At 35.7% G+C, this 121,896-nt stretch overlaps 2 protein-coding genes across 6 annotated transcripts; one reads left to right on the top strand and one right to left on the bottom strand.

The window, feature by feature from the left end:
- Positions 1–2,335: 2,335 nt before the first annotated feature.
- LOC149791333 (methionine synthase reductase-like) lies at positions 2,336–50,227 on the top strand. 3 transcript variants are annotated; one of them, XM_089969867.1, is made up of 15 exons: positions 2,336–2,446; positions 6,333–6,488; positions 13,681–13,831; positions 14,708–14,825; positions 19,021–19,966; positions 22,788–22,889; positions 24,434–24,577; positions 27,121–27,206; positions 30,362–30,518; positions 34,914–35,094; positions 38,977–39,019; positions 40,368–40,587; positions 41,425–41,636; positions 42,790–43,031; positions 44,527–50,227. In XM_089969867.1, the coding sequence occupies exons 2-15, from the start codon at positions 6,342–6,344 to the stop codon at positions 44,604–44,606; spliced, it is 2,829 nt and encodes a 942-aa protein (XP_089825993.1). In that variant the 5' UTR covers positions 2,336–2,446; positions 6,333–6,341; the 3' UTR covers positions 44,607–50,227. The 3 variants fall into 3 exon arrangements, with proteins under 3 accessions (XP_089825993.1, XP_089825994.1, XP_089825995.1); XM_089969868.1 differs by having other exon boundaries at positions 2,340–2,446; positions 6,336–6,488; XM_089969869.1 differs by lacking the exon at positions 2,336–2,446 and adding an exon at positions 2,602–2,676.
- A 1,423-nt stretch (positions 50,228–51,650) lies between these two features.
- LOC149791332 (angiotensin-converting enzyme-like) lies at positions 51,651–87,391 on the bottom strand. Of its 3 annotated transcripts, none has more exons than XM_089969870.1 (13): positions 87,238–87,391; positions 78,967–79,133; positions 77,599–77,738; positions 73,978–74,165; positions 72,834–73,066; positions 71,646–71,840; positions 70,780–71,047; positions 67,300–67,407; positions 64,585–64,715; positions 63,976–64,120; positions 61,179–61,277; positions 59,515–59,637; positions 51,651–55,080 (listed from the first exon to the last, which is right to left on the bottom strand). In XM_089969870.1, exons 2-13 carry the CDS (start codon positions 79,121–79,123, stop codon positions 54,894–54,896), a joined length of 1,974 nt encoding a protein of 657 aa, XP_089825996.1. In that variant the 5' UTR covers positions 79,124–79,133; positions 87,238–87,391; the 3' UTR covers positions 51,651–54,893. The 3 variants fall into 3 exon arrangements, with proteins under 3 accessions (XP_089825996.1, XP_089825997.1, XP_089826000.1); XM_089969871.1 differs by lacking the exon at positions 87,238–87,391 and adding an exon at positions 87,083–87,230; XM_089969874.1 differs by lacking the exon at positions 87,238–87,391 and adding an exon at positions 79,250–79,271.
- Between the last annotated feature and the right edge of the window lie 34,505 nt (positions 87,392–121,896).

Raw genomic sequence — 121,896 nt, 5'->3', positions numbered from 1 at the left:
TTTGAGGGAACGAATTATTATTTTGAGGGAACGAAATATTAATTCGAGGGAACGAAATAATATTTTGTTATCTCGTGTCCACTCTGGGGCTCCGTAGGCTATCATATAGAAAACACGTCTGTCTTGACCTAATTCTAAGTTGTGAACAAAGGACAGAAACGCATAATGGCGAGTGATCAACGTCATCCACAGGATTTGGAAAACTAATCATATCCCGGCAGAGTTATGTAAAGAAGTACTTCAAGGTAAGATGTTCAGATAACGGTGTAACGGAGTAATGGACAACAACAACAACAATAATAATAATAATAATAATATGATCATAAAAAATGTAATTACTTGGGGATATGTTAGCGCAAAATTTGTGCCGGGTGCAAAACTGATTACTGGCTGCAATTTTGTTAAGACTGCAACAGAAAGGTTAGACTTTTTCGTTTAGGCCTTGTACGTGTGCGTTCGATGCCTGTCTACCCCAGGTAAGATTCAGTCGATGACGACTCGAGGGACTCAGCTGAATGTATGTTCGAATTGTAGTGGTTGACGACTTTCACGTCGATTTTGTTGCGAATATGCGGCTTTTGTGATCATTCATTCGTTTTATGAAATCAGTGGGCTCACGAAAGACATTCCCAAGCACTCACAAAAGGGATGAGTGAGTTGCCAGAGTTCGGACAACGCAAACCCGTTTGTTTGTACCCCACTACCGATTTAAATGATGGAAACCTTTAATGTGACAAAAAGTGCAAGGAACTTAGTCAATTCATTCATTGATTTATAGTTTCTAACCTGACTATGCGTAGAATGGCCCTAACACCGTCATCTTATGCGCGTTTCATGCTTAACGGACGTTTTCAGTGTAATAGACGGATATGCTCGGATCCATTTCCAGTTTCTGGACAAGTCTATTTTCAACAAAAGGGTGTATTGAGACTACAGATGTACATACATAAGTCGTCTGCTTCCGATATTTACAATGTCGAATCAAGCAAAGGAAAATAATGACAACTACAAATTGCTTTTTCATGTGGATTTAACAAGCGGTTTAATTTCTATGTTCATATATGCAAAGGGATATAATTCCAAACTCTCAAAGTTATGTAATTTACGGAATTATCCGGCAGGTGACGAACAGGATGAACTACGTCATTATGTTGACTGATGGAAGTAAACTAGCCTATAGTGTGCGCAATATGGCGCCGTGTTAGTATGGAAAGTTCGTTAAGCTTGAAGTGGTGCAGGGAATGCCAGCACTAATGCATTCTAATCAATTTAGGTTAGAAATTGTAAATCAATGATTGAACTGACTTAGTTCTATGACTTTTTATCACATTAAACGTTCTCTTTTTTGAAATCGGTAGGGGGTACAAACAAACGGACATGTAGAATCAGATTATCCTCGTTATACTCAGAGCAGTACACTTTTCCACTACATTGCTTACAATTTTACTGAGGAATCACATACAAGATTGATACTAAAATAGGTCAAAACCTTGAAAATATTATGTTCTAATACGATGCTCTTTAGTCAAACATATAAAAGGCACAAGGTTTGTAACTCAAGAAATGACAGTTGCACATTTGTTAGCTGTATTCGTGTATACAGTGAAACGTGTCAGTATTCTAGGGGTCATCGTTTTTCTTTTCAACAGGCTGTCACGCATCTTTATGAGTGTAGGATATTTAGGACGTTAAGATACTTAGAAAATTATAACATTGTATGATTTTCGTCTGGTCAGACATTGCTGCCTTTGTCCTAGATCACCGGTAGTTTCAAGACTATGTGGTTTTATTAATACACTGTCACGCTAAATAAAGATATTAATTTATCTATATAAGTATATTGTTACTTTTCGCGTGACCAAAATCAGTAACTCAGACAGACAAGCAATAATATAAATCTTCGTATTCATTTCTTTTCACGCATAGTTTACAAAACTTTTCAATCGCTGATTTATAATAATGCAGGCTGGAACGTATAGCAGAGTGCATGGCAAATAAAAACACTGCGCTTAATATATTTCGTATGTCTTTAAAAAAATACAAAATTGTGAGACCAAATCTGAAGAACCTTGTTTATTATGACATTTTAAATACTGAACACAATTTCGTTCTAAACGACTGCTATGTTTATTTGATAGTAAATTTATTAGTTTTAACTCTCCGTACTGTAATATTTGTAGTAGGATACTTTTCTTGAGACTCATTGTTCAGTAAAGTACCCTATTTAACTTTTAGTAACTACCATAGCGTGGAAGTAAAAAAAATATTGACGAAAGCCATATTAAAAAGTAAAAGGAATCAAATTTTCGCTTACCAGTCTTGGGCGTACCCTTCGTATATAGAGCCGAGAATTTCCGAATGTGTCGTTTTCTGATGAAATAGTTTACACGCAATAAGCTGCACTAAATTAAAATCGTATTTTAGTCATTGTTTACTGGCTGAAAAAGTAAGTATGTAAAACTTTTAGCAATATGTTATGAATGAGATTATTGTTAAGGTTTCACAAAAGCGGTTAAATGATTATTATTATTATTTGGAACAATAATGTTACAGTTGGTTTTAGAGACACTTATTTTCGATTTATGATGTCACTTACTTTCGGACGGACACAAGTAAAGTTCGTAAATATGGGTCTCTTCTTTCTTGATACGTTTATTTTGGAATCGCTTATTTCTGGTATGTACATCTGGTTAAAAATCAACTGAGTAAACTATCTTCCTACATTTTCTTTATTTAAGTGGTCAGTACCATAATATTATGGCGTAATTTTCTTGCATTATTGCAAACTATCATCAGTTTGATAAAATGGGGAGTGATTCTGCTTTGTGTTTAAGATCTAGGCGATAGATGGTAAAGGGAAAGTTGATCTTTGATAAATTTTCTATTGATTTCACACTTGTCATATTCCCAGAAGAATTTTTTTTTGAGACTCAAAAAGTGCGTTCTGAGTTCCCTAGGGGAGGTCTGTTAATTGGAGGTTTTACAGGTAATACAGCGGTAATATACACTACTGTCTAGCATGGGTGTTGATGTATTATCAATACAAATGAACTGTGCAAACACAAAGCATGTTCTTATTGTCTTGCAATCAGTCAATTTCATGGCTAAAATCAACCTGAATAGCACAGGTCAATTAATAGTTAGTACTATAACAAGCTTAAGACAGTGAATAATAATAAAGAGTATTAATCTGAATTTTCAATTCATCGTGTCAAATATGTTGCCACCATTCACAAACTTTTGTCATTAAACTTTAATACAGATGGCTTAAACTTCAAGGCAATAATATCTTATAAATTTTGTTCTTCAGCATGCATCTAGCATCTCTTTGATTTACCTATATTTGCTTGTTCCTCAGATGCAGGAGGTTGTGGGTTAGAACCCATTTTGAGTAATACCAAAAACTTATAAAAATGGTACTAACAGCTGCCTTGCTAGTTGCTCAGGATTAAGAGGTTAGTGTTTAGGACTGGTCATTCTGGTCTGAGGATAATGTGACTAGGTGGGACATCATGCTACAGGCATCATAGCGATATGACTGAAAATTGTTAAAGCTATGTTAAAAATCCAAACACACACACACTCATGAACTTTATCTCAGCCAATTAACACAATAGGCTCACGCACTACAGTTTTCAAAGTACTTTAAACATGACACTAGCTAATATCAGACAGTTAAGTAGCATGTGGAATGGTGATTTATACATCGTCTCTTTGCCTATAATTGCTGCTGTTTTAAGTGGCCAAAGGATAGTTTTACATCATCTCTAATCCGGACTGTTTACAATCTATTCATGCCACATGTTATGGGCATATACTGAAGTCATGTTTTGTTTTTTGTTTTTTTGATTTTTTTTAAAGATAACTAAAAATGAGGTTTTTCGAAACATGACCAAGTCAAGGGGGTTGTTGGTAAAAAGTGTCATATTTTTAGCATGATATTCTGTGTTATGGCAAGTATGTTGATCCATTATTTTCTTATTTATTTCCAGAGAAGTAAAAATTGTTGAGTGAGTTTGTTATTAACATATTAGATAAAACATTTCATAGTAACAAACCTATTGATATTAACTACTGACAGATGATGCAGTGGTCTATATAGAATGGAAATAGTCAATAGAATGAAATTGGTCATTATAATGGAAATATTCAATGCCATGAGATGAGAGAACCTGCAAGAGAAATGAGAATAAATGTGGATATTATTTGCTTCAAATTTATTTTTTAGTCTAACAAATATGCATTATTTTTTGTTGGAAGTATATTTGGTATCGTTACTTAATTACCATGCAATGTAATCCAAGTACAAACACCAGTCAGAATCCATTATAGTGCTTAGTTTCTGCTATTTTAAAGTCACGTGACCAAGATACGTAGTGTAATGACCAAAGTGTGACCAAAATTCACAGTGTAGTGACCAAAGTGTTTTGATAAACCTTAATGCAATAGGCCACATTGAAACCATGTCAAAAGGTACCTGAGATAAATATAAATAAAGGGTCCAACTTGAGTCAAAAGCATGACAAAACTGCCTGAAATGTATAATTTGTGGGTAGCAGGTTCTAGACCAGACAATTGATGTGTATTTATTATGTGTTTGTTAATTAAATTATTGCTATTTATTATTGACATAAATATTTCATTAAGAAGTTGTCTTTTGTGCTCTTAAATATAAATGATAACACTCAGGTTTTGTTTCAAGGCTGCTAGATAAGCAAGTTTGTTTTAAAATAAGGCCAAAGCTAAGGTCAAGGCCAAGTGAACCTTATGAACAGATGTGACTACAGAAGTTAATGAAACCCTATTTACAGGGTATTTTCATTTTAAAAAATAAAGTTAAAATAGATCATTTCATCATACTTTGACTTAATATGCTTTGTTCAGAATTGTCTGTAATCCATGCAGAAATTTTTATTTTGGTTTAAGGATTTTCTTACTTGTATTTTTTAACCTCTTGGAAGAATCTAAATAATAGATAAAAATCCATTAGCTCGAAGGTAATATGTTTTCTTCATTATAATATGCAGACTCGTATCACCTTCACAGATTGCCCGTTATATATGTATATAGACACACACACAGATAGTCCCTTATATACATGTGTGTGTGTTTGTGATTTGGATTTTTAACATAGCTTTAACAATTTTTCAGTCATATCGCTACAATGTCTGTAGAGTGACAGTTTATAGTGCTGTCTAGCACTGGGGCATCATGCCACAGACATGTAGCATGATGTCCCACCCAGTCACATTATCCTGACACCAGGCTGACCAGTCCTAACACTAACCTCTTAATGCTGAGTGCCAAGTGAGGTAGCTGTTAGTACCATTTTTGGAAGTCGTTGGTATGACTTGGCCAGGGATCGAACCCACGACCTCCTGCATCCGAAGCAGATGCTGTAACCACTAGGCCACCGGAGCGGTCCCTTATATATGTATAGAGATACACCTTCATAGATTGTCCCTTATATATGTATATAGATACACATTGTCCCTTATATATGTATATAGATACACAGATTGTCCCTTATATATGTATATAGATACACAGATTGTCCCTTATATATGTATATAGATACACACACAGATTGTCCCTTATATATGTATATAGATGCACAGATTGTCCCTTATATATGTATACAGATGCATAGATTGTCCCTTATATATGTATATAGATACACAGATTTTCCCTTATATATGTATATAGATACACAGATTGTCCCTTATATATGTATATAGATGCACAGTATGTTTATCTATCATATTTTAGAACAGAACATTTGTGGTGGGGTTTACAAAAATACATTTTCTGAATATAGAAGGAATTTATTGAAGCAGACTAGGGCTTGCAAATACTTTGTACACCTTTTGCTAATTCATTTGAATTTTTTATGTGAGTTTTAGGAACACGATCCTTAATGCAGTTTCCTAGATTAGACATTGCTTTATCGGGACCAAATCGAGGCATGTCTATTTAAGAAAAGTTCAGTAATATTAAAGTAGTTCCTGTAAAAGAATTAATTATGATACAGGGAGTTGATAAAGATACAAGAACAAAAATTGGACGTTAAAATGAAACCTGGTTGATGTAGATGTAAATGAGCACTAGCAACCTAATGGCACTTTTTTATTGACCCATGTCAGTTGATGGAATAAATAAAATCATATTACATAAGAATGTGCATTAAAAAAGTTACCCAGAGAAGGTAATATGATGGGTATATGTGGTTTGACGGTACAAAAAACATTGTATAGTTATATTGCAAACAGTATGGTAAGGCTTTGGAAATAGGTGCAGGCTACACATTTTTAAGAACCTCATTTCCTCATCAGCAGGTTATCATGCCTGGAGACACTAAAAACCGTTTTCTCCTGCTGTATGGGTCACAGACTGGACAGGCACAGGCCATTGCAGAAGAAATTGCAGAGAAGGCTGAGCAACATGGGTTACATGCTGACATTCACTGTCTCAGCCAGACTGAGAAAAAGGTAATGGAATAAAAAAATTGCAATGACACAGACATGATTTTTCTCTGTTTTAAAGCAGAATTCCACTTTTCTCCTGACTTGAATCAGATTTTTCTTTATATAGTCCATTTTTTATATATCATTGCTGATCTGGTATTTTAGAAACAGTCTGTCTGCTCCCATTCCACAACAACCCTTGTAAATTATTTGTTCCATATATTAGTTAGCACATGACCCTCGTAAAGAGTATTCTGATTGGTCAAAGGTTTAAATTCATCCAATGAACCTTCGTGTAATGGAAACTGATGGCAATGGAAAGAAGAAGCATTCTTGCAAAACATGGCATCCCATGTTGTTGAGAAAGACCATGACATGAAAAGTTTAGATAAAGGTTTAAAAAACTTAAGGAAATGGGAATGGCTGGAGCGAAAAGTTGACAGAAATTTAGAAGGTCAGTTTATAAGAAAACTGAACGCTAGAGGACTGGCATTTTGTGACCACTGCAAAAAAATCTGGATTATGGTAATCGCAGTTGGAAGAGTTTGGAACAGCACCCACAAAAGAAGCTGCATACAGAAAATTGAAGCTCAGAAGGCATCAGGAAAAAGTGCAGTTAATTACTATAAGAAGAAAGATTTCTTGCATGAGAGAACAGATGTAGCCCTCTGTCAGAATATGTGCACTGCATGTCGCCAATACAAGCAACCAGCTTGAAAGGAAAAAGGCTGTCATTGAGAAGGAAAAGAAACGATTGCACATTAGCCAAGAAAGTCAGTGGCAACAAAATGGAAGGCTAAGAACTCTTTGCCAAAATCACAAAAAAGAGCTCGACTGGCATATCAACATGTTGTGTCCATTGGAGAAAAAGACAAGTGAATGTATGGGATTTTTTGTATATAATTGATGTACTTAGGTGTTTATTTTAACAGATTTGTTATGAAAATAGAGAAGTATAACATGTTTGCTGCAAAAATTGACAAATGATTGTGACTTAATTACGATGTGAACACTGACATGCACATGAAATAACTTCAGCATCAACAGTATTGGAGAACATATTCATGTGACAATAAATATTTTGAATTTATTGAAGTCAAGTTGAACATTTTAGTTAAGTTTATTAGTTTTTCAAATGATTATTATGGTTTATTTTATAATCATAAGTTGCACCAGGAACAGTTTTTTATGAGTGTAAAAGGTCCCCAGGACCCCCAGATCATGGGTGCTGCCTCGTGAGACCCCATTGAGGGAGGACCCCCAAGCCTCCCTTAAACTTTTTTCAGCTTTTTTTATGGAAGACTAAAATCATGTCTGAATAACAAACAAAACAGGGAATGTGGAGAATATTAACAAATCAAATGCATGACTTTCATGTAATTATTGAACAATTTCTCACCACGGCTGATTTGTCAGCCAACACTATATTTTACATGAATTTCCATGAAATCCCTTCATATTTTTATCACTATATTTTACTCTGTATTTATGACATCCATATACTTCTGTTGGAGAAAATGCCAGTTTACATACAAACTACTTTAATTTAAAAAGAGATAAAGAAATAAATTGAATGATTCATCGTCATTGATGTACTCAGTACAACAGAGAAAGGCATATGGATTATAATTGCTAAAATGATTAATAAAAATGCTAAATTGTGCATTCAGGAACATAAAATTGGTATTTAATTGGTTATCATTGTTAATATTTTTTAATGATCCCCTGTAAAAGGCTTCTGTTTTCTCTCAATTAATTTCTATTGCTCTTTAAAATTCCAGTAATTCTGAATAAAAAATTAGTGAGTATTGTTAAAGCAAACATTGTTGATCCAATTACTAGGTAACAGGTAACATATTCATGACACCTTACTATATTATACTACTAATGCTTCAGAAGAAGTTAAAACAGCCTACTCACCCTAAAGTCTCATGGTTTCGATCTTGCTTTTACAATTTATATTGACTTCAACAAAATGGCAAATTTGCCCTAGTTTACCTGTATCATTTGAGGGACTGGGGAGCATGTATCTTTTGGTTCATCAATTTTAATAGGATTTCAGAAGTGATGGTGAAATACCATGGTGATTGTGAAAAACAGGGTACTACCTAGAAATCTGAGTGAAAATGAATAAAAAACGTGAGGGGGAAAAAAACTGGAATATTTTCATGAAAGAGCGAGTTTTCACAATTACAGCATATACTCCCTTACAAAATCAAGTCCAACAGCATACAACATGTACCCATATCTGCTGTCACATATTATGCATGCAGATCATGACCTATGTTGTTTTTCTACAGTGTATTCCTAAGAAACTGCATATACCTAAATCTGTCAGAGCTTTATGCAATGGCAGATCAGGGTCTGTGCAGTTTGCAGTTGAATGCAAGTTATAAGTGGCAAGAGAATTTATAACTAAATATCTTCAACTACTTTATCCTAATAAATATTACAAATAAATTTCATGCACTGTCTATGTGCCACGTCTTGTCCCATTTAAATTCATTAATTGGTTTGCATAAAAGCAATGCAGACTTAAAAAAAAAAAGTTGAATAAAAGGAACAGCAGCATTACAGTTTGTTTTGCTTTATTTGAATGAAACTTGTAAATTAGTTTTCATCATTATTACCTTCTCTTCAACTTCCTTTTTGTTTTGCTGTTGAGAAATATATACATTCATATCCATTCTGAGCTGTATAGTGTTTTAGAGTTTTCACTTACATGATCCCTTAATGGTTGTGTGATTCATTTGTGTAATTGTTTTATGAGCATTTTATCCAGACTGGAACCATGCACTGCATCTTATATATAGCCCTATTAGCAGGCTGGTTACCTATATTAACTTTGAGCATCATGAAATTGACCATAATACTAATACATGTAATAGTTCTTCTACCATTGGTCTGATAAGTCTTCTCCCAAACCTGTCCTGATACTAATGGATGGTTTGGGTCTCATCTCACCTAATCTAAAAAAGAAGCAATTGATGCATACAAATCTGTCTGCAACAGATCGGTGTACATTTGATATGCTTACCAGCATTTGTTGTGGTCTTGAGTTATGGTCAGTTGAAGGGGTCTTTTGGTGATATGTGAAAAATATTTTGAGATCAAATTCAGATGCGGCATTTGCTATTTGCTCATTTGAAAGTTTCGCATATTGTGCTTGCAGGTCTGGGTCCTTGCAGTTTGTTAGGAGTGATCAGTAGAGGAAACAACATAGACTATGATCTACTGGTACATTATGTGATGGCAGATCCAGGTTTATATTGTTTTCAAATTGACTCAACTTATAATTCACTATATATGGTAGCTTGCCAAGGTCACATTGTACAGGTGAGGCTTTCATATGGAGATCTCTTTACGCATGTGTGAAGGGTTTAGACGTAAACCAACAATAAGATAAACCCTTTTATTTAAACATGCATCAGTTCCTCAAATATAAATATTGATGGGAAAATTTATCTTGAACAGAAACAAAAGAACATAGAACAAACAAAATAGCCTAAATCCTATAAAAATAGTTCATCATTTTTAAAATATCACATGCATGGGAGATCATTTTATCATCACATGCATCTGGGATCAGTTTAACATGTGCATGGGAGATCTGTTGAACATATCACATGCTTGGGTAATCAGTTTAAGATATCATATGCAGGGGAGATAAGTTTAACATATTCCATGTATGGTAGATCAGTTTAATATCTAAATGGGAGATCAGTTTAACATATCACATACATGGGAGACCAATATAAACAGTAAACAAAATATCCCAGCAAATATTACAGTGACATAGACATATATTCATGAGTACCTGTCATTGCAGAATTATCAGAAAAGATGTTAATGGAATGATCTTAGGGTATGTGGATAAAACTACATTAAAATAGAGATAACACACACACATACACACACACACGCTTTCTCACATACCCATGTTAGCCGAGCCTAAGACTCAAACACATGCAGACATAGATGGTATGGCAGTGATCCAGAATGGTGAGTGCTTTGCACCACTTGGCTGCTTGAGACAATGATAAAGCAAGTAATTTGTTGTGTAATCATGGGTGTCATCTTAAAGTGTTACTGATTGAGAGTTTTATGTTGTAACCTCTCTCTCTCTCTCATAAAATATAATAATAAAAGGATGAGCTCTCTATTTTTTTTTTACTTATACAATACACAAATATACTTGACTCAAATTCACCCTTGTACTAACTACTAATCTGCATGAATTTTGCCAATTTGTAACAGATATTTTAACTGTAGATCCAGGTAAGTAGCAACATTAAATGTCCTTTTTTCATACAGTTTTCTGTAATTATGGAATATAATAAAGAGATTGCTCTTTTTATGTTCAGATTATGCTTTCAAAGTATATAAATGTTGGCAAATAAGATGATCTGATTTCTTCCCTTCAGATGGTACTTTTAAGATACTGAATGAAATTTGTATTATGGTACTGGATAGCAACAATGTTTTACATGGAAATATTCATACAAAAACATCACTTTCCTCTTTCCAAAAACACATAATTAAATGTATTTTGCAAACATAAACTAATTCTTTTGGAATGGAATAAATATTTGAAATAAAATTAATGAGAAAAAGATCAGTCGCATTTTGGTGGGTAGAGTTGGGGCCTTTAATTCAATGAAAGCTCCATTAATACATGGCATTCTTGTGGTTAGGGTTGAGGCCTTTAATTCAGTGAAAGCTCCATTAATACATGGCATTTTTGTGGGTAGGGTTGAGGCCTTTAATTCAATGAAATCTCCATTAATACATGGCATTTTTGTGGGTAGGGTTGGGGCCTTTAATTCAATGAAATCTCCATTAATACATGGCATTCTTGTGGTTAGGGTTGAGGCCTTTAATTCAGTGAAAGCTCCATTAACTCATTCAGCCCCAGAGGGTTTTGTCGTTTTTGCCTGAAATGTGCGTAGGAAAGACATTTGGGATGCTATTTCTGAATACATCATAATACAGCGGAGTTCCTGGTAGGATCACATCAGTTTGATTGAAAAGTGAAGACATGTATAGGTACAGTGACAAATTGACATTTTGAAACTGAGTTAGACATATAGTGACAAATTGTCTAATGTTTCCTGTTCATTCAGATAGACCAACAGGACAAACTTTGTTAAGTTCAGTTTGAGAAATATTGACAAATAGAGAAAATGATGAAATATTGACAAATACTGCAATATTGACAAATAGAGAAAATGATGAAATATTGACAAATATAGAAAATGATGAAATATTGACAGATAGAGAAAATGATGAAATATTGACAAATAGAGAAAAATGATGAAATATTGACAAATAGAGAAAATGATGAAATATTGACAAATACTGCAATATTGACAAATAGAGAAAATGATGAAATATTGACAAATATAGAAAATGATGAAATATTGACAAATAGAGAAAAATGATGAAATATTGACAAATATAGAAAATGATGAAATATTGACAAATAGAGAAAATGATGAAATATTGACAAATAGAGAAAAATGATGAAATATTGACAAATAGAGAAAATGATGAAATATTGACAAATAGAGAAAATGATGAAATATTGACAAATAGAGAAAAATGATGAAATATTGACAAATAGAGAAAATGATGAAATATTGACAAATAGAAAAAAATGATGAGATATTGACAGAGAAAATGATGAAATATTGACAAATAGAGAAAATGATGAAATATTGACAAATAGAGAAAATGATGAAATATTGACAAATAGAGAAAATGATGAAATATTGACAAAAAACTCAGATAAAAATATTTGAAAAACTGACCAGTTTGTAAAAAATTAAATTAGTTACTAATTGACATGTTTAAAATTTGGGGAAATAGACAATAAGAAATGTAACATTTTTTAAAAAATTCATTGAGATAGGCAAAGATTAATAAACGGACAGTTTTAAAATTCAATGACAAATTGACAGATTTGAAAATTCAGTTTTCATTGACAAACAATGATAAATTCACACAATTTTAAATTCAGTCAAATGATGACAAGCTAAAAAAAATTAAGATTTAAACTTTTAAGAACATAGATAAGGATTGTCAGAATTATACATGTGATATTCAGTGACATAGACAAACTGACTAATTGACAAAGCTTAAGAATGTACTTAAACAGTGACAACATTACCAAATTTTACAATTACATAAGATAGACAAACAACATTTTTTAACAGGTTGTAATAAATTGAATGAGATAGACAACCAGTGACCAAATAGCACATTTTAAAAATTCAGTGACATTGACTACCTTTGACCAATTGGCACATTTTAAAAATTCAGTGACATTGACTACGAGTAACCAATTGGCACATTTTAAAAATTCAGTGACATTGACTACCGGTGACCAATTGGCACATTTTAAAAATTCAGAGATTGACTACCGGTGACCAATTGGCACATTTTAAAAATTCAGTGACTGGTGACTAATTGGCACATTTTAAAAATTCAGAGAGATTGATTACCAGTGACTAATTGGCACATTTTAAAAATTCAGAGAGATTGACTACCAGTAACCAGTTGGCACATTTTAAAAATTCAGTGATATTGACTTCCAGTGACTAATTGGCACATTTTAAAAATTCAGTCAGATTGATCAATGACTAATTGGCACATTTTAAAAATTCAATGAGACTGATCACCAGTGACTAATTGGCACATTTTAAAAATTCAATGAGATTGATCAATGACTAATTGGCATATTTTAAAAATTCAATGAGATTGATCACCAGTGACTAATTGGCACATTTTAAAAATTCAATGAGATTGATCACCAGTGACTAATAGGCACATTTTAAAAATTCAATAAGATTGGCTACCTGTGCCTAATTGGCACATTTTAAAAATTCAATGAGATAAACAGTCTATGACGAACTGAAAACTTTTAAAAGTGAATATGAAAGAGAAACAGAAGTTGCATCACCTCTTGGTACCATGAGATTTGCAGAAAGTAGATTTCCAGTATCTCTCAGAATGTGAACAGAAAAACAAGATGAATTAGATAACTACTGTGTATGTAACATGAGTAATAGATAAAAAGTTATGAAGTGTTGCAGTGTTGCAGTGTTTCACATGCCCATTTGGCTTTGCATTCTGAGGTAACTTTTTGTGCCTTGGACAAGTTTTGATGATCAGACACAAAGCTCAGCTTTACATGATTCCTTCTGTCACATTTCAGTTTTACATTGAGAGAGAAAGGTGCATTGTCTTGGTGATATCAACCACTGGTGATGGAGATACTCCTGAGACAGCACAGAAATTCTGGAGACGACTTAAAAAGAAGACCTTACCGGCAGACTATCTGTCTCATCTTCACTATGCAGTGTTAGGTACATGAATTAGTCTCACCATTCTTGAAATAGTACAGTGACTAAAATATGAGATTAAACTTGCATGAATCTGCATTATTGCTTAATAGAGAAGTCAGGATTTAAGGCTTGAGTTTTGATCACATGTGAATGGCGTTAATGATATTAATGTTCCCATATCATCATTTTTATAAGTAATGTCTAATAATAGTTAAAGGCATTAAAAACGATGTCATAACGTCATGTAAAGAAACGGCATAATGAAAAAGGCATCCAGCTGTATTTCAGAGTCATTGTACTATACTGTCATTTGATTAAATAAAATCTGAATTTTGCATCATCCAGTAAATAGAACCATGCACATTTGCTGATTTCATATTTGTGAAACTTGTCAGATTAATTTGCAAATGATAAAAATTATATGACTGCTTTCAGAAATTTCATTTGCAGTAAGCACTTGTGTACGAGTCAGTGTGCATATCCCCATAATTGCATGATAGAGATTCCAAACATTAGGGAATGAGTTTGTATCAAGATATACAAATATTTACATTTTTTATAATGTGGTCATCTGATTTTATTTTACCAAACCCCCTAATAGTGTAATGAATTGAATCTGCAATACATTCATATGCCTCAGTCATTATGCCTTATGCATTTTCAAAGTAAATGAGCTCCAGAAGTTTCATTAAAGAGTTACTTGTTATAATAATAATTACCAAATTTAAGTGAAATAAAATGCTTGATAGGTAACATGAAACCTAGGCTGGATGAAAATGATCCACCACAGAGTACTTGGCATCATTAATGTATATATTAAGCACTAGATGTTCACTGGACTTGTATATATGGGGAATGTTGTTTAATTCTTCAATCCATTTTTCTGCTATTCTGCAGGCCTAGGAGACTCAAATTACACCAGCTTCTGTAACTGTTCAAAGAGTTTTGACACTAGACTAAAGGAACTTGGAGCCAAATGGTTCTACCCAGCGGGCTGGGCAGATGATGCTGTGGGGTTAGTGGTGTCATTTGTTTTGGTGGAAAGTACATTAGTTTTGCTATAGTGAACCTCATTTATATTAAGTGTCATCAAACAAAAGCACCTTTATTGATCCAAATGATATATGGATTTATTTAAAATGTTTAGTTTTAACAAATATCTTGATAAAATGAATCATCACTGTTGCCCTAAAATTCAAGTAACTAATGCACTATTATCTTTGTCTTGCCTGCTATGCTGAGACAGGACATGGGTATTACCTATGTAATGACACTTATTTTTATTTTATTAAATGTTGCCAGCATACTGAATAATTGGCATAAACATTAAACTCTGTTTCTTTCCATTCATTTATTTTCTAGTCATGAAATTGTATGCATGTCTCAGTAATAATAAGTTCTATTACATGTTGCCAGAAATCACAATGGTAAACATATCATGTTTCACTGATAAGCTTCTTTGAAAAAAAGTTATCCAGTTACTGGGATACTATGTTTACAAAGATAAGCTTAACACATTAGTTATTTCTTCATAAAAAAAGCTGATCACATTAAAATTAGGAATTACTTGCTACCACTTCTTTATCTAGCCCTCCCTGAAAGAAGAAAAAATGTCTTTCCATCTCTTTACCTTATAGACAGGAAGTAATTCTTGCAGTTATCTTCCCTTGTTCCACGTTGGTGGCTAATGTTATCCCTGATGTAATCAGTCTAAACGTTTGGTTGCAACTGTGAACAATGCGTCCAAGAATCCATTACAATTTCGATTAATTTTTTGACCATCATTTATTTGAAGTAGTATAGCAAGTCAAACGTTGTTATACTTTATATATACAACATCTGCATTTTTCTCCAGTGAAATTATTCATACTTTTGCAATTTATTACTGGTCATTATTGTCCATGTGATATTGATTGGTAATTATCTATTTTCAGTGGTGTAATTATATTCTGCTGTTAATTTTTGTTTTATTATGTGCTTCTTTGGTTGTCTCAGGTTAGCCTATTTCAGCAATTTGTATATTTGTTGTATGCATTTTTTTGTTCTTTATATCACTATAGAGAAGTCAGTCAAGTGCAAGAAGTACAGATATTTTAAGTTGTGGATGACAGTTATGTTATATGTCAGGCCTGCTCAAAATAACTCTCTTTACACACATGGTGTATGAGCAATATCGATGGAAGACATTTAGTTCATTGTCTTCAATAAGCATTATGCAGCAAACCCTGTCCTGTAGAATGTCTGAGCATGTTGGATGAAACTAGGACGAATTTTAACACAAATTGGCAGCTCACTGGACACAAGTCTCATGCCCGCATGCATGAAATTAGAAACATTAAAGCAGGGAAATTGGTATTACCTTTCAGTTATGCTGGTTGGACCAGCCTGCAAGTTATTGTCCTGTCGACTGTCCAGCAGTCCAGACAATCATTGTACAGTTTTGGTGGTCATCTCAGACTGGCAAGCCAGCTGACCAACATCTTGAGACAGTTCCAGAAGCAATGTCATCCCATGCACTGCAGTCCACCCTGGCTAGCCAGACAACCTGCTAGGACCACTCATATCCATGATAGTTCATGGCAAACTGGCATCACATTTGGAGCCATCTATCTTGGCCCAACCAACTGTGATGGATCAGCATTTCACAGCTGCACCACACTCCATGCTGGATATGAATTGGCCAATGCTGTTAGCACATCCGACTAGTAGAATTGTGTTTACACAAAATGATGGTTTGGCAGAGCATTCATGGGAACAGTCCCCCAGTCAACGAATGGGGTGACATAGATATGCCTGTACGTTCTGACCCAACCATGGAAAGGACAGAATTTACTTTTAAGATCACACTTGAAGAAATATACAGAATTTTGCCACCATTGAAATGCCCTGCTCTACTGAAAGTCAGTCCTGTTTATAAAGTCAAGGCCTTGATGAATGTGGGCGATGATGATGGACATTTATCCTAAAAAATCTTTACAGTGAGTCAGTTTCCTGCAACTTTCTCACCACAATGGTACAAATCTCATACTGACATTTATTGTTCATACATACCTTGACCCGACAAAGATAATACTGCCTTAACAGGGGCCCGAGTGGCCGAGTGGTCTAAAGCACTCTCCGTTACGGATCACTGCCATCTCACCTCTGTCTGCGTGGGTTCGAGTCTAGGATTCGGCTAACATGGGTATGTGAGAAAGCTTGCCAGTAGCTTCTTGTGGGTCGGTGGTTCTTCCCGGGGTTTTGCTGGGTTCTTCCTCCACCATTAATACTGGCCGCCATACATAGCCTATCGTGTGCTGAAATATGGCGTTAAACCCCACAACAACAACAACTGCCTTAACTATATCTGCTGCACTCTGTTGTAAAGTGGACAGACAAGTTTAAGTCATGCTGACAGATAGTCAGTTTGGCCTATTAAACACAATATGGCAAATCAATGACCTCTGGACTTAATAATGAAAACATGCACTCTTGCTGTCTTCTTCTCTGAAATCACATGATTCAGCGGCCCTATGCTCCTTCCCTTTCAGTTCTCCCCTTCAGTTTGGAGGACAGATTGAGAGGTGAGAAAGCAGGTTGCACAGCAGTTACTCCTTCAGTTTGGAGGACAGATTGAGAGGTGAGAAAGCAGGTTACACAGCAGTTACCCCTTCAGCTTGGAGGACAGATTGAGAGGTGAGAAAGCAGGTTGCACAGCAGTTACCCCTTCAGTTTGGAGGGCAGATTGAGAGGTGAGAAAGCAGGTTGCACAGCAGTTACCCCTTCAGTTTGGAGGACAGATTGAGAGGTGAGAAAGCAGGTTACACAGCAGTTACCCCTTCAGTTTGGAGGACAGATTGAGAGGTGAGAAAGCAGGTTGCACAGCAGTTACCCCTTCAGTTTGGAGGACAGATTGAGAGGTGAGAAAGCAGGTTGCACAGCAGTTACTCCTTCAGTTTGGAGGACAGATTGAGAGGTGAGAAAGCAGGTTGCACAGCAGTTACCCCTTCAGTTTGGAGGACAGATTGAGAGGTGAGAAAGCTTCTCCTTCATGCATGGCTCTAGTCAGGGATGCCCTGCACGAAAAGAGTTTGGTACTTTGATTGTGGAGAGGATTGTAACATCTAGACAGCCCTCCACTTCAAAGGCATACAATGGGTAGTGGCATGTTTCAATGACTGGTGTCGCATTAATGACATCACACCACTCTCGTCCATTTATGAACTGGCTAAATTCTTTTTCCCTTTAAAGAAAAGATATACTTCCGCCACTTTCAAGGGATACGATTCCATGATCTCAAACACATTCATACATGATGGAAGAGATGATATTGGACATAATTAGGACCCTTCTGACTTGTCCAATTTTGACACATCCAGACTGCTGATCTTCTTCCCAAAAATGGAACCTCTCCATATATTCTTGATACGACTTAATGTTTCAAAGCTTGACACCCTTGTATTTCACCTCGCTGAAGTAGTTATCGTAGAAGATATGTTTCCTGATAGCATTAGCTTTGTTTTGCAGAAGTTATCTTGGCAGTAGCTTTCTATGGGTTGATGGTTCTTTCCAGATTTTTCCTGCACCAGATATAAAGGTTGCTATCCATTACCCATAATGTGCTGAAAAATTGTGTTACACCTATAATAGCAACAGTGCGCCTGTTAGCTACATGCTTTGTACTTAGGTCTGAACTATGTGCAGTATTGTTCAATTGCCTCATTATACTAATAATCCAAGTTTCCTTTCAAAGAATAGGTTGATGTTGCTAGGCAACCAGCAAATAACAATCCACTCTCTCTCTCTCTCTCTCTCTCAATGGATCCATCGAGAGGTGAAGATGCAGGACCTGGTACGCACCTTCAGGGGGTTATTATATCAACATACTCTAAACTTTCACAGATCAGGATGGAATGATGGAAGGATGTTTTTCATCTTTCTGGGAAGGCTGGATTCAAAGGTAGCAGAGGTAATTCCTAATGTTAATGTGATCGGGTAATTATTTTCAGAAAAAAACATAATTTACTAACAATATTTATTTTTCTCTCACCAACTCATATACCCAACAAATATCTTCCCCTTTTCCCTGTTAGATGTGTATTGAGGGACAAAACAATCTTATAATGGTACTGTGCTGAATGGATGGATAAAAAATTAGGTTGCAGTATCAATAGCACTTGATTTTGTCAAAGTATTGTACTTTTTCTGAAAACATTTCCCATGTTTTTCAGCTTGGAGTTGGTTGTGGAGCCTTGGATAGATGGACTTTGGGACAGTCTTAGAAAACAACTTGGACTGGTTACTTCAAGCTTGAATTGCTCCCTGCTAGAAGCAATGACAAATGAAGACAAAGTCCGTTCATCTGAATCTGAGGAAAGTAATGATATAAAAAATGGAGTCCTTTCAGATGCTGATATGAACTTGAAAGATTCAGTCAGAAAGTGTGATAATTCCCAGCCTGACAAAACTGCTGAATCAGTTCTTAGTCACTTAAAAGAAAATGGGTACAATAAGACGTTGCTTGCACAAAATGGTCTTAAGGACAGCAAAACCTTTAAGATTAATCTTAATACAAATTCCAGTGATAATTCAACAGATAAAATCGATGAAAAATTTATCACAGACAGTAGGAATACAGAGACTTCCTACTCAAGAGAATCAAATGTTGAATCAGTTGTCGGACAAGGATTAAAATATCAGAACCAAAGTAACACTGGAAATTCAAAAATAGGACAGATGATTATTGATGGAAACAAAGACATCAGTAATGAAGTAGTGACTGATATATGTGAACCAGCCAAAGACCAGTGTATCAGTGAACCTAATTTATATAGTAAGAAGACATCGGTAATACTAAATGTCGATCAAAGTGATTCTTATGCAGCATCAAGTGCATATTCTTGCAACCAACCAGTGCCAAATATTTCAGCTGTAGATATTACCAATTCTGCCAGAAGAGATGCCACAGTTGCCTCCACCACTTCTTCAATTGATAATATCCTTGCCAAGATGGAACACATGACGCTGATGGATGAGGGAGACAATTCAGATATTCCACCATTGTGTTCAACCCCTTGCTTAGGTAGCCCTTCTCCTGTTCTTGCAAATACAAATCTAACCATTCCTGCCTTGTCTCCAAAATTTCTGAAGCTGGATTACACCTCGGAGACTGAGATGGTAATATGGCATAATCTAAATGCAGAAATTTATACAGATTTCTTTCCTACAGATTGTGGTATTTATTTCTTGTGATTGTTTATGACTATGCAATTTTAAAATTATTTGATTTGTTTTCAGAGATTAAAAGCTTGCATTTTCTGACCAGCTTACATAATCTAAACCTTGAAAAATTTCCCATTTCTCAGCATCAGGACAGCAATGACATGATATTTATTCAGGTTAAAATTATGGATTTTGTGAAGTAAACAGAGTTCCATTTAATAGACATCCTGCCATATTATACACCTGATTTTTTCTCTGGGATATACAGAAACCTTAAACTGTAGGCCTAGTGTGCTTCTTATCATGTTAACATCAAGATAAAAACCTTTTCCTAAACTCATGTTTTCCAGAAAAAGATGAAAAGCTGTCTTTCATGTTTATTTTATATGTAGACAAAAGGGAAAAAACTCTTCCAAATGATCTCCCTTTTTAAGCTTTTGCTGCACCCCAGTCAATATTGAACAGCAACACATCCTGAGACCTGACAAGATCATCTTTAATTTTATATATTAACCAAGAAGTGGGGTACACTTTCTTACCTAAGGCTTCTGCAAGGTTTTGGTTACATTAATTGTGAATTTTCTGTGATATTTATACATATTCTTTGCAGTTTATGTACTTCATTGTTCTGATCTGGTAAGTCGCAGAAGGTATTGTGGATATTTGTTGTTTGTATGTATCAATTACAAATGTTGGTTGAAGTTTTCACTCATATTTACAGTGAGCACAGTTATAGATTTTATTGGCAATTTGGTGTGTTTATTTCCTTCTTTTGACAAAAGGTTATTTGTTTGGCAGCACACAAGTATCAGGTACAAGCAATTTAAAATCATTTAGGACAGTCATCTTTAGTTCAGGTCTTATGAGTCAGTGGACCTCATAATGCAACTGAGCTTTGTGCCAAAAATAGATTGCTGACATTTGGCAATCAAAGAATCATCATTTGTTTCATCTCTTTGATAGACACATTAAGAGCAGAGGCAATGCAAGACCCTGTCTGTACCCTCAATCACTGCTTAAAGTATACAGATGCAAGTAATGGTACATGTATATGACTCTTTCTTTTGGTGATGGCCATGAAGCGTGATATCACTCCTAAAGCCATATCTGTGTGGCTGAAGTGGGTTGTAGTCTCAGCATACTCACAAATCTCAAGCAATCACAGTTGCCTCATGAGGGTTACAGCTCATGAAATTAAAGTAATCTCTGTGAGCCTCTCTTTTAAATAGGTTGTTGTGATCCAAGATAGAAACTGCAGGCTGGTATGCAGAGTCATTTTTCTTGTGTTTTTAAATTACCATCTGACCCAGTTAAAGCCAGCACAACCTCTTAGCATCGCTGGATTTACCACTGAAGTTTTTTCAGCAAGAAGAGTTCTATAATTATCTTCATGACTGAATATATGGGTCACAGATAATGTGACTAGTGGCTATGTTGCTTTCAAGTTAGGAGAGCAGGTTATCATTTGCATAGGGAATCCAGCCTTTTTATTTCCTAGAAGGACACTCAAGATATAGGTTGGATGCTTTGCATTCCCTCTTCCTCTTACTTGTTGCCTAACATTAATGTGATTGGATAATGTATTTGAATTTGATGGGAAAAGCAACTTTTTAAGTAGATTATGTTTCTTCAGGAATACTTTCTTGATCACATTACTTAAAAATCCTCTCACCCTGCCATGCGAGCATCCTCTTTGGCATTTGGCTCAGCCTAAAAACTAGTGACACCTGGTGGTCGGAAGGGAAGGTAATGAGCAGGAGTTATTGCCCTTTGTCTACATTCTATAGATGGGGAAACCCTATGCTTGTTTTTGTTTTTATAGTAGGGATGGATTTGGATGGTAGGAGGTTTAAATTAATAATGTTAATATGATCAGGTATATATTCTTGATGAAACTTAATTTACTTAAAATTTGCTATTTCAGCAGTCTTGAAAAATCCTTTTCTAGTTGGACAATTAAAATATATTATTTCTTGTCCTGAAGAAACCTTTACTCAAGCAGCTGTTCTTGAAAAATAAAAGATTTAGTTAAAAGCTTATAAATGATTATATGAAAGGTTGCTTTCTAGAGCTTTTTATTTGACCCATTTAATACCATTTGTTAGTAAATACAAATTAAGATCAGTCTTCTATACCTCTGGTGAACATTTATTGTTATTGAAAAGTGTGAGTGAAGCGCTACAGTAAAAGTCATACAGGTCATGTAGGCATTCGTAATCAGTTATTTCAGTAATGGTTGTCTTATGTTTGAATTTGATTAAAAATATCTTTAAATGGTATTCACTTTATTTAGATTGTCATATGTCCATTGGAAGATTAATTATTATTTACATGCCATAACAAATACAGCAAAATCAGTGTCAAACTATGTTTTAGATGAGGTCTACCAATATGTGTGATCCAGTACAAATTAGATTGAATATTGGGTGTTTTGATGTCATAATGAAAGCAGGAGATTGAAAACAAATTTGTACTATTCGTATGATTGACAAAACAGTCTTTTCTTGACCCATTTCAGTAACTGGCTACCACTGTAAAAGTCCTATTTTGATCAATAATTTTTCTCTATTAAAATACATGTTGACATTTTCAGTGTTCAAGATTTAGTAGGCTTTGGTTAAACAGTATTAGTATTAAAGTTTAGAACAGCAATTAAAATTTAATTTGAGTAAAAATGCCTACATGCTGCTATTTATCTTTATTGTCTATCACTAGTACTTATAGAGACCTGTATAAATTCTGAGAAATCTGTAATTTTTATTTTCCTATATGGCAGCTATTTGTGTCATCCCCCGGAAGCTGTTGCCTGACTGACAAATGGAGGTTTATCACAGATTTGCCAAAGGCCATGCAACACTCATCCAGGTGTTCATCTGTGGTCAGTATTAAGTGTTAAATATTTCTGAAATTTTGGCATTAAAAATCTTGAATTTGAGGATTTGATGGCATGACTAGTTGTTTTGAAGTTTGACATTTGCAACATGTTAGCAGAATGTGTGAAATAGATCTGGTCAGTCTCGTTGAAAGAAATTTTTTAAATTATTACATTGTAATCTTTGAGATGCAAAAGAATTCAAAAATAAAAATCCACAGATGGAAATTATATTAACATTTATGACCAGTGACTTCATCATTTTTTATCAAACTGGAATTCCAGCATGCATCAAACATTACAGCAATCAAAGGAAACATTTTTGAGAGCTGCTTCCCTCATCAAACACAATTTTTGAGAGACTAGAGATACATTAGATTCTGAATCAATATATATAGTTGATAAATGCAAAGAATGGAAGTTAAAGGTAATTTGGTGTATAGTATCAAAAAAGTAGATGAAGTAATTTCAGAAAAGCTCTGATTGGGTGTACTCCTGTATTTTCATCTTTGTAAGGTGCGTATATGTGTGTTTCACAGTAAGATCACAATTTTAACACTAGGTGGAGTTAAAAGCAGGACACAAAACAGGATTAAGCTATGTTTATTGTTTATTTTCTTAATATCAAATGATGAGCCTCAGAGGTACAGAAAATGTACAAGGTAAATAAAATATCATAAATAATTTGTGGTTCCAATCAGATTTTGTGTGTCATAAGTTAGATTGTTCTTCTGTTGCAAAAAAAATTCAGTTATTACAGGAAATAGTTTCACATATTGTCCCATGATCAGAGTTTTTGAGAGACTAGAGATACAGAGTTTGAAACAGAGTTTGAATTGATACAGGATTTACTATATTTGTGACAGTGGAAACATAATTAACATTCTTGAATCTTGAGATGCAAGAATGTATGCCCTAACATATTTGGAAAACTTCCTGCATAAATTGTAAAATGATGGACTTTATATGTCCCTTTATTTCACAGAGTTTCATGACTTGTTAAGTATGGTAGTCTTTCTGACAACCCATCTTGGATTTGATTATGATAACATTATTTTTGACCCAAAAACAATATTTTACATTTCACTGAGCTGTCAGAATGTTACATTTCACTGAGCACATATAACATATTACATTTCACTGACCACGTAGCATATTGCATTTCATTGACCACATAACATATTATGTTTCACTTCACACATATAACATATTAGATTTCACTGGGTATATAATATATTACATTTTGATTGAATAGATAGCATGTTAAATTTGACTGAGCATATAGCATTTTACTTTTGAGTGAGCATATAGCATGTTACATTTGACTGAGCAATTAGTATATTACATTAGACTGATTAGAATGCATGTTAAGTTTGACTGTGGAGATCAGATTATATTTGACTTACCAGATATTACATTTGATTGTGCAGATAGCTTGTTACATTTGACTGAAAAATAAAATCAGTAAAATATTAAATGATATATTAAATATCAAACAAAGCCTTCTCATATGAATTGTGATTGATTAAATTAAAAATATTTAATTTCAGAAAGTCTTAGAATTGCCTTTCCAAAATGGCAGTAACTTCCCATCTGCTGCCACTCGAGTTGTCATGGCAATGATATCAAAAGTGAAAGTCCTAACATCAGAAACAGCTGTGAAAAAGACCCTGTGTATCACTCTTAATTTACAGGTAATTTTTAATTTAATGTAACAAAACCATAACCTGTGTTACTGTTTGATATACAGAATGTTATAATTGTCCCATTGTAATTTCAGCTCAATGTGTCAGAAATTTCTTTAACCAAAGCAGCATGTTAGATTCGTAGGTATGTTTGCATTTAGGTATTTGCCGGCCTATAAGACAATGCTTTTTGACCAGAAAATCTTAGCTTCGTCTTATACTCCAAATCAACTTATATATGGATTTTGTCATCCAAATAGCTTTATCATATGTCAGATAATTTTTCGTATAGAACAAATTCTTCAAAAGTACAAATAAAATTTGTAAAAACATATTTCATTTTGGGAAATAGATCGTGTATGAAAAAATATAGGACTCCACATTGAGGATTTGAAACAATTACATGATCATCAGTATTAAAATTAACTTATATCGGATGTAATTGTGCTAAAGCAGCATGCATTAGTAATATATGTTGTTTGTAATATACATTGTTTAAATTTGATACGGGCGCAATAGAATTGAAAAGTTAGAAGATGAATTGACATGACAGACAGATATTGCATCACAATTTTCTTACTGCACCTCATGATAAAATAAAAATTATGCCCCATTATGAGAGAGAGAGATATGTATTTACGATTGTACGGTAATCTTTTATTGTTCACTTACTTGATGACTGTGATCATACTCATGTACAAAAGTGCAGTACCATATTCAGTTATCAATTAATACGACTAGGTAAGCAATTCCTTCTTAGTTTTAGTTATCACTTCCATTGTTCACAAATCACATGGCTTTTGTAGTGGTATGTAGATGCTAATTAAATATGCTACAGCTGTAGTCAGGTTTTCCAGAGTTAGCACCAGTTTGAGGTCAAGATTTGGCAGACCAGATCAGATTAGTGAGGCTACCAATAGGGAAATGAGGCTAACCATGGGTATTATGAATATGGTACCATGTAATGAAAGGAAATGCCAGGTGTTACTTGTAAATTTCTCAACCAGTGACATCTTTTGAACTTGCAGATAAGACTGACAGCAATTTAAAGTAACATATAGCATGAGCAAAGATCAAAAGCAATTGCCATCTAAGTACAGGAAGAGTATTTGCACTTGAAAAAAATAATTTTATTTGTTGGGAATGGAGAGGTCATTATACTTGCAAACAAAATTTGACATCATGTGAAATGGTCATTTTTGGGATTTAACATAGTAAATGGAGTCTATATGGATATACCTATTGTGAATATTCAAAGCCTGAAGGAGTATGGTATGTATTTTCATAGTTTACATTTACTATTTAATTTATTAATTTTTTCTCTTTGACAATAGCTCCAGCTAAATAGGGGCAGTAAGGTGAAGAAATAAACCCACAAAGACCTCGAATATCTCTCTCTCTCTCTCTCTCATATATATATGTCAGGCCATATTTTTTTAAATCATGAGTGCAAGAAGAAAAATGTGAGGGAATAAATATGCATCTCTCTCTGTATATCTCTCACCCCCCCAAAAATGTGGAAATAGCATTTTAGCATCAGTGATGCAATTTCCCTATTGCTGGTAATCTGAAATAGCATACATTGATACTTTTAATATTTATGAAACTGGAAGTTAATATAGTTTAATTCCACACAGCATTGTGAATTTTATCCTATCTGTAACTCAATAAATTTTCAGGTCAGCATCATTATATGTCGATAAAAGTACATAACACATTTAAAATAGCTTGTGTGAAATGAGTTAGGTATTTTTAGTTACATTTATTGATCCAGAACAGAAAGATTACTGAGTTACAGAGAGGATAAAATTCGCATTGCTGTGAGGAACAAAGTGAAAAAGTCAAAGCCAAGGTATTGATCTGGCCTCATCTTATACTCAGCATCGATAGATATGGATGAAGGATGGAAAATTTGCCAAATTGGCTCATTCGACTTATACTCCGCATCGTCTTATAGGCCAGCAAATACAGTAGTTGTCATTATTTAGTGCAGATAATTGAATCTAAAACAAAGTTGAAAGCTAATACATGTATTTCATTGCTGAGCTACAGGATAGGTGTTTATACCATCATTCCTTATTCACTACAATAAATCATAGCAACTTAAAACTAAACCAAATTCGGATTGATCTGATATACCGTAAGTTCACTTTTTTGTTGGAAATAAATTTCCATGGATTTTGTGGTTGCTTTAAGAGACTTCTCTAGAAACAAAACAAACCCTTCCAAAATCCTTGAATTTAAATATTGACAATTTTTTTTTACAAAAAATACATTGTTTTACTGAGTCTACCTTAGAATGTCAGCACAGCATTTAGTTTGGCATCCATATATGTCTTTGTCTGTTTGTATGTAAGTCCATCAATATCTGAAACTTAACCTCATGTTTTTTATGTGGTCTGAGAATCATGTTATTTGTATGTAGATACATTGTGATGTGTCCACTATCATTTTATCAAAGCTTGGGGACACCATGTAGGCCGTGTCTAGCTTCTTGGTCGTTACATTTTTCAAAGCATACCAAGTTACATTCCGTTGATTCATACTTTCAGGATGAAGGTTTTGTATATCAGCCTGGTGACTCTTTTTCTATCATCTGTCCAAACCCTGCCCAGGAAGTCCAAGATTTGCTGAAGAGGTAATATAACCCATCAACAAAATAACATGCAGTAAATTTTCCCCAGAGCAGACACTGATTGGATTAAAACGTTTGTAACAAGGTGGACAGAATACAGAGGTTTGTTGAGTGTTAGTATGACCTTATGTGACAAAAGTAACTGGTGAGTCTGCAGTGAAATGTGGCGAATCAGCAGACAAATCTGGGTTACTGTGGGGCTAGTTTCCCCTATTTTGTGTTGGAGAGAGGGGTTGTGTGAGATTTCACGGTGGTTGTTATCTGTGTAACAATTGTATTCTTCCTCATGTACAAGGGCACTACTATATTCCATTATCAATTGAGACCTCTAAATAGTTCATTCTTTAAGTACAGTATTCATTGTCACAGGAATCACGTGGCTATGCAGTATTATTTACATGATATTTAAATATGCCTAGAGCTTTGGCCAGGTTATTCCAGTTGACACCTGTTTGAGGACAAGATTTGACATGCGAGATAAGTGAGGCTGCCAGCAGGAAAAAGAGGCTACCATAGGGAAATGAGAAATGTAAAGAAAATTAATAATAGAGACAGAAAAAGTCACATAAAATTATAAAACAAAATACTTTTAAAAAAATTCTTTACTATATCTAGGAAATATTTTAGCATATTTACATAAATGAGGAGTGAGGGTTTTATTTCTAGTGGTTCTTAATCACCATGAGATTCTAAAACTGGTAATTGATGTGGATTAATTGTTCTCTGTAGAGCAAACAGGTTCTGGCATTGCCTATTACCCAAAGCCAATATTAGGGTTTAAACAGTTAACTGACTGGGATTGTTGTCAGAAGCCAATGACAATAATCAGAGAGAGAGAGTGATGCTGAAACAGCAGCTTTTAAGAATAAATACCACTATTGTGTTGACATTGCATTGTGCCATTAACAGATATGCAAAACTAAAATCGGATCTTTGATGATCTGCAGCTAGTCTATCTATTTTCTGAATTTTAATCTTTGTTATTGTCATTCTTTAGTGAATATATGACAGTATTGTGAATATTGATAATTATGTGCTTAATTTATGGAATTTTGTAAATATTCATTGAGTTTATAATGTGAATTCCATCCCTTTGTTCGATCAAATGTATAGATTAGAAAGATGTAGCAGTAGTCACTCGAGTATGTCAAAATGCTGGTAAGTCTAACATCAATGGACTTACGGCTAAAATGTGATCAGGAAAAGTCAGGTATTGTAAAAAAAATAGATGAATAAAGCAAATTCTCTTTATATTTATTTTTTGGAACAAAAGATATCCTTTGCATATGTACAGTATACAATAAGGTATTGACTGTAAGTGTGCTACACAGCCCATGACACAGCCTACATAGCTCTTAATTATTCTCTTTTATTTCATGTTGGACAAATCAGTAAATACAAGCACATATAAATACATGCAAAATAACAATACAAAATTATATTTATAAAAGCAGCTACTTTTCCAATATGTCAGTCAACCTTCCCTAGCACTTTCTTTTCTGATTATTGCCAATGGTAGGGCTGTTAGCCTTGACCTTGTATGAATAGTTCCATCATATTACATAATGTTGGACAGCCTGTGTAATATGTTCCCACAATCTCCTTTGAAATATAAAAATATATAGTAATTTTGGACCAAAATATCTATGAAACTACTAGTTTCATTTTGCACCAGTTTTAAATTTGTCCTTTTTCTTATTTAAGGGCTGTACCAGTAAAACATAGCTGGGACCCAGAGAAGGCACTTTTAATGTGGGGTTACTCACCCATAGATTCAATGTTGAATTTTCTTATCATTTTAATATGAACTCAGTGCTATCAAAGTACACTGGCATGTATTTAGAAAAAACTGATTTCCCTTGGTACCATGTATGTTTGAATGGAACAGCCCTAAGAAATAAGTCTTTATGTTTTTAATTTCTTGACAAATGGATTTCTTACATGAATGAACCTGGGCAGGTACTTTGTACATTTTGGAGAGATCCATATCGAAACAGCTAGTGGAAGTCTCCACATTGATATAAATAAACAGCGGATGTCTTTATAAATGGAGGTTTCATTTAAAAATGGGTTGTTTTATGGTTTTGTATGCTGTCTCTGCGTATGCTGTAAGAGCATGTTGGTTTGGTCCTATTCATCTTTCTCATCATTGGATATGTTGATTTGGTCCTATTCATCTTTCTCATCATTGGATGTTGATTTGGTCCTATTCATCTTTCTCATTATTGGATATGTTGATTTGGTCCTATTCATCCTTCTCATCATTGGATATGTTGATTTGGTCCTATTCATCCTTCTCATCATTGGATATGTTGATTTGGTCCTATTCATCTTAATATTGGATATGTTGATTTGGTCCTATTCATCTTTCTCATCATTGGATATGTTGATTTGGTCCTGTACGTCTGTTCCAACTCGTTTGTGAGCACAATTATACAAAACAATTTCATGTAGACATGATCAATCGATATTTATGACGTTATTAGATTTGCATATTGTTTGAGTGGATTTTACCTCGTACACTAAGTATGGGGGGGGGGGCTCATGGTATACCTCATATTGTAAGCTTTTTATGCCATACTTCATATTGTATGTTTTAATGTTCACATTACCAATGCATACCTTTTATGTTAAGTCAGTATATGTGCTCTTAAGCTTTGCTGTCTTCAGACAGCTTCATCTTTTGGTCATATAATATTTTATTGGTGTTTAACAGTATTTTGATATGTAAAAAGTTATATTGTGCCAAGGTAAATGAGTAACGTGCCATACTTACATACATGCCATGGTGGCCTACCAGGCCCATTCTCTGCAGTATTCAAACTTTGATCCTGCTGGTTGTGAATCCAGCACACAAACCACTGCTTCACTGCAACTCATTATATTTGTTTGGAGAGGGGTTTCAGTTAAACATTGTTAGTCTCTATATACAGGTTTCTGTATTATGATGATGTCTGCTATGGCAGGTTACACTACAGGTGATCATTAGACTTTTGTGCCATTTAAGTTAGTTTTTCTAGTTTGGTTTACAGATACTTGAGGCAGACTGTTTTAGCTTATTTATTAAATTCTTTTTTAGATCAGATTAATCTGACATATTAAACATCAGGATATTCTGTTTTTAATAGTGTTGGACCTTTTTTGTTTCTTGTTTGCAGGTTGAAATTAGATGATAAAGCAGATCTTCCATATAAATTATCAGTCTTGCCAGGAACCAAGAAAAAGAATGCTTCCATTCCGAGCCATGTCCCTGAGAGTGCCACACTGCGTCATATCTTCACCACATGTCTGGATATTAGGGAACCCCCAAAGAAGGTCAGTATCTTTGAAAAATGTTGTCTTAACTCATTCAGCCCCAGACCTGTTATCAGTATCACTGCTGCTATGCCCCAGCAACACTAAGCTGTCTAGTTGCTTGTGTCCCAGAGAGTTTTTACCTGTTAATTTCTCTTCTTGTATCCAATAAAAATCCACAAATTTTCACCAATTATTCCAAATGAATTTGTCTACACAGCTTCCTATTTGTCCAAGTCTTTCACAACTTATTTATATGCTATTTACAAAATTATGTGCCACATTTCTAGAAATATCACGTAACCAGCACTTAATTTCATTGAAATAAACCAGGAAGATTTAAACTGTGATATGGTTTGAATCATTTTGCACATAAATTTATTTGGCACTGTTCACATCCAGTTGTTGGTTCAGATCGAACTTTGTTCAGTGAACACATTTTGCAGGTTTTTTTCTTTGGCATGACCACTGGCCAATGTTGACCTTGCTGAATCGGGGGTTGAACTTCTACTTCCCTTTTCCTTTTACCTACAAAGTCTCCAAGTAGTTGATGTGCAAGATTCATTCTAAACTCCAACTGGGTTCTAGCTTTTTCCCTGTTGTTTTTGGTGATGATATTATGGTTCCCCGATTCTTTCATCAGCAAATATGAAGTTACTATTGAAATGTCGAAAAGGAAAAAAACCCAGATACTTCCACCATTTCAAGGACTTTCTACCAGTGTTGTAAGTTGCTCGCATTTGATCCGCATGGTCTACTCCATTCATGTACATGTTGTACAGTTGGACTGGGAGTGGACATGGAATATCCTTGATGGAACCATCTTTCTGCTTCCGACTAACAGATGTGGCCTCGCCGTCACAGTTGGTACACAGTGTAGTGATATTCTTCTTGTCACGCCAAGCTGTATCTCTCATGTCTCCTTTCTGTTTGATTATGCTTTGGCCCTGCTCCTTCAGCTTTATTTTGTGTAATCCAGATGGAAGACCCTTTCGATTTGATCGAAATTTTCCGCAGCCATACATACCTTTTTGTCGAAGCTCAAGAAATAGGCCTGGAGATGTAAAAAAACTGTCCATGTAGACATGGTGTCCAAAATGAAACAAAGGCTCCATCAAATCAAGAACAACCCTTTGTCCAAGATTCAATTCTGGATTGTTGTCATTCCTTTTAGAGTAAAACTGAAAGTCCCCAACATAACAATTATGAGGATCCGCTTGAACCCATACTTCGATGCCTCTCTTGGTTGGCTTTAAAGGAACATACAGCTTAATGCCCAGTTGTCCTGAAAATCCAATCATTGTTTCATCAATGGACACATCACGATGTGGATTGTATTCTCTAGCGCATGTGTTGCGAATACGCTCCAATATTGGTTGAACGTGGGCCAGTTTGTAGTACCCCGGTGCTCTTCAAGGTGGGTTGTTGCTGGTGTCAGTCACATTAAAATATTTTTGTAGATTTTCAAATCTTGTACGACTAAATTTCAGTTCAATGCAGGAAGGATGGAAAAGTTTATCCTTAAACCAATACATATCTTGGGCTGTACTGCAAGAACTCCCATAACAACATGAGCCCCAATCAGAGCTTTTATCACGTCTGGTGTTGTTGGATACCACATTTTGTTTGGTGATACTAATATGCATTTTTGGGCATATGCATTGGTTTCATTTGCAATGGCCGAGTACAGTTCCTCAGGAAATAAATGAAAAAAATCAATTTATCTTTTTTCCTTGTCCATGTTTGTTGTAGGTCCAGGATTTGGCCCACTAAAATCATCAATTTGGACAAGCCGAAGATGATCACTCCAATTTGTTAGATCAGCAAGAAATCTATCATCACTGTCAGCATTCTCCTCTTCTGACGAGTCGATCTCAGAAACTTCTATGTCCGATTCTAAATCTAAATCTCACAAAATATCCAACTGCCGAGCATATCTTTCCTCTGCTTACTCAATATTTTCTAGATCAAACCTGAGAAACTCACTCATTTTCACTCTCATCATCATCATCAGAAACCACTCTTACCTCCGCCATCATTTTCAACTTTTCATGAACAGACCACGTGTAGTTAAACTGCTCACAAATGGTAACCCTTGGCTTCTGAACAATTCAAATTTCCACAGATGAAAGTAAAATCATTTCTGATTGGTTTAATAGTTGTTTAGTTCTTGGATAAACAACATTTGTAACCAATCAGAGACGTTGAATCTAACACACATTCATCACGCCTGGAGATGGGATTGGCCATTGAATGCAGTATACAAATCACGACTACAGGCGGGATTGGCTATTGAATGCAGAAACCGAATCACACCTACAGACGGGATCGGAGCAAATGAGTTAAGAATATGCAGATTTGATTGAATTTGTGACAACTTAATTATTCCTAAATACAATGATTCACAGAAGTTAAATTGGGGTAAATAAAGACTGCACAGAGGAATTAAATGTCCATGGTTGAAGGCCATTAGGATGTTAATTTGGACCAGATACTTTATTCTATGCACTGATTGACAATATTTCACAACTTTAGAGCTGTGAAATTGTTCTAAGAACCCCTATTGATGTGATAACATGACCAGTAGTTGTATCGATACTTTTTTTAAACAAATGAAAAAAGAAATAAAATTTGCTGTCAGATATTTTACAACCATATTTTTTACATTTATTGCAGTTGCATTTATATTTTTTTTTATTAAAGTCAATTCAGTTTGAAATTTATGTGTTGTTATTTATAGTAAATTCAGTTTGAAATTCATGTTTTTATTTATCTTAAATTCAGTTTGAAATTTGTGTATTTATTTATATTAACTCCAGTTTGAAATTTGTTTTTTTAAATATTAACTTCACTTTGAAATTTGTGTTTTTATTTATTGTAAATTCAGTTTGAAATTTATGTGATTTTATTTATAGTAAATTCAGTTTGAAATTTATTTAGTTTTATTTATAGTAAATTCAGTTTGAAATCTATTGTCGTTTAAGTGCTTGCTTAAGCATAGTTTATACACAACAGTAGGTGACCCACTCACCACCATTCCTGCAAATAGTCTGCATTAATATGCATGAGATATATTAATACATCACTTGCCAGCCAATTAAAACAGTCCCAGGCTGTCACATGCAGCATCTTTGTTCAACTGTTCTTTGTTTGGAGCTGAGAATGACAACACACATTTTTTGTCGAAAACTGCCGCCATCCCCAGCTCAACGGCTACAGTGTTCAATGGACACAGGAGTGTCTGTACTGTATGTTGCTTACCCTAAATAAAGCAGTCCCCCTGGGGCATTCACAACATTTCATTCCAGTTATTCACCCAAGAATCTAATGTCAGCACTATATGGTGTATTCAGACTGAACCCATTGAGTGAACCCCACACAGTTGCCACTGTCATCCCAACCTTTGTTGGATAGCCCAGTCTTTGCAGGGCTCCTTCAGTTTCCACTGAAGAAGCTTTACTCATGGGTTTTCCATAACATTTTGTCAGGAAGTTTCACAGACCAGCTGTGACCTATGTACAACCACATTGTGCCACTCAGTAGCCGCTGAATCACTCACTGACAGAATGATTCAAACAGTTTCATAAGTAGCAGCAGACATTCCCCCTAGGCAAATATTATTTTTATAAATAAAAACTTAACTGGATCTGTGTTTTGTTGTGTATAATTGTAGTTTTAATTTATAGTAAGTTCAGTTTGAAATTTATGTATTTTTATATATTAAAGCACACTGTTAACAAAATAAGTATCCTGATTTTAGGAAATGCATTCCAAAGAAATAAAAAATGTAATGACGAACGGAAGTGACAAATGTAAAATCAGAACACATTTCTGTGACTGTAAACAGAAAACTAACAGATGATAGCTGAAATGCAAAGTTTGAGCAAATAAAGCACAAATGAAATGCAAACAAAATAAAACTTTAGGGAAATTAGTCATTTATGGGTATGTATTATATATCATTATTGAGGGATTTCTGCTTGGTTCTATTTTAACAATAGTGACAGTCAAGTAAGAGCATTGCAGGCATATAACTTTGGTAAAATTAAAGGAATTCAACAATTGGCTTCGCCACAGTTGTGAACTTAAAAAAATCGAGCATAAGAAATTTTCCAGAATTATAAAATCATGATAATTTTGCAATGCAAACACATTCGCCTGTGTTTTGTTTTCAGAGATTTTGTTGTATGTCATCTTAAAATTATCATGTATACATCAAAGATTTTGTTTTAATAGTTCAGTATTATTAAGTTTGCACAGTTTTACAATAGCAAATATTCCAGGTATATCATTGACATTACCCGACATAAAATTTTGCATTGACAATTTTAGTTGTTGCTTATAGATACAAAGTCACATTTTCAGTTATCAAACATGTCTTATGTCTGTATTTAATTCTTTTTATTCATTGTTCAGGCTTTACTGCGTGCTCTGGTGGAATCCACAGATGTTGAATCTCAAAAAAGACGACTTGAAGAGTTATGCAGCAAACAGGGCAGCAATGAATACACCCAGTTTCTTCGGCAATCATCAGTCTCCATTTTGGACATTCTGAATACATTCCCATCATGCAATCCACCAGTTGAGACTTTGATAGGTATGGAAGACAGTGATGATGCTATAATTGGTCATCAGTTCCCCTCCAACACTAAAAAGTCTTTTCTGCTGTAAATTTGCGTGTTAAAAAAGGACTCCTTAGATTTAGTCTAACTGATATATTATAATATCATTACATCACAAAGACTTCATTGTGTGTCATTACTCGTAGCAGTCTAAACAGGACCAGGATGCTTAAAGATTATTACATCACAAAGACCTAATTGTATATGTTATGATATGACGCTAGGTCTTGAACTATATAACAGAAAGTAAAGCCAAGAAATTGAGTAAAATCAACAAATAATTTATTTCTCTAAGTTACAAAGTGAAAATTTAAGAGACATATATGGTAATGTGATTTAAATCCCAAATAATCCTAAATGTTTTATCACAAGTCCAAAAGTTTAGAATATTACTAATGAATTCCAATACTCTTGAAGGTCCTGATGTACCATCTTGATCACAGTTTCCCGATACTGACAAGATGTGATCTAGCAATTAAGATTGAATTACTGAATTATATACTGATCAGCTGAATATTGCAGTTTATCAACGAAGCACATGAAACAACTGTCACTCATTTTCACACCAATCAGTATATCACTAACAAGAATTCTTTGATGCTTGGGGGCAGTAGACCCATATATGTGATTTACAGTTAATTGGTTAAATTTTTGACTCGCAGAAGATTTCACCAGTATAACGAGTATGAAAGTTTCTGAGATGAGATTAATAGTGGTTGAACTGTTTCTGATGGGGACTTGGTATGGGAATGACAGCGTTATCTTTTATAGTTATATACAGCGGGATTTGACAGACTGTTGGAACTAGATAATAAAGATTTGTTACAGAGAATGTTACTCATTTTCTTTTGCATGTCAAGAGAGCCAATGTGGGTTTGTGAGAAATCTTGCCAGTAGCTTCACATGGGTTGTTTGTTCTTCCTGGGATTTTCCATCAAAATGTGAATGTTTTGACAGAATCACTACAGTCAGTTATCTCATGTATCTGTCATGTTTGACCTGTGTGCAGTATATCAGGTTCAACCCAAATGCAAGATGTCAGATTGGACTGCGTGTAATATTGATACTACTTTTGGTAGATTTGATGTGCAGAATTTACATTAATTCTGGCACATGGTATCAGTGTGAGACTGCAGATATTGTCCTATTTTTTATGAGGTCCTATTATGCCAAAGTGGAAGTGACATTCTTGAAACAAATTACCCCTTCATTATTTTATCTATGCCTCTTTTGATGACCTGCTAAAGACCCTTATCAAATCCCTAATCCCAAAATCATTGCAATCCCAACTGTCGGATTCAGTGTTTCTTTGGACACAAGGAAACTGTACATCGGAAGGTGTACAAAGTAGGAAATGTCATTTTTTTAACCAAAGTAAGTCCAGATTGCCCCGCACCCCCCAAAAAGAGAAGATTTACTTAGTAAGTATTGTGTCATTTTGACCAATATAAATACATACTGTCCACCACCCAGAAATGCACATAGTATGGAATGTTACTGTTTGACCTAAGGAAGTTAATATTGAGCCCTACCCCATCCCCCTTTATCCCAGAAATGTACATGTTTATGAATTGTCACATCTGGAAGTCCAGACTTGTTAGATGTTAGAGAATGCAACTTTTTGACCTAGGAAGTCCAGATTGTCTATTCAAAGATGTACATAGTGAGGAATGTCACTTTTATGATAAGGAAGTCAGGATGTCCCCCATTCATATGTTTGGAAGCACCACTTTTTGACCTAGGAACCAAAGATCCCCTTTCCCCCAGACATGTGCATAACAGGGATGTCACTTTTTGACCTGAATCCAGACTGTCCCCCTCACTGAGAAATACATTGGAATATCACTGATGTATGGAAGTCCATACTATCCTCCTCTAAGAGAAATACACAGGAATCTCACCTTTTGACCTGTTGAAGTACAGATTGTCCCCCCACCCAGAGGCATTTATACATATGACAGAATGGAGAGGTCAGCTTAGGACAGATCAGGAGATTTGCAAATTTTAGTCAGTGTATCCCCCAGGGGTGTAAAACTGAGGGTAAAAAAAACGCCTTGGTGTCAGAATTGGGTGTCAAATAAGAAATGTGGGGGTCAAAAATATACTGACAAATTTTCATCCAACTCGTACTTTTTCAGCTTGAAATAGGATATTGCCACTTGCACAACATACTCTATCTCTAAACATACAAATAAACCAACATGCACAGTTAACAAACAAATGCATTGTCCATTCAAAGAATAATGTTATTAGTTAGCTTTTCTTTTAAAATCATAATTTTAACAGTCTCCTTATAATCTTATTACATACAAGCCAATACAAAAAGCCTAATAAATATTTTTAACCGAATGGCAGTCAATTTACAGCCTGTCTTAAAATGTGTACTATAATCGGTTTCATTGTACTTCGTCCTAGAACAAATTTAACCAAAAATGAAGGAGGCTAATGATTCATCTTGTTTCTAATAAGTTACACTTGAACTTTAAGGTCTTTCTTTTATTGCAGCAAAGTTAAAAACCAACAAAATCTGCAATGACCCCCTGACTGTATAATCCAAATAAACGCATTTGTCTCGGCAAGCTTACTGATTTCTTTGTTGTGAAAGAATGTCTTGGTTATAATATGTTCTCCAGATATCTTCTGGCGAACAAGAGCAGATTTGTTAAAATTCTTAAACCCTGTCACGAAAGGATCATTCACTTCTGCAGTCTTCGCAATCACGCTATCAGAAGTCACACCGGTAATCTTAATGGATGTGCCGTATTCCAGTCAAGGGAATTATTTTCTCCATTTTTCATTAAAGTTAGATCCACAGTTACTCTTTTGTGTTCTACTTCTTTCACTTTCTTTGCTAATGATTTTTAGTGCACGATGTTTTAATCTGGAGATCACTTTCTAGTGCAACAAGCATTGAGGTTAAACATCAAGATGACATCTTGCTGAGCTAAATGGAAATCGCGTGAGAGCTCGCGAGATTAGGGGAAGCTACTCCGTCATAACATTGCCAATGCTAGTCTGGTTTAATTATTTTGTATGTTCCCTGCGTTCCACTCTGCTGTACGAATAGAGGAGCCCAACACGGGGAGTAAACAAAGCGGGGAACCAGTCAGTGCCTATGCTCGAAGTATACACGATGCAACCCTTCGTCCAATGCATTGGATATTAAATAAAAAATCCTGATTGCGTTATGCAAATCCCTTGCGTAAAAAGAACGCACGGCAACAAAATGTGTGTGTCAGTTTTCTCCAGCGTGCGTCCCTGACGCACAAATGTGCGTACAGGGAAACACTGTTTAGTCACCAGTTTTGACTTTGTATCAGGAGGATTTTCTGTTACCTGACTTTTAGCATGCAAATAGACAAAAATTCTGTATTGAAATATACACATTATCTCATCATATTAGGCCTTTCATGGTAACTTGTTGCCTTTCATGCTGTCCTTGTATGTAACACAATAATTTGTAGCTTTTCTTTGTCGATCATTATGCCTAGATTTTGTTTGTGGCAGTTCTCATCATTGCTGATCTCAGCTCATAAGAGATGGGATATATTTGGATCCAGGTTTACTCTGGAGTCAGCCTGAATTTTTCTCAGATTAGAAAGTGCCTGCTACTGAGTACACCAAGAAATTTTAATTATTTCCTGCTTCTGGGTTGATTCAGGTTGTTGACTTGCCAGAACTGCTCAAAACTGGTTGTGTTAAATTTGGGATTTTTTAAAATAGAATTTACTTTCCAGGAATGACAGAAAACATATACACATCCCATTGAACTTAATTCCAACTACTGAAATTCTAGTTTCCTTCCATTTTTAAATTTTGAGGTATCCTAAGTTCATTAACCATATTCTTCATTTCAGAGCATTTGCCTAGGCTATCACCCCGACCGTATTCAGCATCCAGGTAAGACCTATGCTTAACTTACCTGTTCCAGATTTTTACAGCTGGATAATATGGAAATTGTTAGATGTTTGACATTATTCAAATATTTTCAAGAATACAAGGAAATATGATGATCATAAAGGTGAAGACTTAAGGTCACAATTCTTTCTGGAGTTTTGTTGTTAACATTTGAACTTTACAAATGTTTCAAGAAATTTTCAAATGATTAATCACTATGTCATTGAAAAGAAAACCTTTCCCAAGCAGAGTTTTCTTGCATTTGTATTAGCCTGGCGTAGATGCAATACTTTATCTTCATATAAAGTAGCAAATGAATTTGAGACAGGTTCAAGAAATGTGGCAGCAGACAAGTTTGACTTCAACAATCTGCACCCTGTATAGTAAACTTTTAAATATAAACTATTTGCCAGTGTATAATTTGCAACAGAGAACAGCACATATGCAGCTTTGCTTCCCAAGATCAGAGTCTGTTTTTTGTCGAGTCTAGCTTTTGAAATGACTAAAAACCTCCATTTGGATCCAGATTTTCAGCACATCATGCATTGGCAGGAGATTTTGGTCTAGGCTATTGGTTGGAGATTTTGGTCTAGGCTATTTATTGGCTGGAAATTTTGGTCTGGGCTATTGGCTGGAGATCTTGATCTAGGCTTTTCAGACTTCTTCATGACTTAAGAGACGGACTTAACCGTCAACCTTTAGGAATGAAGTTTTCTGACCAGTCTCATTTTAACTGGATATACATGAGTTCAAAATAATGAAAAGAATAATAAGAAAAATATTGGGATGATAATAAGGCTGTGCTGTATTTATTATCGTTTTATTTGCAGTCTTTGTTGACCAAGGATCTTCCATCCACATCAAACCTTGGCATATATAGTTAGCCAAAACTGCATCAATTCTTGCTTATTTCATTGAAGTTGAAGAAAACTGATCCAGTCAGATTGTGTGTTAATTTATCTTGGAAGATTGTTGAGAATAATCATAACTATCACCATAGATAATGGTATGTTGCTTGTTAGTTTCTTGGAATTAAATTATTCAAACATAAGTTCTTCATTGGAGTCTAGAAAATGTGAACATTGTAGAAGTCTTCATATTGAGTGGCCCACAAGTCTTGCAGCAAACTTTCTTATTGGTCACTTGATTTTGTTTGTGGTTATAGACTCTTCATCCTCATGAAGGCACATGGTCAGATCCATTTTTGCTAGCTGCATATTTCAGTTTGGAATGAAGTGTGTCAATGACCATGGTTATTGTCAGTTTCCTTGCTCCTACTTTGATTAATAATGATAATGAATGAAGAATTTTTTTCCTCTGTATTGTCATGTGACTTTTCTCCCCTTTTTAGCTCTTCACTCCTGACACCTAAAGAGCTGGAGTTTGTGTTCAATGTTATGGATATCCCACAGCAAGATGGAAGAACTTACTTCAGGAAGGGCTTATGTACAGGGTGGCTGGATCAAATTACAAAACAAGTCCAGACACCTGTGTCCGGATCTGGATCTGAGGTGGATGTTGTAGCCAGGATCCAGGACAACAGTGTTTCCTGCAAATGTTCACAAATAAGGGTATGGAGTTTATGTTCATTTCATTCATTTTTTCTTCTTTCATTTTTGTATAGTTTCACTGGGACAGAAGAAGAGGTTTGTATTGTTTTGTTGCTTTTGGTCTGTACACCCACACAGTTTTACAAATGTGCTGAAACCATTTCATTGTGATTACAGATAATCACTTATGGTGAAAATAAAATGTGGTATAAAGCATGTTTATATGCACATGTAGGCATTTTGTTTAGCTTTTGAGGCATTTAAGAACATTTATCTGTTATTAATAAGGTCTTAACCATGTTTCTGCAGATATTTTTGAAGGACTGAATGGTTTGAATCTAAATTTAATTTAAGGCATTAGATTCTGTGGACCTTGGTCAAATAGTATTTTTACCATTTTCAGAAAAATTATTGAACTAAGGCCCCCATTTCACTGGGGTTTGTATTTTAATTGCATCATGATGATACATTTGTACATTGTGGTAAATTTATTGTAATGTTAAGATGCCAGTGATTCAGATGTTAACTGCTAATTATTTTATTATTATTATTATTATTATTATTATTATTAATATTATACATATACCATTATTATTATTGTTATTATTATTATTATTTTTATTGATACCATTATCATTACTGTTATTATTATTATTATTATTATTATTATTATCCTATATCCCATTATTTTTTTAATTATTATTATTATTATTATTATTAGGTATTATTATTATGATGATGATTATTATATTATTAATATAGATACCATTATTATTATTATTATTATTATTATTATCCTAGATCCTATTATTATTACTGTTGTTATTATTATTATTATTATAATTTTTATTGTTATAGATTCCAGTATATGCTAGAACTAATCAGCACTTTCATATGCCAGAAGATTTATCTATCCCTCTGATACTGGTTGGTCCAGGGACTGGTGTAGCCCCATTTGTTGGCTTTCTTCGTCACCGTCTGGGAAGAAAACGACAGGACCCCAGTTTAAAACTTGGAGAGGTCTGGCTTATATTTGGCTGTCGGCATAAAGAACAAGACTTTTTGTATAGGTGAGGACAGCATTTTTAAAAATCATTTCATAGTGACTGAATGGTACAAGAAAGGCCATAATTGATTCCTTTGAATTCATATATAGTTTTTGTGGAATCATATTATTTTGGATTTTTAATTTATAACTTTTATCTTTTATTTTACAGAATGTTAACATCTTTGGGTTTTATATTCTATCTTGTACTTCATGTTTGCATTTATTGTAAATGGTTTAGCTTTCTAAGTTTCTATGCAATCGATTTGTTCCTTTTTCTATCTCAAACTTTAGTTGGCAGCATGTAGCCATTATTGTGCTGATTTGCCATGATTTGCCATTTGCCAGCGCTACTACATGCATACATACATATTTTGTTTGAAAAATGGTACTAACAGCTGCCTCGCTTGGCGTTCAGCATCAAGAGGTTAGTGTTTGGACTAGTCGGCCTGGTGTCAGGATAATGTGACTGGGTGGGACATCATGCTACATGTCTGCAGCATGATGCCCCAGTGCTAGACATCACTATAAACTGCCACATTGCAGACATCGTAGTGATATGACTGAAAAATTGTTAAAAGCTACGTTAAAAATCAAAATCACATCACATCACATATTTTGTTTGGAAACACATTTTGTTGGTTCAGCTTACAGTGACATTTTCATGGGAATTCTACTGTAAAGGTAGTCAAGTTTTAATTTCTTTACAGATGAAAAGTTTTCATTGGGTATTTAAATTTGTGGTTGGAGACACATTACATAGGCATGAAAAGTTATATACTACATGAATAAAAATTGACTTCACAGTTGTTTTTATTGTTTTCTGTACTGCCATTAGTTGCTTGGCATGAGTGATTGCATAGAATTACAACACTAACATCTGTTTGTCGTACACAAACTGTCGTGGTCTTAAGAAAATATCGCTGGTAAAATGAAGCTTCGATATTAACTAGAAACACTTCCCAGGAAGGTTTACACTTTATTATGTTGGTAGCAATCAGAAATTAGAGCAACCATACATGCATTCATCTTGGTAAAATATTCATGTATTGTAAACCATTATTGATGTAAGAAAATAAAATGTCCTGTATATATTTTGCTTTTTGCATTGTATTAATAGTATCAACAGTACGAGAGCTTTAACACTATCCATTTGATTGCTGCCATTTGTTTTCCAGGTCAGAGATAGAGGGATTAAAATCGGAAGGTATATTGACAAAACTGCTCATCAGTTTCTCTCGTGATGAAGATCAGCCCCTAAACTCAGCAAGGTATGTTCAGGATAACATCCGACTACACGGGGAGGAAATTATCAAACTACTTGAGGAGAAAAATGCTCAGGTGTTTGTCTGCGGAGATGCTAAAAATATGGCAAAGGATGTTAATCAAGCTATTGCTGATTGTTATGTTGAAGTTCAAGGTAGGTTAATTCTTCATAACGATACAATGTATATAAATGGATAGATAGATATGTAGATAGATAGATACATACATGCATACAAACATACATACATAGATACATACATAGATACATAGATAGATAGATACTTACTTGTGCATAAGTGCAGCTGAACTTTAAAATTATAAACCCTATTCTGTCAGCACATAATGCAGAGGCAAATTAGGGTCTTTGTTCTTTGTTCGGCTGATTACTCTTAACTGCATAGTCCCAGATCTGTTGGGACATAATATGACAGATCTGGGTCTGTGCAGTTTGCATTTGGACTCAACTTATAATGTCAGTATGCATGTTAGATTGTATTTTGTTTGGTAAGTATTTTCTCAGCATGGCTTGTAATTATTGAGTTCTGTTTTGGGACATTATTTGTAGACTCCCTTGGAACTGTAGATTTTGGTACAAAAATTGAATTACTGAATAAGGACAAACCATATTTAATAAAGGGAGGTGATCTTTAACTTGTGTAATTTGATGTTTAGAGTTTATGAGAACTTCCTATCTCAGGTAAGTACTTTGCATGCCCCCACCACATCTGTTGAGTAAGCATTATTGTGTTTCCCACGTCCATCCTTTTTGGTTTGGTTGAGTGTTTTACAACACAGCACCACTTTGGAGGTTATCACATGTTAATGCATGTAAACTGCCTTGCCCAAGGACTCACCATGGTAACTAGTCTGGGCTGATCCAGTGCCATGAATTGATCTCTGACCATTCTGGTCATGAGTACAACACCATATCCGCTTAGCCACTGTGGTTACTCCATACACTTTGGTTTCCTGTCTCATTCCATTTTTCATTAATTTATTTGTTTGTTTGGTGATCTATGACAAAGCAACAAGTGCCCAAGGAGACACCACTGTAACCTGTCAGGGATAATCTTTTTTCACCCTTAATAACTTTGAAGCATTTTATGGATTGAAACAGATTTGGTGTCAGGCTTTACATTAAGAAGACCTGTTCAATTATCATCTTTTCTGACAGAATTGAACAGAGTTATGGCCCTTGTTTATACTTTGTCTTTCAGTTGCATCTAGATTTATTTTCAGTTTAGATTTAGTTATTCTTAATATAAAGATGACAGAGCACAACCATCATTGTTTTGAATACTGATTTGTGAACTATGCAGTATACTATGAGTGAAATAATGTTTATTTTTCACTAGCTCCATCACTACTGATACAAGTTATAACAGAAATAAATGGTAAGGGTGTTGGGAAATCTATTATATAAAGATCATATGCTACCATTGATTATGTTCAATGAACATGGTTCCATCAGGTATCTGTCAGAACCCAAATATCCTGCTGTAATGACTGTTCTTGTAATGAGAATTGACTGTACAAGCATGCATACATATTAAACTGATGTATCTTTTGGCTTGGTGAATACATTCTTCATTTTTTTAATAAACCTAATTTCAGTTAAAAATAATAATTTTTCTGTCCTTTCATTTCAGGACTTTCAGAAGACACTGCCAAAACCAAATTGATGCAGTTGAGAGTACATCATAAGTACAGTGAGGATGTGTGGACTTGAACATTTGGACGTGTAAAGTGACGCGCTTCTTGCACTAACATGTTGACATGATGAGGATGTGTAAATAGGATGGGATAACTATAAAATTACTTATTCCTTGGAAAAGATGTGACATATTTGGATAATTACTTTTAATCAGGATCTTCAGTTTCATTTCATGACCCAGTATTTAATGTATTTTAGCTTGTTACTGGCTCTGTCATTCTTCAGCTTGTGAAAGGAAAAATGAAGAGCAGAGCAATGAAATGTTTATATAAGTAGTAAATTCAGAAACATGTGGGTGTATTCAAAGAGGGTGACTTATTGTACATATGCCTCCTTTTATAATGATCGATCTTAAACTCTGTTAAAAATGTTTTTGCATGGTTATGTTTATATGGACAAAATTGATATAGTGTTCTTGTAAGTGGAATTGCATTGCCTGTGATAGAATTGCAGGTGGAAATATATCATAACCAAGAGAATATCATGTACTGTTTTCACTTGGTTGATACTATACATGATTGAATATCATGTACTGTTTTCACTTGGTTGATGCTGTACCAGCTTGATTATCCTTTGTACTATTTTCAGTTGTTTGAAGCTTTACTTCCTTGAATATCATGAACTATTTTTTTTTAAAATTAGGCTTGAACATAGTGTGTTGTTTTCAGTTGGTTGATACTTTACATGATTGAATATCATGTGCTGTTTTCAGTTGGGTGATGTTTTATATCAATGAGGGCTCAATTATTGGAAGAAAAATTTGCTTTGAAACTCAAACAAAGTGCAAAAGCGTTTTTTTTTCCTTCTAATTACAGTGCAATGTAGAGTGTAAATTTAACAATTTCTTCAAGATTTTCACACAGTCAGTGAAGCAGCACTGCCATTTTTTAAAAGTGTGAATCCACATTGGCATTATTGTAATGGGTATGTTCACACTGGTATTATTGTCAGGGTTGATTTGCAAATCTTGAAGAGGGCTGTTTTATTTGAGAGCTGCATCCATAAATAGATCCCTTATAGTACATTTCAGTAAATGTTTGTGCAGTAAATAACTTCTAATGAATAAAGATAAACTTTGTTTATTTTATTTTCATTAACTGCACAGTGGTAGTTATTATTTTGTTATAAAAAATGAGAGTAAATTGTACACTAGAGAACTACAATTAATAGCAGAGACATTACCATTGAATACCAAAAAATTTTGGGTCCACCATTTTACAGTCTTGTCAAGTACAGCTGGTTAAAAGTTGTTTTTAATAACTTGATAATCAGTTAAAGTATCATGGAGCAAAAGGTTACGTAGTAAGCGCTTGATCAGATTGAACTTTCTTAATATTAATGAACCGTACTAGTTTTGTTACGCAAGTCGACTGTACTTGATTCTTGTGCATGCTCTTTTTAAGTGGACAAAATTGAGCAATATTCATGCTATTGCATGCCCTAGAGAGAAATTGTAAAATATTTGTGCAATATCTGTTACAAAATGGAATTTGAGTGATATGTTGCAGAGAAAAATGAGTTGTTATGCTTAAAACAAAGTCTGTACAAAATGAATGCAACCTGTAGATAAACCAAATAATATAAACATATGATTTTTTTGTGAAGGTGACTTATGGGCAACTGTTTATAAATATATTCAAAACTATTTTGTTATTGGTCAACAGAACAATGATTGCAGACATCAATTCAGAATGTTTAATTGTGCAAAACTTTTATCTAAGCAGTGCTGTAATTTTGCATTCTCTTACTTTGGGACAAGGGGTGCCCACATAATTATTTTCAGGGGTGGGGGTGGGGGCAAATAGTGATCAGCTATTGTGTTTAGAGGTGAAAGCAGGAGGTGGGCAGGCAAGTGCCCCGCCCCCCCGTCCCTATGTTTGGGTGGCCATGGTTGGACCTTTTCAAGAAGTTGGTGTTAGTCATCTTTTATAAACTATGATGCTGGCACTTATCATACAGAATTCAGATTAAAATGGTTATCACTGAAAACCATGTATAAAACATAACGAGACAGCTTAGGATTATGATTGAGGCAAACATATTGAATGTACGGCTCTTATTTAGATTTGTGGATTCATTGTAATGGTCATATATTAAATGATATATGGATGGGATCAAATGAGAGAGAAAGAAAGAACTGATCACTCATGATAACTGTAATATATTCTTTTATCTTGAAGGTGGTAAAACTGCCATGGAATATATTAGATTAATTGGTCTTCCTTATAAAATGAGTTTTTTGGAAACAGGTGTTCTTCTAAAACTTGTCAAATATTAGATGAATGAGAATTCCCGGTGAAAAATCTATATGCTTACAGACAACATTAACAGTAAATGCATCCATACAATCAGCAAACCTAAACATATCGTACAGTCAGCTTATAAAGGATTATCACAAAGTCTAATAGGTTAAAACATGTAGACTACCTTGGTCTTCAATTTCATTCTGTCTGTAATTTTTCAGTGGCTCAAATTATAGAAATTTGGAAAACAATGTTTCTGATTTATAGAAATATGGAAAATAAAGGCTTCAGTTATAGAATGTGTGGAAAATAAAGGTTCTAATTATAATATTTATGGAAAACAAAAGTTCCAATTATATAATTTCTGGAAAATAAATGTTAAAAATACATTTGTTCCGCACTATAATGATGTTTGCAGGAGTTCTAAAGTATCCCATGTTAGAAGTGAAGTCATCTTATACAAAGACAGATTAAGTATCAAACTAATTCCAAAAATGGGCCCCATAGCCATACACATCACATGGCAGTCTGTAATGTGTTGAGGGGTGCTATATTGAGAGTTCTGTCATGATTGGTGTTATATTCAGGGTTCTATAGTTATCAGTGATATATCTTGGGCTTCTGTATTGAGGAGTGCTGTAGTTAAGGTTTCTGTAATGAGGGGAGCTATATTAAGAGATATATGGTGATTGATGCTATTTTGAGGGTTCTGTAATAAGGGGTGCAATACTGATTTCTGTCATGATGGGTGCTATATTTAGGGCACTGTTGTGTACAGTGCTATGTTTAGTGGTTCTCTGTCGTGAGCAGTGCTATATTTAGTAATTCTGTAGTGAGTAGTGCTATACTGAGAATTCTTTTGTGATGGGTGCTGTATTGAGAATCCTCTGGTGAGAGGTGCTAATTTGAGGATTATGTTATGAAAGATGCTATTTTGGAGGGTTCTGTACTATGGGGAACGTTTATTAAGGGGTTCTGTAGTGAGGGATGCCTTATTGTAGGTGTTCAATTGAGGCCTTTAGTGAGGGACCAGGGTAGATGCTTATTCTGTTTTTTGGCTTAAATGACATTTTACAAGGATTGCATTTGCTCTTAAATTTACTCTCAAATTAACAAGAGTAAGGCAAAGAAATGACTACATCTGATTGGTTGAATGCCCAGTAATTGATGTAAGGATAGAATTATGGATTAATGGAGACTTTCCATTAGTCACCCCCGGGTTTATGTTCAGACCAGTAACTGTCTTCTTTTTACAGATAATTTACTGAAAAGGATATATATATATATATATATATATATATATATATATATATATATATATATATATATATATATATGCCTTGAATATAGCACCATCAGTGAATAGACTTGTAAGTACAATATATTACTGGATTTGTTTAAATTGATATAGGACATGTAACATTTTCAGTTCTTGGACATTGTTCTTTTCTTAGCAGTAAAATTGTTTTCTATTGGACTACTCATTTTTTTCTCTGAGTAGAAGAATGAATTATGTTCTACGCTTTATGCTTCATCTTTTTCACTCAGGTTAATTGCAAAATAAAATCAATCAGCATAAATATATAGGTATCCAATGAGTCTCATAATATATAGTTAATGGTAACTTTTTACATATGTACAAAATTATGCTTATTTCAGTAAATGCAGGTTTTATTAGAATCTCCAAAGCATATATAGCTTACTCAATTTTTTATGGCAGCATTTAGTGTTTGCCACTTTCAAATGGAGTTGATACGGTTCATGCATTTAAAATATTAGGGGAGCTGACAATCTTTCTCAGACAAGCCTTGGTTGGCAGCTGTCATTTGTCTCTGAGCAAAGATATTAGTTTTCATTTACTAGTCTTTTATGTGCTGATTTGCCATTAAACACACATGAATCAATCAATCTCAGATATCAGTGTTGTACCTTGGACAAAATAGGAGACAACCATCATAACCTTGGTCCAGGATGAATTGACCGTCTCCGATCATGATGGCAAGTGTGGGAAAGTTCCCAAGATGCTACAGCAACTATAGTTTTAGTAATTGTATACAACATAAATATGAGCAGATTTCTTGGATTTGGTTCCAATTCCACTTAAACATAAACATTTCTTTTCTAAGAAAATAAAAAGATATATAAGAAAACTAAATACATCTTGGTTATTATGGTTTGATATTTTACATGTCATGTTATTGGTTTTTTTTTAACTCATGTCTAATGAGACTAAAAACCAGAATGTGTGATAATCAGTGATTACATAGCTCACCTCTGTGAAGATGTTACTAGTCTCCAGCAGCCATTGTAAACATTAATTATCATGCAGGAAAAACAGCTAAGATGATTTTTATCTGCAAAATGTTGTTACCTTTGGTGGGAAGAAAGGGCATAAAAGAAGAAATAGTACATTCATCATAGAGGTAAAAGAATTGGTTGATAATCAGAGATCCCCCCCACCAAATCATAATAAACATAAAATCTGCAGTACTTAAACATTGACTGTAATACAGTTTTAAGAATGCTGTACTGACAGTGATGTTTCCAATTATTATGTTTCATAATTGTTGTGTGAAGAGCAACTAAGAAATGAACTTGAAATGTAAATAACCCAGTAATGTTTTTAATGATAAGCTTAGAAAATTCCAGTTATTAAATGCCTGAAATATAGGTCACAGAGGCCTCTTTTTGTAATAACAGTGTAGTGTTTATCAAAAGGCAAACCCTTATCAAGTTTTAGCATTCTAGGTAGGTATAGTACGCACACATTGCATGATTTGTGCACAATTTATACAAATTTTTTGCACATTGAAGTGATGTGTAAAATCCTGCAAAATTAGTTTCGTTTTGCATGTATTAAAATGTGTTCTGTCCAGTATTCCAATTTTTTGGCCATTCACTCATGAAGTCCTTGTGATTACATATGTCAAGCTGGTAGAAAACTTTTAGCTCTTGTCATATATCTTTATTCTTAACTGTTTTCATATGTTATTGCTTTGGCCTGACGTGAATGGTTGTTACACTAAATTTGATTGACACATTGGGTCTGTAACAAGCATTCTGCCATAGTTTGAAACTTGCATTAAAGAACTTTTACTAATGCATCTTTATAATACTAGCTATCTAGATGACATAAAATGGCTAATTCCCATCATGGTTAGATGATGACTTCGTTTGGCAAATACTGGTTTTTCATAGTGATGAAGGCAATTCATTTTTAAAGTTAGTTTATCAGATTATTGACTCTGGGAAAGTGGAGATATCAGTGAGAGATTCTGAGTCAGAAAATTGTTAAATATGAGTCTGATGTACATGATGGATGGAAAAAACAGATGGCATGCCAATAACTCTCATTTCAGCAGTATTTCAAAATTAAATGTTGAAAATATCGAGTGCAGTAGTTGTTTCTTTTTTCTTCACAATTTAGCCCATCAGGATCAGGGGTTACAAAACCATATGGCCGTAGCATAGTGGTTAATAAAAACCTAACAAATAAGAATCTAAATATGAAGTTAAGGAGTAAAGGTATTTATTTGATCAAAATACCTAATGTTTGAACAAGTAGAATATAGCATTAATGGACATAAATTCCAAATACAGCATTATGGAAAAGTAAATTTGGCATAGTAGTCAGTAGAGTGATAACTTAAGAAAGTTAAACTTTGGCAGAGTTTATGTTAGTGAAAAATCTTATTTTGGAGCAGAAGTATCCAAAAGACAATGTACATAACAACAAAGAACAGTTTCCAGCTGGCTAAACTAGTTATGTATATATCCCTTCAGACAGCAGACTGCAAAAGTGGATTCTCACGTACAGAACAATATTCTTAGATGGATAAGGAACAGATTATGCTCAGAAACAATCAATAGAGTAACACTTGTACAACAAGAGACAACATCTTTTAAAGATTTTAAGTAGGGGTCTTACAGAATGGAGCAGGAAGAGAGATGGATATTGAAATGTTAGGTAAATGTTGAACTAGAGCCATTTTTTCCTCCCCCGCATTTTTCTTTTGCTGCCCTGTTATTGTTATGAAAAGGGAGAAAATCCCCACTTATGATAAAATCATGGGAGCATCTCTGCAGCATATGAAAGTTTTTGTGTGTCCGTAAGCTAAATGCAAAATCTCAACAAAAGCAAATAAAGGGTAAAATATAGGTCACAATGTGCTTTTTTGTTGCAATGGTGTGGCACATGTACCAACAGAAATGTATATCTTTGGTAAATTTATTTGGCAATAATGACCTTTAGCAGTGATCCTATAGTGCTCACAGAAATGCACACACACCCCTCACCAATGAAATAAAGGTTACAGTAACCTCTTTTTGTTGTGTGTGGTAGTGATAGAGTGCATACAGTCATGTACTTCTTGACAAGTAAACTTGAAACACAAAATTTAACCAGTATCACTGAAGCATGCAAATTGGGTCACATTCACAGTGGTATACATTTATTACTAATATTTAAATTAAGAGCCATAATGACCTGTTTTTGTGATTGTGATGGAGTATTTTTCAAGATGAAACCACTTGCAAAGTTGCACGATTTCAGGTATAATGGTATGTATACAGGGCTGTCAAGAACCAAATACAAAAAAATCGACTGTTCAAATACTGTACATGAATGGAGAGTTAACCACCTTAGCCCACTCATATGTGGGGTAGGTGCAGTGAAACCCACTCCAAACTAGGGGCTAATACCTACGAATAAAGAATATTTGAGCTGCAGTAAGCTGTTCACTTGTATATGTTTTTATATGTGCAGATGCTAGTGACAACGCCATGGGTAGAACATAAAAAAACACAAGAAACTAGATGCAGTTATGTTTTTGTTTATAATTGTATTTGGTGAAGAAATAGAAGCTTACATTTTTCCTAAAGATAAACTCAAACCTGCAAATATAGTAACTCTTGTTATATGTTATTGTACATCTCAGGCCTCATCAGTTCAAAATTTAGCATGCATAAAGACGAGGGCTGTATTAAAGATGGATCTCAATAAATTTGACTTCTTTTATTTTCTAGTTTGGTTCAAATCATATCGAACAAAACAACACTTTTGGTGATCTCCTGTTTTGGCAAAATCATTGAATGATAGTTAATATTCACATTCATAATATCCTTATGAATAAAGAAACAAATATTCAGAATGAAAGTTCTTCCTATGCTTGTGTTGATTTTCAGAAAGCATTTAATCTGTAGAACTTATGTGTTATATAAGATTATCAGGTATAGAAAAATGGTAAAAATCTTGTTAAAGCATGTGATTAATAATATTACATGTTATATACTCTATTACAAGTTAAGTCCAGTTGCATACTGGACAGACCCAGATCGCCATTGCATAATGCGATGGTAGATCTAGGTCCATCTTTGTAGTTGGACTTATAAGCAAGTATGTAAAGTTTGTCATGTAATCCCTGAAGTCCGCTATTGGAGCAAAAGGGAGATGCAAATGTAGTTCGCTTTAAATGACCTGAGCATATGTTTTGACCATTAAGGCATCAATACTTAATAACTTGCCCATGACACATTTTTTTCTTTACTAATAATCTCCTTTTACTGTCCACATCTTCAGAAGGATTACAAAATGGCCTAGATATTGCTAGGAGTGGAAATTAAGTATCAGTGTGAATAAGACAAAAATTCTTGTGCTAGTGGATTCTTAATAATTGATAAAGTGAAGTATACATTTCTGTTTGGAACTCATACTTTGGAGCTGCTTGAATAATACAGATATATATAGTTGGTGTGATACTCGCACTGGCCTTTTCAAAGTAGCTTTGAATTGCCAGAGGAAACAATCTGTATGTGCCTGGTTCAAAATAGAACCAAACATTGCAAAATCAGTATCACAACAAAAATGTTCTGTTACATGTGTTGAATGTGGTAAGAAAACTAACTCAGTCTGGGAAGGTACAGTAAAAATGTTTGGTTTGGATTAACTTATGCATTGTTACATATTCTATCTAGTACAGATCTAGGTATTGATATTAAATATATAAATGTGGTATGTATAAATACTTGTAAAGAATCATACAGTTTTCCTATGTATCCTTCAAATACTAAAAAATCTTGTACTAAGCAATGAACATTTGTTATTTTCAAAATGCAAATATGCTTTGCAAACTACCTGTTTGATTTGAAAGACAGAAAGCAAATATTTCTATATAACCTTTGCCTTAGTTGCCTAATCAAAGAATTCAAATAGGTAGATATAAAAATTAATTGAAGCAAGTCAATGTTTTGTAATTTCTTCCAATCTTGATAGTTGATGAGGAACTTTTCCTACTGTCATGTACTGTAAAACAGCATCTAAGAAAAATACTTTTTTTATGCTACTTTCATAAGGATTTGATATTAAATCGGATGATTCAAGTCATAGTCTGATTTTTCTAATGGACTCGAAAACAAGTTTTGCAAATATAGTAGCTAAATTTATAAGAGGTGTTTTTTTAAATTCACAAAATCGGACCCATCTTTTAGTTACGTAGTTGTATTCTATACACATACCGATATATATATCTTCATTACATTTTTTCATTTCTTCTCCCTTGTGTTCATTATGCAGTCCACTAGAGCTGGGTACCACAAAAAGATTTTGTACTGCAGTACACCATGGTATTTCGGAACATACCACAATATCCACTAAGGTATAATGCAACTGTAATAAAGACCAACAAATTAATGTTCAGGGGTAGGGACCTGACATCTTTTAATTTCCTGCTGTCAACAGTGAGAGAAAAAATATCATGCTCTGGTTTTTAGCAGAAAATAACATAATATTCTTTCTTTGATATTATTAGTAAAAATATGTATTGAGATTAAGAGAAAAGAAAATATTCAGCTGAAATGAAAATCAGTCTTGCCCACCCCCCTTCCTCAGTTAAATAGCCAGTACCTAATACTAGATTTGTTATGTATGTCTGTGTATGTTAATTGTTGTATCTGTTGTAATCTAAAAGCTGTAACTACGGTGAGATAATTTTTCTTACACTATAGCTGATGCTGTGAAAAAAATCATACTGACATTAGACAGCCTGTTGTTAACAATAGGAAGTGTTGATAGTAAAGGCTACAATTTTCTAGCTACACTATTGATATAATAGGCAGGAGGGAAACTTTGAGTGGGATGCCAATGCCTGGGCAAAATATTTAACAGAGAGGGTATATAAACATAAAAAAAATATTTTTAACAAATGAGAAAAATACAGATCTGAGAAATTACTCAAAGTTCAGATGGAAAACAAGTGCACTGATTTAATTTAATTTAGGGCAATTCTCGGTCTCACAATGGAATACATATCTTTAATACATGCTAGTAAATAAGTAAAACATGATTTTTTTTCATGCGAAGTTTTTGTCAGTTGGATTTGGCCCAAATACATTTCACAATATTCATTTCGACCACCATGTTGGCATATGTGACATGTATCAAACATGTGATTAAAGGATCATAAATATTATTATATTTGTGATATTCATATTAACTTGTGACAGTTACAGCATTTGTGTAAGAAAGGATACTTTAACTATTTTGTCATAAATATTGAAAACATTGCAAATATCATTAAAGTTGTAACATCATTCTTCGACAATTTATATACATTCCTTACTGATGGAGACTACTGACATACTGGTACAGTGAAAAAGTACTGTGGTATATGCCACTGGAAAGAAAATGAACCGATATATTGGTAATGCGATGCTCCACTATTGTCCACTAGATGTTTTGAACAATAAATTAATTGAGCACAAATTTTAGACAGACAATATGGTCAGTTCTGTATCTATACACATTACTTCTCTGTATAATATATACATAGTTAGGATTACATTCTTTAGAAATATAATAACATCATTCAGATCATTTGATTTTTTTTGCTAAATGTTACATTACATATAAAACTTATCAACTAACATGGTTAAAAATCTGCTTAAATTCTGTTTCATAAATGCCGTTTGTTCTAGTATTTTTTAGATAATAAAAAAAATGATATTATTTTGTCACACCATCACCACTGTTGTTTTAGAAAATTGTAAACTTTAATCCATTATGTTATTTTGTCTCAAAATTAATTGTTGCATCATCCCATCCAATTATCTCCTTCCGATTCTGCTCTTGAAGCCATTCCATCAGCGGTGCAAAATACTGTCTTATGGCTGATGTGCTGACTGACTTCTGACCTGTAATGGCTTCCATGGCTTCTGGCCAGGGTTTCTGTTTACCAAAGACCATCGCTTCTCTGAAATAATATTAGTTTTGATTGGTGTTAATAAAACAGTGTCGTCATCTTGGCCCTCTTCCCATAGTGTACAAGTCCAAAATGTAACAGTTGCCCAGAGAGACTGGTGCTTTAATGGTCAAAAAGAATATCTATGAATCCAAGGTAAGTCATTTTCGTATGCCTTATTTTTCATTTTAACTGTCGAATATTGAAAACTATCTCTGATGTTCTTGAAAAACTTCAACATATCAAATTTGGAAACAAAACTATTTTCTTACATGTCAGAGATAACTTGATAACAAGACACCTGAAGTGCAATACACAATTCTTTGTTATGACCTTTGACCTTCAGCTTGATGTCATGGATACAAGGCAATAACATAATTTTCATATATTAATATGCCATGTCTGGTTAAGTCTGAATGATTTTTGGAAAAATGGTTATTGAATCAATGAAGGCATTTTCATCAGATATATCAACATAATATGATATTCAGATTTGTATCATGACAGTACAGGTAAAAGATCAAGACCTTTGACCTTAAAATCATTATCACAGTACATCAACTTGCTTTGTGCCTGCACCTAGTGCAATGTCTGGTCGAAATTTATTTCTGCATGTACATGTGGTATTTCATAAGCTCAAAGTGCAAATAAGGATCTTTGATTTGACCCCAAGGTCAATTAGGGCAGGTGCGAATATGTTAGAACTCGGGTCTGCATCAATTTCTTTTACAAGCAATCATATATTGCAGGAAGGGTTTGAGTGAAAATCCCATGTAAATACATGTATTCATGATAAGATTTTCAAGATGGCCACCATGGATGTCACATTAGATAGTTAATTGTCACCATTTTCATTTAGGACCAACTAGATACAGTAAGAAGTCTTTGAATAAAATCTACATGTTTATCTTGTGACCATCTGTACAGTAGAATAAGAAAGATTTTCAAGACGGACACCTTTCTGCCATGGTGGATGTGTTGTTGGGACCATTTTCATTTAAGATGAACTATGTATGATGACTTTTTAATTGAATGACTGACTGACTGACTGACTGATTAGTAAAGTTATGCCCTGACAGCCATAATCTTTCTAGGGCTACAGCTTCTGAAGGGATGGTTGTATCGATGTTTTTTTTAAAAAAAAAAAAAACATTTTGGCTATACAACACACTCTAAATGAAAATGGACCTCATTCAATGATTTACATGTCACCACAATGGCCATCTGAAAATAATGACATTGCCATCATTAACAAATGCTGCCACTGACATGGGCTTCTCAATTAATTTCTTCTTGCAATGTACTGATTCTCAAAAAAAATGGTAATTAAGTCAAGGAACCTAACCCCTTATCATTCAAAAGTCTATCTCTAAAATGGAGAAACAAATGCAGTGAAAATTCAAACATATAAAATATAGAATCATTCCATTCTAACATATGCATAGGAACATTTCTATTAGATTTCATTTACTCTAGTCAAATGATAAAATATATTGTCCTCAGAAACCGAATGCTAGGAATTTTGCCCGAGACTGCATGTGTAAGTTTGTTAAGAATGGGTATCCCCTTGCAATCAGTTGAAATTAACAAGATCTTAATGGTGGTCCTTAATCACAACTGAGGGATTTGTTTGGTCACTAATCATAGATTTTCTGTACACATTTAGTTATTGCAAATATGTACCACCAAAGCTAAAAGTTCTTCATCTAACACTCCCCCTTCATCTCCCACTCCATCCTCTACTTCTTTCCCCACTCCATCAATGCCAGCATATTCATATTTATTCCTCCTCTTTTTTCATGTTTTTTTTAAGTATGCAGTAACAAGTATCTGCTGTAAATGCTTATATGTTGCTGACATGAATTCAATATTGTATATGTAATTACTTTTAATATTTTATTTGCCTATTTCAGTGTTTGCAATGTTATGTCTTTGTTGATCCTAACAGCCATATTATGTTAGGAAATATTTACTGTCAATTAGGAGAGAGCTGGAAATAAGCTTATACTTGTTGCTCATTCCTGTGTACCAGTTGTTTGATTTTATGTACTTTCCATGATGACTTATGTGTACCAGTTGTTTGATTTTATGTACTTTCCATGATGACTTATGTGTACCAGTTGTTTGATTTTATGTACTTTCCATGATGACTTCTGTGTACCAGTTGTTTGATTTTAAGTACTTTCCATGATGACTTCTGTGTACCAGTTGTTTGATTTTAAGTACTTTCCATGATGACTTCTGTGTACCAGTTGTTTGATTTTAAGTACTTTCCATGATGACTTCTGTGTACCAGTTGTTTGATTTTAAGTACTTTCCATGATGACTTCTGTGTACCAGTTGTTTGATTTTATGTACTTTCCATGATGACTTCTGCAAACAAATACTGTTTAAATAAAAATTCAATGATTTATATGTCACAATGCCTAGGAAATATTTAAAGATGGGCTGATGGACTGGAGAATGTCAAGCTAGCCTGCTGCCTTTGCTGTACAAACAGGAAGAAGGAACTTTACAACAGTCTTACTTACTTTCTCCAATGTAAAGATACCCATTTATCCCCACCACTATATTTTATATTCAAATAAAAATGCCCTGGGGTAATTCTTATTTCTATAATGAAACATTTTATGCTTAATAGCACCATTTTTATGTTAACAAATGTCCTATGATCAACATATTCCCTTGAGTACCATATGTACTCGTCTATAAGATGAGACCAACTACAGATTGCACACACTCATATCTGCCAGTGCATAATGAACCAGAAGATCTGGACTGGTGTAATATGTTAGGAATAATGAGTACAACAAACAACATAGACCCCAAATCTGCAGGTGCATTATGCTGATTTGGTTCTTTATTGTTTGCAGTTAGATTTGACTTATCAGTGAATATATACGGTATCTATCATTAAATCCATTTATTAATTTGAGCAGCAGAAATGCACTGGCTGATTGGTGGTTATGCCAGTGTATTTATTTGAATCCTTCAGTGTAATTTGTAATAATGTCAGGGTATCTGTTTGAATCCTTCAGTGTGACTGGTAGTAATGCCAGTGTATTTGTTTGAATCCTTCAGTGCGATTGGTAGTAATGTCAGGGTATTTATTTGAATCCTTCAGTGTGATTGGTAATAATGCCAGGGTATATGTTTGAATCCTTCAGTGTAATTGGTACTAATGCCATTGTATTTATTTGAATCCTTCAGTGCGATTGGTAGTAATATCAGGGTATTTATTTGAATCCTTCACTGTGATTGGTAATAATGCCAGGGTATATGTTTGAATCCTTCATTGTGATTTGTAGTAATGTCAGGGTATTTGTTTGAATCCTTCTTTGTGATTGGTAGTAATACCAGGGTATTTGTTTGAATCCTTCAGTGTGATTGGTAGTAATGCCAGGGTATTGGTTTGAATCCTTTAGTGTGATTGGTAGTAATGCCAGGGTATTTATTTGAATCCTTCAAAGACCAGACTAGGTTGACCACCATGCTCTATCATTGTGATTGGTAGTAATGCTAGGGAATTTGTTTGAATCCTTGAAAGACCAGTATAGTCAATCAATCAATGAATCTTTCTGTCAATCAATCAATCAATCCATCTCTGCCAGTCAGTCAAGTGCATTTCTTCAGAAGCATTTGAATGTACTTACCAGAGCAGCTTTCCAGCAGAATGTTATTGGTAGAAATCGCATATGTAGGTCATCCCTATGATTGGTAGAAATCACATATGTAAGTCATCCCTATGATTGGTAGAAATCACACACATGTAAGTCATCCCAATGATTGGTAGAAATCACATATGTAGGTCATCCCTATGATTGGTAGAAATCACATATGTAGGTCAACCCTATGACTAGATGCATCATACATGGCATTTTAATCAGTTTTCCTGCTGAATGTGATTGGTAGAAATCACATATGTAGATCATCCCTATGATTGGTAGAAATCACATATGTAGGTCATCCCTATGATTGGCAGAAATTACATATGTAGGTCAACCCTATGACTAGTTTTCCTGCTGAATGTTGACTGGTAGAAATCACAGGTATATGTAGGTTACCTGTTGACCGCTCCGGTGGCCTAGTGGTTACAGCGTGAGCCTCAGATACGGGAGGTCATGGGTTTGATCTCCAGCCGAGTCATACCAAAGACTTACAAAAATGGTACTAACAGCTTCCACGCTTGGCACTCAGCGTTATGAGGTTAGTGTGAGGACCAGTCAGCCTGGTGTCAGGATAATGTGACTGGGTGGGACATCATGCTACATGTCTGTGGCATGATGCCCCAGTGCTAGACATCACTATAACTGCCACACAGCAGACATCATAGCGATATGACTGAAAAATTGTTACAGCTATGTTAAAAATCCAATATCACACACACACAGGTTACCTGTGTGACCCGATTATGAACTTATAGCACACATATTGCACTGTACTCACCTGAGCAGTATTCCTGCAGCTTGTGATTGGTAGAAATCACAGGTATGCAGGTCACCTGTATGACCAGATGCCTTGCACATGGCATTGTAAAATTGGAACTGAATGATGAAACTCACAAAATAACTGCAAAAAAAAAAAGTGGTTTATTCAAAAAGTACTTCATTACAAGGTAGTTTATTACAAAAGTACTTCATTACAAGGTAGTTTATTACAAAAGTACTTCATTACAAGGTAGTTTATTACAAAAGTACTTCATTACAAGGTAGTTTATTACAAAAGTACTTCATTACAAGGTAGTTTATTACAAAAGTACTTCATTACAAAGTATTTCATTGCAAAAGTAGTTTACTTGGTTCAAATTGTCTAAATAATGTCATACCTGTGCAGAGAAATCAAATAGAGTTTAAATTAGTTTGCTAGTAACTGCACAGACTTTAGATGTATTTTGTGAACAGTTTTAGAATATACCCATTGTAGATATCTTGCCATATGGATGAGATATTGGATGGTATATTGGTAGCTGTTTTACTATATGGATGGGGTACTGGATGGTACATTGGTAACTGTTTTACTGTATGGATGGGGTACTGGATGGTACATTGATAACTGTTTTACTGTATGGATAGGGTACTGGATGGTACATCGTTAGCTGTTTCACTTCATGGATGGGGTATTGGATTGTGCATTGTTAGCTGTTTTACTATATGGATGGGGTACTGTATGGCACATTGGTAACTGTTTTACTATATAGATGGAGTACTGGGTGGTACATTGGTACCTGTTTTACTATATCGATGGGGTATTGGATGACATGGTAGCTCTTTTACTATATGGATGAAGAACTGGATGGCAGATTGGTTTATTCAGATATTAGATGGTGCATATCAGCATATAAAAGAATCCTACATTGATACATGCTTTACCATGTAGATCAAGTATTGAAAGGAACATTGGTAGATGTCTTGTTATTTGGATGGGGAAATTGATGGTACTTTGGTAGATCCCTTATCATATGGATCAGATATTGTTTGGCAGATTTTTATATGGATAGAAAAATGAATGGTACAAATCTTACAATATGGAGTGGGTATTTGATGGTACATTGCTCCATATCTTACCATAAAGATCAGATACTGGATGGTCCATTGGTAAATATTATTCAGTATGGATGGGGTAATGGATGCTATATTGGTAAATGTCTCACCATATTGGATGGCACATTGGTAGACGTGTTCTTATATGAATGTGATATTGGATGACACATTGGTAGATGTCTTATTATATGAATGTGGTACTGGGTGGTACATTGGTGGTTATGTTTTACCAAATGAATAGGGAATTAGATGTTTAATTGGTAGGTACGTCTTAATGTGTGTATGGGGAACAGGTTTTAAATTTGGTATAGGTCTTACCATATGATGTGAGGTTGGATTTAAATTTGGTGTAGGTCTTACCATATGGATGTGAGGTTGGATTTAAATTTGGTATAGGTCTTACCATATGATGTGAGATAGGATTTAAATTTGGTAGAGGTCTTGCCATATGGATGTGTGATTGGATTTAAATTTGGTAGAGATCTTACCATATGGATGTGAGATTGAATTTAAATTTGGAAGAGGTTTTATATTATTGATGTGAGATTGTATTTTACTTTGATATCTTACCATATGTATGGGGAATTGGATGGTACATGGAATTTAGCTCCAGGATCAAAGTCTTTTTCACTACGTTGCACTGGTGCTACAATGCCTTGATATTTCAGTCTGTAGCAAATTAATGGAATTGGATGAATAGCCATAATAATTATAATAGAAGTAATAGTCATAATGATAGAAGTAATAGCCATAATAATTAAAATAGAAGTAATAGCCATAATAATAGAAGTAATAGCCATAATAATTATAATATAATTAATAGCCATAATAATAAAGTAATAGCCATAATAATTATAATAGAAGTAATAGCCATAATAATTATAATAGAAGTAATAGCCATAATAATAGAAGTAATAGCCATAATAATTATAATAGAAGTAATAGCCATAATAATTATAACAGAATAGCCATAATAATTATAATAGAAGTAATAGCCATAATAATTATAACAGAATGGCTACAATCACCATGTTTGTGTGTGTGTGTGCTGATTTAAAATAAAGTTAGCATATGAACATTGCTAAGAAAGTACTACTACAGTAAAACCTGTCTTGAGAGACCACTGCTATGAGAGACCACCTGTTTTTAGAGATCATAATCTCTATGCACATATTTATTGATTATGCAGTGTTATGAGCTTCAGTGAGAGACCACCTGTCTTGGGAGACCATTATTTTTTGGCAGAAGGGGTGGTATTTCAAGACTGGTTCTACATGTATTACTGCTAATTTCTTCGTCCATAATGATACAGCAAGTAACATAAATTACCCAGTGAATATAAAACTGTAGTGTATTTTGGGCCTTGATGTCATTGCCAGTAAATGTGATTAAGCTGACTTAATAAGGCAAAATAATGTATATGAACTTTGTGCTACTAGGAAATTAAATGTTTTATCACTGTGTATCAATACCAAAGTTTCCTCCAAGTCCCACTGCAATCATTAGGTTTAGACATTCATACCCGATTCCCACTAAGCTCTGATATAATCATTGGGTTTAGACAGATTCATATCCTAATTTTCAGTAGCCCTGCTGTAATCATTAGGTTTAGACATTCATACCCAGTTCCCACTAAGCCCTGATGTAATCATTAGGTTTAGACATTCATACCCAGTTCCCGCTAAGCCATAATGTAATCATTAGGTTCAGACATTCATACCCAGTTCCCACTAAGCCATAATGCAATCATTAGGTTTAGACAGATGTAATCATTAGGTTTAGACATTCATACCCAATTCCCACTAAGCCATAATGTAATCATTAGGTTTAGACATTCATACCCAGTTCCCACTAAGCCATAATGCAATCATTAGGTTTAGACATTCATACCCAGTTCCCACTAAGCCATAATGCAATCATTAGGTTTAGACATTCATACCCAGTTCCCACTAAGCCATAATGCAATCATTAGGTTTAGACATTCATACCCAATCCCCACTAAGCCATAATGTAATCATTAGGTTTAGACATTCATACCCAGTTCCCACTAAGCCATAATGCAATCATTAGGTTTAGACATTCATAACCCCCACTAAGTCCTGCTGTAATTATTATGTTTATTCATTCAAACCTAATTCCCACCAAGTCTTTCTGTAATCACAAGGTTTATACATTCATGCCCAAGTCCTGCTGTAATGATTCATACCTAAGACCCACTGCAATGATTCATACTTAAGTCCCACTAAGCCCTGCTGTAATGATTCATACTTAAATCTACTAAGTCCTGCTGTAATGATTCATACTTAAGTCCCACTGTAATGATTCATACCTAAGACCCACTAAGTCCTGCTATAATCATCATGTTTATGCATTCATACATAATTCCCACCAAATCTTTCTGTAATCACAAGGTTTATACATTCATAAGTTCCACGAAATCCTGCTGTAATCATTAGAAATATACATTTAAACCCTAATTCCCATTACGTCCTGCTGTAATCATTAGAAATATACACTTAAACCCTAATTCATACTAAGTCCTGATGTAATCATTAGAAATATATACTTAAACCATAATTCCTACTAAGTCCTGCTGTAATCATTAGGTTTATATGTTGAAACCCAAATTCCAACTATATCTTGCTGTAATCATTATGTTTATGCATTCATACATAATTCCCACCAAATCTCTCTGTAATCACAAGGTTTATACATTCATACCTAAGTTCCACCAAGTCCTGCTGAAATCATTAGAAATATACACTTAAACCCTAATTCCTACTCAGTCCTGCTGTAATCATTAGAAATATACACTTAAACCCTAATTCCCACTATGTCTTGCTGTAATCATTAGAAATATACACTTAAACTCTAATTCATGCTAAGTCCTGATGTAATCATTAGAAATATACACTTAAACCATAATTCCTACCAAGTCCTGCTGTAATCATTAGGTTTATATGTTGAAACCCAAATTCCAACTATATCTTGCTGTAATCATTATGTTTATGCATTCATACATAATTCCCACTAAATCTTTCTGTAATCACAAGGTTTATACATTCATACCTAAGTTCCACCAAGTCCTGCTGTAATCATCAGAAATATACACTTAAACCCTAATTCCTACTAAGTCCTGCTGTAATCATTAGATCTATTCATTCATAACCGATTCCCACTACGTCCTGCTGTAATCATTAGAAATATACACTTAAACCCTAATTCATACTAAGTCCTGCTGTAATCATTAGAAATATACACTTAAATCCTAATTTATACCAAGTCCTGCTGTAATCATTAGGTTTATATGTTGAAACTCAAATTCCAACTATATCTTGCTGTATTCTTTAGGTTTATACATTCATACCTTAATTCCCACCAAGCCTTATTATAATCACTAGGTTTAATTAGACCACGGAAGACTCCAAATCGCCATTTATCTATCATGTATCCAAATGGGAGGAAGGCCAATTTGATTAAAGCCTTTTTCATGAGGTAATTGATATTCAGTTCTGAAAATAAAAGCAAAAAGTATGTATCATCAATCAACAACCACAAGGCATCGAGAAAATTACCGGAGCATGATAAAGGGTCATAACACAAAGTATATGGGTACATGAATCTAATATCATAACATAAAAAATATTAAAAATAAATAATGTTGCCTGCGACCATGCTGATTGTACGACTTCAATCTTTGACCATCATGTCTACATGAGTTGATGGACAGATGGGCAGTCAGGCAGTATCACCACTTTCACATCATCAGACATTAATTGGTATGATAAAAACTTAAACTATTCAAAACTGGTAACAGCTTTCTTAATTTGTATTAGACGCAGATTCTTCATTTCAGACTGCGAGGTCCATAAATAAAACACACGTTCAATACAGTATTAGAATATTAAATAAAATGTAATTATTTTGGTCATTTTTTTGGGACATGGTCACAAAAAACAAAATCTAACGTTAATACCGTTATTCCTGGCTGTAGCATCATGGGCTTGATTTGGTATAAGATTTATAGTTTTCAAGTGTTTGGTTGACATGACTGATAGAGCAATGGTGTCCCCAATCGCTTCATGAAAAGCGGAGTTGGCCCCTGTCCTGGAATAATAATAATAATATGAAGAAGAAGATGTTGAGACCAAGAAATTAGAATGTTTTGTAGTTGTAGCCAACTTGTGAATATTCAGTTAGTATTGTAATGGCCTTAGTGGGACCAAACTATGATTCAAATATGTGCAGGAGGTGGGGTTACAGAGTGTTTTGGAACAACAACAACAACAACAGCAGAAAGAATAATAATAATAATAATAGTACTATTTTCTTCTAAAATGGCAGTAACTGATTAGCCAACAATTGTTGCACATATATTGTACTCTATGCTTCTACTAACTACTCAATAATCTTGCAAATGTCCCAATAAATTTTAATGTGAAGCCTTATTTTATCAATGCCAATGAGAACAAATACAGAAATAAATAGAAACGTATTGAAAAATGGTGGGAATCTGTCAATAGACATAATACATATAATCAAAGTCAAACTATGTTTAAGCTGTAACAGTCCCTTGATATAATTTATATATCTCAACAGGGAAAGAAATCAAGATTCCACACGGTACACTCTGACAAATTTTGTTATGCAAAGTGAAACATACTTATGAGGAATAACAAAATAGGCCTTTGCATAACATAGTGCATACAGATCTGCATGCATATGGAGGAAGCATCAACAACTACAGGGGTACTGAAAACATGAATTAATACATTTTAAATAGAAAATGCATCACACTGATTAAATTAAGTAGAAATTGTCATCAGGGTAAGTTTGACATTGACATTGATATCACACAGAGTAAGTTTTATGTTGAAATTGCTATCACACACAGTAAATTTTAAACTGAAATAGGTATTGCACATAGCAAATTATACATTTAAACTGCTATCAAACAGTAAATTTCAAATATATATTGCTACCAGAGTAAATTTTAAATTGAATTTGCTATCACAAAGAGTAAATTTTAACTTGAAATTGCTACAACACAGATTAATTAAATAGAAGTAACTACCACAAAGAGCAAAGTTAAATTGAAACTGTTACCACACAGAGTAAATTTCAAATTGAAATCGCTACAAGAGTAAAGTTTGAATTGTCTTTACCCAACCCATGTATGTATTATTTTCTTTACTCCCATGTATGTCATATTTATCTTTACTCCCATGTATGTCGTATTTGTCTTTACACCCTCATGTATGTCATATTTGTCTTTACACCCCCATGTATGTTATATTTGTCTTCTCCCCCATGTATGTTATATTTGTCTTTTCCCCCATGTATGTCATATTTGTCTTTACACTCCCTTGTATGTCATATTTGTCTTCATCCCCCATTGTATGTCATATTTGTCTTTAAACCCCCATGTATGTCATATTTGTCTTTACCCCCCCCCCTTGTATGTCATATTTGTCTTCATCCCCCATTGTATGTCATATTTGTCTTTACACCCCCATGTATGTCATATTTGTCTTTACACCCCCATGTATGTCATATTTGTCTTCATCCCCCATTGTATGTCGATATTTGTCTTTACACCCCCATGTATATCATATTTGTCTTCTCCGCCACGTATGTCATATTTGTCTTTACACCCCCATGTATGTCATATTTGTCTTCATCCCCCATTGTATGTAATATTTGTCTTTACACCCCCATGTATGTCATATTTGTCTTTACACCCCCTTGTATGTCATATTTGTCTTCATCCCCCATTGTATGTGATATTTGTCTTTACACCCCCATGTATGTCATATTTGTCTTCTCCACCACGTATGTCATATTTGTCTTTACACCCACTTGTATGTCATATTTGTCTTCATCCCCCATGTATGTCAAATTTTTTATTCATCCTCCATCATATATCATATTTGTCTTTACCCCGTTGCATGTCATACTTGTCTTAACCCCCACCTTTTGTTATACTCGTCTTTACCCCCAACGTATGTCATATTTGTCTTCGCCCCCCCCCCCTTATGTCATATTTGCCTTTACTCCCGATGTGTCATATTGGCCTTTACCCCACATTTATGTCATATTTGTCTTCATCCCCCACATTATTTTTCATACTTGTCCTTACCCTCCCTCAGTGTATGTCATTTTTGTCTTTACTTCCCATGTATATCACATTTGTCTTGACCCCCATGTATGTCATATTTGTCTTCACCCCCATGTATGTCATACTTGTCTTTAACCCTTGTAGCTACATCTTGGCATCTGTTGGGACTTCTGCTTATGTAGACCTGACAGACATTATGCCATTAAATCACATACATACATAAATACCTCCTTCCTTACCTACCTACCTACATACATACAAACATACATACATATATTTCAAATGCAACAATAAATTAATCGAACTATTATTGACCTAAACTATTGTGTAATTCTAGTTTCGGGAATATTCTGCATTCTCCTCAGATCCGTTTAGACTAAGCATAGGAATCAATTGTTTAGAAAAGGTCGTCAAATCACTAGCAGCGTACGAAACGTGCGCAGTATGAATTTGAATGCAGTCTTCATTGTGTCTAACGCTGCGCGCTACCGAACGAGAGAGAGAGAGAGAGAGAGTAAGAGAGAGAGAGAGAGAGAGAGATCATATTTGTTATTATAATTGACATCACTTTACCTGTAGATGGTGGGCTGATCCTGGTAAGCCATAAAGTACTCAATATGTCCCATCTCGTGGTGAACCGTCTGCAGGTACTCCGAGTTGACAACAGTACACATCTTGATTCTACGTCAATTAATGAATCACCAGTCAATCAATCATTAGAATAAATATTTTCATGGAAATGACCCCCACCCCAATTTCATTTTTTAAACTACATTATGTTGCAAAACAGCATGGTATTCCTTGACTAGATTACATTTGTTTCCCTTTTACAGTTTCAGCTTTTTATAACTTTATCAATTATATATCAAAAGCATTTGGTCATTTCCTGAATTTGTAGCCGTACATATATATATATATATATATATATATATATATATATATATATATATATATATATATATTCTCCATCATGAGATTATAACTCAATACACAAGTATAAGAAAGTGGAAGTACATGTAAACAAAAATGGCAAGGACATAAAAGAAAGAAAAAAATCCAGTATTATTTGCAATAATGTTTCCAAAGGTTTTGTATTTATATTTACCATGGTCGAATATATCTCGTATACAAGATATAATTTTATTGTTAATTTTTGTTACATAAATAATTTTGTTTTATGGTGCATGCTTGAATTGTATCATATGTGTTTGTCTCTAATATCATGTATTTCACTTCTGAAATTTATTCTGTATCATGACTCAGAAACATCTCCGTAGAATACATAACTTCTGAGTAGCTTTTCAATATAATTTTCTTTACAGTTATAGTAAAAACTGATTTACACAAATATTTTAGCACATTATTAACTGTTAATTTCCATTGCCATTGTTGTCATTGTCTTGGATCAGTTAATCCAACTAAATTTGAATGCGCAAACGGATGCCTCTGTTTCAAGCATGTTGAACCCTCCTTTGCTGTAGAAAGGAAATATAGCAGTCCTATTTATTTTATCAGATTTGCCATTCCACAGTTTTGAAACAAAGAAGTTGTCAATTTTTATATATTTACCAGGATTAAGTAATACTGTGAGCAGAGGGAATAGCTTTGCCAAGCATTCAATTTGAAAACTGTATTTGGAAAATCTGTACCGTTCCAGCGCTTCATGCAATGGTGGAAATCCCTAAATTTGGTTCAATAGTAACCTTAATAGTTTGCTATCAACAATAAAGATAATCCCTAACGTTTCTTCATGTTCAAACGTCGATTAACAATTGTTTTAGGTAAATATTGTTGAATGGTTTTCTGTTGCAATTAACATATTAATAATACATGACATCTGATTGTTCGAACGTAAACCAGATATCTTTTAAACTCAGCATGAAGTTTAACCATCATAAATAAAATACTTTTTGAACAGTTTATTATAAATGTTGCTTCGTCTAAAAGAAGCGTATTTTTAAAATCATTACAACAGTATATATATATATATATATATATATATATATATATATATATATATATATATATATATATATATATATATATGTATTACATAAGAGATGATTTCAATTACATAAACAATACATAAAGAACACATTTGCATCACTGCACTACAAAATGGGAAATAGTTTTAAAAAGACACCATAATTCATAATGTAGCTACTTTTATCTGCAAGAGAGAAAGACCAAAATATAGAAATTCTAAACATCAGAAAGATATTTTCTGTCGAGCCAACCAAGTAAGAAAGTTGCAAGCTGCATAAAAAATAAACAACAAAAACAACAAAAATCAACAACTCCCAAAACAAAACACCCCCCTCCCAAAAAAATAGACCCAACAAAAGAAAAAAATTGACCAGGAGAAGCATTACCTTAAAGAGTTTCAATAATATGAAATAGAACATATTTCTCTCCAACAGTTGATATATCTGTTTCGATTACTATGATTCATATTTGAAATAATATATTTAATCTATTTGCGATGGTTTTGCTGGTCAATTTTTTTTCAAGAAAGCCAGATAGTCCCCAAATATTTAATCCCCCCCCCCCCCCCCGTTTTAGCAAAGATAAAACATTTCTTTGTGTTTTGAGAAGCGAAAAGATATTTGTCACAAAACTAATTCAATACATTTATTACATATTATTTTATGTCGTTCAAAAACAAAATGTTGCGAAATTCCTAGATATTCCATCTGATCCAGGTGTAATGTCTTTTTTTGTCACCAGGTTATGGGATTCTAGCACGTTCATCTAATGTTAGAAGACATTTACACGCATTTTATAATAGGCATTTAGTCTTCAGGCATAATCACGTTGACAAAGTCATAATTAGATGCATTCTTTCGATTTCCTTCATAAATTGATCAAAAAAGTTCTAGCGATTTCAAAATATTAATTAGCTCTGATCTTTAGAATGTTACCCGATTCAGTTGGATGGTGACTGTAAAACGAAACTGAAAGATAACACAGTTGTCGGCTTGTATACTTTACACACCAGTATATTTTGCAAAAGTAGGTCACAATGACCCAAATTTGACGATATGCTATTCGAATAATGAGATGAACCCTCAAGGGTCATACAAAGAGGAAAACAGATTTTAGACGAGACGCAACTCAGATTCTGACCAAATAGGCGTTGTAAGAAAATATCGCGAAAATGTCACACTTTACATCTGCGGATTGCCCATGGTTACAAAGTATTGACGCCACGTTGATTGCAGTCACTGCGTATTAGTTAACCAAGCAGTTGATGAATAGTGATATCCTGTTTTGGGAAATAAGGTGGGAAAAAAATGGTGTCTTTTTCCCCAAACTGTTTGCTTATAGTTCTTAAAATATCTGAACCTTGCTTGCTAAACAAAACAAAGATTTTTTTTTATAAAAAGCAAATAACCCCCAAACACCCACACGGATAAGCCATCTTAAAAAACGTATGGATTTGTTACGTATATCACCTGATCACAGTAGTCATTCATCTTGCAAAATGAAAATGAAATTAAATATAATTGAAACTATTGTTTTTAGGAGATGAGTTTACAGACGGTAATTTAAATGTATTCAATTCTCCTGGTTCTGCGGTCAGATGTAAAAACGTTCATGAAATATGATCTACATTTTCTATATTGGAAGCTAAATCTTTTAACACTGAACTGAAAATACCCAATGTCAATACCTTTATCTTGTTTAAAAGCATAAGATCAAACCTAATGTATATGTAAACGTCTCGAGAAGCTAGATTCAAATAACATTGTACAGTTTGTAGCAAACATTTAGTTCGCATAAAGCGACGATTCGGGTGATAAAAGCCCAGATATTGAATCCACTGTACAGTTAAAGCTGTCTGTAATTGACACTGTGGGGCGATACAATAATGTATTTCATTGACGTGTACTTAAAATGGAGGTTTGACATGAAAATACAGAAATAAAATGGGTTCAGAGTATCATAGTTTTGAAGCAAGTGTCTCTGTTCTACAGTAAAGACACACAAATCTGGACTCTCTTCATTAATATTATCAAGTTACACTATATACATGTATCTGAAACACCTAACCTGAAATCGTCTTTAGTATAGAAATCTTCCGCTGACGCGTGACATTGCACTTCACGACCTTCTGGTTTGACGATCATTGACTTTTGCCAGAACGTGTGCGTCATAGGGAATAAGCCAATGGAAGTGAAGAAATGCTCAGCCATTTTGAACATGTGCTCCACAGTGTAATTCTGACTTATCATCTCCTTGTTGATATCATGCTCTTTTGCGTACGGGTAAGGGACGACCAGGTCGTAGATATTCTCCCAATCCTGCGCCCACATATTCCCTAGTATTGTATAAGCATCCAGTATATATATAACACTAAATGTAAGAAATATGTTCATTTGCATTTGGCGATATATAACATAACATCGTTTTATCCAAATACGATATATAGGTCTGAATCTCGTGAAAATGAAATATATACACAAGACTTACTCTAAAAACCAGTCCAGAGAATCTTTAGAAAAATGTACTTTCTTATGCATCGGACTACCCTGCAAACCAGTCCAGACAGGCTGTACAAAATGTAATTTACTTTTAGAAGTCTTAGTAGATATCCACAATATATATGATATTTCAGTATCTCCTTATTTGTTCTAAAAATAATTATTGAAACGTGAAAATAGATAATATTTTGTGATATACAGTTTGACTGAATTAACATCTGATACTGTCAGCAAAAATGTAATGAACAGAATCATTCAATATATTTCCTTACTAGTCGTACCCATTCGGTTCTTTTTCTATGTATGATCCAATAAACCGGCCGAAATCACTGCGTTCTTCTTTAAAATTCAGAATATACTGATAGTAAAAGTTTAATGGATTTTCTCATTTAATCAATTTTGGCAAATCAAAGCAGGAAAAAGCTTCTTTTTTACCGAGAAGATGGGCTGGAATAGCACCCGTCTCCCCGACTACATCCGGGTATTTTTCATGCAGACGACGTCTGACGTAAGCGTGAAGCTGCTGATACAGAGGCTTTAACTCTTCCCACAATTTCTCTGCCATCTCCTCCAAATTCGGCGTGCTGTCAAACTGGCTTTCTATCCAAGCATCAGCGTAATTCTTGTATCCTGCAATATGTGAAGAACGTATGATGGCACTCTATTTGTATTCTGTAAAACAACATTTTGTTTTGGAAAAAATCTGGGACGTTGCAACTGCTGGAGCAAGGAATCCTGAGTGCACAGATGTGTAGAAAATCTATAAATTGGCTGCGGCAGAATTGCGCAAGCGTTTGTCCTTTCCAGGATATAGAAGCTTTATTTACTTTAAAAATAAATTAATTCCTTTTGTAAGAAATCTGAAGCGAAGTCATTGATTCATACTTTTACAGTAAGACATTTTTCATTCTTATATAATATTCATTGAATTTGTGGATATCGACGACATTAAACATTGCTATGAAACCAGAGATGTAAAAATATAAAAATTTAGAACAGTTTACGTTTGCCTTGTAACGAAAACATTCCTTTACATTTTTCTTCGCGTTTGACGTTGACGTTACAGGCGGCGATTCTCCCTGGCCCAGGCTCTTCTACACAAACTTACGCTGTCTCCTGCATATCCAAGCATCAATGAAAATGTTGCTTTCGAGGAAACTCACCTATTCAAGATACCGTTTTATGAGGGTTTTCATTTCAAATGTGTCTTCATATTTGTAACAATATACGGTATGTGGAATTATGTAATATATAACAATATGCAATATTTGGAACAATACGCGAGGTATGGAACAATACCCGATATTTGAAATAATGCATGATATGTGCAATAATGCACCATATGTGTAACAATGCACGATATGTGTAACAATGCAAGATATATGAAACAATGCACGATCTGTGTAACAGTACCTGATATGTAAAACAATACACGAATCGTGAAACATTGCATTGTATATGTAACAATACACCATTGGCCAGACGTGTTTGATGAGACAATGCAGGATAGCAAATTTAGCCGTTAAATCAATGAGAGAGAGAGAGAGAGAGAGAGAGAGAGAGAGAGAGCATACAGACAAAAAAGAAACACAAACTTAAGACTGGTTGACAAACAGCTTGTACCGTTATCCTTTGCGCCTTGATTTAAATATGTGACATATTCTTCGTATTTCAATTTCATTGCTGGACCCGTCACATCACTCCAGCTTTTCCACGCCCACAGTAGTTCATCAGGATTACGTGATTTTGCCATCAACTCGGTAAGCTGTGGTTCTAAGGAATAATATGTTCCATCTTTTTCCACCTTGGCTGTGGAGTAAATCTTCTGTAACTCCTGATGATCATCCTCTTGTCGTCTGAAATCGTAAATGTGTCATTTGTGTTGATCTATTATAATTCTAGTAAAAATATGTATTTTATATTTTTATTCTGCTTCTTATCCCGGTATTTAGCAAAGAGCCCAAACGATTTTTATTTCAGACTTGTATCTTTGGAATAGCGTGTTATCCAAGCATACAGACAAGAGTCAAACGATTTCTATTCAGACTTGTATCTTTTGAATAGCGTGTTATCCAAGCATACACACAAGAGCCAAACAATTTCTATTCAGACTTGTATCTTTTGAATAGCGTGTTATCCAAGCATACACACAAGAGCCAAACGATTTCTATTCAGACTTGTATCTTTTGAATAGCGTGTTATCCAAGCATTCAGACAAGAGCAAAACGATTTCTATTTCCGCCTCTTATCTTTCGAATTGCTTGTTATACCGGTATTCAGATAAGAGCCCAAACTAGTTCTATTTCAGACTTGTGTCAAATCGCTTTAAAAGATTTGAAGTGCGCAAGCTGCAAGTACGATCTCCATCTTTAACTACAGAAGGTAATAAAACAATGCTGCCCAACACGGTTTGCTTTTTGGAATTGGTAAAACAAATGTAAATGCAACAAAACAACAAACAAAAAAAAAACAAAACCCTCATGCATACCCCTCCGACAACAACAACAACACAAATACACATAACACATGCAAGTGATCGAGAAAACAATAAAATGGATAAGAGGTTTTTTTTTCTTCGAAAAAAAAAGCTGAATTAGTTCCGAATGCCGACATGCACGCTGATATCTGTTTTAACCATTCAATTATACAATTATTTCGCATGACATCACCGTTATTATCTAGTTATGCTATTCAAGTGCAACCTGAGCTCAGGTAATATTTTCGTCAGTAACTATTAAGGCAAACTCAAAGCGTGCCGTGAGCTCACCGGACATTCTTGTCGTCCTTGAGTGTAGTATCCTGGCTAAACAAGATCAACTGTCGTTTCATGTCCCTCAGTTCTGGACTCAGTCTATCCGGATACTTTTCTCTGAATATGTCTTGTCTCAATAGGAGCCTGGCCTGACGTATCAGCTTTCTTGTCAAACCGGCTGTCTCGACTCCGACTTGGCTCACCTAAAGTCATATAAATAGTCTGTAATCAATTTATTATGACGATCACAAAATAAAAGTTTATAGTCTCACTTGAGAAAAATGTGGACACTCTACTTGAACTTGGACTTCCATCAAGTGTTCATGATATCTCCTGCCATGGGCTGATTTTCTAATTGGCCGATTCAATGTTATTAACTCTAGCTACATCAAACTTCAAAAATAAATAATATTTATTTCCCCCAAATATATTTCGTGACTTTTGGTAAGTCCAAACTCAACTATAATGCAAATGGATATTAGCTATCGGAATGGCAAGTGAAAGGCAAAGATAATGTACGGTCCAAGGACGGACACATGAAACAAATAGGCAACTTAGTTAGTTTAGTACTTTTAGCAGTTTCAGTCACGTCCAAGACAAAGATCAGTCAAAACCAAAATTGTTTTACATGGATATCCATACGAATTTTAGAGGTACATACATTCTTGCGATCTGAACAGTGTCACACATAAAGCATTAAGATTTTGGTTTATGCTGAGGTGGAAAAGAACCGCACTGAAATAATACAGAATCTACTATAAATGTGATTAGCAATCTTTGACTGCAGGCAAATAAGGAGTGATTTAATTCTAGATTACTGGATTATAAAAACCAGACAACTGTGACAATTTAATTTAATATCTCCCAATATATAAAAGGAAAACACCACCAACACCAATAAAAGATACCACAAACACAGCAAATATCAACAACAAAACAACACCACCACCAACAGAGCAAAGTGAGGAGAGAATGGATAACACAAGGCATCATTTTGATGTACGTGTAGTGAGTGTACGTTTTGGGAATTTTATCGCAGCTTTAACAATTTCAGTCACATCGCCACGATGTCTGCAGTGTGGCAGCTTATAGTGATGTCTTGCACTGGGGCATCATGTCGCAGATTTGTAGTATGATGTCCCAGCCAGACACATTATACTGACACCAGGCCGACCAGTCCTAACTAATGCTGAGCACCAAGCGAGGCAGCTGCTAGTACCATTTTTATGTCTTTATTATGACTAAGACGGGCTTCGAACCCGCGAGCTCCCGCATCCAAGGTGAACGCTTTAACCACTTATGCCACAGGACCCGTCTGTACGTGCAGTTAAGTACTGGGATAAACTTCAAGACTAAATTTGTTTAAACGTGAATATACTTTTGGAGAGAAATAAAGAGTCAGTTTAAGAATAACTGATCTGGGTGAAAATACACGCATGCGCAACTCAGCAGCTAATATCTGAACTTCAAAAACAGACAAACGCAGCGTTAGTTTATTCTGATGAACAGTGCATATAAAGCGCCATCATGTTATAGCCTGGTATTTTACGCCACAGCAACACGGTTGTGTTATTTATTGCCCAGGGCCCTACGCAACTGGTGCAAATGGATTAAATTGTAATACATTATACGTGAGACCGTTTTCTTAAATAAATACTGTTCAAACAAACTGGTGTAAAGTGTCTTCCCCAGTGATACACTACGGTAAGCAACCACAGGTAATCCGATAGTAATATTCGAACCCGAACATTTTCGGGCGAGAGTCGTGTGCGTCAATTACGGAGCCATCGTGAGTCCACCTTTGTGCTATGGAAGAATATAGGATGTTTAGTCAGAAGATACTTAAAAATGTCATTGTAACTGAATTTTTTAATTATTTTTTACATTTAACTTATAATGCCCTCTCCTACATAGCACAAGTGTAGACAAATGATGGCATATCTAGCAGATGTTACCATAAGGCAACAGAACCACAAAGTATATTGAATGTATACCCATCAGCTTATGAGGAAATGTAAAGTGCAGATGGGCTGATAGATGGGAGGAGAGAGGGAAGATATCACAATATCTCCAATATTTTTAATACAAGAGTCCCTCAAAGGAACTGATCCTCTCCTGACATAAAATCAACGATAATGTGTTTCTGTGTCCTACCACTCCGGTGGCCTAGTGGTTAGAGAATCCGCCTTGGATGCGAGAGGTCGTGGGTTCAATCCCCGGCCGAGTCATACCAAAGTCTTATAAAAATGGTACTGCTGCCTCGCTAGGCGCTCATCATTAAGATGTTAGTGTTAGGACTGGTCGGCCTGGTGTGTGACTGGGTGGGACATCATGCTACATGTCTGCGGCATGATGCCCCAGTGCTAGACATCACTATAAACTGCCACACTGCAGACATCATAGCGATATGACTGAAAAATGTTAAAGCTACGTTAAAATCCAAATCACACACACACACACACACACACACACTGTTTCTGTGTCCCTTTCATATTTTTTGTTAACTGATGGGAATCGAAATCATCTGATGTATGATGTTCTTAAGAAAGTATGTCATACTAAATGAATTAACAAAACTATTTTTTATCTTAATAATACCATGCAAAATGTACTGTCATGACCTTTGACCATAAACGTGAGATCACGGATTAGAGATCACTAAACTCGTCTCAAACCTTGGCATGATATACCCACACACAATGTTTGGTTAAAATCTGTAAGTAATATAATTTAAAGGAGTCAATGTTACTGAACTAATACCACTGAACGTATTATTCAGATATATGTACAACAGAGGGAATCTTAAAGTCAGTGACAGAGTTCTGACTGACAAATTATTTATTGGAATGCAAAGTCTGGTCTAAAGCCATTGGTATATGTCACACGGCAAACCAGCACATACAACACTATGTACCAAAGTATTAGGGGTAAACGGCATTGCCAAGAAAAACACCAGTACTGGTCAGTCTGTTCAGTCAGGAATCAAACCCGGCACACATTGACTGAGCACTGGTTATGCTAACAACTGTGCTACCACATTGTCATTGATACTTCAAACGAACGAAAGGACACTGACATATCCCAGTACACAATCTATTGCAAGCATTTCTTGCTGGAGTAATGTATCTGTATTTCGTTACAGAACTATTGAGTAGCTTCAGCAAGTTATAAAATCGTAAAAGTTTCGTCACTATAACTTCCTTTATTAAATATAAGAATAAGAAAGTAACAACGTGTCTGCAATAAGACGCACTAAATGCTGTCTGTCTGTCTATCTCTAGACTCTTCTGCGCTCCTCCCCGATGCCACGAGTATAACCAGAAGATGTTGACGTTTGAAAAGAAAGAAAAATAAAACGTCTTTGAATAAATATTTTACATTGATGTACTAATTTCAAGAATAAGTAAAACGCAACTCGAAATAACAGTGATATATGTGGTCCGCCGCTTGCAACTTTTGACGCAAAGTCTGAGAGTAAGAAAGAAAGAAAAAGGAGGCATAAAGTGAAAGAAAGATAAAGAAAGAGAAAGAAAGAAAGAACAAATGAATCAGTGAATAATCACTTGGTAGCGAGAAAAAGAGATCGAAGAAAACAAGGAAGAAAGATAGAAACGAGAGAAAGAGAAAGAAGTATACCTTGTCAGCATTCTCCTTGGTGATGTTTGTTCTATAATTCCAACCCGAGTATGCCTGCTGAGCGTAGATGTCGCCAAGCTCCTTGTTCATGTCCCTCAGTTGCTGTCGATAGGACTGTAGTAGGTCATCACTGTTCCTTCCTTTTTTAAGGATGAGAAATTAGAATTATGCATTCCAAGCCTACTTGTCTGTCTTTCTGTCTGCCGATGTATGTACACATGTATGCAGGGGCGTACCTAAAGTGTTTGGCATCCGGGAAGAATCCTTCCTTTGGCACCCCCATAAATAATTATAAAATGTAAACACACAGAAACATATGTTATGCTTGCAAGTAAATTTTTACACAGTGCAGTACTGTCATAAGCAAATTGGAAATAACTTTTATATTGGCGAATTTTTCATTTGGTATGAGAACGTTTACTGGTCGCACCCTCCCTTAGTACGCCACTGAATGTATGCACTTGTATATGCATTGTCAAGTATGACAGACAATCTCACTTACTTAACTAACCTCGTTCCTTGGCTGATATAACCTAAAGTCAGCTGCACCGTTAATGAAAGTCATGACGCCAAAACATTATATGCATATCCTTTATTTTACACATTTTAATGAGTTGTGTAACTTCCACATGTGGCCTGGATAAATATCTAACTAGTGGAAAATATTTTTTAAAAAAAACAAACTTATCGCTTTTCTTTGATCAATTACCATTGGATAACTGAAATATTATATAGATCTTCAACTGAGGAAAGATGCCAGGCATCTTTGAAAAGACAATTTAAACACGGTAAAGTGTCTTCAAAGGTAATAAAGTTTAAAAAAGAAGGTATCTTTATACACTCCACTGACACATTTAGGTTAATATTTGTACAGTTAGCGAAAACTATCAGTAAATGATGCCAGGCAGATGCCCAACCGATGCCATGTCGATGACAAAATGATGCCAAACTGATGCCATGTTGACGCAAAGCAGATGCACAACCGCTGTTACACTGCAGATGCTCAGCTGATGCCAAGTGGATGCAAATCAGCTATCAGGTTGATACCAATCTGTCGAGTTGATGTACATCGGTTGTCCAAATCGTACATTAAAAATATTACAAATATTTAAAATCTTAATAAAAGACAGCCTTCAAGAAGGGCAGTGTATAGCTCAGGGATGGTATTGTGCTGCGGTATATGCACCAATAAATAGAATACCCGTTATAGAAGCAAACTCGAAAGCAATTTTAATATTTTGGGCAATAAATGCAACGATTACAATATACTGAATCATTATGCCATCACAATCACCATCAAGAAAACCAACCAACAACGAACACAAGAACAACAATAATAATAATAATAATAATAATAATTAGACCTACCTTCCGCTTCCTTTTCTTGAAGTAATTTTACCAGCTGACGAAGTTCCAGAAACGAATCTCGTAGATTTCCCAGTTTATAATTAAGCGCATGAGCAACATCTTTCTGATCCTGGCATTTGGTCAATATCAATAGTGCTAGGATCAAGACAGCCCGCATGTTGGGTGTTCTTACAGAAAGAAAGACAAAATTAGGTGCCAACGGTATTATATTTTGTAAACACGAAGCCGTTCAAATTAAATAGTTATTGTAATTTAAAATTTTACTGACGGCGCTTGGACTGACCTGCTAAAACGAATATTTGCAACAGCTAAACTAATGTTCACGTCCTCGTTTCATCAAGTACTAGACTGTTATCTTATGGTTGAAAGACACACGAACCTGTTGCACCGTTCTGCATGGTAATATCAGTCACGATGACTTCAAAGTTCCCGACAGGTTATCTTGGATTTTCCTGCCGAATGTTCGGCCACTCAGAAAGTGCGATAATTCTTCTCTTATCATGTGGAATAGTAGACTTAAGTGATTTTTTTTAGACGTTAAAGGGAAATATTAGACAGGTGGCCATGCAGTATAGGCCTCACAGAATCATTTCCACAAAAAAGAACACGTAGTTATGAGTAAGTCTGAATAAGAAACAAAGAGACACGACTTCAAATAAACATCTAGGTGGACGAACAGGCAATTGTAAAGAAAGAAAGAAAGAAAGAAAGATGGATGAATGGATGGATGGATAGAAAAGAAAGAAAGAAAGAATGATGGATGAATGGATGGATGGATGGATTCAATAGTTAAAGGTTATATAACTAGTAATATCACTCAGGAACATATTCACTCATTATTCGTTGAGGCATATAAACATGAACAACAACTACCCTTCGAAAGGAAAGCGTGTTACTTATCGAGTGTCTGAACAGACAGTTTTACAATAGGGAAAAGAAAAAATAATTAATCGGAACTTTTCGATCATTCTAAGAACATATAATTTGAAAGTTGTGTACATTCAACGAAACGTGTGCGCGTGGGTGGGTTTGTGCGTGTGTGTGTCAGAGAGAGAGAGAGAGAGAGAGAGAGGGAGAGAGAGAGAGAGCATAAGGCACTTAAGGTCTTAAGGTTGTTAAGATGCAATTTATTCAACTAAACAGGACGGGAGAGAGAAGGGGAAGAACTGTATCTGTGAAACGACTACCTGCAGATACTTATATTAATATATACTCGACATAAGATATTCTTACGATAGAAAATTAGTCTGAATCTATTCTCCATTTTTGTTTTCATTGACTAGTGAGGCATACAAACTGATGTGCAACCATGTTGACTCATATATTTAATATAGTATCATCGTTATTTAATATTTTCAATATATCATTATCTAATATTTTAAATATTGACATAAGCTAAACATTCCTTCAGAAATCGGAAGAAATTAATACGTCTATGTATGATTAGATACGCAACGGATGAAACGAATTGCATTCGTCAATAAATAAGTAACGATCACACAAAACTGCATCTGTCAATAAATTGGGCTTGATCATCAAACAACATCTGTCAATAAATGGGGCACGATCATCAAACAAACTGCATCTGTCAATAAATGGCGCATGATCAAAAAATATCATCTGCCAATAAATGGGGCTTGATCATCAAAGTACATATATCAATAAATGGAGCATGACGATCAAAACAAACTGCATCAGTCAATAAATGGGACATGATCATCAAAGTACATATGTCAATATAAGGAACATGATCATCAAACTGCATCTGTCAATAAATGGTGCATGATCACCAAAGTACATATGTCAATATAAGGAACATGATCATCAAACTGCATCTGTCAATAAATGGTGCATGATCACCAAAGAAACTGCATCTGTCAATGAATGGGACATCATCATCAAACTGCATCTGTCAATGAATGGGACATGATCATGAAAGTTCATATGTAAATAAAAGGGACATGCTCATCAAACTGCATCTGTTAATAAATGGGGCATGATCACCAAAGAAACTGCATCTGTCAATGAATAGGGAATAATCATCAAACAAATTGCATCCATAAAAACTAGGGAATGATCATCGAACAGACTGCAACCATCATTTAATAGGCACTCACCATAAAACTGCATTCGTCAATGAACAGGGAATGACCATCAAACTGCATCCGTCAATTAATGGGGATGATCATGAAACAAACTGAATTGCTTAATGGATAAGGAATACTCATTAAACAAACTGCATCATCAACGAATAGGTGACGATCATCAAACTGCATCATTCAATGAATAGGGAATTATCATTCAACAAACTGCATCCGTCAATAAAGAGGGACTGACCATCGAACGAAATGCATCCGTCAATGAATAGGAAATTATCATTAAACAAACTGCATCCATCAACGAATAGGGGATGATCATCAAACGGCATCCGTCAATGAATAGAGAATTATTATTAAACCAACTGCATCCATAAATGAATACAGAATTATCATTAAACAAACTGCATCCATCAATAAATAGGGAATTGTCATTAAACAAACTGCATCCATCAATGAATACCGAATTATCAAACAAACTGCATCCATCAATTAATAAAGGATGACCATAAAACAAACTGCGTCCGTGAATGAATAGGGAATGACCATTAAACAAACTGCATCCGTCAATGAATAGGAAATTATCATTAAACAAACTGCATCCATCAACGAATAGGGGACGATCATCAAACTGCATCCGTCAATGAATAGGGAATTGTCATCAAACAAACTGCATCCATCAATGAATACCGAATTATCAAACAAACTGCATCCATCAATGAATAGGGAATGACCATTAAACAAACTGCATCCGTCAATTAGGGAATGACCATTAAACAAACTGCATCCATCAACGAATAAGGAATGATCATCAAACTGCATCCGTCAATGAATAGGGAATTGTCATCAAACAAATTGCATCCATCAACGAATAGGGAATGACCATCACACGAACGGCATCCGTCAATGAATAGGGAATGACCATCGAACGAACTGCATCCGTCAATGAATAGGAAATTATCATTAAACAAACTGCATCCATCAACGAATAGGGAATGACCATCACACGAACTGCATACGTCAATGAATAGGGAATGACCATTACACGAACTGCATCCGTCAATGAATAGGAAATTATCATTTAACAAACTGCATCCATCAACGAATAGGGAATGACCATCACACGAACTGCATCCGTCAATGAATAGGGAATGACCATCGAACGAACTGCATCCGTCAATGAATAGGAAATTATCATTAAACAAACTGCATCCATCAATGAATAGGGAATAACCATTAAACAAACTGCATCCGTCAATGAATAAGGAGTTATCATTAAACAAACTGCATCCATCAATCAATATGTAGTTGTCATAAGACAAACTGCATCCGTCAATGAATCAGGAATGACCAATAAACAAACTGCATCCGTCAATGAATAAGGAAATTTCATTTAAAAAACTGCATCCGTCAATGAATAGAGAATGACCATCAAACGAAATGCATCCGTCAATGAATAGGGAATTATCATTAAATAAACTGCATCCATCAGCGAAAGGGGATGATCATCAAACTGCATCCGTCAATGAATAGGGAATGAGCATCGAAGGAACTGCATCCGTCAATGAGTAGGGAATTATCATTAAATAAACTGCATTCGTCAATGAATAGGAAATTGTCATTAAACAAACTGCATCCATCAACGAATAGGGGATAATCATCAAACTGCATCCGTCAATGAATAGGGAATTATCATTAAACAAACTGCATCCGTCAATAAGTATGGAATTATCATTAAACAAACTGCATCCATCAATAAATAGGGAATTATCATTAAACAAACTGCATCCATCAATGAATACAGAATTATCATTAAACAAACGGCATCCATCAATTAATAGGGAATGACCATGAAACAAACTGCATCCGTCAATAAATAGGAAATTATCATTAAACAAACTGCATCCATCAACGAATAGGGGATGATCATCAAACTGCATCCGTCAAAAATAGGGAATTGTCATTAAACAAACTGCATCCATCAATAAATAGGGAATTATCGTTAAACAAACTGCATCCGTCAATGAATAAGAATGATCATTAAACAAACTGTATCCGTCAATGAATAGGAAATTATCACTAAACAAACTGCATCCGTCAATGAATAGGGAATGACCATCGAACGAACTGCATCCGTCAATGAATAGGAATTATCACTAAACAAACTGCATCCGTCAATGAATAGGGGGTGATCATGAAACAAACAGTTTCAGCATAGGGAATGACCATTAAACTGCATCCATATGTGAATAGGAAATGACGATCAAACGATTTTAATCCGTCAATGAGTAGAGAATGACCATCAAACAAAATTGCATCCATCTACGAGTAGGGAATGACCAACAGACTGCATCCGTCAATGAATAAGTGATGATCATCAAACTACATCGTCAATGAATATGCAATCATAATCAAACTGCATTTTTCAATGAATGGGGGACAATCATGAAACTGTATGAAACATTTACTGATGGAATTATTATTTTCATTTAATAACTGACTACCACTACTCTAAATTATTTTGTTAAGTTTTCTTTCTTTCCCATTTTATTTTCTAAACAAAGTCATCAAAAGTAGAGAGGTATATGTACTAATTAATTTCCACGGCTTGTGTTCATGACATGTATTAACTAATTATGTAGTCAATTCACAGCTTCGGACTCTGGAGTTTTCATCAAGTGAAGCTGGAAGACAACATTCTAACTTACACTGATTTCAAATGATAGCACCAGTAGTTACAACATCCACATCGGCACCTAGACATTAAATTAACAATTAACTCCTATACGTCTCGCTATATATATATCGGCTCAGCAAGAACGTAAAGAATGTTTAAAGTCTCAGATATACTTTTGGTGTATATATATATATATATATATATATATATATATATATATATATATATATATATATATATATATATATATATATATATATATATATATAAACCAAAACTGCATCTGACACTTTAAACCTGCTTTATGTTCTTGCCGAGTCGATTCTAAATAAATACATTAACAGCTTAGATGAAACATTGTTTTTGTTTCAAGCTCCTAAAATGCAACATGATCAGAAATGTGCGTGAGATTTGCAAATGTTGATAACGCCGTGGACACTAGTTCAAATTGAATATAATACACAAACACAAGACAGAAAATGATAAATTTATGGCCATATTGCACATTATAGTAAAAGAAAATACTAGTACCATAAAAAATGGATTCGCGATTCTAATTGATTAAAGTCAGTACATAAATACATTCAAGTGATTTTAGTGTGCGATATCACGAGATCTGGCAACTCAGAAAGTGTCTATGCAAATTGAATGTAGCGCTAAAGAAACAAAGTGTGCAACGCTTCAAAGAATGGATTTAATGAAACATTTGAAGAGCCTACATGTCATATTGATTTGGAAAAATTACTAAAACAATTGCTGAATAAATCTTAGATTTAGACATATTGAACGCTTTACATGATGATGTTTTGCTCGCACGAACACAGAATCGTAAAATTTGAATCGTTCTGCTGAAGACTCGAAATGTAAGTTTATATTCGCCTCGTGTGCGTTCAAATTATCAATTTTCAATAACTGAAGTTTTTAATAGAAACTATCTTACTCTCTCTCTCTCATTATATATATATATATATATATATATATATATATATATATATATATATATATATATATATATATATATATATAACCATTTACAGTGAAATAAATGCTTTATATTTCAACAGGTTAGAAAGATGTAATCCGTGCATCAACCTGACTAATGTAATATTTCTATCTACCATGACGTTAAACTATTGACCTTGCGCTGAAAAAACAAATAAACTAAACACCGATGGATTTGAACAATGTCGCACAGATGGATTTGAACAATGTCAAAATAAAGAGCACAAGTGTACGGGAGCCGACTCCTTTTGTAGATTTCCTGCAACCGATTTTGACTCCGCCTTTCAATAATAAAAACCTATGGGCCAAAATAAAACAGACTGGTTTTAAAAATGTTCTTACATTTGGACGAAAAAGTTGATTTCAGTGAGTTTATGAATCGTTCACAGTTCAAGGTTGATTTTCGCTTGAAATACTGATTTCAAGAGTATTGCTAATACAAAGTCAGCACATCATATGAACATGCTTTGAACCGTAAACTAACTGATTTCATAAGTTATTGCTTGATGGCAGTTTGATTCCGTCTGTTACATGGGTAGTAAATAGAAAATTTCTAACCTCTCCTTAGTCATGTCGAATTTTTGCTAATATCGTGTATGAATTATTTTCATTTGCGGATGACGCTGTTTGTACTCGCTGTGAAAACCGTATTGCTGTCGTTGTTCATTTCATTTTCTTACACCAGACTGTGATGTTTTGGTGTCCTGTCATTGGTAAAAATGGTTTACATGTATTTAGATTTTTTTGTTAATACTATTTTGCAAATGATGACCTGTGGCTTGCTAGTTTTTATTAGTAATGATCAAATTATGTATTTCCATCCACTGTATATCACAAGTGTTGCTGCAATTAACTATAAAAATACATCGATATTTTGGCACATTCGGTACAAACATTCTAGGGGCCCCGAGTGGCCAAGTGGTCTAAAGCGCTGTCCGTTACGGATCACTGCCATCTCACCTCTGTCTGCGTGGGTTCGAGTCTCGGATTCAGCCAACGTGGGTATGTGAGAAAGCTTCTCGGTGGTTCTACCTGGGGTTTTCCCGGGTTCTTCCTCCACCATTAAACTGGTCTATCGTGTGCTGAAAAATGCGTTAAACCCAACAACAACAACAACAACAACAAACATTCTATCTATACACTTAATATGAGAGATTCAGACCCATCGTACTGCACGCCTGCAAGAACCTTTGCTTCAATTTATTCTGTAATGTGTATGTTTGTACACTCATATGGGTGGGTATAATGTGATTTATGCAAAACATGCACACGATGTATGAGTGTACAACCATATATATATATATAGAGAGAGAGAGAGAGAGAGAGAGAGAGAGAGAGAGACAGAGAGAGACAGAGGCAGAGAGAGAGAGAGAGAGAGAATTTGTGGAAGTGGGTGTGTACGTATGTAGTCTGGAATGTTATATACATGCCCAAATAAAACAAAATAGAGGATCAGCAATGTTATTTACAATCATGCATTAATACATGTAAGATTATGCTGATTGTTAACAATGTATGCTTCGAATTAATTTTGTGAATAATCCTGAATAATATTATGTAAAAACGAAGGTAGTAAGCATTCAGCAGAGCTTGTGTTCTGTACGTTGTAAGCTTAAGCATCGCCTTTAAGCAAATATTACTTTTGAGCTTGAAGCATTCGAGTAAGGTAATACCCCAGAAAGAGCATTAAATAAAAATACAAAACAACTGGGAGCCACGGTGACTCACTGGTAGTGTACTAGGCTCGTTACTAAAGTGGTGAGGTATGAATCTTAATATCAGAACAGTATGAATATTAATATCCGAACAGTCTGAATCTTAATATCAGAACAGTATGAATATTAATATCAGAACAGTATGAATCTTAATATCAGAACAGTATGAATATTAATATCCGAACAGTCTGAATCTTAATATCAGAACAGTATGAATCTTAATATCAGAACAGTCTGAATCTTAATATCAGAACAGTATGAATCTTAATATCAGAACAGTCTGAATCTTAATATCAGAACAGTATGAATCTTAATATCAGAACAGTCTGAATCTTAATATCAGAAAAGACAGTTTGGCGTCTTCTTGTACAGGACACCTTAGTCCCATCGATTAGGATAACCAGATAACCGAAGTAATCGAAACAAGACATCTACACGCTTGAGAATCAAATTAACAAAATTAAAAGCCGCATTCCTCCCCACCCACCCACCTCCAAAAGTGAACAGTCATTTCCTAAACAAACAACACCACATAACCTTGGTGAGATTTAAACTCGCCTGTCTTTCATAAACTATGGACAATACTATAGCAGTATGTATAAAAAGTATTCAACAAATATACATACCCTCACCCGGAAATATGTCAGTCGGTAAACGTGGCGGTTATAACAACAACCATGTCATCTACAAGTCGTTTACACAGTAGACGGCTATGAGCTTTCCATATTGCAATAATAATGATGCATTATGTCAGGTATACTAACTAAATTACGGTGATTACCTTAACTCTCGACCCAACAGCAGATGATAGGAGTGTAATCGACGGGTTTAAAACAAGCCTATCACATGGACATGATCGAAAATATAGCGATCGTATCAAAGTTTCAACAAGTTGTCAGTAATTCAGTTTGAAAGAGTAGGTAAGCGGACCAGAGCTATTTTGGGTACACACTGACTTCATGTAAAGACGAGCGATCAGGTGGAACGTCATTATTTGGGTAACCAGTTGCCTGAGGTAAAGACGTGCAGTAGGTGGAACACTATTTGACTATTTGATAATATGGTAGATGGTTAAACATTCTATTGAAGTAGTAAAAGTAGCCAGGGCCGGATTGTCCATAAGCAAAGTGGGTAACGTGACCAGGGCCCCAGCGAGGCAGAAGGGTCCCCGTATATTAACGTCTGATTTCGCAGGCAGGGTACCCGAGGCTGATGGGGCCCCGTATGTTATCGTCTGATTTCACAGGCAGTGTTGTTAATAGTACTGTAACCATATCTATGGACAAGGCAGAATAGCTATGGCCCCTATGTTGGCTGTGCCCAGGGTCCACAAAGGCCTTAATCAGGCCCTAGAAGGAGCAGCAGAGACACGTGTACATCTAACAGACTGAACTTTATTGACCGATTAGTAGTGGTAGTAGCAGTAGTATTAGCGGTGTGCTGGTTGCAGAAACAGTATCAGCTGAAGCTGAATTAGTGGTGGTAGTAGCAGCAGTAACTACCAGTAGCTACTAGTACTCGTAATGGTGGTGTCTATGGTACTGGAGAGGAGGAAAAGCAGAGGACGGGAGAGATGTAGCTCTGCATTCTGTGGTGCTAAATATGACCACTTGTACAACATTTTATGGTGACGACATTCTAATATGACGACTTGTATAACATTCTATGGAGACAACATAATATGACGACTTGTAAAGCTTGTTTCTATGTTGCCGACATTCTAATATGACGACTTGTATAACATTCTATGGGGACGACCTTCTGATATGACGACTTGTAAAACGTTCTATGGTGACGACATTCTAATATGAAGCCCTGTATAACATTCCATAGTGACGACCTTCTGATATGTCGAACTGTAAACCATTCTATGGTGAAAACATTGTAATAAGATGACTTGTATAACATTCTATGGTGACGACATTGTAATATGACGACTTGAATAACATTCTATGGTGACGACATTGCAATATGACGACTTGAATAACATTCTATGGTGACGACACTGTAATATGACGACCTGTATAACACATACTTCGATTCCACAATTACTATGATGGAGCTTTGGTACTAAACCTACCCTCGTATTACTGCCTAAAATTAACGCTTCAGTAATTGCACTATTCATAACAGGCCAAAAACACATTCTGTAATGCACGTGTGCAGTTACTTGTGTATCCTATGTGCTTGCTTCATTCTTTTTGGTTTGGTTTGGTCTTGTGTATTGACATTTGTTAACACATGATAGACTACTATACGTGGGGGTCAGCATATCTGTGGTGGAGAAAGGAAGAGATCCCGGAAGAAAAACCGACCCACACGAAGCTACTGGCAAACTTTCTCATTTACCCTCGCTGTTCGGGCGCAGATTCGAACTCACGCAGACAGTGAGATATGAGGGGGATTAAATCTTAGCACCATAGACTACCAGTCTACAGGGGAGTGTCATTCTTTTTAATTTGGACATATAGGTGTATGTGTGTGTGATACGGATTTTCAACGTAGCTTTAATTATTTTTCAGTCATATCGCTACAGTGTCTGCTGCACGGCAGTTTAGAGTATGTCTAGCACCGGGACATCATGTCGCAGACATGTAGCATGATGTCCCACTCCAGTCGCATTAACCTGATACCAGACAGACCAGTCCTAACACTAAACTCTTAATGCTGAGAGCATATCGAGACAGTAGCTAGTATCATTTTTATAAGTATTTGGGATGGTTCGACCGGGGATCGAACCCGTGACCCCCGCGTCCGAGGCGAACGCTCTAGCCACTTAAGCCACCGGAGCGGCCTCAGTCCTGGCACCAACCTTTTAATGCTGATAGCCAAGCGAGACAGCTGCTAGTACCAATTTTTATAAGTCTTTGGTATGACTCGGCCGTGGTTCGAACCCACAACCTCCCGCATCCGAATTTCCTGCTCCATATAAGCCATTTTATTCACACTTCTTTTTCACATATTTAATGTAAAAGAGAATATTCTGATATCCATTACAATAAATTTGCTTGTCTGACTGTTTTATGCTTGCTTGCAGATGTATGTGTATCTGTGTATTAGACAATTCAAATTGAGGTAGACCTGTTATGTAGCATTCCGTCGAGGATTGTAAACATAGATTTATTTATGGTGAGTACTTGACCAAGCTTATGAACAAACATACATGTATCCTGTCTGATCCCATATATTGTACATATTACCACTTACAAGTCGGATTTACACTTATGTAATACTGATAGGGGTTTCTATGCCCTACGGTACAGGTACATTACAGTATATCGTCAAAAAACAAACACACCCTAATACATAGAATTGCCGTAGTTTTCGTAAATCTTTTTTTATTTCGTTTTGATCCACGCTTACTGATCTTGTATAAAGGAAGTAATGCTAGAACGACGCTAGTGAGCTTAATAATGTAAACAAATCAAATGAAATATAAGGTCTTACTTAGAATGGTTTATTACCCGGGTGGACTTAGTAACGAGGTTAAGTTAATACTGATTGAAATATTAGGTTCTTTGAACGCTCAGTTGATTTAGTACGGTGGTTTAATACCGGAATTTTTGGTATGTGGGGGAAATTATCTATCTATCTATCTATCTATCTATCTACCTAACTGTCTCTTAGTGTTAGGACTTGTTGGCTTGGTGTCAGTATAATGTGGCTGGGCATCATACTACATGTCTGAGGCATGATGCCCCGGTGCTAGACATCACTATAAACTGCCACACTGCAGACATCGTAGCGATATTACTGAAAAAATTGTTAAAGCTACGTTAAAAATTCATACACACATTCTATCTATCTATCTATCTATCTATCTGTCTGCCTGTCTGTCTGTCTGTCTATATATCCTATCTATCTATCCAATGACAGATATATAATATGTATCAACCAGGAATCAAAACTGAGCTGGCAGTAAGGGCACCCGTTGCATAGCTCTCATGCACAACCATAATCCACTTGGCCATGCGGTGGAACACTCTAATCCACTTTATCCACGTGGCCTTGTGATACTGCCCAAAAGAATGGATAAAGAAACAATGGTGAGACGGAACAAGTTCAAAGGAAAGGGTTCAAGGTACACAAGCAAATAAACACTAGACGAGAAAATGTCATGGAAACTGACGGCATTTTGTGCAGAATTAATGTCAAATAACCTTTGTGCCTTCAGAACATACGTAAGTGTCTCTATGTTAAAAGCAAACACTAACGAAAAACATAAGCACAAACACAAAACTTAACATAGCACAAGACAACCCTATTACCACTTTGGGAAAGATAACATCCTCAACGACAGAATTTTTCAGCGATGTTGTTCTCTTTTTATATATTTTACAACTAAAACTCTTTCATACAAAGTGTATGAAATTGATAAAATGCTTTACTTGCTGTACTGAAAACTCAAATCATCAAATAAGTTTATATTCATTACAGAATATAGAATATACAGGAAAGTGCCACTGTAATCCTCTCCACTTTTTTTCAGAGAGATAATATAGTTATTCATTGTGTTCAAAATAAGAGGTACAATCTCGGAATCAAATATAACCTGCATATTTTTTCAAGTTTGTATGAGAAAGAATTGTGCTCAAAGTTAGCCGCGATATTAAACAAGACTGATATAATACAAATATTGATTTTTCTTTTTCAAACATAGAAAGAATGTGCTGAATTTTCTCAGGAAAGATGCTGATTTAGAGACTGCATTCATTGTTGAAAACATTGATACAAGCCGTATCGTCCCTGATAGCAATATAACCATAACGTTGCAGCAAAGTTCCATTTTTTTTACGGAAAAATACGTTGATTTGTGTTCGTTTAAATTTGCTACCGAAGTCCAAGATAGATGTCAAACTTTTAAGGTTAATGATCCACCTAGCAGCAGGGGGGGCGAATCCTACAAGCTACTTTTCCGAGACACCCCATCCACTGAAACTATTCCCGATAGAAGCGTTATTTCCATGAAATAACACTTTTATTCAGAAAACGAGACAAAAAAAAATGTCCTTGAAAATGCTTTGTATTTCCGCTGATATAACGCGAGTTACTTCAATAAATCCGACTCGTATCCGACATAATTTCCACGGTGAGGTATCATCGAAAAATCAGGTGTAGTTTGCGCCCCCCCCCTGCTGCTCTGGGAAGACGAAGATTTCCAAGGAAACATTTTCATGTTAACCATACAGTGTATCAAGTCCGATACGGTATCTTGTTCTGGGGTCGTGTAAATTTATTGTTACAAATCCATGCGGGGTTCTTTGAGCGCGACTAAAGAAATTTTTGAATTTATTTATGTCCATATCGCCGCTACACCAGGTTTGATGAATATTTCTCAGCGTGTGAACATCAACTCCATTAAACACCGCAAGAAGATTACAGTTATCCCTGATTACTTTTGGTATTTGTGTATAACGCTGAGTAACATAAATCACATCAGTGTTTTTATGACGACCTCGTGAAAATATTCTTGCAGGATTTTTTTGCTTGTCCAGCATCACATCATCATACACTACTAGGTTATTTATTTCCCCGTCGAGGTCTTCCACGGACGGAGCTTCTTCAATATCAGTTATAAATTCAACTACTTCGTCGCCGTCTTCACTCAGCGCTTTTGCACTCTCATTAAAATCTTTTATAACATCATAACAACGTTGATCATCCACAGACGGAGCTATCAAGTATAGTTTGTCCCATTTCATCCACTTCATTATCATGTTCAGTAGCAGTTGCGTTTTACCTGATCCTGACGGTCCTATGATGATCATTCTGATAGAATTTGGTAGCACGGAATTATGCTTGACTGGTTCTTTCCTTCGCGTCGCAGAAAAATCAGTGATCTCCATTTGTATATAAAGAATAATAATTATGGATTTATATTGTGTAAAGTGTAAGGCACGAACCCCTACAAATGACATAACAACCATTACAACAAAAAATAACAGACAAGCACTCTCTGGTAAGTGTGTGCGATGTGGCACAAAAAAATTTAGATTTCAAAAAAAAAGCCTGACAAAGTCAGCGGAGGTGACATCGCAGCAACCCTCGGACGACTTCCAGGTACCCCTTGGGCTAAATATCCCGGAGAAAAACATCTTCCGGGATACAATTACTGCGGTCCAGGGACCCGACTAGATATCAGACTTGATGAACAGTCTAAACCAAAACCGGGAGAGTATCCGATAAACGCTATCGACGCAGCGTGTCACATACATGATGTTGCTTATCGAAGTAAAGATCTACAAGACAGGCATATCGCGGATGTGAAATTAATTCATGCACTAAGCTCCATAAAAAATAAATCATTTAAGGAGTCACTCGCTAATTGGTTAGTAAGATCAGCGATGAAATCTAAATTAGTATTAGGCGCTGGATAATTAAATAAAAATGGAAGCGATTTATTATTCCCCGGCCGGATACTGGAGAGGGAACTCAGCAATTAATAAACTCGCCAGCGCAGCAAAAGTAACACGCAAGGTTGCCAAAAAATGGCTGTCAAAACAAGCAATATGGCAAATCTACCTACCACCACCTCGACAAATCAATTTTGCACATTTTGATGTTAGTACCCCCAATGAAGTTCATCAGGCTGACATACTATTTCTGCCTCATGATACTGTCCGTAGAAAAACATACAAATACGCGCTAACAGTAGTTGATGTTGCTAGTAGATACAAAGAAGCAGAACCGTTAGCGACTAAAACAGCCGCTGAAGTTGCCTCTGCGTTTAAACGAATTTATCAGCGAGGACCTCTAAGCTGGCCCCGATTATTACAAGTTGATCCTGGTAAAGAATTTCAGGGCGCGGTATCATCGTTGACAAAGCAGCATAACGTTATCATACGACGAGGGCATACTGAAATTCATCGGGATCAGGCAATTGTTGAGCGATTTAACCGAACACTCGCTGAGAGATTATTCGGATACCAGTACGCGAGGGAATTCATTTACGATACGAGATCTCGTGAATGGGTTGCAAGACTGCCAAACGTGATAGCCGCGCTGAATAATGAAATTACCAGAACAACAAACATGAGACCTGTAAATGCAATCACAAAAAAATATATACCCGGCGTCGAACGTGGACATATTTCAACGCAGCCAGTGACGCTAGCGTCCCCACTGCTGGGTAATGTCACCGTTAGGTATTTATACGAACCAGGCGAACTAGAAGGAGGAAAAAAAAGAGCAACCGATCCCACATGGAGTGTTACTACACATAAGATATCCAGCATAACAAGATCAACTGGGAGAAACGCAATCTACAGATTAGATTCGACTGCTCCTCAGCGTGGATTTAAACGCGAGCAACTTCAGGTGATTCCCACGGATACACAATTACCACCTCGATCACTTAAATAACTGGAGCAGCACCTCTGCGTCGATTACACTCAAGACAGGTCAGCATTACATTTTCACGCGTATGACCGCGACTGCTATCTATTCTATCTACGGTGAATTGTCTTGGGTCGTTTTTCGAATACTGCCACAGCAATAAACAATTACAACTCGCACAGTGATTATTCTGCTGTTGTTGTAATTGTATAATAAATGTTTCGTCGAGATCAAACTCTCTGCCATTTTTTTTGTCGCTCTGTTTGTAACCGGCTAATTTCTTTCTTATTGTATCATCAGCGATTGATCTGTTGATGCTGTCGTTGATAACATCATCTAATACAATTCTTTGTAACTGAGCTATCCTTCTTACTCTTGACACGGCTAAATAAACTAAATTTGACCACTCGATGCGATCATCAACAATCCAAACTGTTGTATCTGAAATAGTTAGTCCCTGCGAACTGTGGATGGTCATAGCGTATCCTAGCGTCCACGGGGATTTGCTCATTTTCAGTGCCTGTTCAACAGCATCAACATCAACGATAACAATATCATTTAATACTAAATTTTGTTTTTCCGTCCCTGACGCAGTCAGGCGTCCTGGAATATCAACATCAATATTCTGCAATCGCGTATCAGCTGGTCTATAACACAACGGCACTGGCAACATGGGAAATTTCTTCTGATGTAACTGAAATAACTGCTGCTGAAGCGTGTCCCTGACTATCTTTCTACTTGCAACAATTAAATCACCTGGTTTCCACGTTTCCCAAAAGTCGCTCAGCTCCGTCTCTGGAATTATTTCACGCATTATCTCACACTGGACTTTATTGGTTTGTAGCCTGATCAACGCCTTAAACTCTTTCAGCGTTTCATCGAGTGCTCTGTGATCGTTAGTTATTTCCTCATAATAATCTACAAAAGTTTTCAGCCACGTGTGTGGAGATTCACCTGTAAATGGCGGTGGTTGACCATGATCGCCGCACATCACCACTGCGGTATTTTTTTTTAGCAGCCAATCCAGAAACTGTTTTAATGTATCTAACGGCACAGTGTCTATCTCATCCCAGATTATTTTCTCGGGAATATATTTCGTACCCATTCGTTCAGGTGTCCACGTGCCGCCGCTGTATTTGAAAAAACTGTGATACGTGCACGCGTTAACATCCCGTTGTCTCATCTCCCTGGCAAGTCTGTGTGTGGGTGTCAGCACGACCAAGTCAGAACCGCGAAATAATTCAATCGCTCGAGTTGTTTTACCAGAACCACCAGGCCCGTTCAGATAAACTGTTTTGTGTCTTGTAACAGGATCGTGCACCGGCGGCGACAACGACGTCGAAGGCATTTCTGCGCTGCGGTATTTATCTTCGATTGTCACATCAGCTGATTCACAATATCCGTGTAACATTTCATTCTTTATTCTCCACGAGCCCCACGATGGATCATCCGATATAACATTATTCAACACCGCTAAGTGTTTTTTATCGATATAAAATGAATCCGTTGCAACTCTCACTGCGATAACAGGGAATCTATTAATCATCGACAACAAATTTATGGATACATAAGCTAGCATCGAAGATCTCAAATGTGTGTACTGAGATGATTCTCCGTCGATATAACTAAAAACAGTCCCTAGTTTTTCCCCGTTTGACAGAAACACATCTTCGCGGTTACAGAACATGTTGTTCGTGGCTGCATCAGCGACAACAAGATCCAATTCAGTCTTGTCCATGATTAATCGACTGTGATGTTGTTTATGATCATACGCTCCACCTTGAGTGAATTTCCCTATTATTCTTCGTCCTAGATCTTTTGCTGTGCTTTCGTCATTTTTGATAATATCGTCGATAGAAGTTTCTGGATATTCTCGTGACCAATCTTCGATGACTTCTTGTGACGTAACCGGAGTTGGCAACCAAACTTCGGTTTGACGACAATAACATATAATCGCTTCGCTGACCGTCAGCGACAACAGTATTCGACTGTCAAGCATGTATCGCAATAACACTATCGGTGCCCATCGCTTCTCAACGAAATGTCTGCCAAACCAAACATAACACACAACATGTAAATCCTTAGCGAATTTAAACGACGACACACAAGCAAATCCGGTCAAGTCAAAATCAGGCAATGGTCCGTTTACAGCAACTCTTGTCATCGAGTTTGTAACGTGGCCAAACCGTTTAAAATATTCGCTGCATTCTCCACGCCCAAGGAAACTTCCTGGATAACACGCCGTCATGTCCACGGATATCATACCGCGGTGATCATATCGAGTATTCCACAAACCGCCGTGTCCGTATTCAACACAGCTCTGTTGGATATCCGCAAGAAAACTTTTCGGAGTTGGTCTCCATGAATTTCGTTCCCGGGCTACATGCGCGGCAACACCCGGGACAGTAAAACAGTGTCGCAGTAACGTATCAGTGTCCGTCGCATGATATTTTTCTGCGAGTTTTTTCATTTCGTGCTGTAACGCCGCCGTTCTGTATATTTCCCCGTTGGGTCTCACAAACTGATTATATTCTCCATCTTCGCTCGAGAATAACCACACCGACACTGGATCGGTTTTACTTATCCGATGAATACAATCAAACATATTTCCCGAGTAATACTTCACAACACGGTCTCGCGGAAATATCCTAACCTGGTCAGTCCAAGCGTGACTGTTATGATCGATAATATTTATTGAAGCTCCATTGCGATTATATTTTGACTCGTACAATACCGTACCGGTTAACGATGAAACCGTTATAGGAAATCTCAGCGAGCGTTCCAACGCGGCAACATCATTTATTGACGCTCCTGTATCCGCTACTCGTTTAGCCCATTCTGTTATTTTATTTTTTCTGATCTCGGTTAGACCATTTCCACGTGGTGCATTTTTAAAATGTTCCATTACTCGCTCAGCTACACAATTCATCCTTGACTCTGTCAACGGCGACACCCTCATCGGGGCGAGTTTATCGACACTTGGTTTCTTTATCGGATAAATTCCATAAACGACCGCGGTCACAGGATACGCTCTGGCATAATACGGTTTATCAATCCCAACAAGTACTCCCGGGTTTGAGTCTTTGCTCAACAAAATGGTTTTTCCGCGCGGATCAAGAACAGGGTCTAGTTTGTCTCTGATAATCCACTTTCGGGTTCCCTCGTCGTCGACTCCAACAATAAATTTTATCTGCACGAAATATCTTCTATCGTCGAGATACCCAATTATATTACGCGCGATTGTATCGTTGATGGTACCATCAATGATGAAACTCAAGGAGTTTTCACGGGAAACTCTTCGAGGAGAAATGCTTTGCATTTCCGGGATAATTTTATACGAAGACCACGTGTGTGCGGCACCATCACGACGAAACTCTTCTTTGGCATCCTTGATAACACCAATTACCGTTGCTAACTCTCTTCGTCGACGATCAGTGGTTAACCGGTCAAGATCGAATCGACCGCCTGCGGGTTTTATTCTGGATAGTCTTTCAAAACTCATTATTATAATTAAGACAAGTATTTAAATAGACAAATATATTATATATAATGAACGGAAACTCAAAGAGTTTCTCATGCAAGTGGATCAAACTAAATTCATCAGCGCCGTGTAACAGACGTTGCAGAGGCGAATACTGTGGACAACATGCTCAACAGGTCCGCGGTGGGAGTCTAGGACCGATACCGTGTATCAGATGCGGCATTGGAGTACGAGGAAAAACGCAATTATGTTCAGCGTGTGGTGGAAAACGCTATCGAGAACTAAAACGGTATTATGATAAAAAATATCCAGCCTCGAACACTCTCTGTGAGCGTGATTACATAAATAAGTTTTCAGACAAATTATGAATTAGACAAATGATTTGCTTATATTATAATGAATCAAGAATTCGTCCCCGAACAAGAATTTGTTCCACATCCAACTATTCCAAATTATGAAGCGTCACACGATGGTACAGTCAGACACTGCCGGCGACGGAAACCAATCGGTGTTGTATCCAATACCGGTTATCTAAAATTCCATGCTGGAGGAAAAGATTATCTCTGTCATCGTTTCGTCTATGAATGTTTCCATGGATTGATCCCTAAGGGTCTTGTCGTTGACCACGTTGACGGGAATCCGACCAATAATGCCATAAACAATCTTCGGATGGTCACGCAACGCAAGAACTGCTTACTGGGTAACACAGGTCATTGTAAAACAGTTGGAAAACGGGCTGTTAAGTCTCGAAATACAGAGACGGGCCAAGAAATGATATTTCAATCAATGGCCGCAGCTGGCAAATATTTCGGTATTTGTCAACCTTCGGTACAACGAGTCGCAAATGGGATCTACAAAACAGCATTTTCAAAAAAGCTCAAACAATATATTTCATTTTCCTACATACAGCTTATCCTCGACGATAACTCGTAAACACTCTCATGCAATTTAAAAATATAAAAAATATAATAATATGAATCACGAAAACATAAATGTCATAATTGTTGAACTCGAAAAATTGCAACAGCGTGGTTTTAATATTTTACTAAACGCTGAAACAATTATGTCAGATTTTGAATCGTTGAATGAGCGCGCCGGCAAGAACAATCTCGCCGCGTGTTATAGGTTCATTAAAAATATACAGAATTACGTTTACGGGTCACTTGCGTCGATAACTGACGATCAGGTATCTGAATTCGTTCCACTGTGCGGCGCAGTTGAGAAGATCAGGCTTGGATTGTCACAACAATATGAGACTCGAAAATTAATCAACACCAGGGTACGACGGCTACAAGGTCACATAAAGAATCTTGGAAACGCTAACACTTCCGAAAACTCTTCGAGTTTCGAAAACTCTTCGAGTTCTGACACGGAAGCGCCTACGGGTACTAGTGTTTGTGACTCCGTCGACGAAGTATAAGTGCGTGAGCGATGCTAGCATCGCCAAAAACTCTTTGAGTTTCACACACTGAAAGTGTCTCACGCTTTGTACATTTTCACGGTAAAAAAAAATAATACATTTTTTTTTTGCCCAAGAAATGCTTTGCATGAGCGATGCTAGCATCGCCAATTTCAGAGTGTGAAACTCAAAGAGTTTTCGAAATGTTTTACATTTTCAGGATTTGCTCGAGCGCGGGCGCATCAATACAACAATGAGAATAGTTCATAATCTGTTCTCGTTGACACCAAGCTGTGATCATATGATTTTGCTGTAACTGCGTCAATTGTGACGGAGTTAACAAGAAGTCTTCGTTGCCATACACGTCAACGATTATTTTAACGGGGAAATACTGTTCTGGGGGCTGACTCTTTGAGTTTTCAAATGCGGTTTTTATTGCCTCGTAAAGAATTTGCTTATCATGAATATGAACTCGTGCGTGAATGTATTCACACATTATATACAACCGTTTTTTTTTAAATGCGTGAGAAACGCTAGCGTTTCCAACGATGCTAGCACGAGAAACTCTTCCAGAAATGCTTTGCATTTCAGGATTTCACCAGTAAGTTCACGGAGACAGTCTCGCCACGCAGGTCCAACAAATTTCCCCGTTGGTCGGTGAGTTTGAAATTTATCGTTGACAACCACACGGTATGACACCGCAGATAGACCACATTGATTGGTTCTTGCACAATCAGAAAACCAGGGGGGTCTTTTGGTGTGAACGTATACAGGATAAACCCCTGCGTCGCCGTAGTAGTGTCAGCGCTAGCGCTGCCAGCGCTGTAGCTACCGTCGATGACGTCACATACAAGATTGACCGCAATAACATCTGTGATATTTACGATCCCGGGTGAGATGTGTCTGCCGTCCGCGGTAGTGCTGTTGTCGTGCTTGAGAATAACCGGCTGCGGTAGTGTTCGCGCGTACGCGTCAGTGATATCTTCGAAAGATTCCTCGATGAGATCCTGGACTGATTTTCGTAGCGTGCGCGCGTTATATCCAGGAAGTGTAAAATCTGGAATATCCTTCACCGAAATACCAAATTGGGATGCAAAATTCGATCTTTTTTCGTTTCCGTAATCGCCCTTGAGATTCAGTAGATGTTGAACTAATTTTTGATTTATAATTTCCATCGCGGATGCGAGTTTGTTTAGTTTTTCTATGGCTGTGATAATTTTATCGCGAGAACTGCTTGCAGTTCCAGGACTTGTTAAATCAGAAATATAATCTTGAAAATATACTCGCAACAGTTTTAGCTGTTGGTCATGCGCTTGTTTGATCGGATTAAAAAAATGAACTTCAATATCTTCTGGCCGGTATTGACGGTATTCCCCGCCCGTGAAAGCTGCCTCTATTATATCTACGGGAATTCTAGGTGATGTTGAAAACCAGGCTTCTCCAGATATTAATTTATCTGCAAATAATAAATAATTGCCGTACACGAGGTCGTGTGGTTTTTCCTTATCGGTCATAAAATCCGATTTTTTAGGTTTTGGTGGACCCGGTTCGACCTCGGGTCGTTTTTGTGGCCATCCTAATACTGTTCGAAGAGAGCTGCTATAAATATCCACGGCGTATCCCGGTGTTGAGATTTCAATGACCGCAGACAGCGTTGGTTCGTGCGCGGTCAAAGATATTTTGGCTTCCTTGCCGGTGATTCGTTTTATTTGGCGTTGTATCTCATTGTTGATTTCTTCGATCTGATAACTCCCAGTGGGTAGCGTAATTGTATCCCAGTCAAGTTCACCCTGTTCCGAGTCCGCTTTGGTTTTCCACGAGAACACAAATGAATTATTCGGCTGCAGACCGCCAAATGATGCCGACCTGACATTGGGCCAGCTGTGATACACACTGAGCTTTGCTAACGCGATTTCACTCACTGGAATTGGAGTTCGAAAATTAATACCGAATTCTGGTGTCGTCGAGGACACTGAGATCATTGTGGTCCTTACCGGTGTTGTGTTTGTGACTATTTGTTGAAGAAGTTCCGCTGACATTATTTATTTGTTTAGTTTTCAAATAGTCATTGTACGCATCTGACATTAGTTTGAATTCAGAATCTGATATCAACGCAGCGTCGCTGGATTGCGCGTCTAACGATGATGATATCAGCGATGATAATTTCTGATATGCGGTCGTGGCTGTATTTAATTTTGTCGTGTAATCGTGTAATTTTGTGTTAGCACACGAGGATATTTTTTTTGCTATGATGCCGAAAACTCCTGCCGTGGTTGTGGTCGCACAAACAGAGATCGTGGCAGCGACTACTGCTGTTACCGGAGTGACCGCTGATAGTATTACTCCCGCGGATGCAACAACGGCAGATACTGAATAAACCATAATATCCAGCACTGTTATGCGTCTGCGGTATTTTTTTACTTTTTGGGATGTCGCGTCGATGACAGTTTTTAACTCAGATTGCCACTCACGGACTTGATTGTATCTATACGCGGATGCTTCCATTATTACTTTACCCGGTGACCAATTAAGGTGTTTCGGCGACAAATTCCAGACAATACCAGTAATTGACTGTGGCTAATCCTTCCGGATTTTCGGCTTCCAGCGTAAAAGTTTCTTCGGTTCTTTTGTTTATCACCACAGACGCAACTCGGGAAAACTTGCTAGTTAAATCATGTCTGGTAGATATCTTAAATTCTACAGCAGAGAGTACTGTCAGTCTGTATATTCCAGTAACATCTGCAGTATGTGTAATAGTCTTGTTTTGTTATGACCATGTTTCCCTTCCTGATTTTATCGTGTACACAATGTTTTTGGGGGTTACTCCGGCAGGAATTTTAATTAAATTAAATTTTTCCATTATCTGCGGAATTCCATTTACTACGTTATCTAATGTTTCCTTAATTTCGGTGAGTTTCATACTGACGGCATTAGGTTTCCCGAAGAACTCATCTACGGTGTTAAGAACGTTTCTGCGAAGTCTTCCAAACTGGGTCACATGAACATCATACTCAGCTCGTAACGTGGATAATTTGGTATCTATGACGCTGTCGGCTGTGTCCACATACTGTTTGTTTGCTGCATCGTCGTTCGAGGCTGGATCTCTGAGTACGGTTATTTTGTTTCCATTCATGCTGAGTTCTCCTGTCATCGTGTCACCGTCTTTTTTCACGCACTTGTCAACACCTTTATCAATACTGTCTTTGATGCTTGCGATTGATATATTCGAGTCCTTGATCCGGCCGCCATCACTAAATGCGACGAAGTTATCCTTGGTAGCTCCAAGAACTCTGCGAATTATATCATTCCACTTAATGTTGCTCGTTCTTAGTTTTCCTTGCCTGTCTTGAAAAATAGCAACTTCATCTGGGTCAACTCCAGCTATATTCAAAAGATTATCGACTTCATCTCGGGTCGCATATTTTGAGAGATCAGCATCTGTGCCTGGTTTGACTTTTCTTGTGAAAGGTCTTCCGTAAATATCTACCATTATTTGTTATTGCTGTTTTTCAAATGCGAGCATGAAAATGCTAAGCATTTCTCGATGCGGTATATTCATGCACTACTCGATGCGGAGACGTTGCTGGATTTCTTGAGATTGCATCAAGAACATTTAAAACCTCGTTCCCACAAATGGGCGGATCAACTAATGTTTGTGTTGGTAGCGTCGACTGCCACACTGGAACATTATAAAATCTGCTGTTGAGAGTGCGAGGCACTCCGCGGACATACCTGAGAAACTCAACTGGCGGTGCTAGCCCGTACGAATCAAAATAGATAATTCCACGTGGATCGATCGCGTAAGCAACCCAGTGAGTTCCAGGACCGTCTTTGTTGTCGAGATTGATAATGCCAGTTTCTGGATTATTTGGTCGTTGCGGTAATTGATCTCGCATGAATACTCCTCTGAAATGTTTTACACGCAATTTTTTAACAGCATCTAATAAATCAAAATTGCTCATTGGAGACTGCGTCTCACGAAGCGTTTTAAAACCCGTTTTGGGTACCATGATGCCGGAGTTCCTGGTAGTCTTAGCCCTGATCCGCGAGCGGATCTCCCCTTTTTTTTGTACCCGTGTCCGGTTGCTTTCTTTAGTGCCATTCCGGCCGCTGTTCCAACTGCACCGAGTGCTGCGGCTTTTGCTACGGCTGGTGCTGCCGCGGCAATCAACGCCGGTATTGCTGCGAGAAGAGGAAATATTCCACCGGTTTTAGTCATGTCCTTGATAGCTGCAGCAGAGAAATTAAGTCGGACACCGGTTTTTGCTGTTAGTGCCTTATTAAAATGTTTAATCTGAGTATTAGTCAACGACAGCTTGTCTGGACCACCAACAAGTTGATCTCGTTTTAGTGTTATTGATGTCCCGCACGTGCTTGCGTTCTTTGATTGCAATTTCTTCGTTTGACCGGAAGTCAAGGTGACATTAACATGATTGTATGACATTATATTTCAAAGACTGAATTTAATTAGGTTACATATTCTCGACTGGAGCGTCAATGACTCTCATTCGTCCGCCAACACCTTCAAGCAGCATTGCTTTATCGGAGAGTATAACCGCGACAACTCTGTAGGGAGGAACAGCAGCACTTATACGAGCTCGGAAATGTAGGTCGACAACAGATTGTTTAACCAGATCAAGATGTTCCAGCGAAAAGTAATAAATGGGATACAATCCCACAAAATCTCGCTGTGATATTTGCAGGCCAGTGTCCACATTAAGGTCGCGCCCCATAAATGACATCAGACGATGATACGCGCGTGCGACACGACGACGTTCAAAATCTATTAATATATCCTCAGATGGCTCCTGATGCCCATTTATTCTCAACGAAACTTCAGAAACTCCAAATGTATCAAATACCATTGGATTTCTTGTCTGGTCACCTATTCTAGCACGGTCTTGAAATGCAATGAAAATATGTCGTGGTGCTGATACTCCTTGTTGCGATGATATATGCCATGTAAACAACCCGTTATGATCACCCTGAATAGCGTCTGTGGTTGTTGTTTTCCAGGATAGCAGTGATTTACCACCCGTGTCCATAAAAGACAACAGTCGTTGTTCTTCGGTGATTGACGGAGACAACACTGGCATCCACAAACACAGTTTAGTTAGTACTATTTGACCAGCGTCAACGGCAGCATCTCGCCAGATAGCGTCATTATCATCAGGTTTTCGCACAAGTACAACTGTGTGTTTGGCACCGAATATGACCTTTTGAACATCTCTGCAGAATCCAAAGATGTGAGACAATGGAATCACACTTGAGAACTCTTCATTTAAACTTAACATCGATCTACGTGTTGCAAAACCTAAATTAAAATTTTCGTTCATCGATGCAACTGCGTCACCACCGGCATTCATTGTTGCACTCCTGTTATCGGGGCTGTCGGTTATATCCTTTGCAAACATCATTGATGGTCCGGCTGATCTAGTGTAATCATCCGAGTATCTCGCCAACCCGAGAATTGTTGTGGCAACGTCGACGTTATCATGAATTGTTTCAAGTTCCTTTCCATCTATCATATAAATAGCGGATTTAAATAATGCCATGATGCCGTTGTTAACAAATCCAACTCGATCGTTGACTCCGTAGGCGGTGTTATCATTCTTTAAAAAATTACCTTCAACTTCGATGAAGGCCTCAGCGGGCAAGAAGTATCTACTTGTATCCTGGACCTGTAGTTCAATTCTTCCCCGTTGGTTAGGATTACGTGCTTCATAAGAATAATATTGAAAATCACGTACAGAATCATCCCTAAGTACTGGTTTGGACATATCAAATGCATCATTGGATTTTCGCACAAACATTATTATTATTTGTGATGGTCTAATTAAAATGTTATTGTCACCGGAAACCACTACCAGCTATCAAATTAGCAGTTACACTATCTTGCAACGCTTTGGAGGTAATTCCCGCTGTTGCGATCTCAGCTAATTTCTGATTTACGGCCTTATTTACTACGCTACTAACATTTGCCGGCATAACTTCAGTGGATGGTAGTTTTACTGGCGCGGACTTCTTGACTGGGGTTTTTTTTTGTATCAGCTGTGCTAGTCGATCCTTGATTGATTGAAATGCTTTTCCGGCAAGACTACCAACAGTGCCAATGGCCTTATCCTTGACAACATCAGCGGCTTTCATCGCGAATTGTTTTGCTAACGGTCCAGCTTTCGGAGCGATTCTTGTGACTAAATCCCTAACAACATCACCGACTCCATCTCCGTAAACAACCTCGTATACTGGTAATCGTGAGTTTACTACTCTGACACTTTTTGGTCTGCGAAAAGAATCGTGTAGTATCATTTTATTTAATTATTGTTTCTCTAACTAAATTTACTAGTCGCTGTGGTAACCATCCGTGAGTTCATCAATGAGCCCCCGGTAGATGCTGATATCCATAATGCCACGCTGAAATAGTCGCTGACAGATATCTGCGGCTTCGTTTATTATTTCCGGAGAGTTGTTTCCGGCACGTCTTCCTCCGATGAGAACTTCTAGTCTGGACACATCGTTGACGACGCTATCAGGACAGATGTGGTCGTATCCGCTGCCTGTTTTCTCTTTTTCTTGTTGTTCTAATTCAGCAATTTTTTTTTCTATTGCTTTAATTTCTCTTTTATTTTCATTATATGCAGTAATTGCGGCTTTGTGCTCAGCCTTATTTTTCGGATTTCTTTTGTCCAGTCTCTCTGTTTTTTGTTTATTTATTAAAAGATCGAACTGTTCCCCCATCAGTTTATCTTTTTGCATGATTAATTCTCCTATTGCTGCGTCGAGAGACGACGACTGAGTTTGCGGCGGCGACAAAACAGAAGTGGTAAAATCATCATCATCATCGGGAGCACTAGCGCCCATTTGTTCAGGCGATAAAAATTCAGACACTGGATCGGACAGTGTCATTTGCTGTTCTAGAGCTTGTGTTTTCTTCGCCGGTATTTTTGCCTGCTTTTTCATTTCCCTTTCCTGTATTTTTGCCTGCTTTTCCTCTTCCTTTGCCTTCCTTCGTTGGTCTCTTAGTTCCTTATTAACCCCAATTACGCCAGTTTTTATAAAATTATAGGTATCATCAGTGCTAGCTATTCGAGGAATGTCTCGGTTTACTTTGTAAACATAATCCCGCCACTCACCCTGGGTCATACCCGAGGCAGCTCCTGGTTTTAGAAAATCTTGCCGGTTAGGATAATTTAAGACAATCCAAGTAGAAAATTCCCTAAGCTCATCTACGCTAGTAAGCGGAATATTTCTTATTTCAGTAATACCATCTTCGGTAAATTTATCAATAAATGTTTTCTTAGCAACTGTCACTACTCCGGCGGCACCTGGATCAACTGCGGCCCCTGCATCTGCCTGTTGCTGTTTAAGTTCTTCTATTGCTTGAAGTAACCCTTGTTTTGTTTTGGTAGGGTCGGCAGGATCAGGTTTTCCTACAATTGCAGTTTTAATTTCACCAGTAGCTGCTGTAATAGGCTTAAATAATTCCTCCGCAGATGTTGCAAACTCAACTCGCGCTTCTTGTCTTGCTTTTAATTTTTCTTTGACGGAATCACGAACCGGAAGAAATTTTTTAATCGCGGCTAGTCGTTGTCGTGCCAATCTAGTTGTGAGTGCTTCTCCGATATTTGCCATTATTTATTTGTTTACGATTTAATTCCGTTAACATGAAAATGTTTCCTTGGAAATCTTCGTCTTCCCAGAGCAGCAGGGGGGGGGGGGGGCGCAAACTACACCTGATTTTTCGATGATACCTCACCGTGGAAATTATGTCGGATACGAGTCGGATTTATTGAAGTAACTCGCGTTATATCAGCGGAAATACAAAGCATTTTCAAGGACATTTTTTTTGGTCTCGTTTTCTGAATAAAAGTGTTATTTCATGGAAATAACGCTTCTATCGGGAATAGTTTCAGTGGATGGGGTGTCTCGGAAAAGTAGCTTGTAGGATTCGCCCCCCCTGCTGCTCACCTCAACCTGGGACATTATTTTTAGAAAACAAAGTTAGATTCAAAACAGCCGATGTGGACACAGTCTACGAAGTAGGTGTTATTAAATCACTGAATTGGCAAAATTTGACATCAGTCTGAAATCATTCATATGTATGAAATGATTGCAAATATGTATGAAATAATTGCAAATATTTTGCAAATTATTGAGCATTAAAGCACCAGTTGAAGATGGATGCTCTGTTGACCTGTTTATCACACTGAATGACAGTTTATCAAGCTTTAAAGTATTTTCTGGATATCTTATACCATTTAAAATGGCCGGGAAAGATCAGTATTTAATGCATATTTTCTTGGATCATGCGAAGTGTCTAGATTACAGGAACATGAATCTATGGGAACAAATTAAACAAGACAAGTAGAGAAAAAAATATTAAGAAATGCAGGATTGGTCAACTGAACGATCTGCTTTGACATTACACGAGCACACAAAACTATTTCGAGTCAAAAGGGTATATGTCACTCAAAAGAATGACCCGTGGCAAGCAGACATCTTTGGCATGCAAACATAACAAACATACCACGAATCTAACAGTGGTTAATACATTTTGGAAATATGCATGGGCTAGAAGATACAAAAGTGCATCGAATGAAGGAATATAAAAAGGTTATGGCATACACGGCACAATAAAATCTTCAAAGACAAAAACCTAACAGTAACCCATTGTATGAAAGAAATGACCTCTGCTAATACAGGACCGGGGATGTATTGGATAAGGACAGCACTGAGTATTTTTGAACGTATTTCTACAAAACTTACATCTCTTTTGGAAAGGTTTAACAGATCAGTCATAGCCAGAATGTTGATTTAAGAAGAGGTTTTGAATCACGACGTAAAAACCAGCACACGTTTCATCGTGTGCTAATATACAGATCTTGAATTTATAGTTTATCATTTATTCAGTAGTAAATGAAATTTAGTTACTGACAAACGGAACGATTTGATGTACCAACATTTGTAAAATGCTACTAATTTCCTTGAGTAAACCTGATGAAGGAAAAGGACGACCAAACTACATGTACTATTTATACGAAATGCACGGATTACGCAAAGCAAGCGAGATTATTATGGTATTATGGTAAAGAAGCACAACAAACAGATTAAAAGTCCAGTTTGGAGAAAAAAACAGTAACTAGAGGAACGACGTATATACACAAGATTAGCCAATTCCACACTAATTTGTATATTAACTTATGGACTTTATAGTCATGATACTATCTAATTCAGCACGAAAACTTCTATCAGAATATTAGAGATCTCTTCCTGATGACGCTACTTTTCAAACCAAATAGCATTAACAAAGATTTGAAACAAAACATTACGATTTGCAACACTTCAAAATTCCATTATGCATGACTGGAGATACAAGGACAAAAAGACAAACAAACAAACATATACTTGATCAATAGTTGGCCAGTAGAACATACAACTGTACATCATGGTGTTGGGTAACCTACATCATGGTGTTGGGTAACAATTTACAATTGTAAATAGATTTATGGGCAGGTAATGTGGATTACTGGGGAACATTTCCAGCTGACGAAATTAATGCTATGACGGGCAAATGAGAGATCTTCTTTCTGCATGCTATTAAATGCCTGCAAAGTTAGGGTAGAACTAGATTAAATCTAAGTATCAGATCATATGTAATTGGTATCTTGAGTGCTCACGTTTAAAATAGTACATCTATTACACAGTCCGTTGCGACAGTATTAATGATAAAACGTTGCTGGAACCATTACGTTTAGGACAACTAGGTTAAGACAAGCACGAAAACATGACGGTACAATTTAAAAAAAGAAATGCATAACAGGTTCAAACGTAAGATTGGACAATACTGTTGGAGGTTGTACGATTGTAACTGATCTTTAAATCAGATATTCCCTTTCAATGATTCAAAGCAATTTACTTTCCGTAGATTCTTCCTTCTCTAATGTGCCAAAATACCTATTTATTCTATCCTGAAATTTTAAAGTTATGGTTGACGTAGAACTAGTTGGAAGGTGGATTCAGTTGAAACAGTTGCAGTTTCCCCAAGGATCCAACGTTTGTTTAAAATATTTTAGCGTAACAAAATAATCATACTGTGTCGAATAGGAAGTTAAAGTGTCTTCAGCGTTTAACTGATTAAAAAAATTCTGACGCCACTCTTATTTTCTAAATATTGGCAATTTCTACTTCTGTAATAGATATTGGTCCTGCGGGTTGTCTCCATTAAACTCAATGATAACGTATAATTTTCAGTACGATTTTGGTGGGTGAGTAGGTTAGGAAGTGGCCGAGTGGCCTAAGGCGTTCGAATTAAAGATCATTCACATTTCACATCTGTCCGAGAAGGTTCAAGTCTCTGTCTGATCAACGTGGGTATGTGGCAAATCCTGACGTGTAGCTTCCCGTTGGTGGGTGGTTCGAGCCTCGGACTTCCCGGGTTCTCACTCCACCAAATATGTGGCTGCCATGGCGCTAAACCCAACAAAACTACGATTTTAAGTTATCCGTAGATATATAGGATTACCGTATCTATCTATGGTCCTTACATATTATCCTCACTGCTATAAATATAAATATTGTGCAAATATTTTACTGCCGAGTATGATCTTGAATTGTAACCATACTATCTCTCAAAAATGACTTCATTGTTTGTTTTAGTATTTAGTCTAGGGTTACCACTTACGTTATATTAATATCCAAAACCACTACCAAAATTTATAAGATCATCAATTCATGATTGAATTGTTTAATTATTTTCTCATTTCATATTTAATAGAGTTTCACGTTTTGCATGGCAAACTCTACACCACCATCAGCCATATTTTGATCATTGAAAAATGAATATAAGAAACAGCCGTATCTGGACTTTAAGAGGTCAAGTAAGCACGGGATAAAGCTATTGCAAATGGAACAATACAAAGAGATTTGTCGGTCCTGAAACGTTCTGGAAAAGGTGGATGAGAGAAAAGTCAACAAGATCTATACGATACTTGTCAATGCCATGGCCCCAATCGTTTCCAAATCATTGTATGATTTTGTTTTGTAATATTATGTCACTGATAAGCAAAATTATTCCTATAAATAACCTGAAAAGTTTAAAAATGACTTCAAAGATTACATGCAAAGTTGTCAGATATTTTATCGGAGTTTTTATTTTTTAAGTTAGGTTTACCTCTATTTATGTTATGTGCTAGTTTGATAGTATTTAATAATGTGGATTTCAACAAGTCAACAATGAAATACTTGTCTTGGAAATGGGTGGCTTTGTGATACTTTATTTATTTACACACCTGAATACATTTTATCCATTTATATATTTGATAAACACTTATGTATCAGTATCGTAAGGTTACCATGTAAAGAAGTTATGATTAACACCGCTCGCGGGTTAAATTCATCCATAGTGGGTTAAGTACATCCATATTGTGTCCAATACATCCATATTGTTTTTAGGAAAATCCACGTGGAAGTGCCTTTTGTTTCAAACCTCACCTGTAATACAAATCATGTGAGTTATGTCATTAGCAATTATCAAAAGGTCACACTGACATCGGTAACATGTATCAAACCGATCTTTAACCGGCCAACTGCTGCGAGTAAGTTTGATTAGACACGATAGGTAACACTTTCTTTGGCCAAGATAATGCTTAAGGATGAGTCTATTCAATCACTGTCCGTGGGTTTTTTAGCACTTGGACGGCCGCAAATCCTGTACTCTTACAGATATTACAATTACATTGCAATATTTAGTCCCTATGTATTCAACATGCTTCAAATAACAGTGCCATGTTTGTTCGAGAACATTCGAGACAGAGATTGACATTGATACAAGATGGAAGTGATGGATATATATATATATATATATATATATATATATATATATATATATATATATATATATATATATATATATATTGTGGCGAGATCGTATAATATGAAACTTGCAGAAGAGTGCATATTGCGACGAAATGAACATGACCTCCGCGTTCTCTCTCAGTTCCTGAAAACTTTCCCACGGGCTAGCACCTTGCACAGCTAGGACTGCTGAAGCAGAATAACAGCTTTTCGTTCACACCGAATAAGTAGATCCCATAATAAAATGCTTATTTGTGTGTTGCAGTTGTTTCAGCGAATGTATAAAACGTTTTCATGTGTTCATATGGGTAAAGTCTTTCCTCAAACTTTAGGTTCATCGGTACCGTTATGTTTCAATGTTTCGATAAATTTGGCATGAGTTAAATTTTGAGACATTTGTTCTAATGATTTCTCCGATGAGACTGAAGCTATCTACAGATCTAGTCTTTTTTGTAACTGTTATTTCATTGCTTTCCTCATGACAATATTTACTACACATCTTTGCTGAAAGAAATGTATTTATTGTAGTAGTTAGATATGATATTCATCTCTTCGTCTGGATCATTATTACACGCATCTTAATGAACAGATGACTATGATAATTTGACAAAGTATGGATGAATTGTGGAATGCGTATAGGTATATGAAAGTCCAAGTGCACTCTCTATGATCTGAACAGCTGTAATAGTTTGGTAAGTGATCCTGGTCTCCGACATTGTTATTTAATATATTACTGTCACACACACGAAATGTACATGTTTATTTTGTCTCACTTCTTACATGAATACCGTAGGGTTTTATTTTTCTGCTCCAAGTATGTATTCTAATTATCTAACCCTGTCAGGTATAAAGCACGTGTATGCAAATAGCAACGTTCTGAGTATTGGAGTTTCTCATTTGTGAATTGAATTGATGTATATACAGAAACCTGATGGTTCATGTTTAGCTGCTTCACCGTCTAGCATCTATTGGTTTCATTTGCAGTATTATTAAATTTTGCAGCGAGTAGCTTTTACTCTTGGAATTTCTAAATGTTACAATTGAGCCTTTTGCAAGCATGATGTGTATCAATTTGTCCTCATTGTAACGTTATCTTTTGTAATCTGATATTGTTTCTGGTGCATTGTGACAAAGCAAGCATTTTTATAAATGTACTTATTTCCAGCATGCTTGCTTATTTGCTAACATGGACAGCCAACATAGTGATATTCTTTCCTTCCTTCAAATCTAATCAAGCTATCGAAATGATACTCCTTTGCTTTTTCTGTCATTTCTTCCATATTTCTTTCATATTTACGAATATATCATATTCATCCTGAATATTTTGATCCATTATGATGTTATAGAACATAAGTCAAAGAAATGATTATATCTAACCAAACTATAGTTTGATGATCCATATGCATGCATGTTCAGTGTATATATTACATATTCAACTCCCACCCACCCCAAAATTGTAAACAATTTATATATATATATATATATATATATATATATATATATATATATATATATATATATATATATATATATATATAGTTAAGCTTTGTTTTTCACCATTCAGGTAAATCATTATAAGTATTTCTTTTGACTGGTTGATACCTGTCTACGTATAGTGTTAAATATACAATGCTATCAAACATCCACCTCGTGCTTTCGCTTATTTTTGTCCTGACTTTGTACATAAGAGGTAAAACAAGAATTCAGCAGCATAATCCATTTGACATGTGTTCAGCAAATTATATTTATAGAACCTTCACAATCCTTTTTTGGCTGTTTCATAGGTGTGATAGCCAAGTCAAGCGGAAGTTGTACATCATGAAATGGTGAAATTTTATTGTTATTAGTTTCTTTACTTATGGTTTAGCGACATTAAAGACTTCACAGAAGTAATATTGTTTTACCACCATAAAGAGAGCACTCGTATATATTTATCTTGTTCTATTTTATTTATTCATTTACCTAATTGTTTTTCTTAACAATGTAATGGTATTAAAAGAGGCGTTACGTTTCTAACATGTTTCGGATAGATTGTTTAAGTAGAGAGGCCGTCATCATTGAATCAATTCACGAGCAAAATTTCAATATATTTATACGACCAGTAATTCTTTAAATGCGCGTACACAAACCTATTCATTAATTGGGTAGTGCATACAAAAATCCCCACTTACTACCACACAGGTGGATATATAAATTCTTTTTCATTGTCAACTTGAATTCGGACTGTTGTGTTGCTTGTCTCAAGAACCGTTCAAGAACCATTCAACTTCATTCCTAAGCACTCGATGGTGCATTTTGCCTTTTTCTTTGCTTATCATTTATGTAACGAGGATCCTTAGAGAAATACAGCTCCTACCTATTGTAGTTCAGACAACTAAATTGTTTCAAAGTCATTAGTAGCAAGTTTAATTTGTCTTTCTAGTGTTATGCATATCTATATTTTTTGTAAGTAGTGATACATGATTGCATCTGATTTTCGAAATCCTTATTTATGGCTATAAATTATCGAATATCTTAAGTTAGGTTAGATTTTTCATACGTGTATTAGGGTCTGATAAGAGTATAACATTAAATGTGATATATAAACAGATGCTTAAGAATGTGTTGACATTATTAATAATAATCGTAATAATAAGACTTAATGGACTTAGGATTAATTCCTCATTAACTGATGGGGTTTGTCTGTTATAAAAAAAATCAGCAACTTCCCATTGTTTGGGCTATGTCACATGAATGGGAACGTTCGTAATAAATTGAGTAGTAAGATCTGTAACGTGGGGGTATTTTGTTAAATCTGGTCATACTAGAATATGTACATAAGGAACTAACTGAACACTCAGATTCATTCCTGTTTTGGAGTCATTCTCATTTCTTGTGTTTCTGTTAAGTCTGCAGACGCGTTTTATGTTGTGCTTAGATATCATTCGAGAGGAAAAATATTTGTTTGGACTGTTCAGTGGAAATAAGAAGTTTTCGTTGTGTGGAATACAATATTATTCTGGAACAATTGTGAATTATTCATAAGAGTTCTTGATGACGACATTATGACAACGTCAAGATTCTTGGTCGACCAGTACATTGTTAGTTTAGATATTTATACGGAACGTTTCATTCGTTTGGGTTTTCATAGAACGTTATCAGGATTATTGTGGATTCATTTCATAATACTGTACGTTCCTCTCACAGTTTCATTCATAACTTTGATAATTATTTTGTTTGTTAAGGTTTACAAAACTTGTTGGTTTCGCTTTTTCTGTTACTTAGTTTATAGCTATAGAACCCTGACACTAGTTTGGTTTGAAATGTATCGTATATTTTTTATATGTATGAGTATTTTTAGATATTAAGGTGATAATGAATTTATATGCAAAATACTTTTGTTAATATGCAAAATATGTTTCAAACATGAGTCACGATACACCAACCTTTTAAAAATCAAACGTAGATACGTCTGCACTATTGGCGTTAGTTCCTGTTACTGTAATTTCTTGTCTATGTGAAGAATTGTTTTCTCTGCCTGCATGTTTGTTCATGTATGCCTGAATGACCCATTATTCTGATTGCATACATGGTGAAAACCCTTTTGTCTTCCTCCGGTGATGCACGAGCCAACGAAGAAAGAGCAGTGAGAGAGAGAGAGAGAGAGAGAGAGAGAGAGAGAGCAATATAGAGTATGAATTAAATCTATGCGGATAAAGGATACTTTAATTAATTGGTCATTCATAAATCGGCCAGATCGTATGCTTCGATCTATTTACTCCAGGTACACGAATCTCTCGTTTTTTTTATAGACTCCATTAAAAACTGCTTCTTCTCTATTTTGGCCCATTCTTTCTATCCTGTTTTAAATGTATGCTTCATTTGCCAATATGAATTTTGTGAGCATGTTCGCTTAGAGCATACTGGTGTTCTCGATGCGAAGGACCAAGGCTTCGCGACCATCGGGTCTGTGATAAATGTGAGGGCTTTCGAGGGATCCTTCAACAGACTGAGAGGGGCGGACCATGCGTGGGCGCTTCTCTGACCATTGACTAGAGCGAGTGGAACCGGAGATACATCTTGGACGTCAAATGGGCGCCACGATAGTTATATATATATATATATATATATATATATATATATATATATATATATATATATAATCTGTTCCATGTTGTTATTTTCACTATTGCTATATGAGCAAATTTACATGCATTCCCATTTCAATATCGTTATATGAACGATACATTCAAATTTACATGCATTCCCATTTCAATATCGTTATATGAGCGATACATTCAAATTTACATGCATTCCCATTTCAATATCATTATTTGAACGATAAATTCATAATTACATGCATTCCCATTTCAATATCGTTATATGAGCGAAAGATTCATACATTTATACATATCCCTATATCCCTTGGTGCTTAATAAGACCTTGTTTATATTGGGGAGTAGATCATATACTTTTAGCTTGTTGATCGGTAATAGGACTTAATTCACGTTTGTTTGATAGTTCCATGTTAGGAACTTTACAATTTTCCTTATTTTTTTGCTTATAATTGTGTCAGATTTGTTAATATTTAATTTGCGTTTATAAATAAACATCTTATTAACGCAGTTGCTTTGGGTGTCTTCACTAATCCAGTCCGAACCCGGCTTCATCTTGTGACAAAGAGCATGGACTCGCAAAAAAGTGAATTCACTATTGCCATGGATACTCTTCAGTAAGTACACTCTAACACCTTATTCCTTCAACTTCTTTCTAGTAACGTGATGGATGTACCTGACGTAGGTAAAGCATCCAGTGATGTTAATGTGCTTGAATGAATAAAGAATGTACATATTGCTGGAGTCCCTTGTAACTCACATATTGTGGTATTTAGGAACAGGCACACACTCTCAAATATGTATAACCGTAGAGGATGCAATTCCTCAGAATGGCTACTTTTGCCATACATTTTGTATTTCACTTCCTTTCGTTCTTTCTCTCTCTTTGACACACACACACATATATATGTGTGTGTGTACTACATAGATTTCTGAGGGTATGTGCTAACTCTAGATTCGTCTTCATGTATGCTTTGTTAGATTCTAATGATTGCTTTTTTGGGGAGCTGGTCATGGAAATATATTGCTCTAACCGACTAATTAGCCAATCATTTAAATCATACGCCATAATGCAAGAGTTCGCGCGAGATTGTATTGTAACATAATAACTTCTCAAAATGGACCTCCAATAACTGTGTATGGTATTTACACGTAAAAGTACGCATCAGGTGACAACCGTTGTGTTTAGGTCCTTGGGATGGAGAAGCTTTGACCTCAAGCCGGATTTAAGCATAGCGTGTTTGATTCGGTCGACTGTGAGACTCCTTACTCCTTGCATGTTACAAGAAAGGTTTGGTGGCAATGGTACGATATTGTATAACTTAGTGATATTTATCTTGCTATTGTGTCTTAAAGCTAAAGTCATGTTGTTCGATACGGGAACTGTAGAGAAACTGCTTCCTGTAATTGGAATTCCATATTAGTAAAATATTATCATAAGGATGGATTTTATTTTAAAATAATAGAAATATATTAGTTTTATTTTTGTATCGGTTTAAGGGTGAAAAGATATAGTCCTTAATGAGTCAGTATTATTGTATTTGCACCGGTAGGATATACATTTGGGTTAAATGGAGTATGTTTGCATAGAGGGAGATAGAAGTGGCTTCCTATAAGTGAGCGAGGCGTTTAGCAGACACAGGTCAATTGAACCGAATTGTGATGATCTGAGTATTGCAGGTATAATAATGAAGCCATCAGCAGATCTTTAAAAGGCTTTGTAACTTTTCCATACCCTAGCATAGTTTTCGCTAAGCGCAAATTCGACATAGTTTCTATTACCTTTCGAAGCTAGAGCTTTGACAAAGACACTACATATGTGGGTATATTCCTGAACAATATTCATCAGCAACATCATTAATTAGACAACATTAGTCAACTTCTGTCGCAACAGATAAAGACTGAAGAGTGATTTTCTATAAATATATCGCCTGCTTATGACACATTGCGTGGAAGAATAAGAAACTTGTCGAGATTGAAAGTTTCTTTTAGAACCGCTACTCTGTATGGGAACAAGAACTTTGACGAATTGCTCTTTAGATGAATTCTCTGTCGGGTATGAACATTTTAGTTTAGCGACCATTACAGAGCGGACACGTCATGGAGAGAGATTATATTGTTATGGTCCGAACGCTAGTTGATGATATATTTGGTAAATTAATTACAGCAGTCCATCCTTGTTTTCTCATAATCGGGTTCGGTCGAGAGCAATCGAGGTCATTTATAAGAAAAAGAAGCCAAACTCAGATTTAACCTTTGAAGTTGACAGCTGAAAAACATTGTATGTCTTCTCTAGTGGAGAGAAAATAGATTATTAGGCAGAGAGTAGCGACGGTTCCGAAACATTTCTTGACCACATGACCTATTTTGAGCATTGTGCACTGACCAACAAGGGGTTGTTCTTGCTTGCATGCTTGCGGGAGGATATCCTTCAAGTCCTGACAGATCTTCAACGCCAGCACCGTCGAGATTGGAAGTTAAATGCGTCGTTTGAAGTTCTCTTAGCTACTCACAGCCAGAACAAACGATTACTTCAATGAAGAGGCGAAGCGCTTCCCGAGAAAGGGAAAACTTGTTTCGCTAGCATATCCTTTGGGCCATCTAATATTCGCGATAGACTAAAACATTATTTATGTTGCGGTTCAAGTTGAAGATCTCGTATTTGAGAGTTTGGTCAATCGCCAAAGCAGTTTTCATGAAGAAATCCCAATTGGGGTCTATTAGGAGGTTCTCTTGCTTGTTGATATCGACAAATGACCAAATCAGCTTGAAGTGAACGAGCTGGAAAGGTGCGATTGGCCTAAAATTACTGATCTTTGACTGCGCATGCTTACCATTACACGTGAAAATGTGTGGATAGGCATAAGAGTGTTGTGAGAAAGTAATTTAAGACGGCGTATTTTTCTATATTAGATTATTATGGGAGAGGTTACACACGTGTTTCTTCAAGCAAATTCTTAGCGCCAAATACTTGAATTCATTCATTATCTCAACAAAGACCTTAGACTTGGCACTTAAGGCGACATGCTACCGAACAGAAGTCCAAGTTTTAGGGTATTTTTTTATTGTATATTAATAAACTGGAGACTACCGAGTTTTGAGGCGGTGAAATGTAAAAACTGAAAGTCAGTTAATGATTATAAAGTCGATATCAGTGATGGATTCTTGGAACCCATACTCTTTGGATAGTGCCTGAAACTTATAGAATGCACGACCGTAAACTTACATGGATCATGCTTAGAATTAGACACGTGCTAATAATTTCAAAGAATAATTCAAACAAGCTCAGGCTGGACGGAGAAATCGTTTTTTATTAATGACTTACTATGGTATATAATGGCAAAATAAGATTGTCTCAAAATATTTTGAAGAAATTTATGGGGGTCTCTGACAGTAGTATTACGCTACCAAACATACTAAAAAATAAAAAAATTGTTCAGATAAATTGAGATCGTTGTACCGTTTGAATCAATCATGCAGATTTATCGAAGAGGCTCCAAAGATGTTATATTCGTTTTCAGAAATATAGTTTAAACACATTAATAAAATTGATTAAATCGCGAGTAACATTAGAAACAGAACTAAACAAACTTGGGCAGGCACACGAAGAGTGTAAGAACAAGAAGAATTTACATATTATGATGAAGGTACAAGTTGGGTCGCAAAAGAGGAATAAATCATCCACTGCATCTGAATCGTCTGAAATGTTTGATGATTTTAGTGAATGTTCCAGCTATAATGACTAGGATATCCAAGAGAAAATTAACAAACGTTTTTTTGGCATTAATATAAGAATGTCATTTGAACTCGCCAATCTTTAGTGGATATAGGAATTTGATTACAAAAGGGCAGAAGAGGAGTAGCGCAAGCACCGGAAATAATTTTCAGATCCTATTACTAAAAGGAAAACGGCAAACTATTGAGAATATTTACAAGCGTTTTGAGAAATTTGATGTTATTGGATACCAGTGCACAGAGTATGGTCGTACTCTATCTAGTTTGTGCGATATTTTGTCGTGATAGGTAATTTGAGCTCATTTGGGCAGATACTAAGTTGGAATATATTTTATTCGCATTTGCACATGAATGTGATGATTGCGAAATGAACGAGCCATTTTATATGAGAAAGCCTGATCTAAAATGTGGACTTATAAAGTCGCGTAATGGACTCTGTGAATCTCTCTGCGACTAACCTTTATATCTGTATGCCATCTTACGATGAGATCAAAGAGCGGCGACGGGTATCTATGCTCATCGAAGATACAGATACGTCTCAACATTGTTTCCAACAATTAGATAAACGCGTACGTATAACATATGCTCTTTAGTTAATGGTCCATGGGCTTATAACACATTCAGTGCATGATTATTAATAATATGGACTGATTATAGCGTGTCGAAAATGGAGTAAGTAAAAGTGCATGCTCGTGTCGACATATTATTTGAAGATGAACGTTTCGAAGTTGGTTACTAAGAAGTACCTTTCCAGATCCTGCATATATGTTCAGTTCGCCAGGTTGTGGTTTGTGGTCCAAGCACGCTGTTTGGATTTTGTTAACTTCCTGGTCATTCGATGCAAGTATTGTGGTATTGGAAAGCATCGCAAAATATTGATCTGTCTGCAAAAATAGCCTACACGTTTTTGTTTTTGATGCTGATTTCGGTTTAAATCAATTTTTCAGTGGATCATAAACTATACATTGTCTTCAGTATAACTAGTGGAGGAAGAACCCGGATATCCTTGATGATAACCGATGAGAATCACTGATCCACAGGAAACTACTGGCCAGCTTTCTCACATACCCACATTGGCCGAGGCCTAGACTGAAACACAAGCGGACAGAGAATGAGATGGCAGTAATCGGTAAAGGCGAGCGGTTTAGACCATTCAGCCACCAAGGGCCCCAAGGTGGGTTTTCACAAACACATTTTGCCTTCAGCATCATCAGGATCCGACAACGACGTAGTCTTTGTCATCCATTCACACATTAGTACTGCATGTATTTGTGGAGTAGAGTTCATATGATGGGTGGTCTCTTAATTTAAAGAAGGTGAAATACAAAAATAAAAGCGTATCTTCAAAGTAAACATAAAACCCAAGAACTCCAGAACCAAGCACACCATAAATAAAACAACACAGAAACACACAAACAAAACAAACACTGAACGCAGGCTGTTCACACATTCTACACAAAAAGTGTTACCTAGGAGGATGCAATATGATGCAAGTAGATTTGGAAACGTTTCAGGAGAAATGGAGGATCTAGACGGGGTAGGGGAACGAAGCTATCAAACTTGATGATATCGAAGCGAATACTTCAAGCTATATTTATGCATTACTTACCGTGTTGTACGCCGCTTAATATCGCCTAGTTTCTACTGATAAATAAAACAGAGATCGGCGAGATCATACTAAGCGTGACACGTGTGAGACGCTTTAGTGGGACAAAGAAAAATGTGACACGTCAATGAGGCGAAGGAAACTGAGGTACACTATTGAGAAAAAAGGATAGTGAGACATTGCAGGGAGATAAGTGAAAATGACAACATCAACAAATCAACGGAACATCTATGATTTATATGAGTTTGGGATCAACATTAAATGAACAATAACAATTTTAACTTTTGTTGATTAAATATTTTATTGTAGATATATGTACATTAATAAATGATATTTGCTTTGCGACACCCACGGCGCCCTATCTTTCTCAGACTTAACTTGAGGAAACAGAATAAAACAATTCACCTTAGGAGATCAACGACAAATTAATCGTAAATTGTGTTAAATTCGCTTGAATGATGAAGCAAAAATCTTGCATATGGGAAAATGAAGTGCACTAAATTTTCAAAAATGAGTGATGTTTATAAATATATATAAAGATGTGACATACTTATTTTTTTATTACAAAAATTCGTTGGTCTCTTTTAAAAAGGAGCCACCATTTACTAAAGGTGAACTTGGACATTTAATAGACAATGTCATGACAGATAAGAAAGCAATTAATCTTGTCTATAAATATAAAACAGAAAATAACGAATCGTCACATGAAGTATGGTAAGACATATTCAAAAAGCAGAATTTTAACTAGATGTTAATACACAAGATAACGTTTAAATGTACCCCGGATAAAACTAAGAACTCTCCAATATACATTTCTCATGCTTGTTGTAGTGACTAACAAATTGTAAAATAAATTACACATATATGTGCAATTTCAATGGAATGAACGAATTTGGGGAATGAATGTATGTATAAGGTTTCGTTGGAAAGCTCCAGGATTTTGTCAGAGAAAATAATATAGACTTAACTACTATTAATTAATTTGATGTTTTATTAATGTACAGAAAAATGAAAAATATCTGGTTAATTTTGAAGAACATTTGATTTATGTATGAAACTTTGCTACTTCCTCCCATTAAAGTTTTCACTCGAATAACAGACACAACATATAAGAACAAAACCATTCATATTCATTAAAATACATTAAAAAGGCTAGAAAAGAATTGGAAGCCTCCTAAAGCTACTTCCAGACCTTAAAGCAAAGAGAAATAGATTGGTCGCTAATGAAACGTTATTTAGGATTGATTCGCTTTGAATGCATGCATTTTGTTTCATTCTGAAAGTGTCTTGCTCGACTCTTCTTTGTGGCCCAAACTTCTAATTATCATGTTTATCAATGTGCCACCTGCAAACATACAAAATATGAAAGTTTTTGACAGTGTCAGTTCTACAGATGATGTGTAGAGATGGTCGTAAGATAAGTGGGATTCTAGATTGTTTTCTGGTCGTTTGCAACAAATTGAGAGTACGTTTTAAGAAATTTCGAATTGTAGCTCTTAACCATTATCACACAGTTGCAGGATGATGTAAAAATAGAACAGCTGCTGATGATTTAGTATTCCTTACACTCTTGTAAAATGAGCACGTTCTGTGTATTTGTGTGCACGTGTGTGTGATAAGTGAGAGCTCGAGATAGAGAGAAAATATATCTTACAGAGTACATTGGGTTGGCTTGTTCTTCAACTGCTGGTCTTTTAATATGGCACTGAAAGAAATGGTAATACATAAAATTTAAAGATGAGACGAACAAAGACTGCATGAATACTTTTTATCGTCAGTAATACAATCACAAACGAAATGCATCTACGTTGCTGACAAAATTCATAAACCATACGAATAGCCTAGACCAAAAAAAAAATAGATGAAAAAGCTGTGGAGGAGTTTGTTTTTATTCTACTAACTCTTCGTTTTCTCATCGTTTTTATCGTTGCTACAAA

This window comes from Sinohyriopsis cumingii, chromosome 9 (genome assembly GCF_028554795.1).
Source record: "Sinohyriopsis cumingii isolate HCF-2022 chromosome 9, ASM2855479v2, whole genome shotgun sequence".
NCBI lineage: Eukaryota > Metazoa > Mollusca > Bivalvia > Unionida > Unionidae > Sinohyriopsis > Sinohyriopsis cumingii.
The sequence above is the reverse complement of the archived record's forward strand: the minus strand, read 5'-3'. Positions and strand labels throughout refer to the sequence as shown.

What these genes read in the sequence shown, in the direction of transcription:
- LOC149791332 (XM_089969870.1), bottom strand. Translation starts at nt 79,123, where the DNA reads ATGCGGGCTGTCTTGATCCTAGCACTATTGATATTGACCAAATGCCAG. An exon ending in TATTCCAGCCCATCTTCTCG is followed by an intron (nt 71,048 to 71,645) that starts GTAAAAAAGAAG and finishes ATACAATACTAG; the next exon opens with GGAATATGTGGGCGCAGGAT. An exon ending in TATACTAAAGACGATTTCAG is followed by an intron (nt 67,408 to 70,779) that starts GTTAGGTGTTTC and finishes TAATTGACGTAG; the next exon opens with AATCAAGATGTGTACTGTTG.
- LOC149791333 (XM_089969867.1), top strand. Translation starts at nt 6,342, where the DNA reads ATGCCTGGAGACACTAAAAACCGTTTTCTCCTGCTGTATGGGTCACAG. An exon ending in CATCCAGGTGTTCATCTGTG is followed by an intron (nt 22,890 to 24,433) that starts GTCAGTATTAAG and finishes ATTTAATTTCAG; the next exon opens with AAAGTCTTAGAATTGCCTTT. An exon ending in TTGTTATGTTGAAGTTCAAG is followed by an intron (nt 43,032 to 44,526) that starts GTAGGTTAATTC and finishes CTTTCATTTCAG; the next exon opens with GACTTTCAGAAGACACTGCC.